Genomic DNA, 144,179 nt, shown 5'->3' with positions numbered 1-144,179 from the left:
AATGAGCAGGCTGAGTCAAATTCAAGTTCTCCGATGATCTAAGCTGATATACTGATGCAACAATTTGTCATAGATTCCATAGATTTAAACACAAACTCACGAAGAAGTTGGATCTTTTTAGACGAAATTTATCTTTGGGTAAATCTTACGCTGCACTTGAATGCGTTCTTCTCCAAATCCTAAATGTTTCATGGCTTTTACATATATATATATATATATATATATATATATATATATATATATATATATATATATATATATATGTTAAAATTTATTTACACATTATTGCACACGTTAGGATACATTTAAATAGTTTGACAATAATGTACAAAAAAGTGCAATGGGCGGTCTTATCACACGAGGCAATCTCTTACAGACAACCATAGTATGGAAAAGTTAGGAGTACTAATAATGGGTAGTTGATGTGTAAAAAATATACGTAAATACAAATAATAAACATAAAGACACATACATACATATAACTTATATATTTATAATACATGTTCTAAATATAAAACAATATTTTGTATTATTTTTCTATCATATTTACCTTCTAGTTAATTTTTCTCCAGTTTGATTTTTGTTTCCATTACACAAATAAAAAATAGGTTAATAAATAAATAAATAACTGTATTATTAAACAGCCTTACTCGTAAATTCTATTGATATCAGAAAGAATAAAACATTATTTATAGTCTGCTTGTAACAAGCGATCGATTTGCGTAGGTGTGAAAGAGATGATATAATATGCGAATGGTAGATCAAACAATGCAAGTCGGATCAAGTTTACTTGAGCAAAACCGATAACAATTTACTCGCATTGTTCACCTTACATTGTTCGTGTAACTTGCTTACTAAGTCAGCCGCTTGTATCGACACCCATCCTTGTATTGTTAGTAGATTCTTCTACACATAACCTCTTTAGTGTCGTGTTAAAAGTTATACGGAGTTTTAAACTTTCGTTGCGATTTATTTGAAGATATTTTATTTCCTTTTATCTTTAGTTATATGATACAAGTAAAAAAAAACGTTTTATATAACCATTGTAGTAATATAATTGTATGCCTTATTTTCTGCTAATATTTGTAAACTATATTTATTTTTTGACACGATTATTCAATTTTAAAATTATGTGTAATTTTTTTTAATAATGCCGATGTAACGAAGCATGGATAGGCATAATTAAAGATTCTTATTTTTGATCTGCTTTTCAACCGACGGATATAATCTAAAAAAAAGGACGGAATAAATTATTTTAAATTTCGAAGACTATGACAAAAAAAATTAGAAATGTGCATACGATAAATACGAATACTTTTGCTTTAAATGGAACCAATTTACGAAATTGTCTGTGCGTAATAATCATTTATTCCAAATTCAAAATTTTAATGTAACAAAAATAGCTATGAATTTGACACTTATTTATATACTCGTAAAATTAAAAATAAATGTGTTTCATATTTCGAACACAATTGTTTTTACAACCGTTAGACGTCCACAGGCTTTGTAAATATTTTTCCAAAAGAACCAGTTCGAAGGAATATTTGTCATCTTCCCGTGACCTTTACCATGTCGTCTAACAGCTTGGTCCCTATTCTAGAACCTTAAGGCTGCGACGGCAATCAGTTCCACGTGATACATCTGTTTACTGCAAGTTCAACCTGCTAAATATAGTTTTGTTCGAATTGTGACTACGTAAATAAAACTCAAATATGAAAAGCAGTACAATGTGTAGAAAATTTTGAATATAATGTCAAGGAAAATTTTGTAGATACGGAACTGAAGCGCTCTTGAACGAGAAACTCTGTTGAGTTTACGTCAATACCTTTGTGTCTCACGGGAGAGCGCTGCGGCTGCATGCTGGAACCAATCATTAAAACTTAAATACAGAACCGGAAATCCTGGTATATCTATTCTGACATTAAAATATTCATATATTTTTAATATACACAAATAAATAAAATAAGAGTGTCTGTTTGTTACATTAAAATAATCGGTTTTTACTACATGCATATATAAATATTAGTTTCTTTTTATTTTTGTCTATCTGCCTATATCTCCAGTTAATCTCTGAAATTGCTGAATTTTGACGAGACTTATACAGGCAGGTAGCTTATCTAATAAAAAGTAACTTAAGCTACTTTTATGTTAGAAAAATATTTAAATGTAAAAAAGTAAAATAAATATATTTTTTTTAATTCCACGCGGACTAAGTCGCATGAACAGCTAGTAGATATTAAAATACAATTAATATATCACATTCCTCTCCCTAGATGTAAGTTGTACGACTGCACTCAAAATTTTGTATTAAAAGATATGATAAACATATATTACTCTCTACAATTACATATACTAAACATTTAACATAGAATTAAACGCAAATACCTAAACTAACATCTAATGTAAGTAACAACCTTGTAACAAAACTTGTAAAAAAAACTTGTACAGTGAATAGTACGTCATGGCGACTTCAGGGGCAACAAAGTTGTAGAAGAGCTGGCCCAGAAGAGGCTGTAGGATGGTCGTCTACAGCCTGAACCCCTTCATTCCTTTACCTATCCGTAAAGCATATTCTCTTGTATCAGAGCATACTAGAAGTCAACACAGTCAGCAATGGGCAAGCCATGAGAAGTGCCGACAAGGCCTACCATAAGCTGCCGGCTCTCCAACAGCCTGTTCCAGATGTTGCGAATCGGACTGCGTCTGCTGGCAGTGTCTAAACTGGTCTTGGTCTTTTTAACATATACATAAGGTGTTACGGACATTCCTCTGTGTAGGGCGTGTCTGGAAGAGATAGAGACTGATGTCCATGTACTCCTGCAGTATACGGAGGTAGGTCCTTACAAGGCTATTCATTTCAAATCACCTAGGTGCCTCTCGGAAATCAAGGATATCTAGGGTCTCCTAGGATTTCTTGAGGAGTTGGATTAGCTTGAGTAAGGTTAACCAAATGCAATTTTTATTTATTTTTTCATTGTTTGACTATAAATTATTATATGTTCTCAGTGAGATAGTTATAAGGTAACAACTGTAATTAATTTTATATTTCTAAGCTTCTAAGTTTGTACTTTCTTACTGCCTCTTGTTACTGTCTATCTCTTTAAAAGTAAATAAATAATATGAGCGCAGTGCCGGTTGGAAACCTACCCACAGAGACAAGACAAAACATTTGTTATAAAAAATAATATTTTAACAGATAAAATTGACATAATTAACACAATATCATAGGACCATAAATACACATACATACAAATGACCGTTAAAATAAATAACAGCAAACCAAAACCGCTTGCATTTAATCACGGGTTTAAATATTACACAACGCATTCGTATTTATGTTTAGATTTGCTATGTACAAAAGGTCGCAATGGCCGCCGCAAAACGTCCCACGTTCGATATACTTAACACGGACATAACCACGAACTCGACGACACGCTCCCCCGGGACATTAGGTCGCCGCGCCCGGAATGACAAATGGTCCGCGACACACGGCTGTGAAGAATGGAGAACTAATTTTGTACTAAATATTTAGCTATAATAGTATTATTCTGAGGTGTACACCTATCCCCCGATTTACACGGTACTTGTTTTACACGTTTTCGCTTTTACACGGTTTTCCAAAAAAGTCTTTTTTTGGTAATTTCGCACTCTACTAAATGCCACTGTAATTGAACACTTGTGCTGTGAACATATTTCACGGGAAATCCCGAACTTATGTCTGTATTTCTTCGCATAAAATTAAAGTTTTATCTACGGAAAATTGTATTTAAGTGAAAATTTCACAGTTTCAGAAAGATTTAATTTTACATATTCGTAAATTACAAATGAGTGTATAGTTTACATTATTACAAATAAAAAAACAGTGTTTCCGTAATATATTAAATATTGTCAATGCTTTTTATTTTTATTTCTGTATACACCTAAAAATATTAAAAAAAACACAACTATTAAATAGCAAAATTAGGCATTTTCTGCAAGCTTTTCGATTTACACGGTTTTGACTTGAAAATTTTTAATTTTCGATTTACACGTTTTTCTCAGGAACGTATCTAACGTGTAAATCGGGGGATAGGTGTACTAACATACATATGGCGATTTTTATTAATTTTATTATATTTCGAACAATTTACGAGCATATTACTTTATGCATATCATGTAAAAACATCTCAATAATTTTTCCAATATATTAATAAGGTTTATCATCCTAATTTCAGCTATAAGACGCCCACTGTTGGACATAAACCTCTTCGATATATTCCCAATAGAACCATTTGGATGCAGCCTGCACATATCATCTTCCAATGACCTTGAAAGTTCATAATGAGTACGAAACTTTCCAAAACCTTAACCTTCCTAATATTCTTCCCTTACGCCCCCTATGTAAAACAAATACTGTATATATTAAATCGAAAGAGCTAAATTCAAATCCACTTTCAATTGCCTCCTTAATAATCAATTTGCCCACCTATGGGTCGTGGACCACATGTTGACAAACACTGATCTAAAGGTTTAACATCATCGTTTCATCTTGGTCATCTACTGCGTCATAGGCCACCACCATTAATTTCTTATAGAACCAGTAGGAATTCCCATGCATCCTTTATATTGATACAAAGCACGAGTTGCAAAACCCTCTAAACAATAAACACGGAACCAAGAATCAAGAAGTGCCGTGAACACGCGTGATCTTGAAGTTATTTATAAATTTTTGTGTACGGTTCTCGGAAATTCTAACCAAGTACTTTCTCGAACTTACTAGAACCTTATCCGTAGATAAATAGGTATATTCCGCATGTTGACGGTTAAGTGTTGTTTTTTGAGTTATAAGAATAAAATCTACGATCAGTGATACAAAGCGACTATTTGGTAAGTTATTTGGACAGTGATTTGGAAGCGAAGTTTGGACTAATCGAAAGTATACTTTGTGTTAAAGTAGGGTGACCATATGATTTGTGAACAAGGGACACCTTGTGAATCAGTGGTGTTACATTTCGAGTCAGAACCCACAGTACGTAAAGATATATATAAATTGTATAAAAGTACATTTCTTAAAGAAGCTATATCCTAAGAGAGTTTTTGTTTTTCAAACCAATTTGATAATGGACAAAGAAAGGAGTTTCGTGTCGCTCTCAAGATGGAGATATAAACAAAACAAAAAAAAACAGATTAATCGTTCCTTAGACAGAAACGTCCGCGAGGTATTAATTAAATAAATGGTACTTCAGTGAAAAACGCTAGAGACTTATACAAAATAGATTTTGATATGAGTTTAATATTTTTACGAAACACAATTACAGTAATAGAGTGTAGTATTTCCTTGCGTTTCACAAAAATTATAAGCATTTTTGTAGTTCCCCTTTTTGGAGATCTTTCGTTACCTCTTAAACCATGTGTGGGGCAGGGACGTTACAATTCTAGTAAGCTATTTCTTCATTGTATTCATTTTACTTCACTTTCTCCTTTCATCTTTCTCAATCTCTTATATTATAATATTCTACTGTCCTTTTTAATCTCTATCTATCTTCACTTTCAAATCGTCTTCCGTACATCCCCTTCCTTCATCTTCGTTCCCAGACGTTAGCTAAATTATCATAGTCTTGACTCAATTCTACGATTTTATCTACATTTTACTATTTCTTCTAACATTTATTTCTTATTATGTTCTTATGTGTTCTTATTTGCTAAACCTATATTGCTTTATTCTTAACTAACTTTGGATCTTGCTTCACCCTTTTTGACTTAGTTCCGAGTGTTATTCTTTTATATTGTATATTGTAGTACATTTTACAATTCTAAAAATATAGGGCTCTGCATTTATCGTCGCCTATGAGAGAAATGATGCTACCATCTTTTACCCTCTACCCCATCTCAACTTCTGAATCAGAGCGAAGTCCTTCAAACCCAGGACAACTAGCAATGACAGTCTGGTCCATCTCTGGATCACATATGTTTGAGGTATCAGGTACTTATAGAATCTCAAGTGCCCCGTGAACATCTGTACCAGATATAAAAAAATATAGATTACTATATCATGTTTGGTCAGGAACGAACGAAATTCGACATAGCTCAGAGGATCTACTAGTTGTAGTTTCATAGCCAGGAAATTATGTTACAAGCGGACTAGAAGACAGTGTAAGACATTCACGAAGAAGGTAGACTGATGACTTTGTTGAAGTCGTTCGACGATGTTGTATACAAGCCGCTTCCATCTGTTTCTATTGGAAATCTCAGGAGGCCTTTGTTTAGCAGTTAACGTTCTAAAGCTGAAATGTTGTTGTGTGTTCTTGTATCAGCGAACTTAAGGGATAAAATGACATAGTTAATATATTCACGTGGTTTACCGATGTTACATAGGGATTACACTCTACTTAGTGCATTAAGCACTTCCTGTAGACCAAAGCCATTATCTTAGATTATCATCGTATTAGAAACAAGTCGATAAATAACTTTTTTGTAGACATCTGTGTATCTGTAATATAGTATAGTTCCATTTAATATCCCTAAGTTATCATGTAACAATTTTAAGTTAATTAAACAAAACATTATTGTATATTTACAGGGTACTATAAAAAACAGTCTGTACTAAAGTCTCGTCTGCAAAAAATCTGTAATAAAATGCTGCATAATATTATTGGATTGCCAATAACAAAATCCAAAACGCGTATTAAAAATAAATTAACTTAAAAAGCTTATTATACAATAAACGAATATTTATATGATAAAAATTCTTTTGCAGTGATGTCGACTGATTATTTTGATTCCATTTAGGCTATATCTAATAAAGTGTATATGTATAAATCTGTGTTAAACTTTATTAAAAGATATATTGTTGAGGAATTTCTCCCTGAATCTTCACCACAACTATAACATCTTGCAAAACAGAGTACAATCAAATATAAAACAGACTAAAAATGTTGTGCAAACGAATTATATCTTTATCTTTAACTTTAGTGTTTAAGATTTTTTTTAATTGTACATAAAACTCTAGAATGAACTGTTCAACAGTTGTGTTAAAGTTCATACAGTAAAAGCGACCGTTAAAAATAACTCGTTGGAGTTGTGTGAGCAATGACAGATCAGCGGTAGAAGACAGAGAGTTGCGATCATGGGTGGCGGGTTGAATTCCCAAGATACACTCCACTATAATTTACACATTGTGCATTAATAATATAGGATTATTGCTGTTCACAAACAAGTTGCAGTGGTGCCTTCTGTTTACCATAACACATTGCGATCCCCAACCAACTCGTAGATATCTTTTCGGGAGGCATATGGCTTTCAGTGGGCGCCTATGAGCTGAAACAACGAGTTTGTTGTAGGCTTTTATCAGATTTGCGTACTATTTGAACTCTTGCAGATTTAGAATGAAGGTTGCCCTACTGGGGAGTTCAATACAATTCTAGTTTCTATAAAATTGAACTCTTATGACATTCTTATCATGATGTACAAAAATGGTCACTGTGAACACGATGAACAAATTAATAAATGAATGTAGGTTGTTGGTTCGATACCCAGTACTAAAATCTTTTTATTTAAATTGTATTTTATATAGAAATAAAAAAAAATTGAATAAAGAAAATTAAAACTAAAAATTGATAATGTGAAGGATAAAGGATGAAGCATAAATTTAATGTGAGAATGTGAAAAATGAAAAAAAAAATGGAAGAAATTGTAAAGGATAAAAGAGAAGGAATGATAATAAATGATAAATTGAAAAATAAACATTATAGAAAGTATATGTATGACGAGAGGCTCCAAAACCTGGTGTCATTAAATTAATAAAACCTTTTTATTTGCTTCACACACACATGTATGCACACACATTCTCACACATAGACACACACACATGTTATTTTCATAAATGCATTTTTTTGTTTTTACTTTTTAAATTTTCTTTATGTCCATATATACATTTTTAAACTATATTCTTAACGAAAGGTGTTAACTGCGGCAAATTTAGCGATAAAGACTCGGAAGTAGACAATTACCACTAAAGTTCTTTCTTAGTAAGTTCAAATTAAGTTTTAATACAAAGTAAATATTCAAAAGGCTCTTCAACAGTTAAGTTGCGCTTTTTAATTTTGTTTCGATATTCCACCGTCAGAGTTATTTTATAACTTGCTTTTCTCTATTTAAATTTTAAGCTATTTAAAATAAATTTATCAGATGTGCAATCCAACTTAGTTTGACGTTGTATTTATATATGTATTATACTATAATTATAAGTATATATGAATAAATCTATGCAAAATATATATATGTTTTGTGTATATGTACACGTTAACTATCTGTTATTTATCTCTCTAATGGTTCCGTGCTATATCTGTATGAAATTGCCTTTGTGTTAAGATCGCCCATTGTATTTTTTCTTAACCAAAATTGCATAATAATTTTGTACATATTTTTCGGCCTGTACAATAAATAATTTTTACTAACTAGGTCACACAGATTTTTGGAGGTGTTCTTAATTTTTTGAAGACGAAATTAAGATATATAAATAATAATGTGAAATGTGTATGATAATATAATTTATAATACACATATTTATTTATTTATTTCAATAATAAGACACAATAATAAATACAACAATGAATAATACCCTCAAATTAATTCAATTTAAAAAAAAGGTTAAAATAGTAATGGATAAATAATCAATGATCAAGTTGTTACAATTGTATTGTTTTCATAATATTAAATTAAAGTTCATTTAAATAAATCATTTTGAATGAATTTTAATTAAATCACATTGCAGTCGGCTGACTACTACCGTACCACTAAACGATACAAAATACCCCAAGACGAAATAATTGTGACATAGGTTTGAGTATATTTGTACAGCCATCCATTGACTGTTTTCCACGCGCTGGCGCGGCGCAGTGGGAACTGAGCGAGCAGTCTCTTTCATTCCGAACGCCTTTTCAATTAAGTCGGTAATGGAAAACGCTCGAATGAATGCATCGGGGGCCTATCTGTTTATTCACTGCTCCCACGAGATTCTTTGACGTTATTAGATATATATATATATATATACATATATATATATAATTAGAAATATATTTTCCATTGAAATCAAACGAAGCGTATAACATAATACGGTAAACAGATAAAATATAATTCCAGCGAAGACGTCTGATGTTCCATTAAAATATATATATTTAAGAGTAAATAAAACTGTATTAGAAACTTCAAATATACATAAACAGATTAATTTAATTTAAGTTAAATATTCTGAAATAATTATATATATAAATAATAAATATATATAATATATATATATATATATATATATATATATATATATATATATATATATATCTTTTGTCATTTTTAAAAAATACATTTAAAAAACTTTTAAGTTTTAAGTTTAAAAATTTTTTAAGTCAAACGGTTTTTTAATACCCATATTGGGGCGGTTGTGGAAAAATATGTACCTAGTCCGCCATATTGGAACGGCGTCCATCTTGAATTTAAAATTTTGACATAATCATCGTGTTTTACTAGTGTAGCCCTTTCATTTGATACCCATATTGAGGGGGTTAAGGAAAAATACGTAATCCGCCATTTGGTATCGGCGGCCATCTTAAATTTATAATGTTATTGATTTTATTATATTGTGTTGTCATCTAAACTTAACCAAATTTCATATCATTCTGACAACGGGAAGGTGCTTAAATTTCAATTTCTAATTTTGATCCAAATAAATTCCGTACGGGTCGAACTAAATAAAACCGTTTAAAAAGGCTGACAGCGATTTGGGGCATCTCTTTGGTTCTGGTAGCTCATTTCATAACCTGATAGCGACAACAGAGTAAGATTTCTCTATGAACATAGTAGAATGAGCAGGATGAGTCAATTTTAAGTTCACCGATCTAAGCTAACTAAGCGAGTTAAACAAGATACTAAAGAGAAATGAAATTTTTTTGTTACAAAGCACGAGTTACAGAATCCTCAAGACAATAAATATGGAACCCTATGATGAAGAAGTGCCGCGAACACGCGTGATCTTAAAGCTATTTACAAATTTTCGTGGACTTTTCTCGAAAATTCTAACCGAGCAATAACTCGAACTTACTAGAACCTTATCCGTAGTATAAATAGGTATATTCCCCATGATGACAGTTCAGTGTTGTTTTTCTAAGATCTACGATCAGTGATACAAATTGACTATTTGGTAAGTTATTTTGACAGTGATTTTTTGAGCGATTTGGGAGCGTAGTTTGGACTAAGTGAAATTATACTTTGTGCTTAAGTAGGGTGACCATCTGATTTGTGAATAAAGGACTCCGTATGAACCAGTAGTGTTTCATTCCGAGTCAGAACTTATAGTACGTAACATTATATTAGAACAGCAGAGAAGAGAAGCAACAGGTCAAACTTCTAGCAGCGCAGAGTCTGTACGAACAGATAGTCAACTAAACGCGGACAGTGCAAGATAGTATATCGTATCGATTTTTCGGGGAGGTTCTATAACTTGCTGTGGATTTCCAACGACTGATATAAATAAATGAAATCATCCATCCAAAATAAGCTTCATAAATTTACTTAAATTATTTCAGAATATTTAACTTAAATTAAATTAATCTGTTTATATATATTTGAAGTTTCTAATACAGTTTTATTTACTCTTAAATATATATATTTTAATGGAACATCAGACGTCTTCGCTGGAATTATATTTTATCTGTTTACCGTATTATGTTATACGCTTCGTTTGATTTCAATGGAAAATATATTTCGTATCAACTGCCTTCAAATATATATATATATGTGTATATTTGTACGATAAATTTATTTATATTAAATTTAAATATTTTATTTGCAAATGTAAAATAGCGGAGTTAATCATTTTGTTATTCTTTATTAAGGGTCCCGTTTTGGGACCTCTCGTTACACGTGCTGTGTGTTACTATTTTTATTTCTCATCCTCCTTCTATTCTTCACAAATTCTTTCGTTCTCCACGATATCTGTCTTAGCATTCCTTGCATATCATCTGCCTTTCATCGCTTTTACCTCATCTTTACTCCTGGATCACAGTTTGAATCACAGTTAAATTGGTATTACAGTATTGACGCGTTTTTATTTAATTTATTTACATTTAAAATTAAAACAACGCTTGTTTAAGGGAATGCGGGTCTTATAGAGTATAGAGGATAAGTTTTTTTCTGAGGAACAGCTTATTTGTGCGGCTAACAAGGGGGTTAAACCTGTATAGTATGGAGAAGGCTTTATTTCTGACAAGGCCAGATTGTTTATGAAATTAAAATATAGTATCAAAAGTGATCATAAATCAAAGGTATTTGACAGTTTCCGTCTATGGAACAGGTCGACCATAAAGGAATAAAGCGACCGAGATTTGAACGTATCTATATCTAAGTACAAATATTTATATCAAAAACTATTCCCTAAAGACAGAAGTGATAATATTAGTCGCTCAACAATATCCTGCTCATTTATTCTTCAGACGCTCTGGAAATTATCAAAGAAATGATCCGAGATGAATAGAGATTTCTGTTCTTATCTCCGAGGCGAGTCGGCGACCTAATGAGTTGAATAATTAATGAGGAAGATTCGTTCGCATTCATTAAGCAACTAATTGCAAGGATTTTTCTTTTAATTAGCTGCTGAACGCGCGTCCTTAATTGTCTGGAATGAAAAGTTCTGCGTAGATTTCTTTAGCTTTGCCGCACATGAAGTTTTTTGTCATAATTTCATTTGCTTATTTTAAATAGGCACGACCACTACGACAATTCAAATTTAAATATCCTTGTCTATTTTAGGCTATAATAATGTCAGTAACTAAATGTTAATTAACGGAATAAATAAATTCTATATAATAATACAAGAAACGCATATTCTATGGTAAATCAGTTATAGCATATATATTTTACATTTACGTTACAATTATATGGAGGTCGATAGGGCCGAAAGGCTTACAAGTGGGGATCACGAGCTGGTAGACGTGACGTGGACCACACTAGATAGACCGATGATATAGTCAAGTAAGAAACGGAACGGTAACGGTAGTAAGAAACGAGAATATCTAGCTACTTCCGCTATGCAGCAGTAGTCGTGCAATAAAGTACGATAAATGCGCATGCGGTAAACAATGTGAAGCACGACTACCTCCGTTAATCTACTCAACATGTGTATCACCCCTCCACAGGGTATCATCAGGAGTAATGTTACACCGACTAGTGCCAAACACCGAGTCTCGGTGGGCTGGCGACCGGTGCACTTTATTGCACGACTACTGCTGCATAGCGGAAGTAGCTATATATTTGTCTCATTCTTACTTAGGATGGACTTCCGCAAAGTTTTCCGCTGGAGGCAGCGCAAGACGGGTGATCGTGTCTTTGGACAAGACCGATGCATTAAAGTGGGGCCTATGCGCCGAAACGACGTATTGTTTATATAAATAGATAGACTCTGTGTTTGGCACTAATCGGTGTAACATAGCTCCTGAAAATGCCCCGTGGAGGGGTGAAACACGTGTTGAGTAATTTGGCGGTGGCGGTTGTGTGATTCGCATTGTTTGCCGCATACGTATTTATCAGCGGGTTGGCGGACGATGCACTTTGTAGCACGACTACCACTGCATGTGCGGAAGTGGCTAAATATTGGTCCTTTTCTTACTTAGGATGGACTTGTAACGCCTGATTCCATTAAATATATAAATAGATGTTTCTCTATCTATTATAATCAAGTTACATGTTATAAATAGCTCTAACAATCTATATAAAAGTCCGCAACGTTTCTGTTTGTTCAACTAAAAGTATTTTAACGAGAAGGCCTAGTATCGCGGGGACGATCTATTCCGAATGCTTTTTCAATTAACTCGGATGTTAATGGATGCACCGCGCCGCTGCATACGTCGCTGGCGATTTGTTTATCAGTGACGTCACGAGATTGGAGTGACGATGCATTGGCATGCCAATACGAGGTATATGATTGGTTCGACGTGTTCCCAATACATTATGATATTACAGCCAAAGTATCGGGTATAGGAATCCTCGGAATCACAAGAAAAATGTGACTTATTTAAGCTACATCACAATTAAATACAATACATCACACACATACACCAGCACAAAGACATCACAAGTCGAATATCCTTCATATACACGTATATTACCAAGTCTAATGCCTCCTATAAACACCATATCACTATCTATATGACACCTAAACATACTACATTACAAGCTGAATACTTATAAATACAATACATCACAATTCTGATGTCCTTCATTTACTCGTATACTACGTCACAAGCTAAATGCCTTTGAAATACACCACGACACAAGTTCATTATGTTTTGAATACACTACATCACCCGTTGAGTATGTTTTAAATACACTACATCACAAATTGAATACCCCTTAAATATTAATACACTTTGTCACGAAACAAATACCACTTAAATATAAGTCACCTTAATTTAACTGACAGATAGAATGTCGAACAATTAGTTTGACTCTTAAATACGTAATAAAACAATTTTCTCGTCTATAAAATACATCACGACACAAGTTGAATGCCTCTTATATTTAATTTACAAAATAAGACGAAATCCTTTCTAGTACTCTAAAATACATTACATCACAAGACGGATGTATCTTAAAAACACTACATCATAAGTCGGATGCCTATTAAATACACTACATCACAAGTCCAATGCCTCTCATATTTAATTTATAGTAGGAAATCCCTTCTAATGATCTAAAATACATTACATCACAAGCCGGATGCCTCTTAAATACCCTACATCACAAATGGGTTGCCTCTTAAATACACTACATCACAAGCTCAATGCCTCTTATATTTAATTTACAAAATAAGACTAAATCCCTTCTAGTACTTAAAAACACATTACATCACAAATCAGATGCCTCTTAAATACACTACATCACAAGTCGGATGCCTCTTAAAAACACTACATCACAAGCCCAACGCCTCCCATTTTTATTTAAAAAACGGAATCCCTTCTACTACTCTAAAATACATTACATTACAAGTCGGATGCCTCTTAAATACACTATATCACAAGTCGGATGCCTCTTAAATACACTACATCACAAGTCGGATGCCTCTTAAATACACTACACTGCAAATCGAATGCTTTTCAAGCTGGCTTATTTAAATTCATGTAAATTCTTTAACACTATCGGAATATCATAGAAGGAGTATGGCTCCAGTCTAACGCACCGCGGTACGTGGTAACAAAAAACACAATAAAACCCTAATTCCGTAATCCAGACGCGATGTAATTCAAAATGAGACCGTTAACAAAAAGATATTCCGACAATTACGCATTTATAAATGAGTTCTTTTCATACTGTATTTGAATCATTTATTCCTCGCTCTCTTAACGAACGTTTCGAAAGACGAGAGGAAATAAAAAATGGCCGCTCATTACATCGGATTTTAACGCTTTAATACAGGATTCCCGGGGATTGGGTATTTTTTTTTTATTTCGTTTAAGAATTTCAACGCGTTGTAACCTAGTGTAATAATTTTTTTGTGTCTGGAGTCAAATATAAATTTATAGGCGATTTCAAAGTTTTATTAAAATATTAGAGCAAGTGTTCTCTTTATAAAATTGTTATTTATATTAATAAACATTTCTATACGCATCGTCTTTCTTATTGGTGAGGCATTTAATCCAATACACAACAGTATTTGTCTTTATTGTACTGCGTCGCTTGTACCTATCTTAGTCAAGGAAACGAAACATGAAGCTTTGTGTTGAATGTCGTACAATGCTCTTCTTGCATCGTCTAAACTGCACCATAAAATAGCATCGGTAGAAACAAAAGTAAGGACTACAATAAATAGTAAAGTAAATATCAAGTCAACATGTAATTTAATAAATAAATACATATACATTAAATATATTTGCTAGAGAAATAGTACTTTAGAATTTAAAAATAAAAAATAGAATAACATATTCCACCATAATGATATGGTACGCAAATTTTTACAAAATAAAACTATCAAGTCACTAAAGACGACACCTAAAAAGAAATCTAATATTTATACACTTATTTAATAGTTAACAAAATAAAACAGATTAAAATAAACGCAACTGTAATAATTTTTTTGGAATATATTTATAATTACATACCATGAATTCGTTGATATATTATAAACATTTTTCAATAAGACTTTCTTTATGTTTAATTATTAAATATTTGAGGGACAATTTTCGCCTTGATTTAAGTTTTATTTGTAGATTTTCATTATCATCTTACTGCAATTTCTCTTATACTTGTTTTCTAATTTCTCTTATACGTTGTTGTAATTGTGTTATGTCTCAAAAGCATTTAAATTACAAATAAACATTTGTAAATAAAAAATTGTTAATAAAGAATGTATAATAAAAAAGATGCTGTAATAAGAACCAAATTTAACAAGGAATATAGATGAGGGAAATAAGGTGATGAATGTAAGAAATTATGAAGAATGTGAGGAAAGTGAAGAATAAATTGTAGAAGAATGAAAGGACAAAGATAAATACAAATATATCTACTTAAAATATATTGAACTCGATATTGTAGTGTCTGCCACGCAAACCAGGAGAAACAAGATTTCCTCCAAAAACAGAGGCAATTAAACTAAAAAAAGATCACCACGTAAGATAATAAATAAGATAATTAAAATCAACAAATCCTAGTCAGGTAAAACTAGCTGCGATAATATATGATGTCGTATTTAACAATGTGAAAATAAAAATGAGTATCCAAAAATAATAATGCAAAATATTTTAATAACCAAAAGTACTCCGGAGGTGATGGTAAAAAAACGAAGGTGATGTTAGAAAGGTAAATAAAGTATAGAAAGGAATAGAATAGAATGTGACGAATAAAAGAAGGATGTGTAGAGGATAATGTGAAAATAAAAAAGTCAATGAAACATTTATTGTGAACATATTTCCCCTGCGTACCTAAGACAGGGCAAAAGAAAAGCTAAAGCTATGTATGTATTGATATGCAATACATTTGTTCCGTGATAGTGTTCCGTGTGGTATAATTATATATACTACATAAGAAAAGGACCAATATTTATCCACTTTCGCAGATGCAGTGGTAGTCGTGCAACAAAGTGCATCGCCAGCCAGCCCGCTGATAAATGCGTATGCGGCAAACAATGCGAATTACACAACTGCCACCGTTAATTCACTCAACACGTGTTTCATCCCTCCACGGGGTATCTTCAGGAGTTATGTTACACCGATTATTTTGAAACACAGACTCTGTGTTTGGCACTAATCGGTGCACTTTGTTGCACGACTACCACTGCATGTGCGGAAGTGGCTAAATATTGGTCCTTTTCTTACTTAGGATGGACTTCTGCAAGGTAGCGCGCGATTCCATTAAATATATATACTAGACACAACTAAGTTTTATTTTAATAAGAATAAAGATTCTCTCTAATTCTATATTTTATAATCGTATCAACTGACAGACGCTCTACAAGATATAGGCTTCCCCCAAAAAACGCCAAGATGACCAGTCTTGTGCTGTACACAGCCAACTCTCCACGACCTTGATTATGTCATCGGTCTACCTAGTGGAGGCTTAACGATATCGTCTCTACCAGCTTGAGGTCACCACTCAGAACCTCTCGTCCCAGATGTTACTTGCACGAGCGATGAACTTTATATAATAACTAGCTGATCCCGCAAACGTTGTTTAAAAAAAATATTTTTAATTTTTCTGTTTAAAAATAAGGGTTGATCGTAGAGGGGTGAAAATGTAGGGTTGTATGTATTTTTGTATGTTTTATCATAAAAAATAAAAACAAAAAATTTCGTCAAAAAAATTAAAAAAAAAATTTTAAGGGTGAACAACCCTTATCACTTAGGAGTATGAAAAATAGATTGTAGCCGATTCTCAGACCTACTTAATACGCATATAAAATTTGGTAAAAATCGGTCAAGCCGTTTCAGAGGAGTTCAAGTTCCAACACCGTGACACGAGAATTTTATATATTAGATTAGATCTATTAAAATATTAAAGCGACATGTAAACATGTAATTCTTTAGTTAAATATATTAAACAACATTTTAAATTGTCTACCGTATATATTAGAAACAAAATTATCCCATACACTATAGCAGATTTTAATTTAAAACCCTCCTTATTCGAGCTCTTGACGAGGGTAACTTTAATATGAAATTTATGATCTACGTAAAAATTCTTATGAATTTATTTCGACGATTATATTTTTGGATATAGCTTGCGTTCTTAATATTATAAGTATTTAAAACTATACTTATATGTCTATATATATATATATATATACACGAGCCAGGGCGCCGTGGCTCCGCTGTGGACCCTTGCTGCATATATCCGTTTGCACACATAGACAAAACGTTACGTGACAATCATACATACACAAACATACACACGTTTAAATATATATTACTGTATTATCACTACTGCACTATCTAAAACAACCTTTCTAAAATTCATACATCCCCCTACGTAACATAATTTTTGATAACAAAGCAAATGTATAACACTCTTGTTGAGTCCACTTTCGAATTGTTCCCATTTACAATCGAATTGCCCTCACGTGGGGCGTGGGCTCCACGCTGGGAAACACAGGTCTGAAGCATACGACTACGACTACTACTACTCCGCTGGCTCAGTGACCCAAAGTGGGTCTTGGCCTCCGAAGCGAGAGACTTCCACTTTCCTCTATCTTGCGCCATCGTCTGCCATTGGTTAACATTCAATTCGCGCAAGTCTGCCTCAACGCGACCGATCCAGCGATACCTGGGTCTACCCACTAGTCTTCGACCCTTCGGTTTTTCCAGGTACGCTACCTTTAAGCTCCGATCCGATCCCATTCGCTCCAAGTGACCAAGCCAGCGGATTCATTGAGCTTTATATTCGCCAATGATATTTGGCTGTGCTACTAAAGTCTCAATTTCGGCATTCTTTCGGAGCCTCCAAGATCCGTCTTGTCGACTACGACTAGCTAGTAATAAAATTTTAAAAATATTCGATAACCTATTAGTTACTTCAGGAAAACAAAATCCAATAAACCGAGAAACCAATCCCGTCGTTCCAACCTAACACAATTCATAATTTATTCCATTACCGTCGTCGTCGACTTTGAAATATTATGGGGTTTAATGAAATCATCGAGTTACTATAATAGATATTCTAATAATAAATTTTAATTAGCGGCAAGATAAAGATTTGTTCTCGCGCGTTCACTAAGTATCAGCTAACCGCGAAAATTAATACCTTAAATTATAACACTTAATTAAACTTGATTAATATTATTACATAATATAATCTATTGAAGTTGTATAATATCACAACATTGCTAATTACATTAATGTAAAGTGTGTTGAGCAGTGACCCTACAGTAAGGACTACGACATGCGATCACAGATCCCAAGTTCGAATCCCTAGATACAATCTTATATAATTCACACTTTGTACATTAACACAAACTAGTTTCAATAATACCATGCTCCTATTATGGCGAGTACAGCATATCCTGCCTTAGATATATTTAGAAGAAGAATATGCCTTACAATAAGCGTTTAACACATTTATTAAAGAGATCTAATATATAAAATTCTCGTGTCACGGTGTTCGAACTTGAACTCCTCTGAAACGGCTTGACCGATTTTTACCAAATTTTATATTCGTATTCAGTATGTCTGAGAATCGGCTACTATCTATTTTCCATACCCCTAAGTGATGAGGGTGGTCCACCCCTAAATTTTTTATTTTATTTTTTATACAAATTTTTTGGTTTTTATTTTATTATGATACAGCATACAAAAATACATACAACCCTAAATTTTCACCCTTCTACGATCAATCCTTATCTTTAATTTGTTAATTAAAAACTTTAATTTTTTTGCAAAACAATGTTTGCGGGATCAGCTAGTATAAATATAAAACTCACTGTCAATTATTATAAAGCAATGATAAGCTTTTTAAAAATTTACGTACTTCTTCCTTTTTAGCCGATGGACGCTCACTGCAAGGCATATGTCTCTCCAAAGCTCTCAATGATGCCAGGTCCCGCGCTGCCCGCACCCACTACCTTCTTCCTTCACTATTCACTGTCTTCGGTCCACTTAGTGGGGGGTCAACCCACGCCGCATCTACAGGCTTGTGGTTGCTGCTCGAGAAACATTTGCCCCAAACTTTAGGTTACTACATATTAAAATTAACTATTATTTACTTGTCTGTATCTATAATGTCAAGATTGCGGAAGTCGCAAGTAGCGAGATACTGAACCTGACCGGACTTCGTTACTATCATTAAGGAAGACCCATGCTTTGCGTTTACAGTCTATCGACTGATGGTAGTGATATGTAACTGCAGACATTGTCACCGTCGCATTCCGAAAATTAAAAACAGTCAATTTAACATATGCAAGAAAAGGACTAATATTTAGCCACTTGCGCACATGCAGTGGTAGTCGTGCAACAAATGCACCGTCCGCCAGCCCGCTAATAATTGCGTATGCGGCAAACAATGCGAATCACACAACCGCCACCGCCAAACTACTCAATACGTGTTTCACCCCTCCACGGGCACCCTTAGGAGCCATGCTACACCGATTAATGCCAAACACAGAGTACACAGAGCACAGCGGGCTGGCGGGCGGTACATTTGTTGTACGACTACCACTGCATGTGCGGAAGTGGCTAAATATTGGTTCTTTTTCTTACTTAGGATGGACTTCCGCAAGGTAACGCCTGAATCCATTAAAAATTTAACATATTTCAGAATGATAACTTTATACAGATTGATTGAAAATGGATGCAAATGTTTTAAACATTTCCTGACAATTGAACCTTACATTCACGCCTTTAAACCTTTTATATGTATAGCCAAACACCCTGTATATAAAAAAGATGAGAACACACATGACATGACGGAAAAAAAATGTAAAAATAATAAAACGGGGGACGCCAAAAAAAAATCACGCTGTATATGATGTAAATACTGTAAAACGTAAGATCTCAAAATAGTTAATGTATTATTACAAGCCCTGTCAAGAATTATTTTCATTTTCACGGTTGAAGTCCCTTCCATCCATACTAAGCGTTTCGCTTATAATTTTATAGAGCGAACAGCCAAGGAGTTGAACAGCAGTTTAATGCAAGAGTGAATAAGTTCCTTGTAGGCACGCATGTAGCATCGAAGACCTCGTCATCGCTTAACATCGGGCGAGAAATCAAATGCTTCGGCAATACACGAAAAAAATATTATACTATTTAATTGATATACGAACTTCGATATTGTAATTAGTGTGCTATATAATAACATAAAAAATTATACTAAAATAAATTTTAAAAAAATGTACCGAAAGATAGTACAAAAAAAAAGTTAAAAATCGCTGTGTGTACCACAACTTTATTATTATATTCCTCTTCGCATTCCCACAGGAACCCGAACGATTTGCGGAAAATTCTTCAGAATTTCCCTTAACATTAATCGTAACCGATAATTTGTCGAAGGAAAAATAACTGACATAGAAAAGGCAATAACGCCCGCGTGACACACGGCCAGTAAGTTTGGCTAAATATATTTATTCATATTTTTTATTTCGATTAATAATTACTTTAATTTAATTTTCAAATAATCACAGCGTAACATACTTACTATTTAACTTTTAACTGCATATAACTTTCACTTTTAGAAAGTCGAACACATATTTTACTTTGTTTACTTTTTATTGCTCGTTGTTTTAAACTTTGATGGACAGCATTCGGGAATCTCCGAAAAGACAAACGTCTTTGACCAATGTGTTGCCAATGATGACCTACGGGTCCAACACGTGGTTGCTAATTATAGGCTTTATAAGAAGATTTAAGCTCGCCCAGAGAGTATCTAGGTAGCAATTCTTGGAGTTTCGCTGCAAGATTTTTTCAGAAATGAGATATTCAGAAGAACCAAGGTGACCTTGTGCAACAGAAGGCCCTTGGGGAGTAAAGGATTTCGAGTAGAGATTAATTAGTAGACCCGGCGTAAGAAGACTTCTACTAGATGGATCGACGACATTGTTAAGGTCGTGGAAAGTCACTAGATGCAGTCAGCGCGTGACCGTTTACCGTGCATCTCTGGGAGAGGCCTATACCTTGCAGTGGGCGTGCATCAACTGAAAAGAATAAGAAGACTATTCACAATGCAGAGTGCCGGAAGAGATTCAGAGAAACATGAATCAAATTAAGTAACTTAAACGTGACCTTTCAAATTAAATCTATGAGAGTCCCAAACGCCCTCTACAAAGGCCAACAACAAACTCTACTTCCTTTTTTTTCTTTACTATCGTAATTTTATGTAATCACTTAAAGTTATTTATACTGTTACAAGATTTTAAATTAAAGAAGAAAGAAAATAAGTAAACAGTACCACTTACAGTAATAAAGTATTCTTCAGTTTTTCGTATTACAAAAATAGAATGGTAAAAGAATATTTTACAACTGTATCACATATCTTTAAATTAATGATACCTATGTAATCGACAAATGACTGATTCAAAATCTGGAATATCATCGGATTGTTTTTGAAACGTATCATATACCTACCGAACAAAATTAAAAATCCGCTGCGACAGTGTGTCACGAGCATGTTGTCATTCCACACGGCGCCCGGCGTGCCGCGAATAGTAATTTAGATTTCGCAGAAACATTCGAGTTTGTTAATTTGGCTGCGGGTCACTTCGTTAGGGTACTTGGCCAATTTTACCTCAATACCGTGCGTGAGGAACATCCTGTATATTGTAAAGGGTGATTGGTTATATGTGCAAAAGCTTTAAAAACGCAAATGTATAATATACTTGCTGTAAATCAGTATATAGTATATCCTATACGGAAATCATTGATATCAGAAATAATAAAAAAGCAATTATGTAAGTAAAGAGTCTTTTCAAAAATCTAATTATATATATATTAAAATTTAATTAATGACTAGAGCTGGTCTTAAGTTCCGGATTCGATTCTGGGGATACAATATTATACAGTTCAAACTCTGTGCATTAGGTATTTAGCTTTATTCTCAATGTCTCCAAACTAGATTCCAAGATAATATCAACTTAGATGTACCTCAATAAGTAATACAACCTTTATTCGGAGTAAACTTCTTTAAAGCCTGTTTTAGGTTAATCCAGGAGTACGAAACGCGACGCGAGTGATGCAATTAGATTGCCAAACAGAGCCTACGGCCGGCACGGGATGGTTAATTATAAAGCTGCTCGTGTGGCTATAGCGTGACGATGTAAGTCATAGGCGGAAGCGATTACGAGTTTTACATTTATCAGACACATGTTGGAAGATTTGATGCTTTTTAATGATCACCACACTGTGGTCTAGGAACGAAGATGAGGGAAGGAAGGGATGCGCGGGAGACTATTTGAATGAGAAGAAAGAAAGAGATTGTGAAGGATTAAAGGAGAAAGTGAGAGAAAAAAATAAAATTAAAAAAAAACTTTACACGAATTACAAAGTCCCTGCCCCACACATAGCAGGATAGAAGGAGAAGTCCACAAAAGGGACAGTGGTTAACAAAAAGAGACGTGGGGACGGATTGAGGTGATTCGCTAATTATTTATTAATATATTTAATTTTATTTATTGTATAGCAATAAACATCAAAAGAACTCATATGCAAAAGGCCAAAAAAAATAGTAAATGGGAGGTCATATCCCAAAACTCGATTTGCCACAAACAACTGATCGTCACTCAGAGACACTAACAAAGTTACATATTTTATTCTAGCAGTCACCATCACCATAGCTGATAGATGCCCAATGACAGGAATAAACCTTCCCTAAAGGAAACGATTCAGGAACAGTGACGTCCCTCAAGCCTTTATTGTTCTTGACAAATCGCTTGAGGAACTGTTCATTGAGGTAAAAAGATTTTTGGCGAACATGAGCCGGTAAACGCAGTTTGCATAGGCCTCGCACTAGGTGAGACGAAGAAATAATCAAAGTTGGATGGCGCTGAAGCAAGCGTCTTTCAGCTGACATGAATGAATGAATGAAGCAGTCATGATAAATATAAAATTCATTTACGCAAAATTTGATCTTTTAATATAGTTCTTATAGATCGACAAGTTAATAATTATTTTATACATTTTATATTTGACTCTACCCTACTTTGCAATATTTTATAGTTGTTGAGAACAAGCAGGAAGAAACTCCACATTCACTACATTACTTACACTTTATCAGGTATAGCCTAAATGATATCAAAATAATCAGGTGACATCACTGCCAAGGATTCTTGTACTTTAAATATTTTTTTATAGAACAATAAGCCTTTTCTGTGTAGAATTTTGTAAATGGTAATCCAATAATGTTTTGCCGAATTTTATTAAAAAAAATTATACATTTTATTACGAATGAATTTTTTCACGGAGCCTTATAAATACACTACAGACATCTTCCATTTTTTAAATTTATTGTAATTATTGTAAATGCACAAAATATTATTAGAAATATATTGAAAGACTGCTGTAAGAACCGCTTTCTTTAGGAGCCATAAATAGCTCAGATATCTTTTATGAAACAAATATTTTTTCAATGTCCGCACCTCTACCTCGAAGCAATAATCCAAAAGACAATGTTGTGAAACTAACTAGAATACAGTATTCTAACCGTATCAATATCACAGTAGCGTTAATACACATAATATTCTTTATTTCAATTAGGGTTGAGAACCACTGTCTACAGCTAAGGTCATCTGTACTTAAATACGAGGAATTTCCGTATAATTTCTTGGAAGCGTGCCAAGTGACGCAGGTACCGTCCGTGTGTACACGCGTCGAGTCAGACGCACGTTTGAATGGCGTTCCGTTAATGCGTTCCGCGCGTGTGACCGCTTCCTTATTTAGCCGACAGCCGCTGCTGGGGTTCTCATTTACAAACAATTTTGGTATCGAATGTTCCGTCCATTAATTAAACGGTTTTACAACCGCCAACTTTAATCAACCGACTGTTAAGATGAAAATAATTGATCCGTAGATCATTAGTTGAAGTTCGACGATCTTAATATAATAATGAATTAAAAATATTTAAGAATTATCATTTTTAATGGAATCAGGCGTTACCTCGCGGAAGTCCATCTTAAGTAAGAAAAGGACCAATATTTAGCCACTTCCGCACATGCGGTAGTAGTCGTGCAATAAAGTGCACACAACAGAGTCAGTCACTCTGTGTTTGGCACTAATCTGTGTAACATAACTCCTGAAGACCCCCGTGCTGCCCCGTGGAGGGGTGAAACACGTGTTGAGTGGTTTGGCGGTGGCAGTTGTGTGATTCGCATTGTTTGCCGCATACGCATTTATCAGCGGGCTGGCGGGCGGTGCACTTTATTGCACGACTACCACTGCATGTGCGGAAGTGGCTAAATATTGGTCCTTTTCTTACTTAAGAATTATCAGTTCTTTATATAAAAGCTTTAACAGGTTTATACTCGTATTTCGAACACATGTATGTAAGTCGCGGAATTTTAAGAAAGATACAATTAGGTTAGATAGGATATTTGATCTGCTATTTCGAACACGGTCAACTGTGTTGCAACGGCAGTCAACCGTCTTAAAGGAGTTAATATAGATATTTCTTCTACCAATAGATATTTCGTACAACCTATCAATAATCAATGGTTTCAGATAGTAAGATTTAGTGTTTTTAAAATTGGAATACGGATTGTTTTCAGCGATAAAAACCTAATATGCTCTATCCATATTTACTTTTCCATCATTAATAAATACCACCCTTAAATTGATGTTTATAAAATAATTTTCCAAGTTCCCGGAGACGAGGACACTAACGTCTCCTTAAATCTACAAGTTCGGTCCCTTTTGGCTTAAAAACTTTTGCGATAAATCGCCCGCTAACGTCCAGTACTGAAGCCTCTAATGAGATCGCTTCTGTGTTCCATTATAATCTATCACTTAACACTCAATATGTAATTGAATTCACCATATTTACTAGATAGAAAATAAGTAATTTATATTTTTAATATATATATATATATATATATATATATATATATATATATATATATATAAATATATATATATATATAAATATATATATATATATATATAATTCATTCAAGTGGAGAACCCAAGCCGATTGACGAGTTGGACTGACTTGGTCAAGGTCCTAGAAGTAGGCAGCGCGAGAGTCATGATGACTTCAGTCTTTCAGTGTGCGTTTATCTCTCAAATGATCATGTTAATTGGTAATAGATGAAAAATGTTTAAAGGAAAAGAATGTGCTGCAATACAGTTTCTACACCTTTTCCCAATAATTCTGTATATATACAATAGTGATACAATAGCTGTGATATCAGAAATTAATACAAAATAGGTAAAAACAAAATGGGAGTTAAGAATAAACAAATTATGAAAATTCCTTTTCTTTAAAAAAACCGTAAATTTTAGAATTCTGGAGGGAGGGCAAAGAAAGTGGGGCGATGTATGAAAAGGAACGAACGACATTGAGAAGGATGAGAGATGAGCATGGAAATTAATTAAAATTATGTAAAATATTACCAATGTAAATAAAAACCTTACTCACACATGAAAGAGGCTGAAGGGCCCCAAAAATGGCGCCATTAAGATAAAAAAACACGTATATAATGATCAATGTGGAAATGTTATATTATTTTATTTATTCTATAGTTGCTGGGTTCCTATTGGCTGATTAAACTTAAAAACCTCTTGGGGTTGTAACTTATGTTGTGTTCTGGAAAGACGCTGTTTATACTTGTTACATTTTGAAGTCACCTTTGTACTATCTATATTTCTGTCATATATTAAACAGCGCCATATTTCCGAAATTTTGTGTTTGTCACTTGTCACATCTCGTTAGGCGACTGTAAAGCTGCCTGTACTTGCTCGTTGTGATTTTACTAAGGCTATGCTCGTGTGCAGGATGGTGGTGGCGCGCGCGCGGGCGATGCGCGGGAGGGGGGAGCGCGCGCGGCGCGGGGGGGCGCGCGTGGGGGGACCATGCGCTCGCTGAACGAGTCCGCGTGCTCGGCGCTGTGGGACGACGTGCGCTGGGACGACCCGGCCGGCGTCGCCAGCCTCGCCGTACTCGCGCTCATCGACGTGCTCGTGGTCGCAGGTGAGCAGGCTCACGCCCACATAATAATACATGTCATATAATAGTAGTCCAGCATTCGAGGGGCTCCGAATCGACACCGATGAAGCACGACACGACACGATTGAGGAGGCGACCATCGCTTCCATCATGGCAGAGAAATAAGGATGAGGATAGAAGAGAAAGATAACCAAAGCAGCTACAATTACTAACAAGACATAATCTTTAAAACTGCTATTAAAATTAGTAGTAGTAAACGGGTATTAAATTAAGTTTAAAAGAAACAAAATACTAAATAACAGTGTAAAACTAAGGTAAGAGAAACTGTGATAAATAATTATAGGAGGTAAAAGTAGCTTAAAACTATGATATTGAAAAAACAGACCTAATTGCTGTGATTGAGGATGAATGAATGGAATAGAATAGAAGAGAATGATAGACAGTGCTGTAGAATGAAAGAACAGAAAAACAGATCTTGTGATGGACGAGATCATAGTTTGATTATAAAAACAGAGCGTGAAAAAAGCAATAAAGATAAAAAACAACCCTGCCCTTTCCAAATTCAAGGGTACGAGAGGCCCCGAATAGCAGGGACCCTTAAAAAATATACTAATACGTATTACAGCATAAGACTTCCACTCACAATGTGGACAAATAATCATGCTTCGCTTCCAAAATGTCTAATTGTAAATCTGCAGACATTACAATAGCAGGTTGTATAAATTACACATACACACAATTAACAATTCTATAAATAAAGATAGGAGTGTTTTATGTTCGTTTGTCGGCAATTATATAGAATTTCACATTACATTCCCTTGATCCGTCCCGGAGTCATGTAACAAATCTAAAGATTACTAAACAAAAACACGTAACTAACATATTACAGTGTAAAAACTTTTTGAAGTGATAAGGAAACATGGGAAAGAAAGAAGCAAAAATATAGTAAAAGACTGTAAAAATATGTAACTTAAAGAGAGTGAAAAAAAATTACTACAAGAAAAGTACATGTATAAACTTGATATTCATTATCATCGTCGCTGTCTTCATTATCACTATCGTCGTCATCGTCGCTGTCTTCATTGACACTATCGTCGTCATCGTCGCCGTCTTCATTATCACTATCATCGTCATTGTCGCTGTATTCATTACCACTATCGTCGTCATCGTCGCTGTAATCATTATCACTATCGTCGTCATCGTCGCAGTCTTCATTATCACTATCATCGTCATCGTCGCTGTATTCATTACCACTATCGTCGTCATCGTCGCTGTAATCATTATCACTATCGTCGTCATCGTCGCAGTCTTCATTATCACTATCGTCGTCATCGTCGCAGTCTTCATTATCACTATCGTCGTCATCGTCGCTGTCTTCATTATCACTAACGTTGTCATCGTCGCTATCTTCATTATCACTAATGTCGTCATCGTCGCTGTCTTCATTATCACTATCGTCGTCATCGTCGCTGTCTTCATTACCACTATCGTCGTCATCGTCGCTGTAATCATTATCACTATCGTCGTCATCGTCGCAGTCTTCATTATCACTATCATCGTCATCGTCGCTGTATTCATTACCACTATCGTCGTCATCGTCGCTGTAATCATTATCACTATCGTCGTCATCGTCGCAGTCTTCATTATCACTATCGTCGTCATCGTCGCAGTCTTCATTATCACTATCGTCGTCATCGTCGCTGTCTTCATTATCACTAACGTTGTCATCGTCGCTATCTTCATTATCACTAACGTCGTCATCGTCGCTGTCTTCATTATCACTATCGTCGTCATCGTCGCTGTATTCATTACCACTATCGTCGTCATCGTCGCTGTAATCATTATCACTATCGTCGTCATCGTCGCAGTCTTCATTATCACTATCATCGTCATCGTCGCTGTATTTATTACCACTATCGTCGTCATCGTCGCTGTAATCATTATCACTATCGTCGTCATCGTCGCAGTCTTCATTATCACTATCGTCGTCATCGTCGCAGTCTTCATTATCACTATCGTCGTCATCGTCGCAGTCTTCATTATCACTATCGTCGTCATCGTCGCTGTCTTCATTATCACTAACGTTGTCATCGTCGCTATCTTCATTATCACTAACGTCGTCATCGTCGCTGTCTTCATTATCACTATCGTCGTCATCGTCGCTGTCTTCATTATCACTGTCGTCGTCATCGTCGCTGTCTTCATTATCACTATCGTCGTCTTCGTCGCTGTCTTCATTATCACTGTCGTCTGTGACTCTACTCGTGTTACAACTGTGAAGAAGAATCTAGAAGAAACTCTACTAAACCTAAACTATATCGTCACTACCAGTCTCTTTTATTATTATTTATTGATATTAATACTTTCCAATAAAATAATTTTCTTTTTCATATAATACCATCCAACTTATAACAACCGACAAATCTTTAACGAAGAAAAAATACACGTTTTTCCTACAAGCAACAGTAATTTGATGTAATTAAGAATTAAGTGAATATATTCTTTTACACGCACATACGGAGAGGAGGAAAGTAGACGCGGAGTGCTTAAGTAAATACTTAAGAATGGTAGCGTCGAGTGTTTTCAATAACTTAAACTGAAAGCTCCATTCATCTCGCGCATCGTGGCCGGTATTCATTTATGCGGAGGGCCGCCGTGACTTGACGATTCCATTAGCTGATTAGGTTGCGCCACAGAGCAGCTACGCAGATGACCCACTTATAATGCTATCGTAATTATACAACATATATATGTCCTCTATTAACCATATTGATTTCAGAAATATCTATATTAGGTTTGCAATAGAAATATAAATAGGCTTGTTATATGACCATAAAAAGCCTATTGCAAGTCATAGGCCTCACTCAAAGATTTCTATGGGGAGAGATATTATAGTCTAGATAGGTGGATTGATGGTCACAGTGTAAAATTATGGCACGCAAAGGACGCTGCTGACCATCCTCTGGTAACTTTGTTTAACCCTTAATAGCCTTATTTACGAAAGTGATTTTTTTAATATTATTGTGTTTGTTTAAGAGTAAGGGAAAAATGGATTTTTTTTATTTCGTTGTAAAGAATATTATACAACAGTAAAATTCGTACAGTGAACCTATAAAAAAAACTAATTGTAATGTGAACATTCGGTTTAAAATATTGGTATCAAAATTGAAACTAGGCTATTATGAGTTAAGAGCAAAGGCAATCCTAAATAATGCACAAAGTGTGAATAGTGTAAGATTTTATCCCAAAAATCGAGTCGACCTACGATCGCAGGTTTTAGTTCTCTATCTGGCTACGACTGTCATTAAAAGAACTAACACAATAAAAAATATTAAAAAACAATACGTGTTATGTCAAAAAAAATACACGTGTTACTATAGAAAAACACAATAGAGATGCACAAAGTCTAATTGCTCACAAAATATGCACAAGAAACATTACTGACGGAAAATTACAAATCAGTTCAATCCAGAGACACCGACTGCAAGGTATAGGCCTCCCCCAAAAGATATCTATGGAGGATAAACCATAATTGCCACGTTTAGTAGGTGCGTTATCGACCGCAGTTAAGTATTATAGAATACAAAAGTTGAAAGTGTGTTGTAAACACCGAAATCAAGGCAAACATTCTGGATTCAAAACGATATGAGTAGTGTTTTGGTAAAAAAGACAAAAAAGTCGCTAATAAATAATGCATTATGACATTAACTAATCGAGACGACGAAAAATATTCCTCAAAATGGTTTGGGTTGAACCAAACGATATTCCAACTTTTGACAAACAGACACTTAAATAAGAAAAGGACCAATATTTAGCCACTTCCGCACATGCAGTGGTAGTTGTGCAATAAATTGCACCGCCCGCCAGCCCGCTGATAAATGCGTATGCGGCGAACAATGCGAATCACACAACCGCCACCGCCAAATTACTCAATACGTGTTTCACCCCTGCACGGGGCATCTTCAGGAGTTATGTTGCACCGATTAGTGCCAATATGTGACTACCACTGCATGTGCGGAAGTGGCTAAATATTGGTCCTTTTCTTACTTAGGATTGACTTCCGCGAGGTAACGCCTGATTCCATTAAACAGAAACTTTTTATAGACAGTCCTACCAACACAGAAAAAAGTGTTACCTGCCTTTCTTATATCCGGGAGTTTTAAATGATACAGAGCATACACTTTTCATTGCAAAATAAGTACATAGAAATTCAGTCTATAAAGCACAATGAAACTTGAATTAAATTTTAAAGTATGTGACATAAATGTAAAAATAGCAGTTGGTTATAATTTTTAACACGAAGTGTACCTGCTCTGTGGCAATAGAAGAGTAACACCTAAGTGAGCGCCGCGGTTTTATTAAAAAGGGAACGCGACAAGAGGAACGTGTTTTCTTAGCCTTTATTCCAGATGCTCGTAACACTCGGTAACAATCATTTGGAGATAATGGTTTTGTGAACGTGAGTCAAATCGCAATGGCTTGTAATGACAATAAGACAACGCTGGCAGATTTTTGACTAGATATTTCCAGCACTGGCAGTTTAATAAAAATGATCGAATATAAAATAAGGTTTTACCCCTCTGACTTAGGTGGAATACACCTTTATTTGTAGTTTAAGTACTCTCTATATGCACTCTTTTCTCAGTTCTCCACCGCTGGGCTACAACTGCCTATTTTAATACATCACCACTCATGCAATAACGAATTTACGACTTAAATTAAAATTTATTCAAATGGAAAAGGTAATTGATGAGATAAAAGAAACCTATTATAACAATAAATGCTAATATTTTTTCATGACTACAAAACGAAATATACACATCTACAGAAAAAAAAATATTATGCGAAATTAAATTTAAAATAAAATGTAAAAGTTATATACGAGTCAAAAATTGTGATGCTGTAATAATCTGTGATCTAGGTATTTAAAAAAAGAAAAGGAGGGCGATGTGTGAAAGAAGATATGAAATAGAAGGGAAAAAGAGTTTGTGAAGAACAGAAAAAAACTATAGAAGAAATTGAGAAGGATGGAAGTAGAAAGATGTACAGAATTGAAAAAAATGATATAAATATTAATCTAATAATGTAAAAATCTCTGTCCCAAACACGGGAACATATAAAAAAAATGCTAAATGGGTCGAAAATAGACTTATGTCATTATCTCTCAAAACAATTATTAATGAAAAAATCATCGTTTTTTATGTCCAAGACATACTATAAAATTATGTTGTATTTATATATGATTTGCACTGTGTAAAACCTGTGTTATATATTTTTTACAAGGTATTGCTTAAAGTTTCCTATTTTGCAAACATTCAATGACCCGTCTGTATAGAAACAAATGGTAGAACGGAGCCTCCGATATAAAAATATTCAAAATACTTAACGTAAAAAGTGTGTACTTTCGTTCGGTTATAAATTAAACAGAGCAATGAATCAAACTGAAAAATAAATACAACGAATTCACATCGCAGTAGTACGTTTGCAGTTTCGTTTTCGTGCTCACGGCTCCAGGTCTGGCGCTCGAGGGCTCCCTACACTGCCGCTTGGCTTTTGCCACGTATTTTAAATGCTAGAAGAGTTGAATTTTAACTGCGAAATTTAATAATAAACGATAACGGTCATTTATGAGTTCAACCTATTGTTTGCATCGTTCATTCTGTACAAGCTAAGTCGCTTCGATCGAGCGAGTTACATGCCTTTAAATGCTTATCATTTATTTACAAAACATCGCCTACTAAGTTTAACACGTTCACTGCGGCTTGAGGTCGATTCAGCCTCATGGTAAACTTTGCACTGATGCGGCGCGTAAAACTCGTGTTTTCTCTCTAGTGCGGCGGCTGTTTACACTCAACCGTATGAGGTATGACAAAGACAAATATAGCTTTCTTTATGTCTGCGAAGCATTGACTTAATATTGTAAAAAAATATTGATGAACATGGGGCAGAAAAGGCCTCAACCGCACTACTAGGAAGTTCAGCTTGAGGCTGATTCGACCTCTGCCGCACCAGCTGAAAGTTCTTCAAAATTGGGCCCGCAGTGAACGTGTTAAAATATTACATGCAAATACAAATCAATTAAAAATATATAAGAAATTGTAATTGCAATGATAAACAACGACAATATCAGCCAGGACATTCTTCTTTTCTGGCGATAGACGCAGATAGCAAGGCATGGATTTCCCACAAATTCAACTTCTACAAAGATCGCCCCGATGACTTGTTTTGCGTTCTTTATTATTTCTGTCCCTCTAGTGGGACAAAGAACTTTATCCTGGACATACTCTGACCTTTTTTATGGGCTAACATGACAATGATCCTTCACTTATTCGCCTCTGGATCATACCCATTCATAATGTTGTAAACAAATAATAAAAAGTGATATAATCAAAAAATGTGATATAGAATAATAATAGAATATAAGAAAATGTAAAAAGTAATGAACGAAAGGCGATACAGAGCGAAAGGGAACGATAGTAGAATTGTGGAAAGAATGAAACGAACGAAAGATAATATGACGTATGGAAGAAGAGAAAGAAAATAAAAATGGCCGTGAAAAAATTAAATAAATTTTAGTTAGTCCCTGTACCAAACCAGATAGGGGGTACGAGAGGCACACAAAAACGGGGGACATAACCAAAAAAAATGTTATAATGTTCTATCTAGACTTTCGCTACTGCTTCGCTTAATCCAAAGCCTTTCTTAAGATGTGATCCTAGACGACAATGGATTGGTATTTCTCATCCTATCAATCTTATATCTCTTCTGAGCTGTAGTGTTATCGGCGATGGGTTTTGCATTTATGGTTTTTCGTTTCTACTTCACTCAATTCAACAACACAAGTATTTTGCGGTAAATGTACAAACAACAAAGGCGGCACAGTGTGAATTGTTGCTCGAATCGCCGGAGCGTTCGGTTCTTTCAAGACGTTACGCTGTTGGCATCAAAATAACTAGCAATTTTTGAACACGCTGTTTTTAGTTTATAAATCACACTGCAATTGTTTTCTATCCTCTACCTTTCTCTATCCCTTTCTTCCTCTCTCTTTGTTTCTCTCTGTATTTCTTTTCTTCTCTCTTACCGTCTTATTATGTTGTTTTATTGTGATTTTTGTTTGTTTTTTTATTGATCCTTGGTAAAATCCACGCTTTAATATTTTCATTTGTGAGTTACGCTACTTTTTGGTTTTAAGTTATGGATCGCACGCTTTTTACAGTTTTGTTTTCGGTAATGTCTATTTTAGTTGCTACAGGAATGTTATTTATTATTCTTCATAATTCTACCTAAAGCTGTAGATATATAAAGCTTCGCAACATATTTCTGACCATCCGTTTCTTAGTTTTAATTCTAAAATTAAAAGTTAATCATAATATAAACCTTTCTATAGCATTTAAGAGTTTTTTATTGATCGCAAAGTATGGAATTTGGTTTGCTGATTCACTTTTATGATTGATATTACATCAAAGATTGTTGAAAATGATTTAAAGAAGTAACTGAAGTAAGTTAACTGTTGAGCTTTTGGTCGACTCTTCTCAACAGATCCGATCCCGAGCCTTGGAATGACGATTGAAAAATACGTGTAAATGCCTAGTTAAACAAAGATATTTTGTACTATAATTACAACTTATATATCTTTATTATAACAGCAATAAGACTTCTATTAATAAACATGGGCTATTCCCATAGATTTCTAAAAGGATAAATTTTAAGCGGCCTTCATCCGATGTCTTTAAACGACTTTAGAGTCAAAAATGACTATCCACCTTGTACGTAAAGGTTTTTAGCGATGACTGCCATTCTATGATCTCTACACCCTTGCTGCCATCTCATACTTAATACATACTTCACTCAATCCACGGTGTCAACAGCGATATAACCTTACATAATGGTAGGTTCTATATTTATGTCGTTTAGCTTACAATTTGGTCTTTAACTCGATTCGAGACAAATTACAATTATATCTTTAAAACGAGATTAAATATTTTAGTAACAATCCGTAATTATAAATAAATTCAATTAATGTTATACTAAATTCAAAGGAAACAATAATAATTGAAAACAATGAACAAAAGACCTGTGCTTGAGAAATGAATAAATATATTGTATTATTTAAATTTTGAGGTCTTCTGGTGGTCGGGACGTTTTACTGACACTAGCATTTTCAGCAGTATCGGAATCAGGAGGGACCGAAGAGAACATCGCATCAAGAATCGCTAAGGAAAAGACAGCCTTCGCAAGGCTCCGTTCTGTATGGCAATCACGGAAACTGACTTGGAGAGTTAAGCTCAAAATATTCCGGTCCAATGTGAAAACCGTGTTGCTATATGGATGCGAGACGTGAAAGATCATCAAAGATATCTCTCGTCGATGTCTTAGTTAAGAACTATGTTCGACATATTCTAGGTATATTCTGGCTTTGTGAGCAGTGGCAACCCTGTATAATAAATGCAAAAAGTATGAAGAGAAAGAGAAAGAAAGTATGAGGATCGCCTGCAAGTCTCACTGCTCTACCACTGGACTATCATTGCTCCAATACTTACTGCTGTATTTAATTTAATATATAAATATAACCTATTTAACGCCCTCTGCGACAGACCCTTAATAACCTTTTTTATAAAAACGATACAATTTTTTTTCGTAAGTGTTTAAAACTACATAATATTCATATATTGTTTTTCACTTTCCTTTTTTAACTTTTTTTCTTGAATTTTTGTCCGTGCATTCCCGGACCATTTATATCTGAAAAATGCAGGCCAGGGCTTTCATTTTTGTGTAATATATGTTTAGAAAATGTGTTCTTAAGCGATACGCGGCGCGTTTACGTATAGAAAGATGTTTATACTTTTGAATACACAGTGTTCCAGACACTGTGTGGCAAAAAGATACACAAGGCGCCGAAGGTTTTAAGTAAATATATATATATATATATATATGTATATTTATGTGGGGTTGGCTAAAAGCTATACATTCACCCCTTTAAAACTTTTACATCTACAATAATCATGTATTGTTTCTTTACTTTTCTCTAGAAAGAAAGGAAGGAAACTGTCGTTTCGATGTTTTGGCGTGATAAAACATTAGCGGAGCCGACTTTAATAAATCCGGAGAGTAAAGACAACCGTACCGTGAAGAACCCTTGTCAAGATTTCAGGATAAAACTTTGCGCTTTGTTCCGTTCGGATGAACTAAAATATTTGGATGCGGTATTCCAGATATTATTAAGCATTGTTATAGACGAAAAACTGATTAGATTCGTAAGATCGGTCAGCCGATTATCGATGATTCATTACGATATTAATAGTGCGGCGATCAAAAAATTTTGAATTACAAAATATTTAAAAAAACACCAAAAAGTGATCAGTTGATTTAGCAAGTGACCACTGATTGATTTCGTATATTTAAAAGTGGCGACAAAAGAATTTTGAAATTCAAAATTAACTAAAGAGGCCAACTTTGTATGTGGTTGTGCTGAAATTCAGCAATTCATTCTGTTATGTGAGATTCTTCCTAGGACCGATAGATCTTAAACTATGAAATCAACATTCAACCAATAAAAACCAACAGCCAATCACGAGCCGAGTAATATTGTAGAGCGCTATCTCTTTCGCGCGATGTAAACGTGGAGCGCTCTGGCGTGGGATTCCCCTTTTCGATGCAACACTGACGATGTTCTATTATCTTACAATTAAAAAGGCGCGACACAAAAATGTTTAATTATAAAATTCTGCACGTAATAGCTATTTAAACTCAAGGAATGCATCTGCGATTCTTATCACTTCTCGCTTTGAAAGCTATAAGCGATAATAAAAAAAATTAATACAAAATTGTAATATATACGCAATACATGAAATGTACATATGACTTTGCTAACGGTCAAAATACAAAAGAGAAGACAAAAAATATATATATCCCTATATCTTAATAGATTTAGACGTTACCTTGCGGAAGTCAGGCCTAACTTAGTAAGTGACTAATATATAGCTACTTCCGCTTTGCAGCAGTAGTCGTGCAATGAAGTTCACCGTCAAACACCGAGTGTTTGGCACTGGTCGGTGTAACATTACTCTTGAAGATGCCCCGTGGAGGGTGATACACATGTAGAGTCATTTAACGGTGGTAGCTGTGTTTCATATTGTTTGCCGCATGCGCCGTGCCGTGCACTTCATTGCATGACTTCTGCTGCATAGCGGAAGTAGCTATATGTTAGTCCCTTTCTTAGATATATATCCCAAGTTAGCGTCAAACATTTGATGTTAATCTAAACCAAGAAAATTTTGGTTATGTGTAGCCATATGGAAAATCAATTTAAATATAATAACATTACTATTGAAGTTGTCACAAGTCGGTATCCCTGGTACAGTACATATGGACATTTCGATATATTACAACAAGTAGATAATATGCTAATTACGGCTTGTTATGGCACTGTGAACACTGATTTCTAAAATTCTGGGAACATAAGAAGTTTCTGTATAATGGGGGTCTTTCGTTATGCCATCTATATATATGCAGGGAATTTTCTTACGAATTTTCTTTTTTAGTATGTTCTGCATTTTTCTTTTTCCCTCTCCTTCCTTCTATCACAATATCTTTCACTCTATAACTTTTATTTACACTGGTCATACATCGATTTCTATCAGTCGCCATGTTTCTTACAATATTACAATTTTGTTATTCACATTTTTATTTTTTAATTTTCATTTTTACAGATTTTTTTCAGCTGTGAAAATTTGTTTTCTTGTTACTTTATCACAGCTATTTATTACTATTACTTGACTTTAAGATATATACATAGTTATGACTTTATGACCTCCTCGCATTATTACAAGAATCTTGAAATATATATTGCAACACAGGACATGCACTCATCGGAAGTGGTTTTGGATCCTTTGGCGCTTCTATCGCAGTCTCGACAGAACATTAATTATAATTACCACTTCAAACATACTTTGTAACTTATATAATAAACTTAAAACTCATCGGCAATCGATTTAAAGGCATTTATTATAATTAATTTAATATAGCAAGTAAAAGCGTTTGTCAAAGTTCGTATAACTATATATGAAAATTGATTATTGTTTACAATAATATAACTTTCTATCTCTGTAGACATTATATTGTCAGAACTTTTCTTGTGGTATTGCAATAGAAAAAAATAAATTAGCGTAACCTATTTAATTATGGTAACCTTTTAATAGTGGTAACCTTATACAGGATGATAGATGTTAAGGGTATTTACTATCAATTTAGGTATGTTAAAGCTATTTACTAGGTATACCCCAATTAATAAGCAATTATGAGATATAATAAGAAACGTATATATATAGTAATAAAAAGATATTTCAAAATTCGTACAACTACATTTTAAAATTAAATATTGTTTACTATCTGTCCGTGATTTACTGCCAGAAGTAATCCTGTCACATTCCAATAGAATAAGTAAATCAATTTTACGTATTTTCAATTATATCAATTATTAGCAATTATTCCAATGTTACCAATAACCTTGTATAAATCTTCAAATATTTTTTCCAAAAACGTCTAAAGATCGTCTAAATTCGTTTTTTTCTTTAATATTAAAATATTACATTAATAATCAATTTCGACTAATTTGTTAAAATCTTGAACTATATCATATATCTTCTCGTATTTTAGGCCCAGAAACGCCTACTGCGATACATAGGCCATCCTTCCTAAGATATCTATGGGGAAAATATCATAGTCGCCACGCTTGGCTGGCAGGTTGACGATCGCAGTGCACTGTTATGGTACACACAGGACGCTGCCATTCTCTGGAAACTTGTTCCTAAGTAGTGGCAATCATATACAGTAATACCCCGCTTTACGCGACCCCGTTATACGCGGTTTCACTATAACGCGAATTGCAAATTTCGCGCTCAAATGCCTCGAATTATGCGAAAGAGTGCGTATAAATATAATGTAGTCATCAACTTCTCTATGGTGTCTTGACCATCTGTCAAACAATTAAAAACAGTGTTGGGTGTTATGAACGTATTTTACAAGAACGTAAACAAAACGTTACCCAAAAGACAATAGATGTATTTTTCCGTAAAAAATAAAGAGTATGTACTGCATATAGTGTTCCTAGAATAAAAGTGATTGATTAAAATGATTTGTATTTTTTTGTAATAATTTTTGACTATGTTTAATCATAAACCTCGTTATACGCGAATTTCAGTTAATGCGATTTTTTTTTGGAACGTATCCCTCGCGTAAAGCGGGGTATTACTGTATAATTAATGCACAAAATGTCAATTACATAACATTATATACCACGGGAATTGAACCCGCGACCTACGATCGCAAGTCCCATTCCTCTACCGCTACCACAGTACTATCTTACACGTACAGATAGACATTCATTCACATCATGTGATAATTTTAAGCAAAGTTGTGCAAGAGCCAGCACCTGTATACATATGCTTTGGACTTGTGTTTCCCAGCGTGGGGCCCACGCTCCACGGGGCGGTAATTTCGGCGTGTATATTTTTGTGTTTATGCGTGTTACGTAATGTTTTTTATATATATGCAAACGGACCTATACAGCAAGGGTCCACATACGAGCCGCTGGTGCATTTGTGTGTGTGTCTGGACATATATATTATATATACATACTAGCTGATCCCGCAAACGTTGTTTTGCAAAATTAAAGTAAATTAAAGTTTTTAATTAACAAATGTAAGATAAGGGTTGATCGTAGAGAGGTGAAAATTAGGTTTGTATGTATTTTTGTATGCTGTATCATAATAAAATAAATACCAAAAAAATTGTCTAAAAAATTAAAAATAAAATTTAGGGGTGGACCACCCTTATCACTTAGGGGTATGGAAAATAGATAGTAGCCGATTCTCAGACATATTGAATACACATGTAAAATTTGGTAAAAATCAGTCAAGCCGTTTCGGAGGAGTTCAAGTTCGAACACCGTGACACGAGAATTTTATATATTAGATATATATGCTTAGGACGTGGTGTTTCCCAGTGTGGGGCCCACGCCCCACGGGGCGGTAATTTCGGCGTGTAGATATTTCTGTGTGTATGCGTGTTACGTAATGTTTTTTTGTATATATGCAAACGGAACTATACAGCAAGGGTCCACATACGACCCGCTGGTGCATTTGTGTGTGTCTGTACATATATATTATATAAACATATATAAATGTAGATGCGGATTCCTACGTACGGATGAGTTCGTGTTTATACATATATGTATATATAGGTATAAATCTATTCATGTTTCGCATTACTTGAAGGAACTCTAACAAATAAACTCAGTTAAAAGAGAAAGTAAAACAATTGATACCGTAAAGGGAAGCAATAAAGAATTCAGGGCGGCGAGCTTCGAGAACTTTCGTGAAAGTCGAATCCGCGGCGTTCCGTGAACTAAACTCGCTAACGTAAACTAGTTATAAGCAATTCCCAAATTTTTCAAGAGCCCAACGCAACCCTTGTGCACGCGTTACCCATTCCACCAATGTTAATGTTCACGAAAGTTTCACTCAGAGCTTTTATATGGACATTTCTATCTGAAACTAAAAAGAAGTATGCAGAAATACAACGTTATTATTTAAACATAAAAGTAAGAAAAGGACCAATATTTAGCCACTTCCGCACATGCAGTGGTAGTCGTGCAACAAAGTGCACCGCCCGCCAGCCCGCTGATAAATGCATATGCGGCAAACAATGCGAATCACAATACCGCCACCGCCAAATTACTCAACACGTGTTTCACACCTCCACGGGGCATCTTCAAGAGTTATGTTACACCGATTAGTGCCAAGCATAAAGTCTGCCACTGCATGTGCGGAGGTGGCTAAATATTGGTCCTTTTCTTACTTAGGATGGACTTCCGCAAGGTAACGCCTGATTCTATTAAATATTTCACATAAAAAGCGACACTGCAACATGATATGTTACTTCTGGCTTCATTAGAGCGATGGAGAGGGTAATTCGATTAGATCGAAGTAGAAATAAAAAATGTAGGCCAGTGTTCACCAACCTTTTTTGTTCCATGCCCTATCTACGCCTTTCTTAAATTCTTATGCCATCCTATGTAACATATTTTTATATTTGCCCCCCTGTGGGTCGTGGGCTTCAAGCTGGGAAACACTTATCTAAAGGTTTAACACCGTTCAACGTTCAACATCGATTATGATATATCTATCTGTCTATATATATACACACACACACATATATATAAACACATGTGTGCATATATATGCGTGTGTATCTATGTCTATGTATATCTACATTTTTGTATTTTGTAAGAAGAGTGATGATTAAAACCACATATAATAGCGTCCATTTATTTAAAGATGGTTCCAAACGGAACATGATTTTAGAAGTACCCACAATCTCAGACGGGTTATTTATGGATACTTTTATGATATCCTAAATCACCAAAAAATCTTTTATACGGCTTTTGGATTTAATACAAGTTTTCATTTAAAAGACATCTCAAATTTATGATTGTCTATGAGAAATCGCCTTGAACGATAAGATCACTCTTTGTACTCTTTTTCGTAGTTATAATGCATCTATGTATTTATTTTCGACGTGTACAGTAACGCGAATCAATTAAATAAATACAGTAAATAAAATTGTAACAAGATAATTAAAAGACATCGCTCAGATGTATGATATAATATGAAAAACAGTTTGTAATAAAATAGTTAAATTTTTAGCACACAGTGTTACATAAAAATAAAAATATCAAGATCGCTGATATAGCTCGAAAAATTTTCCGTCTATAGTGGCAGTAGTCGAGTGGCGACCACGAGCCGGTAGACGAAGCGTGGGAAGGCATCCCCACTAGGTGGGCAAACGACATAGTTAACTATGTCGTTGGATTGGGAAAGTGCAATACTGGTCATCTTGGCTATATTTGGGTGTGGCATATGCCTTCCAGTCAGCGTCCATCTCGGCTTCGAGTGCCGGTCTGGCGTTGAAATCAGGGAGGAGTCAATAGCCTCCCTGATAAGCGGAAAGGATACCAGGGAAGAATTCCTCTCTTATTGCTAAAGAATCACACAATATGCAATAGAAAGAAATGAAAGTTAGGCATAGACAACAAATAAAAACTAACAAGTTAAAAAAAATAAAATAATGTAAAACTGTGATATAGAATAGATAAATATGTGATACAATTAAATAGAAATTAAGAAAATGTAAAATGAAAAGAGGATGAAAGAAAGGTAAACAGAGCAAAAGGGAAAGAAAGCAGAATTGTGGCATAAAAGAATAGAATGAAAGATTATGCGAAGTATGAAAATAGAGAATTAAAATAAAAAATAATTATGTGAATAAATAAAATTGCCCATAAAGTCCCTGTCCCACCAAAGATAGGGGTACGAGAGGCCCCCAATAGCGATTGCCATAAAAAAAAAGTCAGCGTCCATCGGCATACAAGAACTTTTATATAAAACACAAATATATAAACCCGAGATCAGCGTTATACAAACTCAGGCAGGGGTCATTTTAAAATTATAGATTTTCTCCATCACAAAGAGCACTAAAAATAACAAAGCCACTCGACTCGCTCGATGCCCTGACGAGGGTCCGGGTTCAATTACCGCGTCGGGGCATCCCCGTTTTATTTATTCACGGCCTCCGCTACTATTCAATATGGATCGTTATTTTATTATTTGCGAATATTTTTTTCGTCTGGATTGTTCATATTAAATACAATATTAAAAGGTTCTTTTACCTGTCAAATGACTTTTATTACTATCCATAAACCACCGAATTGACGATACTAATGAACGGTACCTTAATCCTTGTTACTGGTAAAGTTTCATAAAATCCTTTCTTAGCTGTTTTGAAATTAGTAATTTCAATATGTCTACAAAATTTCAAGTCTCTAAACTTTATAGTTTTTGAGATATCTTGATGAGTATACATAGGTAAAAGATCTTTGATACAAGATTTGTGTGGATACTGGAATCCAATCGCTAAACTACAATCAAATAAACTGGTATATAGTTTCTTATTTATTTTATTTTATTTCATCAATCATACAAAACCTTATAGTGGCAAAGGGAGGCAGCCAGTTTTTTTTATCTTCTTATTTGTATGTATATATGTGTAGGAGCAACGTTACGTCATCGACAGCGGCGCATCGAAAAGGGGAATCCCACAGAAGTAAAATTGTTCACTTACACCTGTATAAATACGGCCAAGCTCGAATAAATATACACACTTCTACTTCGGACTCCGTGTTATTACCCCAAGCACTACCGGTTATAGTAGTTCATATATATATATAAATACATAAATATACATATATATATGCATACATACATACATGCTTATCACAATATATCTGAAACCGTAAGGCTTAGAAATTTGGAATTTCGTAGAAATATTTCGTTTCTTAAGTAGAGGCTTTCTAAGAACTGATATTACGAAATGCCTCTCGTAAGTGGAATTGCTACGATGTAATATAATTTAAAAATGTATGTTTAGAAACTATAGATATATAAACGGGGACATGATTTTTTGGTATTTTAAAAATTGACCAAAAAAAGCAGTCCAGGCCACGAGAAAAAGGCAGAGAATACCTAACTAATATAGATAAAAAATATTCAATAAAAATCTTAATTAAATTGATTATTATATGAATGAAGTTGAACGAATATGCAAGTTTTAAAGCTGCATTGATATTTACTGATAATAAATTAATTGCACTTTGCAGTTTGAATTTTCATGCACTCCGGTCATCAAACATTGGGCTGATTGTAAATTGATTAAACGCATTGACATTTTAATTCGTGCACGACTGTACAATATTTGTACAATACGGTACGTGCTACGGCATAGCGGTCAACGGTAGACGTTGCAGAGCAGTGCGATTATCAAAAAGATAGCGAAAGATATGTTAAAGATATAGTATTCACAAGAAAGCTACTTTTAATTGGTGCCAAAAGACTTTTACAGCTCGATTGAAATCCCACATAGACTTACAATTGGTATACTGCTCGAGTGGCATTTGCAGATTCCGCGGATTCAGAGGACAAGATTGTAGAAATTGTCTTATGAAATATACGCGTCATTTAAAAATATTTATTACTCTACGACTGGCATCGAGGAACTGTACTAGCGTAACTACTGGATACGAAAAGCAGATGTGCGAGTAAAATGGACTGGAAATTCGATATTTGCTCTATTAAAAAAAACAAGTGTCAGCAACAAGTTTGTTGCAGTCTTGAATGAGTGTTTTATTTGTTTTTGATTAAAAATTAGTTTAATTACTCTTAATTTACTTGAATGTCTTTTACTAATGTCTAATACAATATTTGTCCGAATGGCTTCCAAACTCCGCATGACGTAGATAATTTACAGAATGTTTACTAGATGGTGCTAAATTACAAAATAATTATCGATTAATTTCGAATTATTGCATGCGACGCAACTAGATGGCGCTGTTTTTAATATTAAGAACGTTACAAAATTTTTCATTACATCTCGTAAGTTGAAATGGCACCGATTGTCGTCAATAATCTTTGTTAGACAAATATTCTATAATTGTGTACTTACTTTTTAGTAAGTGGTTTTTAATAAGTAATAGATTAAAGTATATTGCTAATGTAAGTGATAGCTTAAGCTAGACCTTCACACAAAGCCTTCAATGGATACCGTTAGAGAACATGCACAATCTTTTAAACTACGCAAAAGCGGTAATTGAACCAGAACCTTCGTCATACATTGAGAGCGTAAGCTTGGGCCTTTGTTGTTTAAAATCCCTTTGTGATACTGACAGGATTCGAATTATATTTTTTTTTCTTCATTTTCTGCAAGCCTTTAATATTTCTATGTGCCTTAACCCTGATCTTCAAGGATATATACTTTATTAGTTTTACAAAATTTTATTTCGTAATAATTTAGATTTCTTTGTAATAAATGTCTACAAAGATATTCTTAATCGACGCGAATTTTTTCTTAATCTTCTTACATTTATATATACTTCAACTGTCTCAAAAATTTGTTAAATTCAGTTTAATCCTTTGCAATAATAAACGAGGTATAGGTTCTCAAATAAATAAGTTTATTAACCATTTCAGCATTATATTATTGCGTCAAGAAAACCTAAATTTGTGCAACTGTTATCTAGGATTGTCACTGCTCACAAAGAAGTTTCCAGAGTATATCTCCCTTCACTATCTTTGAGGGAGGCATATGACTTGCAGTAGGCGTCTATCAGCTTATATAAATGAATTTTAATTTTAAATGAATTTGGTTTAGAATTTTCAAAGAATTTTTAGAACTGTATCATATTATTATTACGTTATATATTATTTCATATATCATACATTTTGAATAGGTTGTAACTTATATTGATTGATACAGTAGAGCATAAAATAAAATGAAAATTATGCTAAAATTAAAAGACCGAATATGAGGAAAATAAATTAGGCATACCTTTATCTAGATTTAAAGACTGACAGTAGTCGGTAGAGATTACAGATTACGACTAAGAAGAAACATTAATTGACAGTAACCAAGGTATAGTTTCACATCATTTAAAGCTTTTACATCTGTGTAAGAAAAGGACCAATATTTAGCCACCTCCGCACATGCAGTGGCAGTCGTGCAACAAAGCGTACCGCCCGCCAGCCCGCTCATAAATGCGCATGCGAAAACAATGCGAACTACACAACCGCCACTGCTCATTAACTCAACACGTGTTTCACCCCTCCACGGGGCATCTTCAGGAGTTATGTTACACCGATTAGTATTAAACACCGAGTGCTAATTCGCCGCATGTGCATTTATAAGCGGGCTGGCGGGCTTTGTTGCATGACTGCCATTGCATGTGCGTAGGTGGCTAAACATTGGTCCTTTTCTTACTTAGGATGGACTTCCGGCAAGGTAACGCCTGATTCCATTAAATATTTTACATCTATAACTAATAATTCTGTATATAAAAAAATGTATTCCAAAGTAATGTATAAAAGTAAAATTATTTTCTGCAAAAATTTTAACGGTGAAAGCCAAAAAAATGTGAGATAATTTCGAAGTTATAACGTAAATCATATTCCCAAACATCCGTCTACTTAAAAACTTTTCATTCTGATCTTTTTTAATTCAATCACGGGATGCGGTCAGAGTTATGGATTTGCATAAACACTGGCGCGACCCGCGGCGCCGTCCGCGCGGGGCGTAATTAAATAAAGTTCGCTTCCACCGATACTTCAATTCTCGTTGAGAAATATTTTATTACTTTTTTATTTATCAATACCAATCTTAACTTGCTTATATGATAGGATAACAGTTATATTGCAGTTGTATCTAGATTAAAATAATTTAGTTTAAATTTTAATGGCTCCTTTTATTGAAGGTGTGGCGTTCATTAGAACGCACCCAAATTTATTATCTATGAACGCATCTGTTTTTGGCATGCCCCTTCTTACACTCAGTACATCTCGCTCTCTCTCCGACGCGCCGCGCTACCGAGCGACCGTGTCGCTTCAACCGCTGTTCAACAAATGAAATACTTGTAACTCAGATTGAGATTTCTTCTTCTGTGATATAATAAGTTTAACTATCCGGCAAGTGTTTTTCTTTACATCGAATTATCTATTATGGGACGAGGGGCCCGTACTAATGAACACCCCTCAAAGGCTTCCCGATTCCCTGTCTTATTTTTAGGAATGTGACATGTTTTACATTTTTATTATCATACTATTTCTATCTCATTCTTCATAAATTCTCTCTTTCTTACTTCTTTGTTTCGAGGCTTAAAGGTTGTCAAGTTTAGAATGGGTCAACGTCGCAAGATGAATTAATGAAGTAATTCTTAAAGTCGTCAGGAGACACCGTCCACTTTCTGTCATTTAAATAGGAAATTTATGTGGGCGGCCTATGCCCAGCTGTGGATATCCTACGAATTAAATAATATTGATTATATTATATCACTGTGTTTGGCACTAATCGGTGCAATATAACTCCTGAAGATGTCCCGTGGAAGGGTGAAACACGTATTGAGTGAATTAGCGGTGGCAGTTGTGTAATTCGCATTGTTTGCCGCATGCGCATTTATGAGCGAGCTGGCGGGCGGTGCACTTTGTTACATGACTACTACTGCATGCGCGGAAATGGCTTAATATTGGTCTTTTTCTTACTTAAGATGGACTTCCGCAAAATAACGCCTGATTCCATTAAATAAATAATATTGATTAAATAAAACACCCTCGCGCTGTATAACAGTGTCCGTGCGACAGCAATATCACGTCACACACGTGCGTGTATTGCACGGACGAGACTCAAGATGCGATCGCGAGGTTCATCGATGTGAATGCGGCAACCGCCGCATATACTGGCGCACGACCTGAGGATGTCAATATTGAGTAGGGATGAGGAAGTGGTGGTGAAACACTGTAACCTGAAAAACAAAGAGAAAAAAATATTTTGGAAATATTAGACGTAAATATAAAAACAAAGGCATATGGCTAAAGTCTGTCGAATAAAGATCGTAATAATAATAGTAAATAAGTATCTAGGGCAGAAATTTTGAAACATATCTAAAACAATCACAATGTCGGGGTGTTTGAAATCACAGATATATAAAATACACAGCGGGATTGACAGTAATTGACGATAACATTAAGCAGTATCCAATCTGATCTAAAGTGAACTTGCCAGAACAAAATAATATTATTTAGACGTCTCCGCTGCGGCATGAATAAATAAACCATCTTATTGATATCCCAGGACCTGTAGCGAAATTGCAAAGTTAAAGATTCTCTAACTTTTTCATTGAATTATCTGTGAGTAAGGAGTTTCCGACATTTATATAAGCAGCCGATATCGTGATTTTAGACGGACCAAGTTCGAATTGCGCGGAGGTAGCTAATTTATAAAAGTTTACAACTTCTTTGTTTCGACTTTCGTATTTCAGTCATTAATTAATTTTATTTCCGCTTATACAAATGGAACTAAGTGTCTGAAATAATTCTTGCTACTTATTTTTAACAATAAACTTAGATACCTCTAATATTAACAACTAAAATATATACATTTAAAAAAACTTTGAAGTTAAACGGTTTTTGATACCCATATTGTGGTGATTGTGGAAAAATATGTACCTAGTCCGCCATATTGGAACGGCGTCAACTTGAATTTTAAATTTTGACATAATCATCGTGTTTTACTAGTGTAGCCCTTTCATTTGATACCCATATTGAGGGGGTTAAAGAAAAATACGTAATCCGCCATTTTGTATCGGCGGCCATCTTAGATTTATAATGTTATTGATTTTATTATATTGTATTGTCATCTAAATTAAATGTGTGTACCAAATTACAGATCAATCTGACAACGGGAAGGTGCTTAAATTTCAATTTCTAATTTTGACCCAAATAAATTCCGCACGGGTCGAACTAAATAAAACCGTTTAAAAAACATGTATTATATTTTTTCGTGTAATGTTATTAGTGACCTATCCAAGTTCAATTAAAAAAGAGCTTTTGATTGATAGGTTATAAGATAGAGCTTAATATTGTATAAAGCTGTATGTAGATATATATATGTAGCTGTGTGTGTGTGTGTATTGTATATCACGTTTGTCATTAAAAAGTTTAGAACTTTTACACATGTTTTTAATCACCCTGTTTAAAGTGATCATTCTGAAATATGTTATTATTTCTATTTAAATGCGATAGGCCAGTATATTCAGGCGGCACAGTCTACAGAGGCACTAAAAACTATCAATTTCTTCATCTTTTTAGTCTTTCCCATAGATCGACACGATGGCTGGTCTTCCTCTGCCTGCGTCCAGTGACTTTCAGCGATGAAATATGTCATCCGTTCACCAAGTGGGAGATCAACCCTCACCGCGTTCACCGGCTTGTAGTCACCGATCGAGAACTTTTGTGTGTTCTACTCTCTGCCATTTAATACGAGCAATTCTTCGAACTTGTTCCGTGAATTTGGTTCTTTCGCGGATACTTTATTTCTGAGCATAGCCCTTACCATTGCTCTCTGGGTAACGTTGAGTAGTAGTAATTACAACGTTTCGGATCCATATTTCATCACAGGCACACAGATTGGCCGGAGATATTCGTCTTTGGAATAAATATCCCGATAATCCAAAATTTGAAAACGCTTTTTCTTACTATATTATTATTAAATTATTTCTATTCTACTATACATTCACTCCTATAAAGTGTTTACACAGATAACCAACAAAATGTACAGTAAAAAAAATATGTTTTCATTGCAATAGTACACTATATTATTTAAGAGCTCACTCTGTGTTTGGCACTAATCGGTGTAACATATCTCCTGAAGATGCTCCGTGGAGGGGTGAAACACGTGTTGACTGATTTGGCGGTGGCAGTTGTGTGATTCGCATTGTTTGCCGCATACGCATTTATCAGCGAGCTGGCGGCCGGTGCACTTTGTTGCACGACTACCACTGCATGTACGGAAGTGGCTAAATATTGGTCCTTTTCTTACTTACGATGGACTTCCGTAAGGTAACGCCTGATTCCATTAAGTAACTATAATATTTGTTTTGATTACATTCTAATACGCGTTTTTATTATGATTATTATCAAATTTGTTGACTGAAAGAGAAAAGAGAAAATGATATTCTACTACTCTCTTCCCAATTTAATATTTAAAATACTTGCTAGTTTCATGACCTGATCGCCATCTTGCTTTTTCAGGTAAAAATCGCTGCTAATATAGCATTGTCGCCACGTCTTAAAATTTTCTAGCCCATTTACAGATCTCACTAAGCAGCATTTACAAAATAGCTTAGTTAATAAAAGGTGCTCTAGTAAAAATAAATTATTGTTTACAACATCAAAAATTAAATTAAAAGTTTATTTATTGTGTCCACTCTAAGCATTCTTTAGTCTGTGTCGTGTTCAAACGAAACCTTACAATACTTTAAAGATGTTAGAGCTTTTTAAAGCTGGATTGGATATCGGCACAATCGGCACTCCATGCCTTTCTCCCTCTGTCTCCCGTTCAACTAGGAACATGAACACTCGAGTGAAATTGGAAATAAATTCGCAACGGTCGCCTAGTTCTGGTACGGGAAATACGCAGTAACTTCATACAACCGATGCGAGATTGTTTCGAAACGAGATTTCGGAAAATGATACGACGGATAAAATGTCTTTGAGCATAAAACATTTTCCATAAATTGTTCATGAATTTAATATTTGAATAGGCAGTTAAATGAATGAAATGAACTTTCAAATGACAATATTTCATATTTCATATGAGTTTCATTACAAAAATGAATCATATATATTTTCTAATAATAATAATTGATTTTATTATTACTTTTAGGATCTACATTCTTACATCTACATCTACATTCTACATTAGAGAACGAATCTTTTTTTTTAATTCACCTTAGATATTAGATTTTTTGTATTATTCTCGCGGGTGTATAAATCGCTATGTAACTCCGTAGTGATGTTCCGTATGGAACCGCCACGTAGTTTTCTTTAAATTGATTTAGGATAGAGAACCTCTCTATTCTATACATAAGGCCTTCTATGCATAAAAGATAAAATAATGTGGTGGTGATGGTTGTGATGGTGAATACGGTGGTGGTGATCACAATGATGATTATATTTATGGTGACGATGACAGCTGTGGTGAATGTTATGATGATGGTGGTGTAGATGACTATGGTGACGATGAAAGCTGTGGTTATGATAGCGGTGGTGGTGATGCTGATAATGATAAAATATTTATCATTTAGTTTTGGAGTTCACGATTCGATCAGATTTCTTCGAGATCTGACCAAGGATTGTCGTTTCTGCCCATAGAAGCTCACTGTAAGACATAGCCCCCCCCCCCCCAAAGATATCTATAGACAGAGATATACTACAATATATATAGTGTATATATATATATATATATATATATATATATATAAATATATATATATATGGTCAATGGTGGTTGGTATGATGGTATCCATTAAGGATTACTATATAGTCGGAGTCGCTGGAACTGCCTATTGTCCTGTTACATGCCTTCTTCAATTCATTATAAATAGTGTTACAAACCACTAGTTACAGAACCCCCTAAACAATAAACACTGAACTCTATTGCTATGAACACGCGTAACTTTGAAGTTATTTATAAATTTTTGTGTACGGTTCTCGGAAATTCTAACCGAGTACTATCTCGAACTTACTAGAACCTTATCCGTAGTATAAAACACTCCATGACGACAGTTCAGTTTTGTTTTTCGATTTATAGGACTAAAGGAAATCTACGATCAGTGATACAAAGCGACTATTTGGCAAGTTATTTGGACAGTGATTTCTTGAGCGAGTTTGGACTAAGCGAAAGTATACATTGTGTTAAAGTAGGGTGACCATATGATTTGTGAATAAAGGACTCCTTGTGAACCAGTGGTGTTTCATTTCGAGTCAGAACCTGTAGTACGTAATAACAGTTTAAAAAACATCGTAAGAGACTTTGTAAATTCAATTACATACATTTCCTTCTAAGGTGTTACATTATGTTACCAGGGAATTGCCTCGTGATAGCAGCGGTGCTGTGCTCTTCAAAGCTTCGAAGCGTCACCAACCTGTTCATCGTGTCGCTGGCTGTTGCCGACCTGCTGGTGGGCCTCGCTGTGCTGCCTTTCTCCGCCACCAGGGAGGTATTCAAGGTATGATATTTGGTCTCATTCTGTTTCAACAGGACGTTGCCACAACTCACACAGTAAATTAATTTAAAATCTAATTTCTCGTTCGCATAATTTTATGAAACTCAAATTTAAATAAGCAAAATGGGATGGTATCACTTCTCGGCTGCAGTAGCGCTATTCAGCGGCTAGGCACGAAGCTTGGATTCACGAACTGTGTAGTAATCTGAGGACTTTCTTGCAATATTTTGTTCTTCACGAACATCTTCACCAATCACACTTTTCTCCCTTCCTCACCAAAACTTAAATTATTTAACTTATGCTTCTTTTAATGCTCTATCTAGAAATGAACAGATGTTTTTTTTTCATCATTATCAGCTGATAGACACCCTTTACAAGGCATAGTCTCCCTCTCCCCCAATATCGCCATATTAACTAGTCTTTTTTGGTTTTGGGAAGGAAATCTTCCGGGTATTCAAGACACCCTGCCTCTGGGAGGTATATCTCCCGGTGTAAGATGGCCAAGCGATCTTCTTTAGCGTTATGCTATTTTAGATAGCCTGTCCCGGATTTCACGCAAGCCCTTAAAATATTAACGGATCTTACACCAACCTTTCGGCCCCAACGGTCGATGGTGTAGATAAATGAAGAAAGGCGATTCATAGAGGAAAATTTGCAAATGAGGAAAGATAGAAAACGTGAAAGACAAAAAAAAGGCATTAAAGATGTTGTGAAGAAAGGAAGGAGTGTGTAAATAAAAATGAAATAAATCTGAAAAATTTATTTACCCGAAATGTAACGTCCTTGATTCACACATGGCAGGACAACTAGATATCTCCGAACGGGGAACATTAAACAAAGGTCTATTCTTCGAGCTACTTCTTGATTCTTCTGCTAATTTCAACCAATCTAGCAGCGAAGCTATGCCAAGGCACTGCTCTGCTTTCTGTGTGCCGTGGTGATATTTGTACTTGTCAGGGCTAAATCCTTCAACAGGTTACAGATCTGATTTCGTTGTTGTACATCTCATTCCTTCTTGTTTAGACATTTTATCCTTTATAGGCATCTGACCTCTGTTTCGGCAGATATTAAGCGATGACGAAGTCTACAACGCTGCATGCTTGCCTAGAAGAAACCTATTCAATCTAGTCTTGAAGAATCCTAAGTTATAATTGTCTGGAAACAGAGATGCCAGTAGGTTGTTTCATTTCCTGGCTGTTAGCATTATAAAAGTATCAGCAAAACGCTTAGTGCAGGTGAAAGTAATTTTAACCGTGTATGGATGTCGTGAATCCATACGTCTTGTTGTCTGATAAAAGAAAGATATATGGGAATTATTTGGTATAATTCCGCAGAACACTCATCAAAATTCAATTAGTAGAATAAAAATAAACTGGTTGATTATTTTTCACCGATACTCTAAACCAGTGATTCCCAAAGTGGTCTATATTGACCCCTGGGGGTCCATGAAATGAAAATGGAGGTCCACGATAGTGGATCTCAACACATACACTGATAGTACCTATTTACTTACATCATACTATCTATTAATATCAAAACAGATTGAATTGACGCCAAATGTTGATAATTTATTTTTAAAGCATCAGGTTCATCCTTCTCACTAAAAATATTGACTTATTATTGCTTATGTTATTTTATTTATATATTATAGTTTATTTAATGTTACGTATATTTTACGTAACAGATACAAAATTAATAATTTATTTTAAGTAGTTTTAATTTAAATTCAATTAATTAATATATAAATTAACATGTGTTTTACTTAAATTTTTTAACACTAAACTTCACTACAGTTAGTAGTTAGTAAGTAGGGGGTCTACCCAACACGGAAAAACATGGCAAGGGGTCTACGACACAAAAAAGTTTGGAGAACTCTGCTCTAATCTTTGGTTTCCAGGTAGCAATAAGACTTATTAACACGCATCGCGAAGTTCTTGAAAAATGAAATAAATCCATCCTGGAAGATGTCGCTGATATATCCTCAACATTTTAGCATTGAATCAAAACGTTTATGTTAATTTGTCTATGATCTTTGGTTTATACTTTATGATATAGATTGGTATAAGTGCATTATGGAATACATTTTAAAATAAAAAAAAAAATAGCAAATCAATTTACTTTTGATCCACGTTAAATTTAAACAAAAACTTAAGTGCAAGACGAAATTCTGGGTATAGCCCTCTCCATTACTCTCTAGGTAACCATGTGCCTTCTCATGAGACCCGTTGCAAGTGACCGGTGTAACATAACTCCCGAAGATGCCCCGTGGAGGGGTGAAACACGTGTTGAGTGATTTGGCGGTGGCGGTTGTGTAATTCGCATTGTTTGACGCATGCGCATTTATCAGCGGGCTGACGAGAGGTACACTTTATTGCACGACTACTACTGCATGTGCGGAAGTGGCTAAATATTGGTCCTTTTCTTACTTAGGATGGACTTCCGCAAGGTAACGCCTGATTCCATTAAATATGCAAGTGACCGCGTCACCTTTAAAAAACACTTTAAAAAATTATATACGGAATCACCTAATTCATATTGAAATTGTTAAGTAAAGCCTACTTTCATCTTAACTTCTAAACTTCGTAAAATAACAAATGATTAATTTTGAAAAATCTCTCCGTAATGCCATTAAACACAATATCCATAGAAAACAACGAAAGACTCGTCATTTTCTCTAATTAGACACCTTAGGCATCGCTCCGCCAGCAACAGATGGGACGAGAAAAGTTCTTAGTACATCCAAAAATCAACCTTAACGGGCTATGCTAAGGTTCTGTTTAAATAACCACTCTTCACCCGTGAAATCAGTTACGGAGTCGAATAACTTTAGACGTTATCGCATAAGAGATTAATTTTATTTTACCGGGAGGAGTCTGCGAATGGATGTCATTTAATAAAGTTGCTAATTTGAAAAACGAACTCTAAGTTGTAGAATGTAAAAATGAATTTTCATCGCACCGTATTTCCAATGAAAATGTTTAATATGCAAGAACTCATTACCTAGGCAGCTAGGTTTTTACCCGGTTTTAAGTTCTAATTTGGAACGCGGAATATTTTTATTTTTAATTCGAGAGATCTTTTGCTTCCATTTATCCAAAATATTATTTTATAAAAAGAGATCCGTAGATGAACAAAATTACCAGACATTGTCCAGCGAATTTTCCGTATTGGGGCTTCAAGATTCTGGTGTAAAGATACAAGGTAGACAACCTTGTTAAATTTAAAGAAAACGTTGGATGCTGGTCTCTTCCCAGCAGTCCTATTTTAAATCCATTAGAGAGTATAGAAGATGCACAACAAAGACGGTAGAGGACTGAACCTTGCGATCGTAGGTCGCGGGATCGATATTCGGGCTACAATCTTTTAATTCACACTTTGTGCTTTAATTATTTGAGACTACTACTGCTGACAAAGAAGTTTCCAGAAGATGGGCAGCAGATTCCTCTGCGTACCATAATACAATGAGATAGCAACCCGCCTACCAACAGTTGCAATTTTGATATATCCCTTCATAGATATCTCTGGAGAAGGCCCATGCATTGCAGTGGGCATCTATGAGCTGAAACGACGACGAAGCGTGGGAGGCTGTCGAGCACCGCAGATGTTCCAAAGTTTCGAAGATATTTCTTTAAATACGTATTCAGAGTTCCAATTCGATAATTCCCAAATGAAATACGACCTAAAATCAAAGACTGAGTAAGAGGATTATCTGAATAACTGTATACAGTTATAACAATCACGTTAATGTGTATAAACAACAATAAAAAAACCCCAAATGATATAAAAATGATTGTGCAAGTTAATCGAAAACTAGCGCCATCTATCGTAATTTCATTCAACCACTAGAAGACAGGATCAGGAATGTCAAAGTTAAAAGCTAACTTGGTCCGAATAAACAATCATTATCCTTATGTTATCACCACAACAAATATTTGTATTTTGTAATAAAATACGTTTATTATAAAGCATGTCCGGTAGCATAATTCGAAATTTAAATACAAATTTTTCGATTACTGTTAAACAAAATAGCAAATAAAAGACAGTAACAGCTTTATTATTTATGCGGATTTTATAATCATGTAATAATATTGAAAAAAAAATACACCGCGCATTCGTATTCAAAAGGCATTTAAAGATCAATAATTCGCAAGCAATAGCTCGTTGAAAGTTTTATTTTCGGCACAATATTCGACGATTACATGATGCTTCAATTAAAGATTTGATTCGTCTGAGATCGCGGAAGTTCCGAGCAATAGATTTAACCGCAAACAATTCATAACCGGAGCCTGGCCGAACGTCAAGGTAAAACATGGAACTACTCTTCGCGAACAGCTGGAACGATGATCCGCGTCCGCTGTTATTACTTGCAAAGTCGTTTATGGAGTATGTCCATAACTACATAAGTACATCGAACATAAGATAACTTTTTACAAGGAAAGCCTATTAAAAATCAATAAAGAAGTGATTGTAGAACTGACGAGGTCCGCAGAAGAACCAAGATCACCGACGTAGCTCGAAGAATTGCTTGTCCGAGGCAGTGGTCGGGGCGAATCGCTCGTGCAAGCGATGGCTGTTGAGGTTAAAAGATTCTACAGTGGCGACTTTGAGCCGATGATATAGTTAGATAGATAAATACTATAGAGTTTCATTATACATATTCTTCTTCTTTCAACTGATCGACGCTCAAAGTCATAGGCATCGCCCAAAAATTACAACGATTACTAATTTTGCGCTAACTGCATCTAGCGACTTTCCAACACCTAGACTATGTCATCGGCTCGTGGTCACCACTGTAGAATCTTTCAACCTCAACAGCCATCGATTGCACGAGCAATGCGCCCGACCACTGCCTCAGACGAGCAATTCTTCGAGCTACGTCGGTGATTTTGATTCGTCTGGGGACCTTGTCAGTTCTACAATCACTTCTTTATTGATTTTTAATATGCTTTCCTTGTAAAAAGTTATCTTTGCAAGTAATGACGGCCGACGGAGATCATCGTTCCAGCTGTTCGCGAGGAGCAGTTCCATGTTTTAATTGGTCCTTGAAGTTCAGCTAGGCTCCGATTGTGAGTTGTTAGCGGTTGAATCTATTGCTCGGAACTTCCGCGATGTCAAACGAATCAAATCTTTACTTGGTTCTTTTGTCTCTTGGTCTCTTCTTTTGGTCTTGGTTCTTCTACGAATCTCCTCAATTGTGATCATACCTCGCAATGAAATTCCGAGTATAACTATTGCTCTCTGGTTAAACTATAGAAATTTAAATATACGAATTTAACGATGATATTAAAATACTTTTAACTAAACATTTCGCTGTAGAGAATTTTTGTTCGTTTTTCGTCTTCACTGCAGGCTTTTTAATTTTCTATTCAACGCACATGTGCTTTTATAATATAATGCAGGGTAATTTAATAATGGATTATTATAACTTTTTTTTTAATTTTCTCCTGTAGATATAATAAGGTCTACATAGCAGTGATGACGGTGAACGTAGACTTTTTTTCTAAGTTCCCTTTGTTAGTTCACAATCGCTCAGAAAGTTATGAAGAGAGTTATGCTATTGACTTCTCTACGAGGACGAAAAAGTAGTGGTGGGTTACTGAAAGTTTACGAAACAGTCCAGTAGATTGGGAAATTGAAGAAGAAGTAAATAACTCCCGTGGTAGCAGGTAGGATCACGGGAAAGCACTGAGTGGAATGTCAACCCACAAGGTGAATAGACGACCTTGTTAAGACAGAAAGACGCTGGACGCTGCATCCATCCATTCCAATTATAAATCTATATGGGTAAGAAAAGGACCAATATATAGCTACTTCCGCCATGCAGCAGTAGTCGTGCAATAAAGTGCACCGCCCGCCAGCCCGCTGATAAATGCGCATGCGGCAAACAATGTGAATTACACAACTACCACCGTTAAATCACTCAACACGTGTTTCATCCCTCCACGGGGCATCTTCAGGAGTTATGTTACATCGATTAGTGCCAAACACAGAGTAAATTGTACACTGCACGACTACCACTACATGTGCGGAAGTGGCTAAATATTGGTCCTTTTCTTACTTAGGATTGACTTCCGCAAGGTAACGCCTGATTCAATTAAATATGTTATATAGAGAGGCACGTGTTAAGTATATGTTACACCGTTTAGTGCTAATCACAGAGTGGACTCCGTGCAAAAGCCTGAATCAATTAGATAAATCTATAGGGGATCGCATCAGAAATGTGGAGTACCGCAGAAGAACCAAAAGTATCGACTTAGATCAAATAATTACTATTCTAAAGTGGCATTGGACGGGACATATCGCTCGTGTAACCTTGGACAGTTTGGGCCTAAAGGATCTAGAGGGGCTACCACGAGCCCGTAGACGCGGGGTAGGTAGGCCCCCCCACTGGGGTGACCCGCCAACGTGGGGATCTTTAGAGGAGATCTAAAAAGAAGAAAAAGGGGGAGGCGAATGTCTATTAATTGACATCCTTCGGTCGTTGTGATGAAAAGAAATGTTTCCTATGTGATTGGTAATATGGAATATTCACCCGTATGTAATTTAATAAACCTTACCGAGTCTTGACTATAAAACCTTGAGTATTTGTCGAATTCTTTGTCTATATTATATATTACATAAATATATTATGTACAATTTCAACATAGATAACAGATTACTATAGCCATCATCACCATGTTCATCATATTAGCTGATTGACGCCCTGTGCATGGCCTAGGCCTCGCTCAAAGTTCGCCACGATGACCGGTCTTTTACTTCCTGTAAAGATTAAACACGTTTATTCAACATTAGAACTTTTAACAGAACTCTTATTGATGGTCAATATACTATCTATTTATTTTTTTAAATATTTTATTTTTGACTCTACTCTGCTTCGAACTGTGTTTATAGTTGTTGAGAAGAAGCAGGAAGAAACTCCACAACAACACATCTTTTAATAAAGTTTAACATAGATTTATACATATACACTTTAACAAATATTGCCTGAATTAAAATTAAAACAAGCGACATCACTGTCAAGGATTTTTGTCTTTTAAATATTCGCTTATAGAATAATAAGCCTTTTCCAGTCTACGGCTCGTGTTTGCCATGTGAGAACCTTCTGGAGCCAACCTACTGCAGGGCAAGAACTCTACAGGCAATTCCTCGAACTACCACCTATCAGTGACTGGATCTTCTACGGAACTCTTCTTTTCCGCATAGGCTGATCTACAGCTTTCTGGGTGACCTTGAACTTTTTACTGACATTAATAGAACCTTTTTTTTCAACTGTAACATATTTTTTGAGAAAGGCTGGTGGTTATAATTTAACAAGGATCCTATTGCCATTAGTATTAAGCTAATTATACAGTTGTTCGCCCTATTGCGCTATGCTAGGATTATTATTATTTATTTATACAAAAAATATATAAATATTTATTCAAAAAAAAAAACCCTGCCCACTGTCACTTTAAACGTGCAATTCATTGAACTACTTTGTTCACTTTTTTATCCTTTATAGACGAAGCATTTTACCTCGTTCTTGCCTGATGTAAAGCAATCAAGGTCTATAATGCTTTTCTTAAAGACTCTTAAGTTATAATTGTTTGGTAACAATGAGGTTGTTGCAATCCTTGGCTGTTCGCACTTTAAAAGTATTAGCAAAACGCTTAGTGCAGGTGGAAGGAATTTCAATCGTGTAGGGTTGTCGCAAAGTAAGTCTTGTGCGATGGAAGAAAGAAGATGTAGGATTTATTTGGTGTAATTCCTCTGCACACTTTCCAAAGTATAGTACAGACACTTTTTCTTTATTATTATAGAACATAAAAATGTTCGCACTATAAAAGTATTAACAAAACGCTTAGTTCAGGTGGAAGGAATATCAATCGTGTAGGGTTGTCGCAAAGTAAGTCTTGTGCGATGGAAAAAAGAAGATGGAGGAATTATTTGTTGTAATTCCGCTGTACACTCTCCAAAGTATAGTACAGACACTTGTTCTTTATTATTATAGTACATAAAAATATTTCAAATATAAAAACTTAACATTAAGGGAATACATACTTCTCTATTTGAATTATGTACCACTCGACAGCGACTGGCTGCCCATTCTCGAGGCATTCCCGGACACTTGTTGCCGCGCGCCGACGGATATAAAACGCTCTAAATTACAGATAACGTTCCAGATTAAAAATGTCCTCGGATTTTATTTTTTTAAACGTTAAATAACGAAAGAGATTTTTCATTTAAATTTATCGTTCTGATAAAATAGACCGTATATATTGGTTGGTTAAACTCGAAGCGTTGAAAAATAATATCTTAATTAAAATTTGTGAAAATATTAATTAATAAAAGGACCAATATTTAGCCACTTCCGCAAATGCAGTGGTAGTCGCGCAATGAAATGCACCGCCCGCCAGCCCGCTGATAAATGCGTATGCGGCAAACAATGCGAATCACACAACCGCCACCGCCAAATTACTCAACACGTGTTTCACCCCTCCACGGGGCATCTTCAGGAGTTTTGTTACACCGATTAGTGCCAAATACTGAGTCCATTTGATGTATAAACGCGCCTGTTCAGCTTGGTATGCTGATCTTATTTAGCCACTTTGTAGAAAGTGGCTAAATATTGGTCCTTTTATTACTTAGGATCGACTTCCGCGAGGTAACGCCTGATTCCATTAAATATATAAATTAAAATATTCCTCGATAATATACAGTATGATTCGTTATGGGTGTACTAGATTTTAATGGGTGAATGTACATCACATTAGCTGTCAATTAATATATCGTACATCCTATATAAACATCAACAGTTTATGAATTTACACAAACAGAAAATCGTAATGATAATTTTTTTTTAATTTATTACAGTTACTAGCTGCGGCATTTAAATGAAAAAATAAATTAATTAAACATTTTTCAGATGTATCAATTTATAAAGAATGATTGAAAAGATTTGTAAAATATTTAAAATTGCTGATAAATGTTGTACATTCATCACTGAAAGCTTTCACATCACAACCAAACACTCTGTATAATTAAACTAAAAAATATACAAAATTATTTGATCTAAGATACATATAAAATAGTATATATGTAAGAAATACGTGTCTGACATTGTTTTTAAAGGTTTATAAACTACACATAACATTTTGTAAGAAATATATTTTGTTTAATATCTCTGGAGTTGAATATTTTCAAGTTTTTTTTTCGTATAATTCGTTAATGCAGTGCTAGGCCAGCTGTAGAGATTTCAAACTTGCGACAGATAAAGTTTGACTCTCGCGATACAAAGTTATAATTTACACTTTGTATAATTTATTATAAGCTATTTTATTACTCTTTTTTATTATTTAAATTATACTCGTTCTTTTTATATTAATCTATTGCTTTTAATTGTTTTTAAGCATTTTTGCATATCTCCAAAAAGGTCTGGCTACAATCCATCATGAACGGGCTACAAACTGTGTTAAATATTTGCTTTAATATTTCATCATAATAATTAACATAAACCGTGGTAGTCAAGCGGTAGAAGACTGGGATCTACGATCGTATATCACGGGTTCTATTCTCGAAATACAATCTTATATAATTTAAACATTGTGCACTAATTGTATAGGATTGTCACTGCTCAAATTTAACCACACTGCGATCGCCAATTCTTCTGCCAAGCTTGGCGATTATTATGTATTGCCCTATGAATATCTTTGAACATACAATACAAGTAATACAATACATTTCCATACACATGTAGGAGTGGTCGTAGTACTGTAGCTTCTTGTTCTTCGGTAGCTTCTTGTTCTTCGGTAGCTTCTTGTTCTTCGGTAGCTTCTTGTTCGTCGGTTGCTTCTTGTTCGTCGGTTGCTTCTTGTTCGTCGGTTGCTTCTTGTTCGTCGGTTGCTTCTTGATGTGTTGACCGCACCTCCGCTAGCCCTTATAATGAGCGCGGAGACTCTCAACAGCGCGTTGCAGATTTCCGTTGCGTCTACTGTGGCGCCATCTGTCATTTATCTGTTTCACTGCCGCCGCCGCCGCGATGCATTTGACGGTCACGTGGGTAAGAGTTTGGTGTTCGAGTGGCGCGCGATATGCACGCCACACACATATTGAGTACGCTTTAAATGTTTCTTCTATACACACAAAGATCATATTAGAAAATATACATTAAATGGATGTGATTCGACTCTAACCATATAATGTTTAAACATAAAATAATATTATATGCCGTATCCAATTTTCTTTTATCATTGGCATATCGAGTAGGGTTTAAAATAAACATTTGCGTGAATATTGAACAAGCAATTTGTAAATGTATCCTTAACGTATCAGATTTGAAAGCGTCAATACCAGCTAATAGCGCTCCTGTAATCTGATGGTGTTTTATCTGATTTACTTGTTTGTAATATCGAATTGATTTCTGTTCATGAACTTCAGGGAGCTGTTCCGATATGTACTGCCTGATTAATAATAGATGTAGAGCTTTAAAAGGTTGAATATATAGCTCATTTGACAGCAAAAGCATTAAGGTTTTTACGAATAACAATATTATCAAAAACTAAGGTGGACTTGTTAATAAAAATGTCTTCTTGACTTGTCCGTTTATAATAATTACAAGTCAAGTTAATTGTCTTGTTAAAAAAAAAGTGTAAGCCGAAATGTAATCAATTGTTTAATACGTGTTAAATACTTCCATTGACAATTAAATTTGAATATATTGTTGCATTATTTACTGCCAATTATAACTTAGAAGTCTTCTAGAAAAGAGTTAATTGGTTTCTTTTGGACAAGCGAGGGAAAGGAAGGTCAAAGGAGGAAAGTGTATGACAATTTCCGTAAGAAACTATTCTTTGTTTCAGCCCTTAGACGCCATCATGGAATGTGCCTATTGCAAACATCACCAGGATACTCGGCCTTGCGTTGTTCATATCCCGCGATCTTACTCTACAACTCGAGAACCTTTCGACCGTTGAAGTCTTCGGCTGCACAAGCCATGAACCCCTTTCTTTTCCACTTCATTGACCTTTGATTGAATCATTGACCTTAGTTTTTCACCCCTGTCGTCTATTAATGCAGTGCTATGCTTTCAAAGTGTAAACCGTTATAATCAATTATTTAATATGAAAAAAGTACTTTTAATGACAGGTAAATTTGTATAAAGTCAAGGAATACATGAGACGTAAATATCTATTCAGACAGGTCAAATAAAGAAAGTATATGAAACCGTCAGGAAGAAACCGTACCTCATTTCAACCCGTAGAAGCCCAATGCAAGGCATATACCTCCCCCAAAGACATCTATGGTGGGATATACTATGATCACCGCGCTTGGCAGACGAGTTTGTGATCGCATTGTGCCATTTTGGTCCGCTAAGGACATTGCTGCCCATCCTCTTGGAACTTGTTAATTATTTTTCACCCTGTATAATAGAAATGAATTATCTTTTCAAATAAAATTATATGTTTCCTCGTAGATATGGATATTTGGAGACGTGTGGTGCTCAGTGTGGTTAGCTGTCGACGTGTGGATGTGCACGGCTTCGATCCTCAACCTGTGCGCCATCTCCCTGGACCGCTACGTGGCTGTCACCAGACCAGTGAGCTACCCTAGCATCATGAGCAAGAAACGCGCCAAGGCACTGATCGCTGGTCTCTGGGTATTGTCTTTCGTCATCTGTTTCCCACCACTTGTAGGGTGGAAGGATAAGAAAGTAAGTAAAATTTCTATTTATATAATTTAATACAAAATAATCTGGACTAATTCCTGGGTGCCGTTTTAACTGACATATATATTTAATATATACAAAGTTTAGATAAAATAAGCATGTATGTAACAGCATATATATTGTGAAAAACAAAAGTTCTCATTTTTTTTGATATTTGACATAAATAATTAATTTAAAAATTAATTACACTTAAGTTAAATATTAATATTAATTAATTAATATTATTATTCATATATAAGGATATAGTATCAAATTTTATGAGTTCATATAATACATATATTACTTATACTATGTCAACTTTCATGTTATATCTACGAGTACAAAGATTTAGCGCTATGTTCTTTTAAGATCTCACTACAAACAGACAAGCAAAGAGTTCTGATGTATATTTAATGAACGTTCTTTTTTTAAAAACCACTAACATCTAAGGCAGAAGAGAACTTTCGTGTCTCCTTGCGTAATATAAAATATATAAAGTCCAAAAGAGCAAAGGGCACCTACGTAGCTCGAAGATTTGCCGGGATTATATCGCTTGTGCAAGCGAAGGTTCTTGAGTAGTTACCGCGAGCTGTAGATACGGAATATATGGCCGCCCCCACTGGGTGTGACGATATAGTAATATCCGAGATGTCGTTGTATACGGGTAGCGCTGGATCTTTGGGAGAAGCCGATCCGCAGATATGATGATGTTGATGCTGTTCACGAGACCAAGGCACGTGATAGTCTTTATAAATGACATAACAACCATCCATGACCACGCCATTCTTGGTCTACAACCACACAAAATTACATGAGGCTCGTGGCTATGTTTCCGGGAGTCCTGTTTTTTTGGTTTCGGGGGGGTAATCTTCCGGACGTTCAAGACGCCTCGCCTCTGGGAGGAGGACAGGGGGATAAACGTAAAAAAGGATAAACGGGGGACCGCGGTATCTCCCGGTCAGGGATCGCCACGCGGTCTTCCCTCGCGCCGTGCTATTTTCGATAGCCCGCCCCGGGGTATGCGTGTATACGCTACCCCCGAAACCCTCGTGATTCTATCACGATGGTTCAAGACCACGTCAAAGTAGTTTTCAGGAGTCCTATGGTTTACGGTGGGCATATATCGCCTGATATGATGATGGTTATGATGAACTATAAGTTCTCTTTCTCCGTGATAATGATAATATAATTTAAATCATCTTTTTACGTAACAGCCTGATGAAGCGGAACTCAAAGACGGATGGTCACCAAATCCCCCCTGCAAGTGGACGTGCGAACTAACCAACGACGCAGGCTACGTGGTCTACTCGGCCATGGGATCCTTCTACATCCCGATGTTCGTGATGCTCTTCTTCTATTGGAGGATATATAAAGCTGCAGTGAGGACCACTAAGGCTATCAACCAGGGTTTCAGGACGACTAAAGGTAACAGTATCATATCTCAAAAATCATAGCTGATAAGGTGGACATTGGCCTCATCCCTTTAGATGTAAATATGTATATACATTAGTAAATATATATATATATATATATATATATAAATGTATATTTAAATTAGTGAAAAGCACATGATAAATACAAGATATAAATATATACTTAACAGAAGCTGCATGGGTCTGAGTGTACACATATATAATAAAGTTTGACAAGATATCTTACATCATTTGTTACCTTTAAATCTAAAATTAAATGTATGTTATTGAAAAAAAAACTTAATGTAGCATTCTATAGTTAAATAGAATTGTTAAATTAAATTTAATATAGCAACTGTTGAGTTTCCCCTGATGACGTCACGTGGTCACTTACGACGAACCTCATAAAAAGGCTCAAGATCACTCGCTGCGAGATCCAGAAATGTGGAGATCCGTAGCTATATCAGTACCTGTCGTTTGTTGAGAAAACTTCTCATTAAATTTCGTAATGATGTCTTCAACATATCATGTACATCTCCATGGATAGCTGAACAACTATCATGAGAAATAATTATAATCAGAAACGAGCAGATCCTCAGAACCAGAATCATGGAATTAGCTCGAAGAATTGCTCGTCTGAAATGGTACTGGGAGAGGCACGACGAGCAACCGAGGTGGTAGACACTACGTAGGTGGACATCTCTCTAGGTGCACGGCATAGTTAAGGGAGACCTGTGCCTTGGAGTGAGAGTCTATCCAAGAAGAAGTGGAGTTGAAGATCAGAATAGAAAGGTCTGTCTGTAAATGGTATTAAAGGACGAAATTAATCCAAACGGTCAATTTCGTTCACAATTTTAATAAAATGCTGTTTAGTTATCGTCTGAAGTGATTTTACCTGGGGGAGCGTGATTTCATTGTTTTAAAGGATTTATTACGATTTATTGTAACAACGGCGCGAGGTGGCGGGGCGAGCCTTTTGTAGTCCGCCTTTATTCCCCCTGAATAATGTTTGGATTTAATTCCGATTATTAGGTCACAAAATAATAATCATTAACAAGGAGATACTAAGAACCAAGACCACAGAGTTAGCTCGAAGAATTGCTCGTAAAGTGGCAGGAAGCGGGGCAAATCGCTCATGCAACCGATGGCCGTTGGAGCCAAAAGGTTCTGTGATAACTACGAGTCGGTAGACGCAGCTTGAGTAGGAATTCCACTAGCTGGACCACCGCCATAGGTAAGATCTCTGAGAATCACAGGATCGAGCAGCGCAGAACTGGTCATCGGAGCTATCTTTGGGAAAGCCGATGCCTTGCATTGGGCGTCCAGCAGCTGAAAAAAAAAAAGTTTAGTTTCTGGCTCTTCTCAGAAAAATAGCAATTGCAAGTGATAGCTAATTTTCGCATTGATTACACCTACGTATTTATATCATTAATAAATACATGTAAAAAACTTTTAAGTTAAACGGTTTTTTGATACCCATATTGTGGTGGTTGTGGAAAAATATGTACCTAGTCCGCCATATTGGAACGGCGTCCATCTTGAATTTTAAATTTTGACAAAATCATCGTATTTTACTAGTGTAGCCTTTTCATATGATACCCATAATGAGGGGGTTAAGAAAAAATAGGTAATCCGCCATTTTGTATCGGCGGCCATCTTAGATTTATAATGTAATTGATTTAATTATATATTATTGTCATCTAAATTAAATGTGTGTACCAAATTTCAGATCAATCTGACAACGGGAAGGTGCTTAAATTTCAATTTCTATTTTTGATCCAAATAAATTCCGTACGGGTCGAACTAAATAAAACCGTTTAAAAATAATTGACCATTCGTAAGGGCGTGTAAATACCTATGTACTTTGGATTTAAATTTTAATGAAAAATACAGCCTGAAAATTTCAAGTAGGAATACATTTTGTTTACACAACGTTTTATATAATTAAATATAAAACCAATTAAGGTAATGACGCGCTTTGAAAAGGAATCAACGAAATGTAAAAAAAAGACTTATTTTTTATCAGCGTCAAAGAAACAAGAGAAATTTTACGCAAATATAAAAAGGAATACCAGAAAGAAAACGTGGCATTTATTATTCTAATACCTCCCTCATAGATTAATAAACAAAGTGACGTAATAAGAAAAACATTTCCACGAAGAAAAAAAGGTATAACAAGCAAAAACGAAATAGGGTTGAACAGATATAGCAGTCGTAAGATTTAACGAGTCAGGGTTGTGCCTTAAGAAAGATCCCTTGCATATTTAATTGCTGTAGAACTCATTTTACAGCCCAACCTCTCCTTTGTCCGGGATAATTGTATGAACGAACGTGTACTCGTCCCTTACGTAATAAAGTCACGGTGTTTGGGCCCTCCCGGAACGGAGTGGAAGCTTCCTTCCGCTACAGTGAGGGTTGCCTATTAAAACTTTCAAATAGAGCTTTATTGTGAACACGATACAAAATTTTATTATCTCGTTAAAATTTCTTATGTAAACTTTTAATATATTATTCCATTGTTATACGTTCTTACTTATACGTAAACCTATTTTCTTATCTTCATTTATAATTTAAACAAAAATATAACTATGCGATATTTTTAAAACTATATGTATTACGGCTTCGAGTGCCGATCTGGCGTTGAAATCAGGGAGGAGACAATACCCTCCCTGATAGGCGGAAAAGAAACCATGAAAGGATTCCTCAGTTATTGCAAAAGAATTATACAATATGCAATAGAAAAAAAATAAAAGTTAGGCATCAACAAACAAAAACAAAAAAGATATGTAAAAATAAATAATATTAAACTGTGATAAAGATAAATTGAATGCTAATAAAGTCCCCATCCAAGAGGGGTACAAGAGGCCCCCAATAGCGGGGGTCAAAAAAAAACCTATATATACATAACTGCTGATTTATGTATCATTCGCTGCATTGATATATATCACACCCTATCCTACAGTCGATGGATTCAGAAATAATAAATAAGGTAATGATATCACGTCAAGCAGCAAGATATAACAAGCAGTGGTAGCTTATCCGTAGAGAACTGAAACTTGCGATTGTAAGCCGCGAGTTTATTTCCAGTATACAGTCTTGTATAGTTCATGCATTGTGCATTAATTACATAATATTGCCACTGCTCACGACCTAGTTTTCAAAGGGTGGTTATCAGCGTTCTCTGTACCATAATACCACACTGCCATCGCCAACCCACCCTGTCTAACTTGACGATTATGGTATATCCTCCTTCATATCTATAGGGGTCTTTGCACAGCATGAAAAATGCGTTTTTAAAAATCCTATTACTACATATTGAAATTAATTATTGTTTGCCATCTGTCCCTGCAGATTTTGCAGAGAACTTATTGGCCTTTCACATTGTACTAGGAAAAATAAATTAATAGAACTGGCAATGTTAACTGTTCGGAACTGTTGTCCGAGGTAAACTTTCGAATTCCTGCAGCAAGAACGCGTTCCAGATCTATCTTCTTTTTATCAACGGCTAAGACAAATATCGCTAAACGTGCACCCTTATACAGGATGTGTGACCTCCACAATTCATATGTTAGTGATATTGATATATTCTCGTGCTCTCTCGTATCTTTTAAAAAACAATTTCGTTCGAAATTATAGAGTACAAACAATACAATTTGAACCTCATTGTAACGTGACGGTTTGCTGTGACTCGTAATTATTGCGGTGTGATCTGCAGAATGCGCTGGATCTTTGATCCCTGTTTAGTAATGTTTTTCTTTGTTTTGTTTGATTTAAATCATTAAATGTTCTTAGTGAGATAGTTATAAGGTAACAATTGTAACTAATTTTATATTTATAAGTTTCTAAGTTTGCACTTTCTTACTGCCTTTTGTTACTGTTTATCTCCTATAAAGTAAATAAATAATTAAACTTATATCAGAGTGGACACTTTATACAGCCATGATAGGAATAAGCAGTGAAATATTTAGAGATTTTTGGCGTCACATTAGCTATACATACACAACTTTGAAACTTTCACACATTAGCCTTTACATTGTTTCAATCATGTAATGTTATAAATATATACCATATTTTTAACAGGCGAATTAAATGAAGGTTTAATGTAATTTTTATTAGGGAAAGGTTTGGGCAGCCGTTTCGATGACAACCGCTTGACGCTGAGGATACACCGAGGGAGAGGATCCGCCCGCCCCCACGGCTCCCCTCTATCGACTGCCTCCAATCACTCGACCAGCACGTCACTAAGCGCGTCACCGGAAAGACTCAGGAGGTACGGATTTTGAGGAAACTCAAGAGAACATGCTTGCAAATCAGACAATTCTTTAGTCAAATACAAATTTAATGGCGATACTTACACTAAAAAAAACATAAACCCTTTTAGCTAATATTTATATAATAATAACCCCGATTTTACTATGAAATTTCTAGTTCCACTATTAGACGCTAGGTGGCGTAACTATAATAAAGCAAATCGGCAATAGATGGCGTTGTACTAAGATTATTAAACTAATGATTGTTGTTAGCATGTTCAGAGACTTGAGCAAGCGAAATATGGTTATCGGTAACAATCTAATTGGTTGTAAAACTTGCCGTTCTCGTCTCTATGTGCGACGTAGTCACGTTCACCCACTACGCACTATAGACCTCTCCCGACTTTTATAAAGCTTCACTCTTCTTTTCGAAAACCAAGTAGATATCTATTACTCCATACAAGACGTCAAGCATCACAGGCACAACCTAGAGAATCAGCAAGATGCAATGACATGGCGCAGGCCACAAAGCATTCAACTGTGTCCATGTGGGCACTAACCTTCGGGTGTTGAGACCACGGATTGGCAAACTCAAAGTAAAATCACCTTGTGAGTGGATAAATGACTTTGTTGATGTTGACGTAAGGATGCACGCGGCTTTTAACCTGCACCATGACATCTCTGAGGGAGGTTTTTGTCCGGCTGTGGACGTTTCGCTTAAATGCTGTTGATGTTACACAATTTACAGAAAGTGCCCATAGAAATAAAATCTATGCGAACTTGATAATCCAGTAGACTATTTCAGTTACTTTTTTATGTTTGTCTTCAGCTCCAGTCGTCATTTTTATTTCTGCTGTAACGATGAAAATTATTCAAGGTATGTCTAGGAGAAAAATAAATCAAATTATTCTTCACCAGACACTCCAGCGCACGTAGAGCTCATGAGAAGATTAAAATCTCTGTCTCTTATCCATCGTCTGAGCAAATATGCCCCGGATTGGAAAATTCCCGGTCCTCCAGTCGCTCTCCCAGCCCGTCCCTCTACGCCGTCCACTACGAACGGGATGGGAGAGAGCTAACCGAAAGCCGCTTGAGGGTCCGACCTACCCACCACTTAGCTCCTGGACCATTATATGACGAATTCGATGATAAGCCAAGGACTAGAAGAATGGGGAAAAGGAACATTAAAGCACAGGTAAATATTTACTTATTTCTTTTCTTCTTTCTGGCTGCTAGACGCTCACTGCAACACTTACGTCTCTTCTGCGCTGCATCCAGCGACTTCCAACGATCTAAACTTTGTCGTTGGTCCACCTGGTTCTTACATCTTCTTTTCTTTCTTTGTTTTTAGCCTTCCTTGACCGTAGATTTAATGTAAATTCCATTCATCTCCTTCCACTCCCTGTTTTGGATAGAGAGGTTCTCGTTTCTGCCAACCACCTTCATGACGGTATCCCTCCACCTTTTCTGGCCCCAATATCCTCTTGCACCAGGGTTTGTTCGTTTTGTTCTTTACTCTGATTATTGAACCATTTGTTTGTTTTTCCAAACCTTTGGAACGACAACCAACAATTTTCTCTCCTCTCTTTGATGTACCTTCAGATTATTTATGGCTGCAGATGATGCGAAGTGTAAATTTTTTGTGGTATATAATTATTTAATTTTAAAGCACGTATTACAACCAAATAGTGGTTTTAAAGATAGCAAACGTCGGTAAATAATTACTACGGCCTTTACGCATGCTGACTAACGCCATCTAGTAGATTTTTAGAGAACTTTATGCTTCGGAACTCTGCAGTTTCTACTAACGTCTACAGATGGCGCTCCCTGTTCGTTAACGTATAAATAGAAAACTTTGACATGACATGTATAAGACTATCCCAGAAATCGAAGTAGCGACCTACCATGGCGTGTCTGTCTTTTATCGCTGGACTACCACTGCTCTAAAAATAAATAAACGACGTTTAAATATACACTGAAATAATCTAAAGTGATAAATTATTTTAATTATTTAATAATAATAACAAGAAAAAGTAAACATGGATGAAGATATACGTTTATATCTAAGGAAATGAATTTTAAAATTGAAACGAAAATTTTGGATACATTAAACTTGTACACGCTATATTTAGCTTGTTTATTATATAAAGTGGTTACTGAATTTCAGGTGAAAAGATTCAGAATGGAGACTAAAGCGGCTAAGACATTGGGCATCATAGTGGGAGGCTTCGTCTTCTGCTGGCTTCCCTTCTTCAGCGTGTACGTGCTCCGAGCCTTCTGCGGTGACTGTGTGACTCCGATCGTCTTCTCCGTACTCTTCTGGCTTGGCTACTGCAATTCCGCTATCAACCCTTTAATATACGCTCTATTCTCCAAAGACTTTAGGTAAGGTGTTTAAGTGATTACATCTATCACCATTGAACTTAATTAATACTCTGAAATCATAAATTTGCTATAACACCAAGACCTATATTCTGTAAAGGATTACTTGAATATAAAGACTCTTTTCAAATCAGAACACTCGGTATCCTTTTAGGTTTATTCAAGATAGATTTCGTATAATTATTGGCACACACAAAAAGAGGTGGTAGTTGTTGTTTCAGGCCTCTGGCGCCCACTGCAAGGCATAAGCCTTCCCAAAAATACCAATGTGGGATATACCATAATTGCTACGCAGACAGGTTTACAATCGCAATGTGGTATTATGATACGCAGAGAACACTGCTGCACATCCTCTGGAAATATGTTTGTGAGCAGTGGCAATCATGTATTATTAATGCACAAAGTGTGAATTATAAGATCCTGGGATTCAAATCCGCGAACTATGGTCGCAAATCAATAAAAAATTAATAGACAATAAGTTCACAATCAATTATTGTTCTGTTGAAAGTTCCAATTTTAAATAGACAAATTTCATGAGTTTTTTTTATCTAAAGTCATCACATCAATGAATATTTACACAAGTTAATTATAAAGCTAGCAAAAAAAACATTTTTGTTAATTAAAGTTCACTAATTACAGTAGGTCCTCCATTAGACCTATGACATCGTCAAGCTTCCGCGAAGTCACTGGATTCGAGCAGCGCAATACAAAAGACATAGTAGAGATTTTAGAGGATGTCTATGCCATGCAGTGTATATTAATCGACTTTATGTTTATGATAATGAAAGTATATCTAAACACAGCGACCACTATTGAATCCAATCACCTAATCAGTTTGTAGAAATAAATACATTTAAAAAACTCTTAAGTTAAACGGTTATTTGATACCCATATTGTGGTGGTCGTGGAAAAATATGTACCTAGTCCGCCATATTGGAACGGCGTCCATCTTAAATTTTAAATTTTGACATAATCATCGTGTTTTACTAGTGTAGCCCTTTCATTTGATACCCATATTGTGGGGGTTAAGGAAAAATACGTAATCCGCCATTTTGTATCTGCGGCCATCTTAGATTTATAAAGTTATTGATTTTGTTATATTGCATTGTCATCTAAATTAAACGTGTGTACCAAATTTCAGATCAATCTGACAACGGGAAGGTGCTTAAATTTCAATTTCTTATTTTGACTCAAATAAACAAATTCCGTACGGGTCGAACTAAATAAAACCGTTTAAAAACAGACAAATAAACCATGCATTTATGTGTACATAATTTATTTTCTAGGTTCGCGTTCAAAAGAATTATATGCAAGTGCTTCTGTGGAGGGGGAGGGCGTCGGGAATCCGATGCGGAGGGATCCCGGCGTGCAGCGCGTCTCCCTCAGGATCACTCTCACTCCCTGGAAGAGAACGACGCACTACCTCAGAATGACGTCGCCAGGTGCACCAATTGTTTTTCCATCATTATTTAACTCATTTTGTCCACTGCCGTACCAAGGACTCCCTTATAGATATCTAATAATATATCTTGCTGGGATTTCCCTTTTTAAGTATGTAGCATACAACGAGCGTTTCAATTCAACTCGGAGTACTTTTTATGTCATTTACGTTATGTTAATTACTTTATCTTATTTTATTAATTAATTTATGATTAATTTTGTTTATTAATTATATTATATTTATTAATTTAATTTTATGCAATAATTTTATTAATTACATTTTAATAACTTTTCATTTATATATTTAATTAACTAGTTTTTATTAATTTATCTATTCCATTTTCATTTATCTCGTTTCATTCTATTAATATTCGAGTTGGAGGTTTTATCCATTTCTCTTTCCTCAGAAAAATGAACATGATTTAAGGTCCACTTAGATATTACTGCAGAGTGTATTTCTTTTTAAGAATTTTAAATGAGTCACCGCCTCGTTTTCCACTTTCATCTGACTCCTGGATTTGTAGATCACAACTTATAAGATCCACAGTTGGTCAAAAGTCTCCATAGATTCCAATCAGAGCAGTTGGAAGCTATATTCAACGTCTTTTAATGGAGTTTACAAAGTCGTCTGTCCACTTTATCGTGGACGTCCAACGCTGCGCTTCCGTGTCCTCCACTGCTGAACCTCAAGGCCCAAAAGGCCATCTCTTCTGCACGCCATGAGGCTCGTCCACTGCCACTTCAACCACTACCACTTTAACCAATGTCACTTTATCCTCTGCAACACGTGAAAACCTATTATTTTATTATTCCCGCAGATGTATAAATGCTATGCTAAGCTATATAACTTTGTCTACACTAGCGTTCATAAAAGCATACTATATGGAACAACCATGCAGCTTACTTCATTCAATAATGTTTCATTTAATTTAGGAAAGAGAACCTTTGGGCAATTGTGAGATGTAAAAGCCTTAAAAGCTGTGAAAGTGTTGTTCAAAAAGCTTCACAGCCTTAACACCAAATTTCGAGAAAGATATAAGATATAAAATGTGATCACTCTGATATATGTACTCTTGGTAACCTCTCAACCTCCTCAACTCTGTACTTTTGGCAACCAAAGTCTGCGAGGACAGATAATAAACAACAATTAATTTTAATATGTAGCTATACAAATTTTGTAAACGTTTTTTCTTACTAAATTATAGTTACTTTATTTATTATCTGTGAAGCTATTGATTTTATATATTCTGTATCATATATTCACCCTATTAAAGTTTTTATATCTGTAACACATTCTGTATATATATATAATCTGTTATTTCAGGTGACGCCAAGCACTGCGACGGCAGAATGCACAATTCCAGTCAACCGTCGCTTGCGTCTAGTATATATTAAAACTCTTTGGAATGTTCTGGAATCTTCTTTAAACTACAATTTAAATAATCTACAATACTTTATAAATGTTAGTCATGTATATATTCGATGTCACTAATCACCTTCGCTATTCCGATGGCAAATTATATTAGAACATGTTCATATAACACTGGATATGAAAGTATGATTGTGTGAGTTCTGATGTAAAGAAGAATTTAGAAGAAGAACCTCAGAAGTAGAAATACATTCTCAAAAGAAAAGTGTGTTGTGTAAAGTAAGTTGCACTGTTCTAAACGGAACGCTATTACGAAATGAAATAAAGGATTCCAATAGTAAAAAGGCTTTTAAAGTCCTGTTGCACTAAATATTTTTCTCGAAGTCCATCTCTCAACAAGGACTTCTCATTCTTTTGTCTTCGACGTAGTTGACGATTAGACAATTAAATATGATGGCTTAGGTTAGGATATCTAATATGATAATAAATTGAAAGGATATTGAAACTAAATTTTACCTAATTATCAGGTAATGAACGTGGGTCAAATATCCAAGTTTATTTCTGCAAAAAAACTGAGAGACTTTTCAATCCATGATCGGTCTTCTCCAAAGATCACCACGATTACCGGTCTTAATCTGCCTGCGACATCCTAAGACCTTAACTATGCCGTCGGACCACCTGGTGGACCACGCGGCTTGTGGTCGCCTAAAGCCTTTAAGCCTCAACAGCCTTCGATTACACGAGAAATGTGCCGCGACTATTTTTTCTACGAACAAACATTTCTTTATTACTTTTAAAATTAAAAATAGCAACAATCTATAAAACATTACATTACGATCAAAAAAGTTCTTTGGTCGATAAAAAAATACTCTTATTTAAAGCCAAAATAATTTTCACTTCTTTAATAATATATACAAATAGATAAAATTGAAGCTTCTGTTTGTGATATTAAATATAACACGGTACGAATATCAAAATTACATTTTTTTAAATTATTGTCTTATTCCGTTTGTTCCGGCTAATCTCGGAAATGGCTGAACCGATTTTGAACTAAGGCATTGGTAAAAAAAATAAAACCACTTGTTAAGAGTGACTATATCAATAAATAATAAATTAAATGTGATTAAATGTGACTCGAAATATATTTCATTTTAAAAAGAAAATGGCGATATAATACATCATATGTCAATTCTTAGTCGCTTTCTGTCTTATGTCATCCATTAATTTATTTAGAGTATAAATAAATGTAACTATGTATTATATGAATAACATTATTGCTTTGTAAATAAAAAAAATTCTGACATAATTGTATGTTGTTATAGCAGTTTTAGCAAGCTATTTAATGTTAAATGACAAAATAGCTAATATCATTATAATTTTAAAAGACTGTATCGTTTATGTTAGTTAATACTAAAATACTTTATCTTTAATTACGTATTTTACACTCATTTTATACGCGTTAATGTTTTATCTTAGTTTATTAATTGTTTTACATTTAGACCAATAAATTAATAGTTATCAAATGTAGCAAATACATAACCAAAGATTTTTATTTTTCGTTAAAAATGTAGATATATATATGTTTATAATCAAGAAATACTAAATACTAAGTCAATAAAAAGTCATTTTATATTTTATTGTTTAGATTAAACTAGAAATATCATAAATGTAACTAAAGAGACAAACACTGTTATTTTTAATTGACATGTATATCTGTGTACCTATAGAATCACAAATGAATGTTAATTTTTGTAGATATAATTGTTATTTCATTTTTAGTATTTAGCAGTTTATAAAATGTTATGTATAATAATTGCTATATGCGATTTTAAATTATATTATCTGTATATTGTGAGCATGTTTAAATCTAATTAGTTAAAATAATATATAATGTTAATTCTATTTACAGATATAAAATATTAATGTATATAAACACAAAGATGTAGAAATGTTTTAAGTGTAATAATATGAATATACGTAATTACAGATAAATAATTGTAAAAAGTCACTAGTTGCTATTTTATATAATACGTGTATTGTCCTTATTGTAAATTAAATAAAAATATATTCAAATTTATCACTTCTAGATAGCGTTTATTAGTCGACTGCTTAAAACAAAAAGATATGTTACGTTGAAGTGTGTAATATGTAAGATGGCGGGCACAATGGTCACATACGTTACAAATTGAAAAACAATCATACATATGGTGTTCCCCGTTCTAAATTTCAATTTTAAATTTAAACATTTCGTTATATATGCGTACACTCTGATCCGTGAAGGATTTGTTTTAATTGTCTTGACTTTTAATATGAAATTTAATCGTTACGAGTTTATTTTTATTTCTTGTGTTATTGTATTGTATTTCTTGTATTATGGAACTTAAATATACATATGTTATTAAAAATGTATCGCGAAGCAACCGCTAGAGTACCAATTTCTTAAAAATATATCTCTCAGGGAATCTTTAGCTTCAAAGCTATGTATGTACCCTATACAGTTCTTTTTTTTTAAATAGATATAGCATTAATGTTGGCGGCAATGTCCCATAATAAAACACCGTGAGAGAAAACGCTATGAAAATAACTAAATTTCACAAGTCGAGTCGCATGTAAGTCCGTTGTCTTAATTTTATAATTGTAATGTAAACCAAGACATTGAAATATAAAATCGTGAGAATTATCAAATGTTAAACTAATCAATTGTTTATAATCTAGACATGATTACCACTCGAAATTACCTACCTAAAATGATATCTATTCAAAGCAATGACGCGAAGAACTTTTTTTTTTGGAAAAAAAATCTATTTTCAAAAATGTGTATATCCAGAAGCTTCTATTAAAATTACTTAAAGCGATAAGTAAATTCTAAAATTGAACCAGTCGATAATAATAAACAAAATAAAGCCTTTTTGACCATACACTTTAAAAAACAGGAGGATGTTTTCTACCGTATATGAAATTAAAGAAGAAACAGCACCACACCGCACGATCCGATACAGGACGTGGTCTAACCCCTAAAAAGAAGTACGACTGCCAAGTAAAAATTTCAAGTTCACAGCCTCTTCCGCTCTGTGAATTTATTACTGACGGAGCTGTAAAATCCCCCGGGCTAACAACATTAACATCAACAGAAACAATTCTATAAGAGAAATATCCAAAAGTATACAGATAACTTAAGTCTAAGAATTGCTCGTATGAAGTTGCAGTGGGGGGAGAGGGGCACATTGTTCGTGGTGCACAATGGCCGTTGGAGCCGAAAGGTTTTTGAGCGACCACAGACCGATAGACGCGCCGTGGGTAGCCCCTCCTCTTCCCCAGGATGCGGGTAAAGCAAGACCGGTCATAGTAGCTATCTTTGGGGATATACCTCCACTGCAAGGCATGGCCCATGCCTTGCAGTGGAGGTATATCAGCTAAAAAGAAAAAATACAAGAACAGATATCAAGTCGTTAAAAATATACATAAAGTCATATTGGACAAAGACATCTTTCGGCACATGACAATCAACTACGAATAATTAAAAAGTAACTAAAAGAGATAGGATAAATATAAATAAATAAAAAATTTCCTCATTTATGTTTCGTCGCTTTATACAGAGTGATTGATTACGGGTATAAAAGCGTTAACCCTTTTCTTGATAATGTATCTGTGGAGATACATCAGAATTAAAAAAATAGTGGCATCAATTTTGAACGCAAAGTAATCATTTGTACGTGAATGTTTAAGTAATTTCTTAATTTTCGAACGCTTGTTTAGTTTTTTCTGTTGGCATCCTTGGGTCTTAAAAGTCAAGTGGTATGAATATTAATGTAATATTAAAAAAAATCTGCCAAGTTAAGGGTTAAAGAGATTAATGTACAAATTATTTGATAATAATTAACAGAAATAATATGAACATAATGATAATATAATGAAAAGTGTTTTCAAAACTCGTATTACTACATAATAAAATCATTTATCGTTTACTTTCTGTCCCTACAGACTGTACTGCCAGAAGTTATTACCTGTCGCGTCCCAAAAAAAAATTAATGTAACATATTTCATGAATGATTAGTTTACAGAGGTTGATTGGAAATTGCTGGAAAGCTATATAGCTTTTTGCTTACAAATCAGCTCTTTTTTAAACGGTTTTATTTAGTTCGACCCATACGGAATTTATTTGGATCAAAATTAGAAATTGAAATTTAAGCACCTTCCCGTTATTAGATTGATCTGAAAATTGGTATACACATTTAATTTAGATGATAATACAATATAATAAAAGCAATAACATTATAAATCTAAGATGGCCGCCCATACAAAATGGCGGATTACGTATTTTTCCTTAACCCCCTCAATATGGGTATCAAATGAAAGGGCTACACTAGTAAAACACGATGATTATGTCAAAATTTAAAATTTAAGATTTAAGCCGTTTAAGCCAGATTTAAGCCGTTCCAATATGGCGGACTAGGTACATATTTTTCCACATCCACCACAATATGGGTATCAAAAAACCGTTTAACTTAAAAGTTTTTTAAATGTATTTATTCATTTCATCTATAACCAATAATATGTAAATATAGCTGTGTTCGAAAACGCCAGTCTAGAAGTGATGAAGTTGATTCGATTTCTAAACGTTCCTCAGACTCGCTGCGTGTTCGGTGTCGTTGTGTAAGCTAGTCGAATGTTACATGTTAATTTTAATCACTAAAACTTTGTGTTAAATATACGGAATGTTATAAATATATGTTTTCTTTTCTTCAAAATTGACCATTAACTACGACGCTTGAAATTCAAATACTGAACTGTTACAGGTTTTTATAATTATAATTTAGTAAATAATAATCTGAAACGCCTGCAATATAGTAATAGATTAGACTCGCCACTGTAATAGACAAAATACAGAACGTTCGGTGGCAGAATTTGGATTTTAAATTTCAATTTAGAATAAATAACCTTAATAAATATTTATTTCATTTAAAATTGATAAGAAAGATTGTGAAATCTTGAAATCTGGCTTCGGTTACACACTTCGAAAACACAATAAAATGAATTATAAGAAATTTCGCTTAAAATATAATACGAAAGGCTCAAGGCATTTATAATCAAAATAGTTTGAAAAGTCTGTAATATGAAATGTGATGTCATTGCCTTGAAAATTAGAGTTCAGTCTTATGCTAAAGAGACATATTATTTGAATGTGTGCAGAAAGCACGTTGCTTAAAGTTTTAAAATCTTAATACTTCGATCGATGCAAATAAAATCGAACAGAGACTTCTGAAACAAAGTTTATATTAAATTAAGACGATTTTCTTTAAAAAGCTGCAGTAATGTAATGTAAAATATAATAAAAAAAACTAACAACTCCTGCTAAAAAATTACGTTGTAAAAATAATAGCAATTTTGTGAGTTCAAATATTTGCAGGGAAATTAAATTTTAGTAAAGTCTATATTAAACATGTTCTTCCATCACATTCATAAAATGTTTGAATAAATAAATTTTCATATTTGTATAAAAAATAAATTTGAATAAATTTTTGCATAAAAAATAAATTTTCATATTTGTTTGCTGAAAATCATTGTTCTTACACGAAATTATAAATTATCCATGATATAAATTGCAACAAATGTCAAATAATTCGGAACAATTTATTGCCAGGTTATAATTTTTTTTAATTCTAAACATTACTTTTTGCAAATTCGAAACAATTAGTTTCATATGTGAAACTAGCAACTATACACAAAATAACACAAAAGTAATATAAAAAAACTAAAAATATTATTAGTTTCATTTTATAATAATTCACTGTAATATGCTTAAAATATCACGCAATTAAGTTTATTTTACAATAATTATATGTAACTATACAATCAAGATGTAATTTTAATAGATTGTCAAATAACATTCGATATTTATAGCACTAACAATGTTTAATGTTATAACGCATTATTAGCGTCTGTGATAGCTATAAGCGAACACGCTTGACGCTTGGAGGCTCGGCCGTGGATTGTCACTGTCAGGAATTGTCAGAGCAAACGCCACATGCAGTTAGTAAAGCGGTTGCGTTCGTGGCGTGTGTTGGTTATTGATATTTCCGCATTATCTTATCATAACACCGCCGTATTGTGTTTTTATTGCCGTATTCGCCGCCCACGCTTTTCCGTTTGTAAACATAACCGAAGATGTGCGATATCAAGTATTTCGGCGGCGTAGAAGGGTAAGCAATTTGGCAACGATATCTATTACACGTATATTTTCGTTCTGTTTCGTTGAAAGTAGAAAGGTTTACCTTGGGTACGACTAGGTTACGAAACGGCCTACCATCGAAAACAATTTGAACGTATTCACAACTGAATTTATTGTATTTTTTTAAGTGAGGTTCATAGAAAAAAAAGTATAAACAGAGGTCTGTTTCTTTTCTTGCAAGCTTCATATTGTTGAAGCTAGCCAATCACAGGATATAATAGCGAGGCACGTCGACACACCTACAAATGCAGTTTGCTTTAAAATGCACTTTATGCCAATTGTTCTAGGATGGAAGTCATTTATTGTGAATAGGAATTTCAAAAATTTGCATTGGTCGAAGACCTTGAATTCTTTTAACATTTACTTTTATATATGCTAGGTGCGTATCTTTGTACGTTTGTTTACGAACTGAAACACGATCATTATTTTATATTAAATATTTGTGAACGACTTAGACTATTTTTTGAATATGACTTTCTTAAAAATCTGTATACAATGTATAATAAAAAAATTAATCGTTGTATAATTGCTGCAATAAATATGGCAAATATTTTTAGTTTTATTAACGCTAGGTTAAATTTTTTTGATAGAGAAAATAAAATACAATTATACTATTTTCGTATTTTTTTTACCATATTTAGATACGTCAACAGTGACGTTTCACTTTTCAATATTAAAAAAAAAATAATGATTCGCTGACGAAATATTTTCCCGCCATTTTGCCTGTCAAATATATTAACGAATTTAATATCTATTTTTTTAAATAACTAAGTGTTGTAAACTAAAGTAGGGAAGGGTTATTTCGAAAAATATTTTCTGTACTATCGTTTTTTATTAGCCAGGCAATTCCGGGGACAAAGACTAAAAGAATAACTTGACCTCTAACATAATGTCAACGGTTACGACACAAGACGCAATTTTTATAAACGAATCTTATCTAATTGTATTAAGAAAATACCTAAATTACATAGATAAAAAATATCATTTCATATTGATGACAATGAACTTAAATTCCAAAATGTCTGTAACATTAACTGTTTTTAGCAGATGTAGAATTTTAGAATACATATTAGACTACTAAAGTTTGTTTTAGGCTATGAAATCATATAGTCGGTTTTAATGAGCTACTAATAGATATATTGACTAAAAGGACTACTTTAAATGCGTACAATCAGGTGTAGTTGGTCGTCTCAATCAGGGAAGGACATAATTGAAAGACGCACACGAGATATTTAAGAATAGACAACCTAACGTTTGTCTACCTCTCTTGTCCTGCTGCGTACGTATATCAGAAGGTCACCAGGACTTGTGAGAATGGGAAGAACCTATTTGGAAAGACGCACACGAGATATTTAAGAACAGACAATCTGACGTTTGTCTACTTCCCCTGTCCTACTGCGTACATACATAAGGAGGTCACCAGGACTTGCGAGAATGGGAAGAACCCATTTGGAAAGACGCACACGCGATATTTGACAGTGGACAGCCTGACGTTTGTCTACCTCCCTGTCATGTCGCTCACATACATCAGGAAGTGATACATTACTTGTGACAATAGGAAGGGCGTAATTGACAAGACGCACATGAGATACTTTAAAACACACGACTTGATATTTGTCTAACTCCCCTGTCCCAACGTTCACATATCTCAAGAGGTAACTGGAGCTTGACAAAACGCACACGACATGCATGAAAACAGACGTTCTGCCGGTCACATAGCTAAAGAGATGCCTGGCACTTGTGAGACTATTGCCTAAATTGACAAGACGCACACGAGATAAATGAGGACAGACGTAACGAAGTTTTTATTAATTAAAGTAACTGTTACTTGAGCAGACACATAATAAGTAGGGTCTTATCGCTAATTGGACGAACGTGCTTCACGTATCGACACGGTTTAATAAAAATTAATTGCATGGCTGTAAACGGAAGAAATAAGAAAACATTAGTAACAAAGTGTAAAAACTCTTTAATGTATAGCTTATTTGTTAGCAAAGAGATTTAAATATTTTTACAAACATCCTATGTAGTGTGTTGTGATGTATAGGAGTGATCAATCAGATACTGTAATAGAACGCGGCAGGCCAATAACCTCTGACAATACAGTCTGGCAAGCACAGATAATGTATCTTCATATGTAGCAATTCTAATTTTAAATTGTCTTTAGGATAGGCATACCATACATTAATTTATAGCAAATAAGCCAATTAAACTGTATATTAATAAAGTAAAGTAATTTCGTATCGTCACATTAAACAAAGGAGTTAATAAAAGTTATTTTTTTACGAAACAGAAGGCACAGTTGAGAAATCATTTGGATTTCGTCGGACGCCATTATAAAGCGAGTCACGTTCGTTTACAATTTAGATAGATATAAGCAAATGTTCCATTGTATCCTTGTCATCTTGAAAGCATATCCTTACATCCTTGTTATATTAGCTCTTGTCTGCTTTTTACCATCAACTCGCTTGGTGGAAAGCAAAGATGCCGTCGAGATTAAGTCTGACCCTGAAGAGTTGGGTTATAATTCTCGGGAAATAAGTAAGCAGGCTGAACGTTCCACACTCGGACTGAATGATGAAAAACGTTGAATTGAAGTTTTTGGTACGTTTGGGAGTTTCACAGTGTAATGGTGGTAGTGGGTAGATTTTCTAATCGTATAGAGAAACGAATATGGTGGGAATGAATCCAGTAATAAATTAACAGATGCTACTTGCCGGCGGTGTACAAGCCAGACAGGTTTCTTAAAACAGCACGCCGTTTTACCAAGTCAATAGTTTCGATCTGATATTTAGTCCAAAAGTTGGCAGCAATGTTCGACACGTGTCCTGGTCTTGATATAAACTAAAGCAAATGTCACGGTGTAATACACACTACCCAAAACACCTAATCATTTTTTTGGCGGCTTCTCCTTTCTCCTCTTATATTGTTTCGACAGGGACTTTTATTATCTAGTATATTTATTTCATTTGTTTCATTATTTAGGGTTTTCCTCTTTCTACCTACACGGGATCTTTCGTTTTTTTTTACTTTCCTTTCATCTTCCACATCTTTGGTATTCTTGACTTACTTTCTCCCATAGCCTATCATCCTTCTACTTCATTTCTTAAATATTACAGGTATTTTCTCATCACATTTAATTATTTCCTACCTACTTTAGCATTAGACTAAAGTTCATCATTTAATGGAATCAGGCGTTACCTCGCGGAAGTCTATCCTAAGTAAGAAAAGAACCAATATTTAGCCACTTTCGCACATGCAGTGGTAGTCGTGCAATGAAATGCACCGCCCGCCAGCCCGCTGATAAATGCGTCTTACTAAAGTTCATCAAAAAGCTTATTTTATCTTTTTTCAGAAATAATGATTATTCCGTAAAAGTAAGCAATAGCTTAGAAATCTAGAATATAAAATGACTAGAAAGTTTTAGGATGGTCTTAATTTAAAATTTAACAGCGACATCAACATTTTCGAGGAAAAACCGGTTATCATATCAACAAAATGCGGGCTTAATGCCACGGGAAATAACCTTTGAAATGAATACAAGAAACGATCGAATATTAGTGTTTTGATAAAAGATAACGCGTCTAGTGGGATACATTGGAGTTTTGTTACTTTATCTTGTCGCTGCCATGAAACCGGACGCCGAGGTTGTTATGCGGCTGAAATACATTTTCGCGGTCAGATATTTTCCACGGAATTCATAATTACATATGCAAAACCATATTAAAAAAAGAATCTGAAGATAGTACTTCACTAAAAGAAATCTCGAGAAAATAAAGACTAATTAATTAAAGACATTTTTGCACGTATTTAATGGAATTAGGCGTTACCTCGCGGAAGTCCATCCTAAGTAAGAAAAGGACAAATATTTAGCCACTTCCGCACATGCAGTGGTAGTCGTGCAATAAAGTGCACCGCCCGCCAGCCCTGTCACTCTGTGTTTGGCACTAATCGGTGTAACATAACTCCAGAAGATGCCCCGTGGAGGGGTGAAACACGTGTTGAGTAATTTGGCGGTGGCGGTTGTGTGATTCGCATTGTTTGTCGCATACGCATTTATTAGCGGGCTGGCGGGCGGTGCACTTTATTGCACGACTATCATTGCATGTGCGGAAGTGGCTAAATATTGTTCCTTTTCGTACTTATTTCTGCACGTGTAAACCTGTTCCAAAGCTCGCCACGACTATCGGTATTATGCTACCAGGGTTCAGCCACTTCTAGTGACTCGTCACCACTGGACAACCTTCCAGTCGCAAAGGCCACTAGTTGCTCGAGCGATATGCTCTGCCTATTGCTACTTCAGATGAGCAATTCTTCGAGTAACGTCAGTGACATGATGCTGTGATAAGTTTAATTTGTTTATAAATTGTGAATTATTTATTTATTATTCCAAATCAATTTCATGCCCTTCAAAGTAATCCCCTTCCGATGATACGCACTTTTGCCAACGCTTTGTCCACTTCTCGAAACAGTCGGAATAGTCTTTTTCAGGTAAAGCCTTCTTCACTTCGACTCTTATTTCCTTTTGACATGATGTAACGGCGTCCTTTTATTGGTCTTTTGAGTTTGCAGAATTGCCAGAAGTTACACGGAGCCAAATATGAGATATGCGTCTTTGGCAACAAAATCGTAAAGAACCAGTACAGTATGATATATCGACCAATCGGGACTTGAGGCGTTGGAAACACCAACATCCGTTAAAATGGTTTGAGCTAAGCCAAATTAGATTCCAACTTTAGACACATATGCTTGGCAAATGTTATAGACAGTACTACCAACCTAGAAAAAATAAATTGCCTGCCTTCCCTGCCCAGGAGTTTTAAATGACAAATTCACTATACTTTGATCGCAGAGTATAAATAGAATATTAAATACACTGGTTTGAATTAACGAATTTTAAATTGGAAGTAATTTATTCACATGAGTGCGTTGTTCTAGGTTTTGAAATAGTACGATAAATAATCCAAGTCAATAATAATTCAAGGAGCCGTATGTGGCAGGTCGATTCCCCCATCTCTTTCTCTTATATATGACAATGTACTTTGTGGATGTTACTTCTTCTACGGATCTCCTCACTTCTGGTTCGACCTCGCAGCGAAACTCCAAGCATAACCTTCTCTTTAGCTCTCAGGTGATCTTGAGCCTTTTACTAGTATTCTTAATTTTATTTTTTAAATAACTTCTTTCAACCAAACCTTGAAGAGCTCAAAAAGTACAACTCCGTGACTTTGTTCCAGTTGTACGAGGTCACGTGTTACAATCAAAAAAATAGGCAACGTCCTGTCTGTATCAAAATTTCGACTGCTAAAAGTCTCTAATTCCTTTGTAATAAAATTCCGCAAAACATTATTGTATTATCATTTGCAAAATTCAAAACGCATATTAAAAGTAAATTGACGGAAAATGCTTATTACTCAATAAACGAATATTTAAACGACAAGAATTGACCTTGGAAGTGATGTCGCCTGATTATTTCGATTTCATTTAGGCTATATCTGATAATGTGTATATGTATAAATCTGGGGTAAACTTTAATAAAACATATGTTGCTGTGGAGTTTCTTCCTGCTTCGTTTCCACAACTATAACACATTGCGAAACATAGTAGAACATAAGTTGACGATCAATAAGAGTTCTGTTAAAAAACTCCAATTTTGAATAAACGAATTGTATATATATTTTTTATCTTTATATGTAATATATAATACTTCTGCAGACATTTTGTAAATAATTGTCGAACATCAGTTCGTTTATTATCTTATCTACCAGATTTCGGTATCAATTTTAGATATGTCTGTCTATTGTTGGATATTTTGAGTAGGGTTCAAGTTCAAAGAAAATTATTATTAGAGGGTCGACCAATCAATAGTACGTCAAACATCAATCCTTATTGCTGTCTCGCTCGCGCGGTACCTAAACTCAGACCTGTGCGGGTTCACACACCCACTAGTTGTACTACGCAAAATTTATAGCGATAAAATAAAGAAGCCAAATGAAGCTTGCTTCTAAAAGCAAAGAACAAAACCACATCGATTAGCAACAATCTCCTGGCAATATTGAATACAGTGTTTCTTATACGTTCGACGAACTACTCGACCTATCTCCTACAATGACATTAAAATCGCATCTCAGTTTCTGATGGTCTCTGCTATCTACAACAAGAGTGCTAGAAGAAGGTATATGAAGAATCTAGAATTATATCGATTCCCTATATTGCTTAGTAGACCACGTTGAGGATTATGCTCGGAATTTCCTTACGAATTACAAATGAGGTCTGCAGAGGAAAGAAAATAGCCGTCATCGCATCACGGATTGTCAAATTTATGTGTCATTTGGCAAGCTACGCACGCAAAATGTGGTCGCTGAAACCTTCGTCCGCCCACAGAGTAGATATACAACCTTCTTTATGTCTTCGAAAGACACTGTATTCTTACTGATTCTATAATATATATTTACGTAGAAGGTCCAGTCTAGCAATGAACGTATATCTGAAATTATCATGGTGATTAAATATGACCTTGTGAAGGTCATCAAGGAAATGGTGAAGATGATGCCTCAAGTACGGTATTTGACCTGTGTTAAGCGATGACGAGGTCAACGATGCTACATGCTTGTTAGATGAAACCTACTCACTCTTATCTTGAAGACTCCTAAGTTATAATTGTCTGGAAACAAAGACGCGGGTAGTTTCTTCCACTCCTTGTTACACGCTTAGTGCGGATAAGAGAAATTTCGAACGTTCTATGGAAGAAAAGAGATAGGAGAATTATTTTATGTAGTTTCGCTGCACGGCCTCCAAAATGAAGTATGTAGAATATCGATAAACTGGAAATTTTTTGATGCCCCAAACTTTGAAACTTAGCATTCGCTAAAGCATCGTTGTCAATCAGCCCCTTGTCTCTGTATGGAGTCCAAAGCTGCGAGCTAGTACTTTGACGGTAGACTAGAATATTCCACACGTTGAAACCATATTCCTGATTTATATTCATTAGTTTCGATTTTATACTCTTTTTTTATAATCCTTTGTTTTAGGAGACCTCTCGTTCCGCCCCTATTTTTGTTTTTCCATTTCTTTTCTCTTTCTCCATTCCTCATAGTATCTTTCTGTCTCTTTCATTTCTTAATTCATTCTATTTTTCTCTTCATTTAAACCTTTCATACATCCTCAATCACTGTAGTTAGGTCTAATTACGATTTATAATATCACAGATTTTATTTTCATTTTCCTCTTATAAATATATCACAGTTCTTTAATTTAACACGATCACAATATTGTCATTTCTTACATTTTCGCTTTTCCAAATATAATTAATTCTAGTTCTCATTTGTTCTCGCTTTTTTACTTATTTATTAATCAAAGTTTTTACAACCAACCTGCAGAACTTGAGGAAGGAATCTCTTCCTTCTTCTATCATGATGGAAGCGGTGGTCGCCTCTTCTATCTTTTTTCCACACACTCGGTGTCGAGCCGGAGCCCTCGAAATGCGGGGCATTCGGCTACCAGGTGGATCACGGTCTGGTCCACGCCCGGTTCACAGAAGCACGAGGGATCCTCCTTGAGGTTAAATCTATGAAGGTAGTCAGAGGATCCTCCGTGTCCTGTGAAGAGCTGGACCAAGATCGCGTCCACCTCCTTGTTGCGGAGCGCGTGATAGGCCGCGACGGCATCAGGGGATAATTTCCGTGTTGTCGATGCCATCCTTCCTTCCATGATTTTATACTCTTGCTTCATCACCTGTCCAGCTAGTATTCCTGACATCTGTTGATGCGTAGTGATGGTCCGTCATTAACAGCTTATCATTATTACCCGATATCGATTCTATTATGCGATTCAAGCCTTATCGGCTCTTGTTCCGTTATCTCTTGATGAATTTTCGGTCGTAAAATAATGTTTTGGACTTAACGCGACCGGGTTATCAGATAGTGACAAGTTAATCTAACTTGCATTACTTAGGTGTTTACAATTTTAACATAGACGTCTATTACAAGGCGTATGCCTCCCCCACAGATATCTATGGAGGAATATACCATGATCACCACGCTTGACAAGCGGGCCTTACCAAAAGGTTTCGGGGGGGGGGGGGGTAATACCTTAATCACCACGCTTGGGAGGTTGGCGATCGCGGTGTGGTATTATGGTACGCAGATGACATTGCTGTCCATCCTCTGGAAACTTCTTTGTGAGCAGTGGCAATCCCAAATAATTAATGCAAAAAGTGTGAATTATTTAAGATTGTATCTCCGGTAAAGGACCAGTGACCTTACGATCAAAAGCCTTATTCCTCTTTCATTGGACTACTACTGCTCATTTTAACGTTACGCCTAAATTACGTATTTCAAAAGTGAAATCCTTCAAGGGTCTAAGTGTACGCATATTTAATAAAATTTCATAAGATGTTTTAGACTTTCCTTTTCTTATTTTTAAATCTTAAATTGAAAGTACATTATTAAATAAGTCATAACATTTTAGAGTTTTTAATTGATCGAAATGTGTTGAACTTGGTCAGGTGACACATGAAAAAAAATAATCATTAATTTCATTTAAAAGAGTAACTATTGAGATTTTGACCCACTCTTCGTAACAGATCAGCGTTCCGAGTCGTTGGTAGCTTACTGCTTATAATGTTTAAATAATAGACGATTCCAAAACGCGTGTAAATGCCTATGAATAAAGATATCTTAAATTGAATTACATTGTTATATACACGTTCCACGTGATATCTTAGATCTCATTTTTTTCAGGTCTAAATCTAAAATTGAAAGTGTATTTTTTTATTTTATTTAATTAACTTTGGCAGAGTTATAGCTAAAATAAATAACAGTCAGAGAATGTAAAAATAAATAAGCGATTTAAATTTTTACAGAAATTTAAAAAAAAATCTATAAACAATAAAACTAAAAATTAATTGTTAGTAGTTTAGATTTCAATAAAATTTTATATGTATTTGAAATTTACAGTAACTAATCGTGATTTTTAAATATCCTTGCAGAAAAAAAATCTTTGTTTTCCAATTTTGTACGTGAGAAACTGAGTTATCTCACAAGTTTAAGTAGAATTCGTGTGAGAGCCTGTTGAAAAGCCTGCATTCTAGTATAAGGAAAGTATTTTGAAGATATATTTTGCTTATACTAGAAACACATAAACACGTGGACCTGCGTAAGTTCACGGAACTATTACTTAGACTATATATATATATATATATATATATATATATATATATATATATATATATGTAATATATATATAAGAATATATATATTCCTTTTCATTTTAGAATTTAATTAAAAAGAAATACCAACGTTTACGTCATAATAACAAACCTTATTCAGGAAAATAATAATCGAAAAACATATATATGCCTTTCCTTTTTTTTCTCTCCTAGGGGTGCAACACATTCGAACCTGGTGATCTGCGATCAGACGGGAAAAGTGTTGGGTCAAGCTAAAGGACCTGGTACCAACCATTGGGCTCTCGGTATTGAGAAGTGTGCTACAAGGATCATCACCATGCTGCACGCTGCGAAGGAAGACGCCGGTTTGCCTGTGGATCAACCCTTGGATTCACTGGTAAGTGTGACTTGTATGTTGCCACACGATTAGATTTATTCGGATTTTCCTGGATTATTTATCAATAAATATCACGTAAAGTTTCTGGAGTGGAGACCACAAGTCTGTTGACTTACCTTGTGGCCCACTGTCCGGCGTTCGGAAGACTGCGCGCAGATTCCGAACGCCGGATGGGCAAAAAGATAGAGGAAAGGATTATCTCGGCCATCATGCAAGACGAAGGGGAGAGAGAATGCTTCCTCAGCTACTGCAGGAAGGTGGTGATAAATGCAATAGGTAAAAATAAAACGAACACTAAAATATAGAAATAAAAGAAATATAATAAATAGTACCAAAAAATAGTGCAATAAACAGTATAATATAATATGATAATTACAGAGAAAATACGTGTAAAATATTTGAACAATAAATGTAATGTTGCAAAATAAAATAGTAAGGAAACCTAGAATGTAGTGGTTGAGGATGGATGTGTGGCTAATAGAATGAAAGAGAAACACTAGGAAAATTGTACAATGAAAGAAACGGTACAACAGATAAGATGATACATGAAAGAGAAGAATGATAATAACAAAAAATATGAATAAATTACTAGAAATAAAAAGTCCCTGTCCCACACGAGATAGGGGAACGAGAGGTCCCCAACAGCGGGGACCATATTACAAAAGTCTACAGAGACTTCGGTGACATAGTTCAGGTCGAGGAAGTCGTTGGATGCAGGCAGCGTAAGAACAGTTATCGTGGTGACCTTCGAGGGAAGCCAATGCTTCGTACTGGGCGTCCACCGACTGAAGAAGAATAATGCTAGAGGACCAATTTGATATTTATTTATCAGTTTTTATTATTACAAATTTTAGATCACTTATACACTACATGGGAAGAATAACAGTAAAGCCTATTTTAATAGGAACTAGAATGAAATTGAACACCACTATAATGATATTTGTGTTATCGGTGATGACTTACGACACATCGACGTGATCTCTTTTATTGGTGATTAGGTATTTCTCTTAGAAATCGAATCAGTTATAAGGAAATCCATAGAGAAAGTACAGTATCCAAAGCCTTTAAAATAATAATAGTGTGTTAAATGACTAAAATAAAAAGAATGTATAAAAAAATAAAAGTATATGAATGGAAAAGAAGATAGATAAAGAGAAGGGAAATACCAAATATAAAACTAAAAAGTATACTGTGTTATATATTACGGTAGGCTTATATATATATATGTAAGCCTTTCTATATATCTCTGTATTTGTGTGCGTGTGCGTGCGTGCCTGTGTGTGTGTGTGTGTAGACATGTACGCCAAGAGAATGTAAGGTATTGTGATGAAAAATAGATGACGACTGAAATAAATAGTAAAGAATGTAAGGAGAGAAAGAGAAATAATTTTTTAATGGCTCCAAATAGCAGGAGCCATAAAAACAGCAAAGCCTATCGCTTACTGTCCCGTATTTTGCGGCATGAAACCATCTCAATGTAGAATTAGGAGTCAAAAGCATCATCGCTTCACTATTACGGGACGCAGGATACCGCCACAATTTCTTGCAATATGCAGAAACTATATTAAAGCGCGTAATAACAATAAATAAAATTTAACTGTGTTGCAGAAAGAAGGTATATTCAAAAATTATAATTGTAATTGTTTTTTTAAAAAAATCAGATGTGAATAGTAAAAAGAAAATATATAAACAGTGTAATATTGTAAAAAATGTGGCGAAGCATGGCAGGCGATGCATAGAATGTGTGTAAATAAAAGCAATAAGAATTAAAGAAAATGTGAAAGAAGGAAGAAAGAATGCCAGAGATTGACGGACGAAACCATAAAAATAAATAAAACTGTACTGAAAAACTTAGTTAACCCTTAATAGCCTGATTTACGAAAGTGATTTTTTTTTAATATTACTGTTTGCTTGAGGGTCTAGATGAAGGGAAAAATAGATTTTTTTTTAATTTCGTTGAAAAGAATATTATACAACAGTAAAATTCGTACAGCCAACCTATAAAAAAAACTAATATTAATGTGAACATTCGGTTTAAAAGATTGGTATCAAAATTGAAACTCTAGGCTATTAAGGGTTAAATCAAAATCCCTGTCCACAAAAATGATACAGGAACAAAAGGTCTATAGAAACTGGGGTCATAAAGAACTGAACAAAGCCTAGCGCATTGCCGAGTTAACATGACAGAAGACATACTACATAGTGTGTAGAACACATAGGTCATTATGATCTTGTGGTTCTGGAGTAGAGACCACGGGTTGCCAAGCGCAGCGTTGGGCGTACGAACACGAAATGGACAGACTACCTGCCAAAGTCATTGGAAGACCTTGAATGCAGGTCGCTTCCAGTCGTTACTACAGGAAATCAGCTCTAGACCTATGTCCAGCTGTGGGTGAAATGGTGATGACAAAGTTTGCATCCCTCGACTTAAATCTACGAGGGTCTCAAAAGCGACATAACCTGATAAAGCTCACAACGAATTAGGAAGGATTTACTTGTTGGCATTTTCACGATGTCTTTCCCTTTAAATTACATTTAAAAAGTCTTTCATTAATAATGCTGGTAAACAAACACGTATATATATATATGTTGACTACAAAAGGAACAATAATGTGTGCGTATGCGTATACTGTATTTAGTATTCTAATGTATAAATACATAAAAAATCGTCTATCATACTAGGCACAAGTAACTATGGCTTAACTGGGATAAATAGCCATCCAATTCAAAGTAACAAAGCTGGACCGAGACGAATTGACACCCATTAGAGCCAATTGGCTGTCCCCTCAGGGTCTGACCCTGTCGGGGTGCGAGCAGGAGAGCAGCAACGCGGAGCTAGCTGCACGTGTGCTAGAGAAGGACGGGCGTAGCTCGCGAGCTGTGTACGTGGCTTCTGATACAGCGGGTTCGCTGTTCACGGGAGCGCCTGCTGGAGGAATGGTCCTGATTGCTGGTAAGTAGGTTTGATTCTATTTTTATATTTATGCCATCGTCCTGTTGAAAGACGGATAAGAGGTAAAAGAACCTTGTCAAAAAATAGATGCATCCTAAACCTTTTTTTTTTCGGGGGAGGGGAGGAACCCTAAACTCTGAGGGAAAGAGATGGCAATGTCGATTTCTACCCACTAAGACTTCCTTGGCGATGGTCTTCGGTAGCTTTGGTGTGGTCTCCGAATCTTCTACAAAACTCGCAGCTGCAGCAGTACTGTGCCAAGATACATTCCTGGAGGAAGTTGTACTTCCCCGGCATCCTCGCTGTACCTTCGCATTGGTGACCTTCTCGGGTTCGCATTGAAGGCCCCCACTGGCCCGCGAACCCGGTGCCTTTTTAGTCGTCTCTTATGACGGGCAAAGAATACCTTAGCTCTTTTCCAGTATACTAGACGATTAGATTCATCCTTAACCTAAAAATATCTGATGATCTGACCGGTCGTCGTGGCGATCTTTGGAATAGGCCTGTACCCTGCAGTGGCATGATATGATGATGGTAAGCCTTATTCAAGGTTAAGATTTTTTAATGCGACCGAATCAGAAAAGATGTTCGTGAAGTTTACCAAAGAATCTGACATAGTCCAACGGATTGACAGCTTTTATAAAGTAGGCTATATAGGGCACAGAACTACTGTACTGTAATAGAAGGTTGCATCATTAAAAATCTGATGAGTTTGAAGATGGGTCAAACCAAAAAACGTTGGCAAGTGTTATATACCAGCAGTCCACAGAGATACGAAGGTGAAGGTCTAGGGCGGAGGTTATCAGCTGACCCAATTTCCGAGCGTGTCCTCAATTCGCGTTTACCGCTTCAGTATTCTCACAATAACAAAACTTTGCATTTTAGTCTAAATTTATAGAACCGCGAAACGCCATATCTTAGCTATGTAAATTGAAACCAAAGTTTTTTAAAAAATGTATTTGTTTATATACTTTTTTAATGCAAGTTTTTACCAATTCCTGGTGGTAAGCGATGATCGAAGATGAAGCACGCAGACTCAATAGGTTCCAATTCAATGTGACCTTGAACATTTGGGTTATAATTCTCGGGAAAGAAACCGGTAGATCCTACCACTACTGTAAGGGTGGTAGTGTATTTCGTGCGACAGAAATAACGCTATACGAAGCCGAAATTAGCCGATTGTCTCTTTCCAAAGGTCGATGTTCAATATTAATCGCCGGGTACTGTATTACGCTTTTAATTTTCTGTATATTTAATTAACTAGATGGATCATAAACGCTCTTAAGCGTGTAATAATATAAATAGATAAATAAATTCTATAAGTAAATTATTGAAGCCGCCTCCATAACAACCTAACTTAAGTAACTTTAGTTAACACGTTGACTGCCATGTCACCCATATATGGATGACGGAAAATTTTCTGTTCACACCAGCGTCACCCACTTTGCATGGGTATATTTTTATTAAATATAGGAAGGGGTAAGAAATTTTCGAAAAGATTTTTAAAAGAAAGTCGATAGGTAATATTATTTTTTTTTTGTTAAAAACTATATTATTAAAGAATAAACTTAAAGATTAAAATTTTACGTGTAATAACAAAAAAAAATATAAATAATGAAATAAAAAAATAAATTATGTTTATTATGACAAATCGTTATTTGCTTTTTTTAAAAAAAATAATTGGTTATTTCTTATTTTTGAATTTTTATAATAAGTGAATAATAAATGAGCCTGGCAGTCAACGTGTTAAAAATGCATCCGACACGATCTCTGTCTATTATTTATAATTACACGTGTATCCTGAAACTGTGTCGGTTGAATTTAAATTAATTATATAAATATGTATGTATATATATATGTGTATATATGTCACATTAGCTTATCGTATGGATGACAAATTTCAATTTGAATAAAGCTGATAACCTACATATACACTACGTCTATTTATATTCATTATTTTGGATCACAAATTTTCGTTAAACTTTGATAAAAATGTAACAAAAATGTAACAATTAAATAAATTTATTTTATCGAAGGCTATGATGAGTACGTCAAAACATTCAGTTCGATGTTTCCCAACGTGGTGCCCACGCCCCACAGAGGGGCAATTTGATTATTAATGGGACAATTCTTAACTGGACTCTTCACGAGTTCAACCCTCTCACTTTAATCATATATATGTTACACAGTGGGCGAACGAATTTTAGAAAGATTAGTGGTACATGGTACGTGAAATATTGAAAAATACTAGTATATATATATATATTAATTACATTTAAATATATTGTTACGGATAGATCACTTGTATTCGTACTGAAAGGATGTATTTATTCATGGCGCCGAGATTACAATTGTTACGTACTATACTCTCTATTCCCGTATTTCGTGACTGCGCCAACACTAAGTTGTAACTCTGTGAACATCCTTTATACTTACGCCACGAACTCTACTTCAACCCACAATAATATGCCGACTACCCTTTTCGTTGTCGTTCCGAGACGTCAGACGAAAAACTCTATGCCTTGGGACCGCTCCTTTAATACTACTTAGCAGGATATATCTAGAATATTCGACGCTTGATGGAGGAGAGGTAAAGAGACAATGAAACCAGCTGAAGGATAAGCCTCTAGTGCAATACGGACGTTATTTCATGTCAGTGCATTGCAATGCACAATAGAGCTTTAGTTGCACTTTTTTGATGCGCGCCGTCAGCCCCGATTGGCACGATCGTGGAATTCGTACTTTGTCCCCGGCGGTCTTGTATTACCTTGCGGTCGTCGCAGTATATTTTTACATAGTATTACATTTATATCCGATATATATATAATGTGTTTAATTGACCAATCTTTGGTCAACATAAGCATTCAATTTTAGAACATAAATGTAATAGTGTTTTGTTTGTAATTGGGCCATCGGCTGCCACAGATGAGCAATTCTTCCTAATTTGATCTAAGTTCTTCAGATTTTCTTATTTCTAATTCGATCTCGCAGCGAATCTCATAGTCCACTATATTTATCGCTATGAATGTTCCGAAATGTAAAATAAAGAATAATCAACTCTATTAACATTATATAAAGATCACTTTTTATTTTTGTCTGGAATTTATTACAATATTTGACAAAAAAAATTACGTTAATGAAGCTTAATGAAAAAACCCGTTAGAGGTCGTCAGCCATCACGCGCCGGAAATGATTGTTATTCAATGTCGTATGAATGATATCGATTTTTAAATCGATTCACAATTAGAGACGAAGGTATATGTGGGACATGTTCGATTGATACAAAATATTTGTACAGGTTAATTGGTTAAGTGGTAAATATTTAATCGTTTTTAAAATTAATTTTACATATTAAAGTTAATTATTGTTTACTATATGTCCTTGAAGACTGTACTGCCAGAAATGTTAGCTTTCGCATTCAAATACCAAAAAAATATTAATGTTACATTATATTTCAGAGTAATTAATTTACAAGTGATGTTAAAGCTTCAAAGCTTTTTGCAGAAGAGCTTTGCATTGATATCTTTATAGCTTTTATACCTGTAACTTATTTGTCCAGTATAAATATATTGTCCCATAAATCAACGTCAAACCAAAATCGTGTGATAGAACTAGGTAGTAGGTAAGTATATTTCAAAGGATCCAAAGTTAGCCCTGCACATATACAAAGCGAGAGAGATAGAGCAGAGATAGGAGAAGTAATTGAAAGAGTTAGATCTTAGGTATAAATTGGGTAAAGTAATAAAGATCTGCCGCGTTTGACAGGCTCCGAAAGCTCTTCTTGTCCAAAATACCGTAATATTTCAATACAAAAGTGTGACCAATGTGTGTTGCCGGTGATGAAGTTCGGAGACGAGACGCAGTCACTTACGACGGACCTCAGATGGTTCAAGGTCACACATAGAACAATGGAGAGGGCCATGTTCGGAGTTTCGCTGCGAGATCAGATCTGCAGAAGAACAAAGATTACCCAAGTGGATCAAAGAATTGCTCGTTTGAAATGGCAGTGGGCCGAAAGGTTCTCGAGTGGGAATCATGAGCCAGTAATCGCGTCGTGGGTAGGCGGCCCACTAATTGGACCGATGACATAGTGAAGGTCACGGGAAAACGCGGGCAATGCAGGACCTGTCATAGTGTCCATCTTTGGGCGTCCATCGGCTGAAAATAAGAAGAAGAAACTCTACTCTGGTACACCCTGTATAATACATTTTTTAATAAAATAATCTCGTTGTTTTAGTTCATGTTTCAGCCTATAGAACGCCCACTGCAAGGCATAGACATTCCTCAAAGATCTGATCTCAGATATTTTTGGGGGGATATACGATAATCGCCACGCTTCGCAAGCGGGTTGCCGATCGCATTGCAGTGTAATAAAAATAATCTATTATTGTTGTTTACAATATATTATTCAAAGTGATACAACGTCAGTGTTGAATAAACAAGAGCAATTTACATATTATTACGTTGTTTATGTATTACCGCACTGCCTCTGTTGTAGGTGCTCCATTTTGTATTTATTTTTTCAGGACATTCCATATTATTGAGTAACTCCATTTTTACAGCTATGTATTCCACTATGATCATCTTAAAATCATTATTGTTTTAGCAAAAAGGTTATAACAAAACATAAGACGTATAAAAAAGTTGGCAATCATGTCACCAACTATGTATGTCAGGATATTATTTTTTTATATATATTATCCAATTAGACGATGAGATGATTTATGATGATCAATAGGAGATGAATTTCAGAAGAGCCCAATCAGCCCAATCATTATATAACGTCGGCATTGGTGTACCTACAGAAAGTTGCCACCGGCTAGCAGGGCAGTTCTGTTGACAAGAGTCGGCGAGAAACTCAACAGTTGCTCTTTACAAATATAGTTTTATAAAGAGCCCGCGACAATAATTAGTTTCCTGAGTGAACATCTGAATCATTTAATTTCACACATTAATATCAGTATAATATTCTTGGATAGAAAAATCAATTGATGGTGATGAAATAAATAAATCCCGTATATCATTTTAAGATCGCCCGCTCTAGTTTTTCCAAGTAACCAAAAATTCTCCAATGATTACCTGGAAGAATCGACATGACGGTTTGGGATAAGACTGCAGTTAATGCCATTGGATATTATTGCTGGAGTTTATTCAGCTACTTCTTCTCCCAGCTCTCTTTCCGAAGTTATAGCAGTGTAATTAGCCGGGCAATAAAAACCGGACAAGTTTAGCTTCGGCCCTCTCAGGCGCTCTTGTCGGAATTCTAATCGGATATTACCGATAAGTGACAGCCTAGGCTGAGACGCATGGAGGCCCTTGAGTTTAGTCACATGGAGCGTTCACCGAAGTAATCAAAGGGCTCCCCCCCAAATCGGTAAAATATTAATATATAGCGGCCCGAGCCGAGGATCTTCTAAGCCCACGAGCTGCGCGCTGTCACCTTACACCAGCAATATCCAGGAATCTGCAAATACCATTTGGGCAGCAACAAATATAGTAATATAAAGAGCGTTTGACAATTAACTTCCTGTGTGAGGATCATCGCGATTTGAGTTTTCTGATAGTGTCGTTCTTCAAGTTTCTAAATAGAAAGCTACAAATTCATACGTAATATACATAATACAGTAAGAAAAGTACCAATATTTAGCCACTTCCGAACATGCAGTGGTAGTCGTGTAATAAAGTGCACCGCCCGCCAGCCCGCTGATAAATGCGTATGCGGCAAACAATGCGAATTACACAACTGCCACCGTTAAATCACTCAACACGTGTTTCACCCCTCCACGGGGCATCTTTAGGAGTTATGTTACACCGATTTGAGCCCAACACAGAGTCTAAATCAAATAAAAGTTCTGTCGTTTATTTTTTTTTGTTAATCATCCATGGTCACCCTAACATGACTGCGCTACTGCGCAGTTCCATATCAAACAAACACCTTATGACAGTATTAGATGTATTACAGAATAATTATTTTAGTGCAAATACTACATACAATGCGATGTCTATTTTCTAATAGATTTAATTGCAGAGTACTTCGCTGTTGATGTACAATCTCTTTGGTTCATGTTTTATCTTAATTAATCTAATTTCAGTTGGAACAGAAGGCTTTTAGAGACATGCATAACTATAGCTAAATGCTGTCTATATGACTATTTAATCTGTTTATCTGTATGAACATAAATATATATTTACCATGTGTATTTGTTTATGAGTGCGTGCGTGCATATGTGTGTGTTATGGCTCCGTTTTGGGGGCGTCTTGTTCAATTCCTAACAGATGGACAGGTTCTTTATTCACATAGTAATTTTTAAAATTATTTTAATTGATTTCAATAGTCATCTTTCATCTTTCTCAATATCTTTCATTTCTTTCTATACATTGCTTTCCTTCCTTAGCCTTCCTCCTTCATTTGTTTAACCATTGTTTTATTTTTAATTGCTGTTTATTTTTAGTGTTTGTGCATGTATGTATGTGCTTATGAATATTTATTTTTTATTATTAAGCTTTTATTTTTAACCCAAAGTTGTACAGTGTTAGATTGTTATAAAACGACAAGATTTCGAGATGTTATTTAAAAATGAACTTTATTTTGTAGATAATAATATAAAGTTAATATTATTTTAAACCTACAGCTGTTCTTCCATAGACAACGCATGTGATTTTTTGTGTTTCTAAACACTTTTCATAAGTCTGATTCCTTTCAGCCCATTGATGTATACTGTAAGCATAGACCTCTCCTAAAGATATCTATGGAAGGATATACCATTAGCACTGGTAGCTCAGCAGTAGAGTACAAAGACTTGCGATAATAAGTCGCGGGTTTGATTCCCAGTATACAATCTTATATAATTCATACGCTGTGAGTAAGAAAAGTACTAATATTTAGCCACTTCCGCACATGCAGTGGTAGTCGTGCAACAAAGTGCACCGCCCGCCAGCCCGCTGATAAATGCGTATGCGGCAAACAATGCGAATTACACAACTGCCACCGTTAAATCACTCAACACGTGTTTCACCCCTCCACGGGGCATCTTCGGGAGTTATGTTACACCGATTAGTGCCAAACACAAAGTCTAAATCAAATAAAAGTTCAAGAATCAAAAAGAATAAAGATCTTAAGATCGGTTCAAAATGAAGTCATTTAAAAGAAAAAAAAATAGTTTTAACGTGTTTATTGACAAGTATTCATGGTGACCTTTCAGGAACTGGATCCAACGCGTTGCTCAGGACTCCCGATGGCAAGCAGCATGGGTGTGGAGGATGGGGCTATCTCCTCGGAGACGAGGGTGGAGGTAAGTCCTCTTATTATTTTCTTAGACGTCAGCTTTTAAATTTTATCCACAGATATCAGTTTGATAGCTAAGCCGTTAGCAACAATAGTAATGTATTGATTCAAACTGTTGTATCCAACTTTGAGAAAGAGATCACACGTTGAACTCAACTCGGATGGGCAACGATCAGGAAGCTCTAAAACCTCTTCCCGTCCAAAATACCGCAATGTTTGAAAACGAAAGTCTTTGGTTCATGTGCGTTGCCGATGATACGGATCAGAGACGTGGTCACTTACGGGCTTCATTTGAGAGAGCAATGGAGCGGGCTATGCTCGGAGTTTGGTCGCGAGATCGAATTAGAAATGAGATACGTAGAATAATTAACAAAGGTAGCTCAAAGAATTTCTCGTCTGAAATGGCCGCTGAGGCCGAAAGGTTCCCGAGTGGCGACCACGAGCAGTGGCAGGCGCCCACTAGTTGGACCGATGACATAAGGTTGCAGGAAGTAGCTGGATGCGTGCAGAGCAGGACAGGTGATCGTTGCGGTCTTTGGGAAAAGCTCGTGCCTTTAATTGGGCGTCCATCGGCTAAAAAACAGAAGAAGAATCTTTACGTAGTACAAAAACATACCTCAATCCATCGGGTATAGGTTAATAGCAGGTGTTCTAGTTCTATCTCTTAGACCTTAAGGCCAGGGCTTACAAAACCGGAATCCCGGACGATTTTTGTCCGGTATTAAAAACCGGTATATATTTAATACCGGTTTTTCGGTATTACATTATACATACAAAATGCAAGCTATTAATATTATTTCATAAATACTTGCTTCTTTAATTATATAATGCCATACGAGCCAATTACATGTAAAATGTAACATACAATGTAATACATACTTTTTTTACTTGCACGTTTTATTGTATCTATCTACTCCTACTCTCTATGTAATAAAATAAATAATATCTACTCATTTCAGAACAAAATTTAGTTGATTTAATATATTATTTGTTAATTCAATATAACAACTGAGGTAAGTAAAAATATAAGTATGATATTTTTAATTAATAATGCCGGTTTTAATACCGGTATACCGATATTTCAAATATCAAATACCTGTATTCAGATTTTAGTTCGGTATTGTAAGCCCTAGTTGAGGCCCTTAAAACTAGTGTTGTATGCGTTCTATTGACAGAAAGTGACAAAGAACACCATGGGGTTTTTACAACCTGTTCGTTTCCCAGCAGTGGGGTATACAAGTGGAACCGCTAAATACTTCTATTTTACCGGATTAGGAAGCCGTCGAGTTTTTAGATCTTCGGTGAATGCTTCATGGAGTGTCTATAGTAAGGGGCCCCGACCGGAGAATCCCAAAGATCCAACAAAAGGACCTCTAGCGTCCTTTCTACCCCCTAGGTTCGCCTCGAGTTCATCAGTTGCTATTTCCTGGTTAATATGAGTATCAAATAGCGGAATTAAAACACGTGATATATCCAAGATAAATACAAAATATTTCTAGTATCTATATAAACGTTATAAAGTACAACTGTACTGATTTATACCAGTCACGTAAACCCACTAAAATATCTCATAAAAATATTTCAATGTTATTGTTGACGTGTTTATGAAGAATTATTGCAACACTGTTACTTTGTAAGTGATAATAATTCGACCAAAGTTAAAATCAATTTTTAACAACAGGTCTTTAAAATTATCTCAATGCACGAAACGTGTTTAAAATAGATCACCTTTCTCTAAGCTACTTATTAAAATATTCTCATGTAAAATATTGTTACATACTGTGGGTTCTGTAGTAAAACACCACTGGTTCACAAGGAGTCCTTTATTCACAAATCAGATGGTCACCCTACTCACAAAGTATACTTTCGCTTAATCCAAACTTCGCTTCCAAATCGCTCAAGAAATCACTGTCCAAATAACTTACCAAATAGTCACTTTGTATCACTGATCGTAGATCTTAAATTTATAACTCAAAAAACAACACAGACCTGTAGACTTTTGTAGCACACCTATTTATATTATGGAGAAGGTTCTAGTAAGTTCGAGATAGTACTCGGTTAGAATTTCCGAGAACCGAAATCGATAAATAATTTCATGGTAACGCATGTTACTGCACTTCTTGATCCTAGGGTTCAGTGTTTATTGTTTAGAGGGTTCTGTAACTCGTGCTTTGTAACAATAATAATTACATTATCACCATCATTTTCATTTATTCAATCCGTCTACGCAGTCACATGCTTTTCAACATTTTTGGCTCTTCGAGCTGAATAGATAGAGATTGGAAATGTTTACGCGCTTCTCCCTTTCTTCAGTTGAGGACAAACATCTCATGCGGTTCATATATCTCGTGGCCAACGTTTCTGGACTTCCTGCAGATGGAGGAAGTTGTTCTTATATAAGGCCATCTCTAGCATTTGTGTAGGAGACTGTTTGATATGGGCATATATCTGAAGTTTTCTTACTTCGCAGCGTACTGGATCGCTCATAAGGCTGTGAAGACGGTGTTTGACGACGTGGATGGCTTGCGACCCTCGCCGCATCCAACGGACCGCGTTTGGGAAGTGATCCGGGAGCATTTCAACGCTGATACCAGGGCGGACTTACTGTCGCATTCATACAAGCATTTTGACAAGTCACATTTTGCGGGTAAGAAAAAAAAAATTACTTAGACCAGTGATTCCCAAGGTGGTCCATATCGACCCCTAGGGGTCTATGACAACCTGAAAGGGGCCTACGTCAGCGAAAAAAAATTTGGGGGTCCATGATATGAAAATGGGGGTCCACGATAGTGGATCTCAACACATACACTAGTAGCACCTATTTACTTACATCATACTATCTTATAATATCAAAACATTTACATTATTTATAAAATTTCCATCGTCATACCTAGTGGAAAGGGGATTCAGCGCTGTTACCAATCTCCTAACGAAAAAAAGAAACAGACTGGACATCATTAGCCGAGGAGATTTAAGATTAACCCTTACAAAATTGACGCCAAATGTTGATAATTTATTATTAAAGCATGTTCATCCTTCTCACTAAAAATATTGACTTATTGCTTATGTTATTTTATTTATAGTTTATTTTATGTTTATTTAATATTACGTATATTTTACATAACAGATACAAAATTTTATTTTGAGTAGTTTTAATTTAAATTCAATTAATAAATGTGTAAATTAACATGTGTTTTTACTTTATGTTTTTAACACTAAACTTCACTACAGTTAGAAATTTACAGGAAATCAATATCAGGTAAGTAAGGGGTCTACTCAACACGGAAAAACATGGCAAGGGGTCTACGACACAAAAAATTTTGGGGAACTCTGACTAAGACTATATTAGGTGTCGGAATTTCTATATAATATATAAAGAAAATAGAGTCTTTAATAATTCTATTTTGTATTGTACCGGGCTTATATAATGTCGGTAAAGCAGTGCCTGTTTAACCTTGACGCTACATAGATGGCGCTGTTAACAATGGTGCTATGATGGCGTCCGTTGCGGTTGCCGGTCGGTAAAGCAGTTGGTATACGAGATGTTAAAGTGATAATTTAAAATATTGCATAATATACTTTTTAAAGGAATCGAATATTTAAATAATAAACTTTAAATGGCGTTTCTATGTTTACAGAACAATGTGTTATTGTTTAAATAATAATATATACCAACGTAGTTTGGAGAAATTTTCTTATCATACGACATTGAGTATAGAGAGAGAGATAGTAAAGAATAATTGATTTTAATATTTGTTTTATCGTTACAATATCTATTATTTCTAAAATCTTTGATTTTTACGTAGCATGCACCATAGCAAAGAAACATCCTGTATAAAAGTTATGTTAGTAGTAGATGCTGTGCTCCCCAGGTCTGACAGCCAAGCTGTCCCAGCTGTGGCGTGATGGGGATGCTTTGTGCGCGCACCTTTTGGCATCTGCAGGCGCAGCGCTGGGCGCCCACATCGCGGCGTTGTGCGTGCATGTTACGTCACCAGCCGTGCGTGTCGTGTGCGTGGGCTCCGTGTGGCATAGTTGGGAGGCCCTCAAGCCTGGAGTCTTAAAGCAACTGGCTGATAGGCAGGTAAGGAACCTTCATAGAAATTGGAAGACCTATGACACAGTATACAAAACCATTAAATGTTTCACTATATTGAGAAATCGATTTACTCTGGTGACATACGGATCCAAGACGTGGTCAATTATGACGATCCTCCTCATAGGAAAATTCAAAAGGCGTTTTAAAAGTAAATTAACGATACAATCTTATTTTTCAATACACGAATATTTTAATGACAAGAATGCATGGCAGTGATGTCGCCTTATTATATTGATTTTATTTAGGCTACATATGTTGTTTTGGAGTTTCTTCCTGCTTCTTCGCAACTATATCACCTTGCGAAGCAGAGTCAAATAGATAATTAGTTGACGATCAATAAGAGTTCTATTAAAAGTTCCATTGTTGAATAGTTATCTGTTAGTTTTTCTCAATAGATGGCGCTGTACGAACTAGCTTAAAGGTTAATTTCAAGCTGGCAATTATAGATGATTGAAATTATATCTAACAGGTGAAGGTAGAGCTGGAGCTAGTCAGGTTAAGAGTGTCCAGTGCCATGGGAGCGGCGTGGTTGGCCGCCAAGCACGTTGACTACGATCTGCCGCGAGATGACTCTGCTTTTTGTGAGGTCTTCTACACCTACCGTCCCTCTGAAGCACGTATTCCGATAACCAATGGCGTAGTGAATGGAAAAATGAACGGTAAGATAGAGAATGGGTTTTACAGTTGCGGCTGCGACGACTGGAGCAACTGGAGTTAATTTAAACCACAGATTAAAAACATTTTTGTCATAGTCACTTTAAATATATAAGGCATAGAGTATACATATCTTTATTATTAGTCGTCTCAATTATGGCATAAATATAGATAATGAAGGACAGCTTCCAACTAGTCCTTTTGGAAATGTATAGTAGGGGCCATATGTCAAGATGTCGTAAGCTGAAACGATTATGAAACATAAATTTTACTGCAAAAAGTGTATAAAATTGCAAAATTTATAACTGTATAAGGATGTGTTTACACTGGTGGGAAATTGTCAGTACATTTAAAACAAGTTTGCAATGGTTTCTATATATATATATATTTTAAATTAGATACATAAACACAATAATTATTTATCCAACCATAAATATCATTAAATGAAATCTTTCTGTTACAAAAATAACATATATTATATACAAATATAAAAACATTTGTAAATAACTTTTGCATTTGAATAGATATGATAAAATTTTTGAACGATTTTTATAATCTATATTTGGGGAGTGGCAGAATAAATCATGATCATTTCAATTTTTGTAGAAAAAAGTTTTTAATGACATTACGCTATAAAATGATGTCGACCGCTAGGCTTGTTTGCAATTGAAAATGACACCAAACATTATTGCCATATTTAAAAATACATTTCATACATTTCTAGTACGCAGTACTTTTTCAAAATATGATATTACTCTACAGTTTGGTACAAGTCATGATATTTTCGTCAAATGTGATCAGAAAATATTTTTTATATTTTACAATTTTTTATATTAGAATATATACAATATTTAAAACAATTAAAAATGTTTAATAAGCTTTTACCTTTTCATTAGAACTGGTATATATTCTTTTATTGGACGACAGCAAAATTGTTGTCGGTTTTAGAGTTCTAAAAAAGTTATACATCGTGGAATTATCATATTTTATTCTGTCACTCTTCATTTAGTTATCTGTATTTAAACTATAGATATAGTCTGTAGATAAGGTCATTATTTAAAAATCTTGTCATAGACAAGTTTTTTTTTAATGTTAGAGAAACATCATTGTGATGGCATTGTTTTATATTAACAATGGAAGAAAGACTGAAGCAGAATGTTAGGAATGTAGGCAGCTATTATTAGCTAAGTGTGACGTCATTGAAAATATCTTTTAGTTCTGTATACTAAATTGAACTTATCATTAACGTAAAGGAGATAACTCAAGAAAATAGAAAGAAAAGTGACACATGTTCGTAGATGGCGCTACATATACTATACTATGTACAGATAGCGCCATCTACTCCGATAGTTTTGAACTAAACACAAAAATGTGTGGCAGTTTTCTCTTCTGTTAAATGTTTTCATAGAACTTTTCACCAATGCCTTTATATCTACAAATTTTCTTTCGTAACAGCAGACATATTTATCCTCATAAGTTCAATTATAATGACCTCTTACATACGCCATGGCAAATAATCTTATGTTGGCATCCCTGTTAAAGTTACAAGGGTTTCAAACGCGCTGATCTGGGAAGAAACCACCAATACTGATGAGTTTATTTTTTACTTTAAAATTAAGTCATCGTTTTATTATCTGGCTGTTATTGTTGCATTGTAATAAATTTTTAATTTATTTACCAGATTATAAATATAACTTCAAATTTTAAAAAAATTTATTCCGAAACGTTACCAAGACAGGTCTATTTTTATAACACAGTTTGACAATGCCAATAAAAATGTATAATGAAATTTAAATTTGGAACAAACATTTATTCATTAAAAATAATAATTACCAGCTAGTGTTCTATACTTAAACAATTATTTTCTAAATTTTGTTATTGGTCTTCTGAAAAAGAGAAAAAGTCTTCTAGAAAGATCTAGTACAAATAGATCGTTATAGTAAAATGGACTTCGACGTTTAGCCTTCACAGACCGTAAATCGTACTTTTTAATGGCTTTGAGGGTCTTTTATATCGATTGAATTTTTTGTATCGATTTTTAAATAATTGTTATACATGCTGTTATGAGATGCAAGGTAAAAGAAACATTTTTTTAATTAGTTTCTTTTAAATTGCTTGTCATATTTTTATACTGTATAAATAAAAATTGTGTGTGACCATGTGAAATAAATAAGAACATACGTAGTATTGGTAGAATTAAACTACAGATGCAAAACTCCAGTGATTTTCGCCTTCAGATCTGATTAATTGTATTTCTTATACCAAAGTAAATCTAGCAACACTGATATACGGGAGTATATTAAAGACTAGTTTCATATCATAAAATAGAATTAACCTAACACTAGTTTTAAATAAGAATTTATTATTTTTTATATAGTTCCTAAACAATAATACAAAATAAAACAAACATATTTGATGAATATTGTTATTTACTTTATGATGGTAACACTGGATTGTATGGCTGCGTTCAATACATTGCATTCACATTATTAGAGATCAGGAATAAGTATTTAACAATATTCAACACAGTCACCTCTAGTTTTAATTGTAAGTGAACATTTGTTGAAACATGTATTTCTAATTTTAGTTATTGTTTATTATTACCTAATATAGTATAACGGTTCAGGATCCGAAAGAGACATGTGTAAATCTTATAGCAATATATTTAATACACTTGTTTCATTTGTTAAGAATTTATAATAAATATTTTACTTTCTATCTGTTGTTTTATTTTTTAAGTAAGAAAAGGACCAATATTTAGCCACTTCCGCACATGCAGTGGTAGTCGTGCAATGAAATGCACTGCCCGCCAGCCCGCTGATAAATGCGCATGCGGCAAACAATGCGAATCACACAACCGCTACCACCAAATCACTCAACACGTGTTTCACCCCTCCACGGGGCATCTTCAGGAGTTATGTTACACCGATTAGTGCCATACACAAAGTCACTAATCGGTGGCAAACAAAACACAAGACAAAGTCACTAATCTGGCACTAATATTGGTCCTTTTCTTACTTAGGATGGACTTCCGCGTGGTAACGCCTGATTCCATTAAATGTTTTATTTTTTTACCCAATAAATCTTGCTAATCACGTATTGAGGCGATTATCTTTCTTCATTGTTATTCTTATCCACCTGAGACTCAATGAAAGGGTAAGCTGCTGCTTGAAACTCCTATTTAATCCAAAAAAACGGGTCCCTTTCTCTAGTAGTTTTATCGACAAAGGCCTTATACCTTAAGTACAAGGTCGACTTAACGCTGGAAAATAAATTAAAAAGAAATCGCGAAGTCTAAATATATACGTCGACAAGGCGTAGTTTTTTGGGTTAGAGGAAAGCATGGTGTAACAACCTCCGTTTGGGTTTTCTATTGCTGAAAAGTTTTAATGTTTTTTCTCTATTTCTGCGCAACTAGTGAGGGGCCGACATAATCTAATATTGTTATATTGTATTTAATAAAAGCATTTCAGGTGCTGAAATATTTGTAAAAATGAGAAACAAAAAATTCAAAGAATTTTTAATTTATTGCTAACAAACATGCCCTCAACATTCCATAACTATAAAGCAGTGCTACTGTGAAAACTATTCTTATAAGTATTGTTAATATTAAAGATTGTTTTTTTACTGTATCATGATTTATTTTGAATAAATCTTTTATTTCGGATTAAATCGTTTAAAAATGATAATAACGGAGAATTTAATTTATTTTAGATTGCAACATTGGTTCTTTGACATTTCTATTTGTGACACAGATTGTCAATGTCAAATAAAACTGAAAAATGTCACTGGTTAGGCCACTCGTAAGGGTTTTATTGAAAAAACCTATTTTAAATATTAATTATAGGTGTTCATGTCGAGCTCTTACGACGTTTAAACAAAAGAATAGGGAAAGTGAAGGTGGATATTTCCTCAGCGGGCTGCTGGCAGTCGCTGCCGGTGTTGTAGGTTATGTGAGTTGTAAAGAAAAAGTATCAGCTGCGACCATAGTAAACGACAGTTTGAAAGGCAGAAGAGAAAAGTATAATTTTATAGCAGATGTTGTAGCAGTATCAGCGCCTTCCGTTGTGTATATAGAAATAAAAGATGGAAGAAGGCTCGATTTGTTTTCGGGAGAACCTATCACACTATCTAACGGATCCGGTTTCGTGGTTAAAGAAGATGGGTTGATATTGACCAATGCTCATGTGGTTGTTAACAAGCCAAACGCGATAGTTGAAGTAAAATTAATTGTGAGTAGCTTTTTTCAAACCAAAATATGCAAAAAGTTTAACTAATATATTCAATGAAAATGTACTTCTGATTATTGTAGAAATTTCTAATTTATGTAGTAGTGTAGCTTATCTTCAACTCATTGCGTAATATCTACCAGTCACATAAAAACAGTCGATGTTATGTTGATCATTCACTTAGAATATGGATAGACGCAACTAAGGGGAACAAAATCTTTAATCTAATCAATGAAACAACTAGAAATAACTTCATAGTAAATTTGCGAGCGGTTGAGGCGGGTGCAAGGAAGTAGTGAAACCTGTCTTTAATGTGGTGAAAGATTTAAGTTGGTAAAGAGTGAACATCAGTTCATTTCTGGCACAGAGCTGAGTTCAACACAATAAATATGTTTATTATATTTTCCAGCTAACAGGATGTTAATGTTGATATATTACACCATATTAATTTTCTGGATGATGCAATATCTAAGACACCTCTTGTAATGTATAAGGAAATCATTGTCAATTTATTATCTGTTATGTGATCTTATAGTCATGATTGTTAGAAGTCCCTGGATGGGGTACTACAAGAATGGTCATAAGGGTGCTCTTGAGAAAGGGCTATCTTACAGTGGGTGCCTATCGGCTCACATGATGATGAATATATGACTATTAATTTCAACATTTTAATATTAAATAGATTACCTGTTAGCATGCAGGGTTTATCGCATTGTAGGGAGAAAAGTTAGGTACAGTTTATATAGCTGATGATTTCTTAATAAGCAAAGGGGGTCCACCTTGCAATGCTTTCAGTGTCACCAACCACATAGATGCCCACTGCAAAGGCTTAGGCCTTCCCCAAAGACATCTATGGGGGATATACCATAATTGCTATGCTTGGTTTCCAGGTTGGTGATCACTGTGTAATTTTGGTAATATGCCTGTGCATATTACAAAATGCCACAGATGCTGCTGCCCATCATCTGGGAACTTATTTATGAGCAGCGGTAAATCCATGTAACTAATGCACAAAGTGTGAATTATATAAGACTATTCCAGAAATATAGCCCACGACCTAGGATTGCAAGTCTCAGTGGTCTACTGCTGGCCATCTTTTAACTATAGAGTAAATAAACATAAAAATTTTTTATAAATGGCCAGTTTGTAGAAGTTATTTATTTCATAATTTTAATATTATGAAATAAGTATACAGAATATGGGATATATTAGAAGATAAAGGTCAATAAGAGTAGATTTCCTATTAGAAATGTCTTCAAATTTAATAGATGCTGGTTTTTAATTCAGCTTATGCGATTTCTAGAGCAGTCTATCAACATAAGGCGCATGTTTCACAGGGAGGCAATTAGATAGTTAAGGGAGCAATTCAAAAATGAATTTTGTGGTGAGAAATAGTACAAAAAAGGTTGAGGAACACTGGCTTAGGGAATGGTCAGATGCAATGCGAGTTATTTAGGACAACTATCATGTTTTGTTTTCCATTCTATTTGTAATGGCTTTAATTTTCTTCTGTTCATAACTTTAACCTTCTTAAAAATTACAAAGTGTTAGATATTTGCTTGACAATGAAGTATTTAGGTTTCTTCATTTCAGACAGTGAATGCCCACTGCAAGGTACAGACTTCCCCCAAAAATTGCCGCAATGACCGATCCTGCACTGCCTGCAGCCTACGATATGTCGTGGGTCCACCAATGAGGGGCCTACCGGCTCGGGGTCGCCACTTGAGAACCTTTCGGTCCTAATGACCATCGGTTGCAGAAGCGATGTGGACAGCCCAATGACAATTTAGACGAGCAAATTTTTGAGCTACCACGGTGATCTTGGTTCTTCTGCTGATCTCCTCATCTCTGATTCGATTTTGATCTCTTAATTATACCTATTAGAGTTTCAAGTTCAAAATTCTTGAAGGATTTTTTCTTAAATTTCTAGGATGGTTCAACACACTTAGGTATTGTCGAAGATGTAGACTTGAAGTCTGATTTGGCGACTCTTCGAATCCCGGTGAAGAATCTGCCGACAATGAAGCTTGGGTCGTCCGCTGATATCAGGCCTGGGGAATGGGTAAGGATTATTTGGTTATTAAATAAAATACTTGTTGTTAAGGAGGGAGGAAAATAATCAAGTCTAGTTAATATTTTTAGGTTAGGTAGAGTTGGTGTATAGTATTTTGTACATATGGTTATCCACTTGGAGCATTTAAATTGACCATTTGTATATGTTTGGATACTTTTTATATATACTTATAAATTTGACGATCAAAGATATTTAAACCTTATGAAAAATAATAACAATATTTTAACTATAACACATCCATTGCTGAACATAGACTGCCTCCATAGATTTCCAATATATCTCCATTTTTGAGGTCCTCTAGTACATTTGCCTCGTCTTGGGTACACAGGGACAATTTTAGCATATGTTTTCACATTCTTTTTATATACTAACTCTTATATCGATCTCTCTTACTATTATGTATACACTCTCTTGTTATTTTTCTCGTACTTTATTTCTTAGTCCTATTCATTTATTTACCTTTTATACATCACCACTTTTTCTTCACCATTCCTTCCGGACTGCTACTTTACAAAATATACATCCTGCAGCCAGCATCCAGTGTCTTCCGACAACCTTAACCAGGACTTGACTCTGCAGTTCGTGGTCTTCACTCCAGACCCTGGCTATCTAGGAGAGTTAATACTATCGTCAAAAGTAAACATAGCTTTATGTGTATTTTTTGCTTATGCTATAAATATATAGTATATGTCGACATATAATAATATATATGATTTATTCATCAGGGTTATTATGTTCTAGGTAGTAGCAATGGGTAGCCCCCTGGCATTGAGCAATACGGTGACAGCCGGAGTGATAAGTTCCACGCAGAGGGGCAGCGAAGAACTCGGTTTACGAGGTGAGATTGCAACAGCTATACAAGAAACTATATAAAAAGCTTTCTGATAGGTAGTTTAGAGATATTCATATAGCATAAACAATTGTCGACCTATTAACATAGTTTAGTATGAGTTTTACACTAGCTTAAACCACCATAGACCACGGTGTTAATTTAGGGTCCATTACTGGGATGCAATCCCAAATAATTATAGAGGATGGACAGCATTCTCTCATACCATTATACCACACTGCGATCGCCAACCCGCCTGCCAAGCGTGGCGATTTTGGTATATCCCCCAATAGATATCTTTTTTATTGTCTCCCCTGCCATGTGCGAGAAAGGATTTAGATTTTTTTAATTTTATGCTCCTCTCTTTCCTTTCAAATTTTTTGTCTCTACTCACATTCTTTATATTTGGTTCTTATATCACAGCATTTATATATACCTTTTCTAAATTTACAGTTTTAGTTTTCAATTATTATATATACCCATAGATAGCTGTATATATTCTAAAAACATCCTCTCACTCCTTTCTCTCCTTCTACTTGGTTGTTTATCTTTATTGCTGTAGGTCGCTCCCTTCCTGGAAAATATTTACTCATTACACTATAATAGGCACTATGACTTTATTTCTAGAATAATCCATTGAATTGGTAAGAGTACTACTATCAGAGGGGGCCAAACTGCGGCCCGCAATCCACTTGTGGCTCTTTGTACGATTATTTTTAGCTCCGATTGATTGTCGAATTATTTCAATATTTAAATTTATATTACCTATGACAGCTCTTGGGAAATAATAATTATTTTTATTATTCCACAACAAAATTAGCGAAATCTAAACACCGATTATAATTAACTAATCGGCATCTTAAGTATTATTAGGAATGCTGTCATATACGTGTGCCATTATATGTAATATAATGCCATTATATCTAACTTCGATATACATATTGATTCGATATACATATAAATTTTGTACTTTTGTCATATAATTTCAAAAATATAATTTTTATAAAAAAAAATATTTCTTTGCATGTTTAAAATGCGTATGAAATTGCGACTCATGAAAACTTTCAAATTGCAATCCGTGGCTCGAACTATCAAGAAGCTTGACCACCCCTTGCATATATGATTCTTAGGCAAAGTAAATTCCCACAACTTAAGGAGAGAGTGGCATTGTATTGTCAAGGAGAAGCAATTCGAAAATGAACTTGACGTGCAATTTTGGATTACGATGCAATAATTACAGTAAATAATTATAAATTATAATTTCGCTTGACGAGCGAACACTACCTTGACCAAAATATAAATTGGATATATGGCATCTTTAGGTAAACATACGGCTGACGAGAGGTTCCGCGGGGAATCCCAGACATTTTAAATTTGATAACCAACACAGTTGTTCACGTCTGAATGATCCATCGTACACACGTACGTACGTACAACTTCTATAGTAATTGAAAGTTAATGGAATCAGGCGTTACCTTACGGAAGTCCATTCTAAGTAAAAAAAGGACTATTCAGGAAAGGGATCTTCGAGAGTTATGTTACACTGATTAGTGAAACTGACACTAATCGGTGTAACATAACTCCTGAAGCTGCCCTGTGGAGAGGTGAAACACGTGTTGAGTGATTTGGCGGTGGCGGTTGTGTGATTCGCATTGTTTGCCGCATACGCATTTATCAGCGGGCTGGCGGGCGGTGCACTTTGTTGCACGACTACTTCTGCATGTGCGAAAGTGGCTAAATATTGGTCCTTTTCTAACTTCTATAATATTTCACTGCATGGTTTCTGGTGTGGTAGAGGGAGGTTGCGTTGAATTTTGGAAAGAAAAATTTTGGGACGTACCACACAAAAGGTTTCACATTAATATTAATTTTCCATTTCAGGCAAAGATATGGTGTACATCCAGACAGATGCTCCAATCACCTTTGGTAACAGCGGTGGACCTTTAGTTAACTTAGACGGTGAAGCAATAGGTGTTAATAGCATGAAAGTGATGTCCGGAATATCATTTGCAATTCCCATTGATTATGTGAAGGAATTCCTTGCGAAGAGTGAGTGTTTAACTTTGTTTTACTTAAATATGTTACTTTAAAGGTCATAAAGTTTAATTTTGTAAGTAATATAAAACGGTACATGTGCAGAAGAGTCCAATTTGATTGAAACAAGAATCAGATTGAACTCCCCCTATAAGGGATCTTTTAGCTTTAAGCAACAAGGGTTCCAAATACTCCCTGATTTTTATTTTGCGGTTACTTGCTATATTTTTGCATTTCTTAAAAATTAAATACAATAAATTTTACCAATATAATAGTAAATGATGTTTTAAAACTATGTAGATTCCATGGAAGCTTCACATGGGGTTGCAGTCAGTTTTGCTGCAGCTTATGTCGTTAGGATAAAACGCTATTCTAAAATTATATATTGCCAGTATAGTGTATTTTATTAAATGCCACAGCATTTTGTCCTTTGGATTGATGCTTTTGGGTAGAGATGCGGATTTTGATAATATATTTGTTTTGCAAAAGAGACCCATACAAGCTATTTATAGGTCCTAGAGAAATCAGTTTAAAGAGTTCAATATTTTTAGTTTCAAATATATTTATGACAATATTTTTACGTTTACGTTTATGTTTGTTTAAGTAGGAAATGGCAATAGTGTATTTACAAGGCACAATTAAAAACTGTCTGAACAAAAGTTTTGACTGCAAAAAGTCTGTAATTCATTTGTAATAAACGGAATTAGATTTATTAATAAAATTACTTAAAATATTATTGGATTACTGTTTACAAAATTTAAAATGCATATTAGAAATAAATTGACTTAAAAGGCTTATTATTCAATGAATGAATATTTAAATGACAAGAATCCTTGGCAGTGATGTTGCTTGATTATTTTATTATATATATTTATCTTAGGTTATTTCTTTATATATATCTGTATAAAAGTGTATATGTATAAATCTCATAAACATTATTACAAGAATCTTTGGCAGTGATGTCGCCTGGTTGTTTTGATTTCATTTATGCTATATCTGATAAAGTGCATATGTATAAATCTTTGTTAAGCTTTATTAAAACATGTGTTGTGGAGTTTCTTCCTGCTTCTTCTCCACAACTAAAACTTCTTGCAAAGCAGAGTAGAGTCAAAAATAAATAAATTGAATAAATAAATAGCTAATAAGTTGATAATCATTATGAGTTCTGATAAAAGTTACAATGTTTGAATAAATGAATTTTATCTTTTTGAAGTAACAAGGTTTCCCTTCGGACGGGTTTTTATTTTGTTCATTTAAAAAATCATTTAACACTGTAATGGGATTTTGTTTAATGAACTTATTATATAATTTTTTTCAATACAATTTAGAGTATTGTAGTGTATTGTAATACAATACACAGTTGCCATAAGAGTAATAAATTTGATATAACCTAGACAAAGGATAACAAGTTTTTCTTTATTCAGTAATAAATAATATCCACATTCTTATATATCTAGACGAGTTTATCATACATATATAATATTTTAAAGGATTTCTTTCAATTTCAGGCAAAACGAAATCGCCGCCGGTTTCGAAGCGGTACCTCGGTATAACAATGCTTTCTCTTACACCCACCATACTTATGGAGTTAAGGATGAGAAACCCAGAGGTGAGTTTAATTAAAATATCAAGTTCTATCATTATAATTTCAGGATGTCCACTACTAGGCTTATACCTCCTCTGTAGATATCCAACAGGACCGGTTAGGAGTGACTAGCTGAGGTTGTAGTAATTTTAAACTTGCTTCAAAATATAAGGACGAGGTCTAGTAGAAAAAGCTCCCTTAATCCCACTTGTGGGTGGAATTTCGTATAAACCTTTCTTAGCTGACTTCTACTCGGCGAAAGGTATATTCCTGCCAAATTTCAAATGTATAAGCCTTACGGTTCCAGAGATATTATGATGAGTCAAGACATTAGTGGAAATCTCATATATATATATATATATATATATATCTCTCTCTCTTACTCTATATATAGAGAGAAAGAGAGATATTGTTAATCATTTAGAATATGCATATAGAAGACTAAATTAAAAATGAGATCCATAGAAGAAAAAAATAACCGACATAGCTAGGAATGACACATTGACAGAGGGCAGTCCAACCAATTATATTGGATGTCTTCAGGCATGTGTCCACTGGTAAGCATAGAGTGGTTGAAGTGATGAGTTGGATGCTTAAGTTTTTTTTTTGGTGGGGGAAATCTTCTGGTATTCAAGATGCCCTGCCTCTGGGGGGAGGACAGGGGTATGTGGCATTCCTACCCACTAAAACCCCCCCCGGTGGTCGCCCTCTGCGCTATGCGGGGGACCGCGGTATCTCCCGGTCGGGGATCGCCAGGCGGTCTTCCCTCGCGCCGTGCTATTTTTCGATGGCCCGTCCCGGGGTATGCGTGGATACGTTACCCCCGAAACCCTCGTGGTGCTATCACGATGATTCGAGACCACGTCGAACCATCATCCGCCTCAGAGTCGCTGAAGCTAGTGGGAGTTTAGGGCTCCCACCCTAAACTCCCGCGACTCCGAAGGCCCCGTTTATGGTAGTGGAGCACCATTCACCGGAGGGCCGTCGCGAGGCACGTCTCTGCGCTGACGGCGTCGTCTCCTAGCGGGATATGTCCTCTGCCGATTAAGTTGTATTGCTTAGACTTTCCAAGATTCACAACAAAACCTGGAGTATCATAATGGAATGGAATGACATAGACCTCAGGACTTTAAAATAAATAAATATTTTCTCCATATTTTCATATTTTTGCAGATGCCAACAGACATCAAACATGGTATCCTCGTTTGGAAGGTCATTATCGGCTCTCCGGCTTACAAGTAAATATTAAATAATTTATATTCTATTTGATCCTACTAAGTTATATTTAACTTCATCTAGTTTAGTTCGAAAGTTAGTTTAGTTAGAATTACTTTTCTGATTAACACTAGAATCATTAAAACTTAATATACAGGATGATGGGTTTGTTGTTCCAGCAAGTCATAGGCGTCGAGGATATCAATGGGTGATATACCGTAATCGCCATGTTTGGCAGGCGGGTTGGCGATTGTGGTATTATGGTACGCAGAGAACGAGGCTGTCCGTACTGTGGAAATTTATGAGCAGTAGCAATCCTATATGATTACCCTTGACCTACAATCGCAAATGGCAGTCCACAGAATATATAGCTAATTTATCATGAAAAATTATATTTAATATACCATGAAATATGTCTGGTTTTTTATTAGTTTTCAACATGCTAATGACTTCTGCGATACAAAGCCAGCACATAGATAATAAACAATAATTAATTTAATATGTATTATTAATTTAGTATGTATTTAATTTAGTTTAGTATTTTATTTAATTTAGTATGTATTTATTCGAATTTTAAAAAAGCTTCTTACTAAATTATAATCACGTTATTTATTGTTTATGATACCAAAGATTTTTGGATATGGTGGTACATATATAGCAGCCGAAATAGGTCAACAACATTTCAGGGGATACTTAAAATTGTAATCATTGTATTGTTTGAAAGCTAGTTGTATATATTAGCATGCATAGGAGTAGTTTTTACTTATTAGGCATTATTTTTAATAAAAAAAAAGATAACTTTGTCTGTGTCCGCTATTTTTTGACAGAAAATTATATAAAAAAATTTTCAAGGTGTATAGGAGTTTGTAGAATGCAAATATTTAAAAACCCGATGTAATATAAGACTGATTTTAATTTAATTCAGCGAGGACATTGATATTAAAATCTGTTCCACCTATAACCAAACATCCTGTATATGTACTTTTAAGTCAAAGTTTTTAAATATGTCATATTCTTCCAGCGGTGGTCTGCAACCAGGAGATATTGTGACGAGCATTAATGGCAAACCGGTACACAGGTGAGTTTATGATGATAGCAGTGTGTTTTTCTTGATCAATTTCATTTACAGTGACCACTTTAAGCCATAGCAAGAATGTATCAAAATTAAAAAAAAATCTAGAAAATGTAGAGAGTGTCAGAGAGAGAGAGTCAGAGATCCGTAGAAGAACCAAGATCACCGACTTATAGAATTGCTTGTTTAAAGTGGCAGTGGGCGTGGCACGAGCAGGTGGACGTGGCGTGGGTAGGACCCCCACATGTCTATCGACTGAAAGAAAGAAGAATCAGATTGAACTCCCCTATAATGGCTTTAAATTTTTTTTGTGATCGGATTTTCACTGCCTAAATGGAATTTTTACATTCCATGGTTTTGATGTGCCTTTTAAAGGCGACCCTGGGCTCGTTCCACTATTTTATCAGATTGGAAGACCGCAGAGCTGATGAATGAAGTGATTTGACTGAAGGGACTCCAAGAGGGATTACAATGGCTTCTTTCAATTATAAGCTACTAGGGTTCCAAACGCGTACTGGCCTGTAAAGCGATCACAATATAAACACATTTAAAAAACTTTTTAAGTTAAACGGTTTTTTGATTCCCATATTGTGGTGGTTGTGGAAAAATATGTACCTAGTCCGCCATATTGGAACGGCGTCCATCTTGAATTTTAAATTTTGACATGATCATCGTGTTTTACTAGTGTAGCCCTTTCCTTTGATACCCATATTGAGGGGGTTAAGGAAAAATATGTAATCCGCCATTTTGTATCGGCGGCCATCTTAGATTTATAATGTTGTTGATTTTATTATATTGTATTATCATCTAAATTAAATGTGTGTACCAAATTTCAGATCAATGTGACACCGGAAAGGTGCATAAATTTCAATTTCTAATTTTGACCCAAATAAACAAATTCCGTACGGGTCAAACCAAATAAAACCGTTTAAAAATTGAAAGGTTATTTTGTTTTTTGTGATCGCTTAAATCAAATCCTTGACATAGTAGAGAAATTCATTCCAGAGCTATATTGTTTTATTCTTGTATTCATGAAAATCACGAGCAGGATGGAAGACAGCATATATATATATATATATATATATATATATATATATATATATATATATATAGAAACAGGACAAAAACCTCTCTCCTGAAATCGCCATGATGACTGCTATTGCATTGTTCACCCAGCGACTAGAGCATTGCTATGTAATTGATATACATAATACAATTTATTTCGCAGTGCCGGTGACATTTTCTCTCTCCTGGAAACTTCTACGGGCCGATTAGAGATGGCGGTAGTGCGTGGTCACCAACGACTCACGCTCACCATCACACCCGAATTGCACTGACGGTGATGAAAGCAACATACATCAATCAATTCTAACAGATACATCGGCACTATGTTTAGAACAATCTGGAATATATAGCCGTGTTAGTAAAGGATATATATTACCAAACAAATACAGGTTAATTCCGGTTTTAGGCAGATAAATCTGGTTTTAGTCTGTAAATTATAGTTTCATTGCCAAAACCGGTTTTAGCCAAAAAAAAACCGGTTTTCGGCTGTAAAATATAGTTTCTTTGTCAGTGAAGCAGATAAAACCGGTGTTTTGGTATATAAATCCTGTTTCATGCAGCTAAATCCGGTTTTAGCTACAAAAATTTTGTTTTCAATTCTGAAATCTGGTATTGTTCGTCTGAAACTAGAGATCTTTTACTGGTTTCTTATCAAGCAATCCTAAATATAACGATTTTTGATTATAAAGTTCGTTCTGTTCAAATATCACTGGCACAAAAGAGAAATGTTCGAGTGATTTAAAATTAAATTTAAATTTAAGCAATCTATTTTTAAATATAATGGCGTGATAGAGGGAATCGCCCTTTGAACTGCATCTTTTGCCTTTTCGCCTTCTTTCTACATTTTGAAATTCACTTGTAGGTTTTAAGATGTAAGCTATATATATATATATATATACGAGTATATAATGCATAGCTTGAATTTCGATTTAAATCGAGGGAAATAATTTCCCAATATTTGATTAAGGGTTAAATAAAGTCAGAGGTATCTCTAAGGCTTTGCTTTGGCCGGTATACCTTTCACATAGGTCATATAAATTATCAATAGAGCCAATTGTGTGGGACAAGATCGTATGCCCACCTTGTGGGCCGACGTCCAACGCTTACGACAACTATATGTATATAATTAGCCGAAATAAATAAAAAAAATGGTTAACATGTGTTTTTATAATCATGATATCAGTTGATGTTTACTGGAAGGTATAAGCGTCTCCAAAAAATCGACAAGATGTCTAGTCCACCTTGTGGGCGGTGTTCCCATACTAGGTAACCCATTTATCATGTTTTTATTATTCCAGATTGTCTAAATATTCCACCGGAGCTTTTTAATTAACAAAGCCTTTCTTTAATATAATTGTTAAGATATAACTACAGTATGTAAAGTTTTATATGTTTGTCTGTAAATATAGTTTTCATAGTTGTAAAGTTTGTTATTAAAAAATTGACTATTGCGTTGTGTTTTATTCATTAGTGTTTTTTTTAATGATTATGGAACAAATTTATATATCTATTTTATAGTTAACAGACGAATTTTGAAACGAAATCAATATATATTTGAATATGTTGAGAGGAACAGAAAAGAAATGTCTAACATTAGACCGCAGAGAACTCTTATATTCTCTATCTCATACGCATCCTAGACAATCACGGCTGATGAAAGGAATATAGATGGTTTAGAAATTATATTTAATATTCTTTATTGTACATGTTAAGATACATATAAATATTTTCACAATAATAAACCACTTCCACTTCCCCCGGGCCCAGGACAAACCTTGTCGTTCGAACGTAAGGACGTCACTGGCCATCCCCACCCATCACTCTGATTTCTTTTCCTATTCCTTCACTGTCCATGCCGCAAGATTATGGAACGCTCTCCCCTACGAAGTACGTGATTGTCCATCATTACCTGTATTTAAAAAGCGAGTCAAAGAGCACTATTTATCGCTAGTTGTCTAGTATATATAATATTTTTAGTTATATATGTATTTATGCTTATATTATGTATATATATTATTTATTATGCTTATTTATGTAAGTATATAATATGTAAGTTTACATTTATGTTCATGTTAAGTATGTAATTATGGTCAAAAGTCGTATCTATTGTAAATATTTCAATTTAATTATTGTGCACGTTGTGTCTGCCTTACTTTTTATGAATCTCCTTCCGTAGGCCTACTGGAAGAAATTTCTGGTTAGAAATAAGTAGTGCCTGTTGTGTCAGTTATATTTGTATTGTTACTTTAGTGTTTTTATTGTGTACAATAAACAGTTAAATAAAATAAATAAACAAAAGAGTAAAATGAGCGGTCTTATAACATGAGTCAATCTCTAACAGACAACCATAGTATGGATACAGTAGAAGTATAAATAATTGGTAGTTGAAGTGTACAAGACATACATATTTACAAACATACATAGACATGCATACTTAAATATACACATATGTGCTTATAATAAAAAAGGTAACAGGTTGTCAAATATCTCCCTTCCGCTTTTTTGCTCTTTATTCAATGCTTTATAAAAAGTGTTACAGTGATCGGATTTAGTTCAAATATGCGCCGTTTTGTTCGATAATCTGTTTCCATCTAAACGGCAACTTCATAATACCTCCCTCGTAGAAGCCCCCCTCCTTATTTGCGAAGAACTCGGACAGCCACTTTTCACAAACCTCTTTTGAGTTCAACTTTACACCACCAAGGGCGTTCGCCATGGACAGGAACAGGTGGTAATCACTTGGCGCTATGTCCGGGCTATATGGTGGATGTGATAAAACCTCCCATCCGAGCTCCCGTAGCTTCTGACGAGTAATCAACGAAGTGTGTGGTCTGGCGTTGTCCTGGTGGAACACTACACCTTTCCTGTTGGCCAATTCTGGACGCTTCTGGTCGATCGCCTGCTTCAAGGGGTCCAGTTGTTCGCAGTAGATGGTAGAATTAAGCGTCTGGCCATATGGGAGCAGCTCATAGTGGATGATTCCCTTCCAATCCCACCAAACACACAGCAAAACCTTCCTGGCCGTCAATCCCGGCTTGGCCACTGTTTGGGACGATTTACCGGCATTCGACCACGACCGTTTTCGCTTGATATTGTCGTATGTGATCCATTTTTCGTCGCCAGTCACCATCCGCTTCAAGAATGGGTCGAGTTCGTTCCGTTTCAGCAGCATATCGCAGGCGTTGATTCGGTCCAAAAGGTTTTTTTGCGTCAAATCATGCGGCACCCAAACATCAAGCTTTTTTTTGTATCCAGCCTTCTGCAGATGGTTTAAAATGGTTTGGTGACTAACTCCTATCTCCTGGGCGATGTCACGAGATGCCACATGCCGGTCTAACTCGATGTAGTCCAAGGTTTTGATCGGTATTTGTCGTCACAGGTCTTCCGCCGGCTCGCTTATCCATGGTATCGTTTTCGCCGGCTCTGAATCGTCGAAACCATTCCTCCGCGGTTCGAAGTGATAAAGTACCATCCCCCAAAACACCATTAATCTCACGGAACGTTTCTCTAGCGGATTTGCCTTTAACGAAGGAAAACTTTAAAATAGCGCGAATTTCGGCGTTAGTGAACTCCATGTTTACACGTCTATAACTGTTAAACGCAATATCCAAACTAATCATGCATAGCGTCGTTTTGTAGGTTATGTCAAGACCTTTCAAATTATGTATAGTATTGCCAGATACGAGCTCTGTAGCGCTTTGTACATAGCCGCGAAATTCAAAAGACAAAAAGGCGGAAGGGAGATATTTGACTACCTTTTATGTAATACAATAATAAAAATTAAACAGATTTGGATCACTTTCAGAAAGAATAAAGAAACAGAGAAATAAAAATAAATAAATTAACAGATAAATAATCATAGGTCTAGTAAATAGTTCTCAACAATTTTCTTAAAAATATGTAGTTAGCACGTATTATATTCAGCGGTAAATCATTCCACAATCGAACGGCCTGTGTGGTAAAAGATTTTGATTTAAGATGAGAGGGAGTGAGCGTATTGAAAAGAGTATACCGTGGACTACCAGAAGTAATAGACCTGCTGTTACTCTATCAACTTTGTGTAAAGGCTATCTAATTGCTATAAATAGATTCTGGGCAACGTAAATCATGTCATTTTTTACTGACCCTGTCTTTGGGGCTTCTGTTTACCCCCCTCGTATGGAAGGGACGTTACTAATATTAGTAAAATTTTGAGTTTTTAAATTTCATTTTTGTTCTACTTTCTCTTTCTTTCTTTACATTGTTTTTTATTCACTAATTTTACGCTTCACATCTGTCATTTTTCGTTTGCAAATATATCTTGCACCTTCCTTCATCTATATTTATCACATATTTTTTTATAATGGACTATATTTTATGCATTTACATTTCTTTTATTTTACTATCTGGTATTATGTTACTATTTTTTTTTTAAATTGAATTATAAAAAAAAAGAAATAGATAACATCGCCTCCCTGGTAGACGGCCTATTGCGCCCATTGTTCCAAGGTTTTTGCGAAAAAGTATATATGCTATAAATAAAAATAAAACTGAAGACTAGTACAGGTTTCGGACAAAATCCTAAGGTATGAATATTAAATGAAGTAGCTTAGGGTTTAAGAAAGTAAAATAAATATGCTTTTGAAAAAAACATGAAATAAAATAAAAATGACTCAATACTATGGTACCAAAAAGTTACCTGCGATTCAAATTGTGATCCAAAAGAACGAGAACGAAAGAATTTGTGTTGAATAAAAGAAGAATGAGAAATAAAAATTAACTTCAAAATATATTTATCCGAACAAGTAACATCCCTGTCCCATGCATGGAACAAGAAGTTTCGTAAAGAGGTCTTTATAAAAAAAAAATACAGTTAAAAGGTCCCAGTTGTGCGCCGTCTAAGTTCCAAGTCTATTCAGGGCCAGAGTAAGTATTCTACTGAGTCTGCGTGCTTCATCTTCGACCACGTCGAGTTGATGGTCAAACACGAAGAAGTAAGTGTTAAAAGTAAGTTACACTGCACTTGATCCGTTGCTCAAAGTCAGCAGTCCATCAAAAAAACCTTTCAATTTGACGTCGGTCAATACTATTGCAATATATATCCACATTTTTCTAGTTTTCAGTGCCTTCTTAGTAAGAATCATGGCAGTAAATTAGTATGATTTAATTCTGTTTTCCCGTTTGAGAATCATCTTAGTAGCTCACTAAATGTTATTTATTGTTATCTAATATATAAAATTCTCGTGTCACGGTGTTCGAACTTGAACTCCTCCGAAACGACCGATTTTTACCAAATTTTACATGCGTATTCAGTATGTCTGAGAATCGGCTACTATCTATTTTCCATACTCCTAAGTGATAAGGGTGGTCCACCCCTAAATTTAATTTTTAATTTTTTAGACAATTTTTTTGGTTTTTATTTTATTATGATACAGCATACAAAAATACATACAAACCTAAATTTTCACCCCTCTATGATCAACCTTTATCTTACATTTGTTAATTAAAAACTTTAATTTTTTTTGAAAAACAACGTTTGCGGGATCAGCTAGTAATAATTATATTATTTAATGTGAATCTATGGTATTATATATCTTAAATAAAATGACAAATGTAAATAAAAATATATATTGCAACTTGTGATGTGGAAAAACGTTTAATGAATAATTAACATAATTTGTGCCCGGAAAATGAATAATGCGCCTACGAGCGGTTGCGCGTCGTTCCCTAGTTCAAATCCGACTCCCCGAGAACTGCAACGGCCGCGGGCGCACGTGCTGTGCCTTGACTACCTGCCAGGCGCAAGCAAGAGCGCGTATAGTGCATGCCGTGCGAGTGAGCGAGACGGGCAAACGGTTGAGCGTTGTGACGACGTCCACGGGAACTTTCACATATGGCGGCTTTTTATGTAGCAATATTATTACAAAATAAGTTTTTGTTGCATCTTTTATTGACTTCTTAAACAGTGGTTGCAAAAGTCGTGGGTTCATTTATGGAGATACAATCGTATATAATTCACATTTTATGCATTAAACATATAGGATTGTCACTGCTTTGTTCTATGCGTACCATAATACCACACTGATCTAACCCGCCTGCAATCCCAAGCATAACGATTAGGGTATATCTGGCTAAAGATAATAGATATAGGTAGATATAGGGGGATAGATAGATAGATGGGAGGCATATGCTCTACAGCAAGCGTTTTTATATTGAATCGTCCAATATAAGCCTATCACTGAATGAGAAATATCAAAGACCTGGGATTCCTTTTATGTATAAATATGACTTTTAACCCTTAATTAGGCGCATGGGGTCAGGGCCACTTGAAATTCAATAAAATATAGCTTACAGTCTTCAGAGCGTACTAACGCTCTTTCTAGCTTCCTCACTCCCCCCGGGGTACGCGAATTAGTCACATCCAGAACATTAACGCATGTGCATGCATCGCTGTCCTTTAGAGAGCTGACCCCATGCGCCTAGTTACGTTCCATTTTTTGGCTAAGGTAAGCTTTTACTTTTGTGATTTTTTTGTGTTTATATTAGTATATTGTTTACTATTTATCTTTGTATGTGTGTATTTTGATACGGTATGATTTCTTTATGTATTTTTGAGTTTTTTCTATGCTTTTTCTTTTTTTTTGAATTGAAATGCCTAACGACAAACAAGTATTGCAATGGCTGGATGAAGTGCTTAATGAAGAGCAAGATGTTGCTGCTTCGGATTCGCAAGACGAAACTTTAAACAATGCTGTCATTGATAGTGCTCATAATTCAGAAAGCGAAATTGAGAAGTCTGAACATATCCAAGACATCGGAAGACGGAAGATAATTATTTTTTATCTCGACATACTCAGAGAAATGGCCCGAAAGTGAAATGGTGTAAAGTAAAACCACCGAACGCAGTAAGGACTCGAGCACAAAATATTATTTTACTTTTACCTGGAGTATAAACATATCTGGCATTTGTCATACACAAAGCGAATATTGAGAACACTTTGACATATTCAAGACGGATTTTCTTGAAGAAAATAGCTGCGGCACTTGTGGAAGATCACCAAAAACGTCGCATACAACTACGTGCTGTACCAGCGACAACAAAAAAACGGCTCCATGAAGTTTATAATGTGAACAAGGCGGTTTATCAATCGACAGCTAAGCGCGGGCGCTGTTCATCATGTCCTAGAAGAAAGGACGACAAAAAGTGCCAACAAAATGTTTCAAGTGTCGTAAATTTATTTGTTAGCAACACTCAAGGATTTACTGCGTCGGATGCAGAACAGAAGATTCCGCTGATGAGGCTGAATAAACTTTATTTCTTAAGTTGATCTCGGCTATGCCAAAAAAAATAGTTTTAAGAGAGGTTTACTGTTTTAGTTTTTTTTAAATATTTTTAATGTCATAGTAAGTATTTGTTTCTTAAAGTTAAGTATATTAAAGAACTTTATTAATTACTATAGAAATCCATTAAATTTTATTCCTTTTTGATACTCCTTTCCCAATGTTTTTTGGGGTCATTTAAGACCCCATGCGCCTAATTGAGTGATTTTCCTAATGCGCCTAATTAAGGGTTAACTTGACTGTCCAGACAGACTTTGTTCGTCAACAGTCAGGCCTGTCGCAGTCCAAGATCGAAGGTAAATATATATATAAAACATAAAACATTGCTTCATATCATCATTACTAGCTGTTTATGTAGACTTCGTTCTTCAACAGACAGGCCTGCCGCAGTCCAATAGAAAAAAAATATAAATAATTTTAACCTATTTCATAATGATCATATTTAAAGATTGAATAATTTTATAGTTTTTGTTATATTCTTAATTTGCTGCTCTAAAGATATTTATTAATATATCGTTCTAATTCGGACAATAGAGATCTATATCTTCATTATTTCAGCTGTAGGATGCCCAAGGCTGGACAAAGGCCTCTCCCATAGATTTCTTATAGGACCGGGTGGAAGCGGCCTGCATTCTTGAACAAGGTCGTCTGATGCAGGAGGTCATTTTGGCCTTGTGATTATTAATAGATAGATAGATAGACACATATAGTTAATATAATTAAATATTTTGAAAGGAAATCAGAACTGAAATGGACACAACTATTTCTTTATTTATAAACACGAGTAGGTATCAACAAATAAATAGATTTGAAATCTATCTCTCTCTTCGTGAAACTCGGCTACAATGAGACGTGACAGAAATTCAGAAACGTATTGCTGGCTTGCTTGTAAAGGAGACCGAATTGATTTATAAAGACGGTGCAGTGGACGTGAAAATTATAAATACAGTCCAATTATATATACATTTTTCTAGTTATTGTTAGAGAGAATTTTGTAATAAATTATTTGGTTCAGGAGTATAGTAATAATTGATCAAAATTTACAAATAAGCAATTGTTAATTGTGAAACTTTAATGTAATATTAGCGGATCTTCAAAAATGTATATAATACGTCATAATTTACAAGTGTTACCATTCTATGTATTTTTAATCTATGGTTTAATATTTAAGTTATACTTTTATGTTTCCCGGTTTAGTTTTAAGACGATGTCAAACGAAGGAGACGCCATATAGAGTGATTTTTTTTCACTAACCTCACTATAAATTGTGTTTTCCAAATCGTAAATATTAAACTAACTAAACATGTTTAATGCGTTACATTTCAAGGTTTCGAACTTATAGAGACTTTAGTTAGAGAAGAATTTTAACAACTGAATGCATTGCCACGTTCCTTATTTAAAATGTTTTAATTTCTAATGTTTTTGATGTTCAATGATTATTTTATCATAACATTACATTGAGACATAATAATTCGGTAAAAAATGTAATAGTTTTTTATTTATTTAATTACAAATAATTTTGACAAATAAATTAACCTAAAAAAACATAATTTCTGACGTAAGACCACTACAACTTGACAGTGTAATATTTAGTATAGAATTTGGATTCGTGTCCAACCGTTTTTTTTTTCTAATTTATGGTCCCTGTTTTAAAGGATATTTTGTTACCTGCCATCTGCGGGGCAGGTACGACATTTGAAACAAAATTTATTGAATATTCTTTATTGTACACGTTAGGATATATTTAAATCACAATAATATACAAAAGAGTACAATGGGGGGGTCTTATCACACGAGGCAATCTTTTACAGACTACCACAGTATGGAAAATGTAAAAGTACTTATAATGGGTAGTTGACGTGTATAAAACATACGTATTTACAAACAAACGCACAAACGACGTAACAAATGAGTTTTTAGGTGTTTTAATTTTAATTTACATACTCCTTTCTTCCTTCATAATATCTTTTATGCCTTTTGTCTTTAACATGTTCTATCTTTCCTTACTTGCACATCTTCAAAACATCGCCTTTCTTCTCTGATCACAATTTCACATTACATATTACAGATTTTAATCACCTATTTTTATGTTTAATTGTGTTACAACTTCAGTTTAATATGAAGGCTTTTATGTAAGATTAATTATTCGAACTATCGTCTCTTCTATTTGTGTATCGATACAGATTGAACGATATCTGAATTCGCCGACGCGAAAGATTTTAATTATATTAAGTGCACTTGCACCCGTAACAACGCGATCATAGCTTTCGATCAAACTTCTCGTCTCATCAAATCAGATTATTTATTTATTTACAGATTACATGGCTACGTTTTATAGATACGTGTATTTTTATTTCGAATGGACAAGCCGACAGCAAAACAATTCCAATTAGTTTCGCATAAAATTGCATAATATATAATTTTGTATCACCCTTGTGTACATAGCCCAGGCCATAATTATGACATGTTATATCTAAACCAGTTCAAGGTTAAATTAATTATAGTCATGTGTATGTGGTTGCTCATCTGAAGTGGCGGTGGTAGATTAAAAATGTAAATATAAACAAAACTGTGATAGAAAATAATTATAGAATAAGTAACAATGTAAAATAAAAATACAAATCGAAAAATGTAAAAAGAAAAAGGGTAAGAAAGTAGAAATGTAGCATGAAAGATAGAAAACGGACCGAAAGAGAATGTGAAGAATGAAAGAAGAGAGAGAAAACAAAAGATAATGTGGAAAAATTAAATGCTAATAAAGTCCCTATCCCACCTCAAATAGGGGTACGAGAGGCCCCCAATAGCGGGGGTCATTAAGAAAAAAAAAAGTGGGGGTAAGCGTGGCATCTCGCTCGTACAATCGACGGCCGTTGGGGTCGAAACGCTTTCAAGTGGCGACCACAGGTTGGGAGGGCCCTTTAGGTGGACATATGACATAATTAAGGAAGTCGGTGGATGTGGACAGCACAGGACGGGTCGTCGTGGTGTTATTTGAAGAAGACCTATGCTTGCAGTGGGCGTCCATCGGCTGAAAAGAAGATGTGTATGTAAAATAGTCATAAGTAAGAAAAGGACCAATAACTTCCGCACATGCAGTGGTAGTCGTGCAACAAAGTGCACCGCCCGCCAATGTTACACCGATTAGTGCCAAACATAGAGTCTGTGTTTCTTCCGCAATGCAGCAGTAGTCGTGCAATAAAGTGCACCGTCCGCCAGCCCGCTGCAACCACACTACAAGTGAATTCACTCTGCATGTGCGGAAGTGGCTAAATATTGGTCCTTTTCTTACTTAGGATGGACTTCCGCAAGGTAACGCCTGATTCCATTAAATTTTTAAAATCGTCATTATTTAACGTAGAAAATGTCAAAAATTATATCAACTATAGTGTTACATTACATCAATTGCATTAAATGCATTATATTACCGTTGTATCAATTTTCCCGACCGTTTAATACTTAACGTTTCCGAACGCAAAACTAAACTTCATAAACGTTACTCCATGCGCTACTGAAAGATACACGACCCGCATTGGATCTCTCTGTTAGATTGTACCGTGGATCTATGTAGCATTATACGAGTCAACATATACTACACTAGTTTCATTGTACCAAAGCGTAAGATAATGTCCCAAACCGTTTATAATAATCTTAAGAAACATGGTGAAGAATGGAAGGCGATGAGTAAATTAAATGTAAATTAAAGCTTTGAAAATGAGAGTGAGCGTAAAAATAAAAATTTTAATTAAAAAAATATTTCAAAATATACCCCTGTCTTAAAAATAAAAAGGGTATTATTATATCTAAGAATGTATTACTTTAGTACAAGTTTCTATCGAAAATGAAATCTTTAAGTTTACTTTTAAATAACTTAATCTTTATCACAATATTTAATTGATAGACTATGTTAAACATAGCTTGATTGTCCGACTGTATACTTACTACATAAAAAGTCATCAAGTTGATTTCTTGTAAAATAATTACGTACTTTAATTTTACGTTAGGTAAATAATAAAACTTTCTTCCAATAAGATTTAGATATATACTCCTAAATTAAAATTAATAGCGAATTATCTACCTCTATCTCAATAGCCACAAAAGATCTAAAACTCGATTATAAAAACCCGGCTTAAGATTTCGTAAATTATCACAAACTTGAAGACAATGAGGAATAATCTTTTGTAACTTAGTTTCATTAAAAACTTTACTTGTCATTGGATATCTGATGCCTAGTGAATACGTTTAATTAAAATAATTTCCTGTCTACCGAAGAAGACATCTTTTCAATTCGCATTTTGTTTTATGAAAGAAAATGATTAAATTTTAAAGCAAGATGGCGGTTCCCGCCAATTTTATTCAACGTCAAACTTGCCGTTAAACTGTCAATTATTTTTTTATTACGTAATAGCAGCTCAATAAATAATGTCAAAAGCTCTTGAACAGTCAGTGTCCAATTTAAAAAAAAATATTTGTAGTATAAATTTATTTATCGATTTAATATTATATCAACGATAACACATTAAACTGTATTTACTGTTTCAAATTTTTAACTCACAAAACACAATATGTCTTGTAGAAAACATTGCAATTTGTTTTATTAGAGTGTTTTACTATTTTCCAAGGAATGTTACAATTTGAATAATATTGAGCAGTGGTAGCTAAGCGGCAAAGGAATGACAATGATAATTTCATTCCCGGGATTCGATCTTATTCATACATTGTGCATTAATTATATAGGATTGCAGCTAAGCTTGCATCTAGCGGTGTTTTCTGTGTACCATAATACCACACTGCAATCGCCAAACCTATTGACAATCGGCGATTATGGTAAATTCCCCCATTTAGAGGCCTATACCTCGCAGCGACTTTCGCACGAAAGTAGCAGTCCTATTTGTTAGTGTGTAGTGTAGTGCCTGTGAATGTGTTACTTTGGAAGGCAGCGAGGAACATTCGTCGGTTTAAGCTAGGATACTAAAACTACCTTAGCTCGCTCTTGTAATTACCGGAGATGGGGGCGAGCGGCCGCCCCTGAACATAAATCTATTTAAGGCATTTTTAAATATTTTTACTTATCTTGAAGTAAAAAAGAAAAGGTAACGTAATAACCTTTTCTTTCCGCTTAAATATAAAATTGATAATGAATTAAAATACTTATTGATATATTTCTTCAACATGATTGTTGAAGAATAAATAATACGTGGCTAAAAGCTTCGTCGCCATTTTATATCAGATGAGCTGGAGCATTGCTCTCTGACGTAACTTAAAACTATATAATCAGGTTGGCTCGCTTTCAAAGGAGTATTTAACTTTGATACTAGCGTGAAATTAATACTTTATTCTATAACCATAAGTTTGCCATATGTTTTTAAAACGTATTCTGTTTGTGGTAGAAATTTTCTCAATTTAATACAGGCGTTAGTAAACTTTTTTGATGTCCTGAATTAAATGCGCATAATAAAAGTAGTCGAGTCTTCGTTAATAACTGTCTTCATCGAATTCTCGGTATATACTCGCCTCAGAAAGTTTCCAACGTAGATCTCTGGAAACGCTGCGGTGAGATGCCGATCGACCAGCAGATTAAACGCCGCAAGTGGAACTGGATAGGCCACACGTTTCGAAGGGTCCCTGATTGCATACCGAGGCAAGCCCTAGATTGGAATCCACAAGTCAAGCGAAGACGTGGCCGTCCAAAGCAAACCTGCGGGCGGACGATCACTGCAGAAGTGAAGGCAGTTGGAATGACGTGGAGCGAAGTAAAGCGCGAGGCTCTAGACCGCTCGGGATGGCGACGTACTGTGGATGCCCTCTGCTCTATCTTGGGGATATAGGAAAAAATGTTTATAACAGAAAGGTGTAGCTTGACTATATCATTTTTATGTATTTAAATCAGTTCGCTATAAAATTACGTAATTATTAGAAATTTATTATTCTAGTGTAGACATATATTGTGTTAAAATAAGATTTTAAAAAAATAATGAGAAAGCATGATATTTGTGTTTTGATGGTTATAAATAACGAACAAGAACGTCTCTCGTTCATCCCTATCTTGAAAGAGGCGGGGACTTTATTTTTTAATTTAATTTTTTTTCAGTAATTTCTTATGTTTAATTTTCCTCGTCCATGAATCACATTTTCTTCCGTTCTTTGTGTCTGTTTTCAATCACAATTTCTTTCGTAATTTCTTGATTAATTTCCTCCATCCATACATCAACTCTCTTCTCCAAATTTTAATTTCTTTCTCTATTTTGTACATCATTTTATTATTCAAATCTCTCACATTTAACACTTGTTCCTTTAATTTATTTTTGATGTACTGTGTTACATTATTATAATCATTTGGCTTCTTTTGATTTTTTTTTAAATGGTCCCCGCTGTTGGGGACCTCTCGTTCCCCTATCTCGTGTGGGACAGGGACTTTTTAATTCTAGTAATTTAATTATGTTTTCTATTATTATCATACTTCTCTTTCATGTATCATCTTATCTGTCGTACTGTTCCTTTCATTCTACAATTTTCCCAGTCTTTCTCTTATGTTTTGATTAGATATTTAGTTCTTACGCAACCTTATTTATGTCAATGTACAGCCTCTTTATCTTACTGCAACATCTGAGAATGCGGGTCGTGGTTCGTGATAGAAGCGACGTTGTCGACCTCTATCTCTTTCTCTATTTCGAAGTGGAGATGCTTCCTAAGTCATACACTTAATATTACAACTTGGGTTATTACACCGACAAGGGACTGATGAAGGGTCCGGAATTTGATTAAAATCAAATGACTTTGTAGCCCGCATATCATAAGTTGCATATACTCGGTATAATATATGAGCCCATTGTTCATTACACATTTATTATCTACACATATATACTAAAGATAGAGTGTATGTGTAGATAATAAATTTGAAATTTATCTATTTATTTATTTATACCTTTTTGTACACCAAAAAGTCTTAATATAGTTAATACATCAAAAATGAAAATTAACAAAATAATATAGATAATAAATAAAAATAAATAAACAATTTATATAAAGGTACAAGAGATTGTCTTATCACTAGAAACGATCTGTACTAGACAACCTTTGGATCGAGATGAAAGACATGAAGGAGAGGGCAGTTTAGTTTGATCATATTAAAAAAAATATTAAAATATAATACATATTTCATAAAATATACACTCACATATATATAAACTTAAACATACATACACTTATTTATTTATTTAAAATATTTCTTAAACATTTCTATCAGTTAACCTTTAAGTGTTTAAGAAATAAATGAATTAAGGTAGGTGGAACAAGCTAATATCATAAAACAAAAATGTAATCAAAAGTAAAATTAAACTGAGCGGTATAATATGTAATAATTAAATAATAACATTTATTTACGTATATTAATGGCTACTACTTACTATAATTATAAATAAATATACCATAATATATACATTTAAATACTTTAGTATACTATATACAGTAGTACCCCGCTTTATGCGACCCCGTTATACGCGGTTTCACCATAACGCGAATTGCAAATTTCGCGCTCAAATGCCTCGAATTATGCGAAAGAGTGCATATAAATATAATGTAGTCATCAACTTCTCTATGGTGTCTTGACCATTTGTCACACAATTAAAAACAGTGTTGGGTGTTATGAACGTATTTTACAAGAACGTAAACAAAACGTTACCCAAAAGACAATAGATGTATTTTTCCGTAAAAAATAAGAGTATGTATTGCATAAAGTGTTCCTAGAATTAAAGTGATTGATTAAAATGATTTGTATTTTTTGTAATAATTTTTGACTATGTTTAATCATAAACCCCGTTATACGCGAATTTCAGTTAACGCGATTTTTTTTGGAACGTGTCCCTCGCGTAAAGCGGGGTATTACTGTATATAAATATAGTAAGTAATAAAATCCAGCTATCGTGAAGATTCCTTCAGCTTGTCAAGGAACAGCTGTCAAAACTTCGCTTTGAATGCAACTATTGCTAATCATCCTGATATCGAGGGAGAGCGCATCTTAGAGAACAACATCATGACATTATAATATTAAACACTTATATGAATATATATGATAAAACTGCATGCAAATAAAATAAAATAATTTAAGCTTATGAATATTATTATTATTTAAGACATACTGTATCATGACCCCTTATCTTCGTTAGGGCAAAATGTTTTAGAACTTATTGATAATGATTGACATTTTGATAGTACTTTATTGCATCTTATTGTGAAACTATTAAAATGTATTCTAACGTGTACAGTAAAGTATATTAAATATAAAAAAGTGAAAGATGATAATAAGTAAACAAACAATTATTTCATCATCAGCTGAATGAAGTTCACTGCAAGGCATAAAGTCTACCCCAAAATCGCAATGATGACCGGTCAAAAGTCAGTTACCATGGAGAAATCAGCGAATCAACTTGGATTTTGATAGTACTCGGATTTGCCGTCTCCGCATTATTTTATTTCCCATCCAATATGTATATATAATATCTAGCGTGTACAATAAAGAATGTTAACAAGTTCGGTCACAATATTATATATATACGAAAATATTTTAGCTGAACCGAATCAGCTTAGCCGACGAAAACTTATTGCCACTTACGGAGCGATGTACGGTTAAATGACGTGAAGCCTTCGTTGTGATTACGTGGCGGGTATGTTTTAGCCGACGTAGATTGTGTGAAAAAGAAATTGTGAAGAAAGAAAGGAGATATATATATATATATATACACACGTATATATGGAATGTATGGAATATAAACTTATAATTATCCAATTTTGCTATATAACAGGCAGCGTACTAACCACAGTGCGATATAAAATGCAACTAGCGCCATCTAGTATTGAATAGAGAAACATTACATGCCTTGCGTTGACATTTTTGTTACGAATATTTCAAAATACTTTCCAAGTCACCGTTAAGGCTTTGATATATATTATGTAGCGCGTACACGTATCTACGTTGCTTTCTACGTCCCACTTGCTACCCTCCGTAGATTTACGATGCCATCGTACAGACGTGGGTTCATTTTATTGCAATGTATCTACTCTGTTTCTTTTTGTAAATTGCTGCTGCAAAATTAATGTCGAACACTTTGAAAAAGGTATACGCGAATTATTTATACCTATATACAGGTAAAGATTAAAAGAAAAATTAAGCAGAAAATAAATCTTACTGTAGCCTGTCTATCATGGTCTAAAAATTGTCTAAATGATATATATGTATATATATATATATATATATATATATATATATATACATGTATATATATGTGATATGATTTACCTTCGTATTTGTACAGTACAGGACTTAAAATAATTAAATTATTCAGCTTTCAATTGTAATTTATTCCGTAACATATTATGTAATTCTGGCAGTTAACAGCAATACTGCCAATTGTCACTTTTAATTCTCTAATTTTGCTTTGTAACGCAATACGTGTTATTTTATTTTAATAAATTTAAACAAACAAAAAAAAACAATATTCTTATTTCAAATTATTGTCATCGTCATAACAGCCGATACGAGTCAACAAATAAAAAAAACTAAATTTAAGGAAATTATTATTTTAGACATACTGTATCATGGTCCCTTATCTTCGTTAACACTTAATTTTTAAGAACTTATTGGTGTTGCATTTTGATACTAATAAATAAATAAATAAATAGATAGATAAATAATGATCAGTTCCAATCTAATCCACCTACTTTTCGCGACCTTGTGTGACCTATGTCGTCGACCCACCCAGTGGTGGGCCTGCCCACGTCGAATATTAGGAAGTATTAGTATATATGTTTACGTGTAAATAAATACTTTTAAAAAAAACTTTTAAGTTAAACGGTTTTTTGTTACCCATATTGTGGTGGTTGTGGAAAAATATGTACCTAGTCCGCCATATTGGAACGGCGTCCATCTTGAATTTTAAATTTTGACATAATCATCGTGTTTCACTAGAGTAGCCCTTTTATTTGATACCCATATTGAGGGGGTTGAGGAAAAATACGTAATCCGCCATTTTGTATCGGCGGCCATCTTAGATTTATAATGTTTTTGATTTTATTATATTGTATTGTCATCTAAATTAAATGTGAGTACCAAATTTCAGATCAATTTGACTACGGGAAGGTTCTTAAATTTCAATTTCTAATTTTGACCTAAATAAATTCCGTACGGGTCGAACTAAATAAAACCGTTTAAATATATATATGTGTATGTGCAAGTATGTTATACTCTGAAATGTGTAGTATGTTTTTGTGTTTTTATATTTTTTATTACTTACATCCTAATATACCCTTCACTTCGAATATCTCATCTCCGGTATGATCACCTATTTTACCTGTATATAAATTGTTCCTTTTTTTAGTTATTATCTATATTATACTGTAAAATTTCCTTATTTACAGTTTTCGTGTACAATAAAGTGTAAAGAAATAAAAAAAATTAATATAAAATAAATAAACTTCTTCTCAAGTGTTTGTGTAAGAGAAAAATTAGTGTGACATTAATGTGTATACCATTAGTAGTCGTTCGCATCGGCTCTATCGACAATCTGTCAGTCTGTACACCCGCTGGCATCCATCAAGGCGCTTAATGATTTATTCCGAAAAGTTTCCTTTGTTAGCTTCACTCCGGTTACTCGCATCACAAACTTCTGTGACGTCTAAAATCGTTTTAAAAGCAAAACAAGTTCATAGACAGACATCCTTACACCTTTTGATACGAGGGTCAAACTGAAAGTTCTTAGAAAATCAAAAACTAAGCATTCTAGCAAGTTATTAGTTTTATTATAACTTTTCAAAATAGCGTCCATTTACATCAATACATCGCTGCATTCGATGGAACCATTGAGAAAAGCACCTTGCCCACTCGGCCTTAGGGGTCTCTTCGACGGCGTTTTGAAACGCAGCCACTGCTTCTTCGGCGTCCATAAAATGTTTTCCTCGAAGTTTTTCTTTTATTTTCGGGAATAAATAAAAATCGCAGGGTGCGAGGTCGGGGCTATACGGCGGGTGACCCAGTAATTCCACGTCTGAGGTCGCCAAATAGTCGATCGTTTGCCTGGCGGTGTGCGACGAGGCATTGTCGTGATGAAGGAGGATCCTGCTGCGAGGTCGTTTCTCTCGAACTTTTTCCAAGACAAGTGGCAAACAGTTGTTAGTGTACCACTCTGCATTAACCGTTTTCTGATCCTCTAAGACAACTGTCGCGTAATGACCTGTCTTTCCGAAGAACGAGGCCACCATCTTTTCACTTCGACCTCTCTTCACTTTAGTTGGCAACTCTTCGGAAGGAAACACCCACTGAGCAGACTGTCTTTTGGTTTCCGGATCATAACAGTAAATCCAGCTTTCGTCACCCGTTAGTATGTCGAACACAGCATTTGAGTCACCTCCGTTAAATTTTTGGATCATTTCTCGGCACCAATCAACACGGAGGAGTTTTTGAGCCTCGGTCAAATTATGCGGTATCCAGCGGGCACAAAGCTTCCTGACCGCTAAATGTTCATGGAGGATTTTGTGCACTTGACTCATACCTATGCCTAGACTTGTCCGAATCTGCTGATAGGTCACTCTTTTGTCAGTCTCTATCATACGCCGCACAACACTGATATTGTCTTCAGTCGTCGCTGTAGAAGGCCGTCCCTCACGCAAATCATCGGTGAGATTAGTTCGACCACGTTTGAATTCATTAAACCAGTTGTAAACTGTGGCACGAGATGGGGCTTCATCGTGAAAAGCCAATCGAAGTCTATCATAACTTTCTTGTTGACTTATATGACATCGAAAGTCATAAAAAATCATTGCACGAAAATTTTCTCGGCTTAAATTCATTCTGACGAGCACAGACAATTTTCAATTTGCCGCCAAATCGTAAAACAAATGACAAATGAATGAAATGTATACTCAATATTATTGGTAAAGAGTTCTATTTTCAAAATTTAAACTTATTTTTTTAATATAATGCTTTTAAGTTGCCAGTTCTAAAAACTTTCAGTTTGGCCGTCGTATATCTATGTAAATTTGTATTTACAAATTCAAAATATCTATATTCAAATAGGCATTTACACGGAATATAGATCTGAGACTCTGTGTTTGGCACTAATCGGTGTAACATAACTCCTGAAGATGCCCCGTGAAGGGGTGAAACACGTGTTGAGTAATTTGGCGGTGGCGGTTGTGTAATTCGCATTGTTTGCCGCATACGCATTTATCAGCGGGCTGGCGGGCAGTGCACTTTATTGCACGACTACCACTGGATATGCGGAAGAGGCTAAACATTGGTCCTTTTCTTACTCAGAATATAGATCTGTGAGAAAGTTTAACAATGTTTTATGTGTACATTATAATATCAAGCACGTAAATGAGACAACAAACCTAGTTCCACATATTTCAACTAAAAACTATTGAATGCTATAATAAGATTTATTAAACGATATACTTTTAATTTTAGATATAAAACTAAGAAGCGAAATGTCTAAGATATCTTGCGGTATATTATTATATATGAACACACTCAGGCCCGTGAAGGATTTATAAATTTTTGAAGAAGAAATATAGGCGTTATAAGTTTTTTCGAAATAATTTTTAAACAAGATTTGAAATTTTGGTACAAGAATAATATTTTATTAAATATATATTAGGGAGCAACAGTTGAAATACCATTTTATTTAAAAATATCTTCAAGTTAATCTCTAGCTTTCAAGTTGTAAATAGTACGCCCTGGCCTTTTTTGGTAAAATAAATATTTTGGACCAGTGACTCCCAAAGTAGTCTATCGACCCCTAGGAGTCTATGACAACCTGCAAGGGGTCTACGTCAGCGAAAAAAATTTGGGGGTCCGTGAAATGAAAATGGGGGTCCACGATAGTGGATCTACATCTATATCTATTTGTACAAATGTATTATACTCTGAAACGTGTAGAATTAACTTTTTTTTATTATATACACTCTTAAACTGCCCTCTTTTTCATGTCACTCATCTCCATCCAAAGGTTGGGTAGTAGAAATCGCCTCGAGGGATAAGACCGCCTCTTGTACCTGTATATAAAATGTTTCATTTTTTGAATATTTCCTGTATTATTTTATTAAATTAAAGCGTAAATAAATAATTAAATTAACTATAAAAAGTTATAGTAATTAGTAATTACTTTATTATCATCTACTTTATTTTGCTATGTATCCTTTTTGATGTATTTCGCTTTTGCTAGAGTTTAGGTGTACAATAAAGTGTAAATAAATAAATAAACAAAATATAAAAAAATCAAAACTAATTTTTTTTCTAGTTCAGTAATTTCATTAAATTTCCAACAAACAGTAACTTAATCATAAAGACGAAGTAAGTAAATACTTCAATTAAATTAACATGAACTATTTGAAGAAACTGGAGTAATCATATTCCTTGACCGGAAGTACTTTGAAGGAACACCTCAAAGGTTAGAAATTGTGGAATAATTATGCAAATACTCTAAGCGCTTGCTCTTTCATACTGCACAAAGACCTGCCCGAGCTTCGAGCTTGCAGTTAAGTATCTCTGAATTTCACTTACACATTTTCACTTCGGTATCAGGGCACTATACGTTCTACAGGATTTTTAAAGTTGTAACACCTTAATAGAACCTAAAAATCAAGATAAAACCCTTAATGATTTTATACATATTTTTATTTACCCCTTATAAAAAGATTATTTAGAAATATGTTATATAAATTTATTGTCTATCCTCGGAGTTTCGCTGTGAAGATGAATCAGTAATGATCATATCCGCTGAAGAACCAAGATCACTGATATTTAATGGAATCAGGCGTTGTTTTGCGAAAGTCCATCCTAAGTAAGAAAAGGACCAATATTTAGTCACTTCCGCACATGCAGAGGTAATCGTGCAACAAAATGCACCGCCCGCCAGCCCGCTGATAAATGCGCATGCGCATGCGTTTCTAATGAAACATATTGTTGAAAAATGTATTTTAATGTATCCAAGAAAAGTATAGTGATGTTAATATGTTAGTTATATGTTGTCGTTGCTTACTCAGGAAGCTAATTATTGTTGCGAAATTATTTAAAACTACATTTGTAACTGTTTAGTTTCTGGGGGCTCTTAGCAGAACTGCCTTCAGAGCTGGCGGTGACTTCCTGCAGGTATAACATTGCCGACATTTTATATTGAAGATTCGAAAGTACTTGTAACAGCATATTTCAATAAAGAATATTTTGTGTTTGATCCTTTTGATCATATGAATGTAACACATATTTGACTACAAGTACACGAGTTTTTGGCGTTGATTGTTTTCATATATGATTATTGCCCACTATTGCTGGTTGCTTCTGCGCAACATGCTAAATTGTCAGCACAAACGCAAGTCTACAGCCAAGAAATTCAAACCAAACTAACTTTTAATTTAAGGAACTTTACTTTATACCTATGTATTTTACAAGTGTATTATATCTTAAACTATGTGTATTTATGTTAAGTAGTACTCTATTCAGCGATATATGCTCTACTGTGCCTGCGAGTTGTTTGCTTTGATACAATATTCTTCTTCTTCTTGGAGTGCCTCTCCAACTAGTGGAGGTTGGCTATCAGCTTCCTGCTCTCTTCCTTATTTTTGGTTCTGCGTAATAGTTCAGCAGCGCTAGCGATTCCGGTCCACTCTCTAATGTTACGAAGCCACGACTTTTTTCTCCTTCCTTTTTCCAATATTAAACATATATAAATGGTCAATGTCAAATATCTCAACAACGGTGGGTGATAGAGACAAACGGTTTCTATATTTGTAATCAGCATGTCTTACTTGTCTTAAAACAAGTGTTGGTCTCCAAAATATTTTCCGAAAGTTTTTTTTTTGTTGATCAGTGTTATTATTTCCGAAAGATATCTGAAAGCATATCCACGTTTATTGAAAAACCACACGACACAATAGCCGGAGTAGAGAGGAAGGCCGTGCCGGGAAAACTGCCAGCGTTGCAGCGAGGGCTGCAAATTTTGCCAATATCACCGCATGACAATAGCCCCGTGCGAAATAACGCCTTTAATTATGAAAGCGAAACCTTTGTTGCTCGCTGTACAGTCGAAATATAACCTTGAATGATTTAATTAGAATGAAGAAAATATAGATATAATATAACAAAAGTGTGTCTTGAATTAAAAATTAAAATTGAAACTTTGCTGTGATATGCCAGGGTGTGGCAAAGGAAGAAAAGTGAGGTGGGAATGGAATGTTAATAAACGGTGAGAGAATGAAAGAAATTGCGAAGAAGAGAGTGAAAATAAAACACTAACTGGAAAAAAAATTAAATTTAAAAAAAGTTCTTGTCATCAATATGATATGGGACACAAGAGGTTTCTAAAACCGTGCCAATGGAGTTCTGAATTATGTACACCAATACCTCGCTTTGCGTCGCTTCGTTTTGCGTTTTTTTTGAATTTGCGTCGCTGCTTAATTAGTACTAATTTTCATTGTGCGTCGTTAGATTTTTGAGTTTGCGTTGTTTTGGGTTCGAGTCTTTAATTTTCTTTTTTTTCTTAAAGACAACACAAGTGGCAACACTTTTGTTTCCAATTGCGCCATGCCATCAAAACACGGGTATTCCCTTTCTAACTAAAAACAACGCAATTTGAATACAGTTTTATTTTCACTTTCTTTTACTAATTTTAGAGTTCAGTTTCAATTACGTAGTATGTTGTAATGTAGTGTGTTATGCTTTTTTTAAAAGAGAATAATAAATTTAAATAAATTTTTACGCGTTGTTTCTGGTTACAAAACAGGTAAATATTTTTCCAATTTATTTATTGGCAGAGTTATATTATTTTTGTTTTTTAAATGTTTACTTTGTTCAATTTTCTTTTTAAAAAGTAGTATCTTCGTAAGCCTGGAACCTATCTTCGATCTTTACATGGTTTGCTATAGAAAATCTTAATTCACTTTGTAGCGTTTCAATTGGCGTCGTATTTTTTGGAACGTAACCACGACGCAAAGTGAGGTATTAGTGTACAAAGTTAGTGTAAATATATAAATGTTTCGTTTATCAATTTAAGACTACTTCCTCTAGTATTACTCAAAGCAATTAACTTGTTACAGCTCAATAGAAAAAATAATGCGCAAGCGCAGCTTTGGACGTTTGCCCAAAGTGGACAGGCGACTTTGTTAAGATTTTGAGAGGACGCCAGATGCAGGTCCTTTTGGAAACCTATTTTAATTTTAATTGTGAGACTTTATGATACACGATATACCTTTGATGAAATCCTTTTTGTTCTTTTCTGTTTTTTATTCAGACCAAATGTTTGACAGCTACGTACAGATGTTACAATTTTCTACGTGATTTCTATGGGAAAAAAGTATTGTTTTAACTGTTTTTGCCACGGTTTTGTATTACATGTGTGTGTATCTCTACAAAATTACATTAATGTCCACGTGGTATTTAACAAAAAAGTTATTTAGTTCATTTATTTCTTTCTTGACTGAAAAGAAAAAGAAGAAGGATATTATAATTTTTCCGGAAGTAAAACTTCGTTGTATTGCCGCTATGATGTAAATGTAAGAATTGAAAATGTTGAAATGTATTTTTGGGTTAATAAAACACTAAACAAAGTATTGTTAACTAGTCTGTGTTATCGTGTCGCAGTCAAACAACTCGGGTTTTACGATTAACTTAACTTTGCGACAAACAGACGAAAACCGTATTCCAATACGTAAGGATATAAGAACGTAATGTGGAATTTTGAACTTTACTCGATTGTTATAGAGTCTAAATTAAAATTACAGCGATATTTTAATTCGATAAAAAGTTTTTCGAAGGCATCGCTTCAGCAGAAAATTAGACAGCGGTATACACAAGGTAGTTTACATAAGAATTGGTAAAAACACAGATTGTCACAAATGCGAAAGGGAAACTTTTTTAATATTACAATAGTTTTTTTTCCTTATGTGCGTGTGTGTATGCATGCATGCGTATAGGCAGATAATTAAAATCTCTATTGTTTAATTATGTATTTAAATATAGCATCGTATTTTTAATAATGAAATTGGCGGGAAAACTTTTGTTTTTAATCTTAAAATGTCATTCCACTTAATGGAATCAAATCTGGCCAGTTATAATTGGAATATTTTAATACAATTTTTTACCTAAGAAACATAATTTTTTTTAAATTAATTTATGAATATGAGCTGATACTATTTTAAATTGAGTTTTTATAATCTAAATGATACAATAGAATATATAGATCGTCTGCCTATCCAACAAGGAGACCACGAACAGTATGTTAAACGCTACCTACTATTGTAAATTTATGGCAGAAACATAGGTCGAGTGGAAGTCTTACACCTGTGTTAATAAAAGTATTAAATAATAAAAAAAGTGTAAATAATACAATACATAAAAAGGTTATATCGCTTTTAAATTGCAGTGTGATTAAATTGAAAATGGAGCCGTTATGTTGTGGTGACTTTTTATAATATATATATATATATATATATATATGTATATAAATACACAGAGAGAGAATATGTTCCATTATGTAATATCCCAATGTATGTAATATAAACCATGTATTGTATTGTTTCTGAAGATGTTAATGCTGTTAGCCCTAAGGCTTTTACAGCTTCATCGGTACTGAGTTCACGGAGCAGAAGGGTCCGTGAACTAGATGTAAAACTAGAAAGTAAAAGCTGTTAAGGCTCTTCGCGGTAGAGCTTTGACGGAGTGTGTTGCTGGAGTGTGCTTGCGGGTTGGGACGGCAGCGAGGACAACAGGCGAGCCGAAGAGGGTCCGGATCCAACCACGGTTCGCCCACGCTGTTCGCGGTTAGGTAGCGGGCGACCGTTTACTAAAAATGATTAACTATTACGGTGTCATATTATATATCTTAAACATTAAGTTTTTATAAATAGTTTATATCGTCTTTGTATCACCTTATAATCGCCCACTGCAAGGCATAGGCCTCTTAGAGATATTTATGAGGTCTAATAGATTTAGGCGTTACCTTGCGGAAGTCCATCCTAACTAAAAAGTGACTAATATATAGCTACTTCCGCTATGCAGCAGTAGTCGTGCTGCAATGAAGTGCACCGCCCGCCACCGATAGATGTGTTTCGCATTGTTTGCCGCATGCGCATTTATCAGCGGGATGGTGGGCGGTGCACTTTATTGCACGACTACTGCTGCATAGCGGAAGTAGCTATATATTTGTCTCTTTCTTAGATATCTATGAGGGATATACCATAATCACCACACGTGGCAGTCGTGTTGGCGGTCGCAGAGTGTTAATTTAATACGAAGAGATCGCTGCTACCCATCCTCCGGAAACTTATTTGTGAGCGGTAGCAATCCTATATAATTAATGCATAAAGAGTGAATTATATAACATTTTGTCTCGGGAATTGAACAAGCGACCTACGATCGCAAGCACAGTCTTCCACCGCTGAGCTATTTCAGCTTGCGTTTATCTTCACGTAAATAACTTCATTTAATATTCTCTTCGTAAATTTAAATGAAAAAGCTGTTATAAAAGTTATTTCACGCTTGTTAAGATTATGAATTCACAATTGAAAAGTTTAATTTCTCGCTAAACTTTAACAATGATTACCATACTTTTATGATTTACGGGACGTCCGGTAGAGCTGATGTTTTAGGAAAAACATTAAAGATTCATAAGCCTGTTATTTAAGACAAGAT

At 34.8% G+C, this 144,179-nt stretch overlaps 2 protein-coding genes across 2 annotated transcripts; both read left to right on the top strand.

Moving 5' to 3' along the window:
- The first annotated feature begins 26,003 nt into the window (after positions 1-26,003).
- On the top strand, positions 26,004-73,310 carry Oamb (Octopamine receptor in mushroom bodies). The gene is made up of 9 exons (XM_068769480.1): positions 26,004-26,121; positions 50,622-50,764; positions 62,214-62,450; positions 63,659-63,869; positions 67,973-68,126; positions 69,025-69,301; positions 70,274-70,491; positions 71,775-71,930; positions 73,253-73,310. Exons 1-9 carry the CDS (start codon positions 26,004-26,006, stop codon positions 73,254-73,256), a joined length of 1,518 nt encoding a protein of 505 aa, XP_068625581.1. The 3' UTR covers positions 73,257-73,310.
- A 6,010-nt stretch (positions 73,311-79,320) lies between these two features.
- On the top strand, positions 79,321-118,552 carry LOC137925862 (serine protease HTRA2, mitochondrial-like). Its single transcript, XM_068769329.1, has 15 exons — positions 79,321-79,497; positions 88,909-89,092; positions 91,883-92,045; positions 99,248-99,337; positions 101,801-101,977; positions 103,203-103,414; positions 103,899-104,121; positions 108,014-108,315; positions 110,243-110,374; positions 111,128-111,224; positions 113,097-113,264; positions 114,758-114,858; positions 116,008-116,072; positions 117,071-117,127; positions 118,350-118,552. Exons 1-15 carry the CDS (start codon positions 79,463-79,465, stop codon positions 118,456-118,458), a joined length of 2,115 nt encoding a protein of 704 aa, XP_068625430.1. The 5' UTR covers positions 79,321-79,462; the 3' UTR covers positions 118,459-118,552.
- Positions 118,553-144,179: the final 25,627 nt, after the last annotated feature.

This window comes from Battus philenor, unplaced genomic scaffold (assembly GCF_028537555.1).
Source record: "Battus philenor isolate CCGP_79_NKW_IND1 unplaced genomic scaffold, ilBatPhil1.0.hap1 SCAF_28, whole genome shotgun sequence".
NCBI classification, from domain to species: domain Eukaryota; kingdom Metazoa; phylum Arthropoda; class Insecta; order Lepidoptera; family Papilionidae; genus Battus; species Battus philenor.
This window is presented reverse-complemented; position numbering and strand designations above follow the sequence as displayed.

What these genes read in the sequence shown, in the direction of transcription:
- Oamb (XM_068769480.1), top strand. Translation starts at nt 26,004, where the DNA reads ATGCGCTCGCTGAACGAGTCCGCGTGCTCGGCGCTGTGGGACGACGTG. An exon ending in TCACCGGAAAGACTCAGGAG is followed by an intron (nt 68,127 to 69,024) that starts GTACGGATTTTG and finishes ATTCTTCACCAG; the next exon opens with ACACTCCAGCGCACGTAGAG. An exon ending in AAAGGAACATTAAAGCACAG is followed by an intron (nt 69,302 to 70,273) that starts GTAAATATTTAC and finishes ACTGAATTTCAG; the next exon opens with GTGAAAAGATTCAGAATGGA.
- LOC137925862 (XM_068769329.1), top strand. Translation starts at nt 79,463, where the DNA reads ATGTGCGATATCAAGTATTTCGGCGGCGTAGAAGG. An exon ending in GAAGGAATTCCTTGCGAAGA is followed by an intron (nt 113,265 to 114,757) that starts GTGAGTGTTTAA and finishes TTTCAATTTCAG; the next exon opens with GCAAAACGAAATCGCCGCCG. An exon ending in ATCGGCTCTCCGGCTTACAA is followed by an intron (nt 116,073 to 117,070) that starts GTAAATATTAAA and finishes ATATTCTTCCAG; the next exon opens with CGGTGGTCTGCAACCAGGAG.